We start from the raw sequence: 144,179 nt of genomic DNA, 5'->3' as shown, positions 1-144,179 counted from the left end.
ACTATGCCTCTAGCACTTCCTTAACAGCCAGAAGTTCTCAGTTCACGACGTCAACCGTCGGTTAAGAAAGGCACAAGGGTGCAATTGCCTATCTGCAGAAGAGCACTGGGAGAGTGCAACTCCAATGCCAATATCTGATGCACACACGTCGACAATGAATGGTTGGGATGGGTCTGGGCATTGCCAAAATGCCTGGTCTGATTCATTTGTCCAATGGAGTCCTGCAGGTGTCTTCCTGGTGAGTGTATTTATGGGGGTTTTGATGGAACTGAAGTTTCTGATGAAGTGGCAATAAAAGTTTGTAAACCCAGAAAGTGCCGCACCTGTTTGACTATAGATAGTTTGGACCTTTCTGTGACTATCTTAGCTTTACTCAGGTCCACTTGAACACTGGAAGGGATGAGGATATAGCCCAAAATGACACCTCCTCTTTATGGATCTCACACCTCTCTGGGCTGAGGAGCCATCTGAAAACCGTCCAGGCATGCTGAATGTGTTTCTGGCCAGAGTGGACGTAGGTCAAAATGCCATCCAAATATAACTGATTCACCATATCTCAGAGCACATTATTGACTTGGGCTGAAAAAACAGAAGAGACGTTGGCCAGACCTAATATCCTTCTGGCACAAGTTGGAGGGCTCCTATGGAAAGGTGGATCTTGCTTGTGCCCAGAGGCCGACCATCCAGAGCCTTGACACCGATATTTTCTCTCAATTGCTGAGTTGGAACTCCCAATCTTTGAGCCACGGAGATATCCCTGAGGGTCTCGGCTGCTGCAGAGGCAATAATTGCCTGAAGCTGATGGGCCTGGAACCATGACGACAAGGAAGCTGGGAGCATTAGGTGATTAGGGGATGATGCCTGCAGGGAAAATTGACCTGTCCGAACTCCCCTTCCTGCTGATGGGTATCCTCTTTTACTGGGCTCTTGAGACACAATGGCCAGAAGTGTCCTGGATCACTGCAGTAGAGGCAGTAGCCTGTCCTCATGTATTGATCTCATTCCTCCTGAGATAGGTGCAAGCGCTCCACCTGCATAGGCTCCTCCATGGACTGCGTACTAGGTGGTGAGGGAGAGGGTAAAGACAGACGGTAATTCATAGAGTAGGAGGCTTGGCACATTCTTTCTCTGCTCCATTCAGCTGCCCGGTTGTCAATTCAAATGTCCAGATTTACTGGGTCATCAGGCTGCCTCCTGATCCTGTACTGGAAGATCAAACAATCTCATGAACTCAACCATGGAAGGACCGGGTTGCAGGGGAGCTTTACTCTCATAGAGTGTTGAACAGGCTGAGTGAGTGTAAGCCAGTTCACGCACATCATTATTGAAGTGACCTGGCTGGGCTTGGCAAGTCAGCTCACTGTGGGTAATTAAGTCCATGCAGCCATCGGGGTTACCAGAGTATCTGTCTTGTTGGGGAATACTTGGTTCTGATCCGGAAATCTCAAAGGGAATCCAGACATTGGCGGCTGAGACAGTATCAAGGGAAGGTGTAGGAGATGCTGAGAGTACGACTGTCCTGGCTGAAGGCTTCTGCTGCTGAATTGCGGCAGTGAGGGCAGTAATGGCTGCCATCTGATTCTGGCGGTCTGTCGTGAGTTGTTGAACCATCGTTGCAAGTACTGACACCTGTTCTTCCTGTTCGGTCTGGGCTTGCCACTCTGAAAGCAACTTCTGCATTCAGCCAACTCAGATTCCATTGACTTTAAATTCTCCACCTGACAGTCGAACTTCGACTTGGACGGGGCTTGCTACTCTGCGAGTAGTTGTTGCACTTTATGACCCACATCAGCCAAACCAGCCTCTACTGACTTTAACCTCTCTCCTACCCGCCCAAAGCATTCAGAGATGCTGTCCTCTCTCCTCTAGGTCCATCTTAGTTGTTCGAGACTTGTTGACACAAGTGTGCAGTCATGGCCCAAGTATAGAGGGAGAGACACTTAAGCGGATGAATCAGTTCACTGACCTTTCATAGGAACTGTGCAGAAAAAATGAAAAACAATAAACATCAGGTCAGCAGGGCTGTTAAATAAAACTCTCAAACCAGAAGGTAATGGCAACACTGTGTTTAGGATGCAGTAATTTATCACTAAATGAACACTGCTTCTTTACAGCGGGATTTGAAGTGGTAGTCTTCCTTCCTGGAACAAGGACAAAGCTAAGCATTGACATTGCTGTGTTTTTGGTCAAGTTTTAAAAGGTTGCCACGAGAGGAAGTGAGTTAAACATGACCACAATGAAACACTAACTGGCTAGAATGCGCATGCTGATGAAGCTGATTGCTGAACCCATTCTGCAGGCTGCTTGTAAGGGAGTGTAGACCCTGCGGCAGACTCTGTTCTTGTGACACCATTACTTTCTGAAGTTTCTTGCATTCATCTGAATTCAAATTGCCATTCAGACCATAATGCAATCTGTCAGAATACTTTCAACAGTACCTCTGTAGAAGTTGTTTAGAGTGTTTGGTGACAAGCTCAACCTTCTTAACCTTCATCCAATAGGTCACCTGCTGTGTTATAATGCCCAGGAATTTAAGGCTACTGCTGCTCTCCACCACCAATCCAACACAGATTCATGTACGTTCACCTTCCTGAAGTCAGTGATAACTCCTTTAGTTTTACTGACTTTGAGCAAGAGCTTGTTGATACAGCACCAACCTGACCAGGTGTCCCATCTCACTATCTGACTCTTCCCCAGCTGTGACTCTTCCAACAACTGTGGTGTCATCACTGACATTGTAAAAAGCATTGGAGCTCTGCTCAGCCACACAATCATGTGTGTATAGGGAGAAGAGTAGGGGGATAAGCATCTAGCCTCAGGAAGTTCAGCAAGACTGTGGCGTTACAAATCTTCATTGTTTGAGGTCCGCCAATGAGAAAGTCAAGGATTCACTTGCAGAGCATGGTACAGAGGCCCAGGTCCTGAAGTTTGATGATAAGTTTAAGTGGCGGGGGAGGATGATTGTGCTGAAAGCTGAGCTGTAGTCAGTGTTAGCTGTCTGATGTACAATATGTGATCCTCTTGTCCAGATAGTCTACAGAAGAGTGAATAGCCAGAGAAACCACATCTGCTGTCAAGCTTTTGCGGTGTAAGGTAAATTGAAGTGCATCCTGGTCATCTCTGAAGCAGGATTGATTCATTCCAAAACTAACCACTCGAAGCACTTCATTACTGTTGATATCAGTGCTATAGGATAGTAGTCACTGAGGCAGATTGCCATGCCTTTCTTGGACACCATTACAATAGATGCCATTTTGAAATGGGTGGGAAACCCAGACTGCAGAAGCAAGAGTTTTAATATAGGTAGATAGATAGATGGATAGACAGATAGATACTTTATTGATCTCAAAGGAAATCACAGTGTTACAGTAGCATTACATGTCACAACCACGGATTCGGCATCACAGTAGATACGGCAATTGTGTTTGTGAATATGCACATGTCAGCCAATTATTATTTCATTGTGATGGTATTTAGCTCCATGCTTGTCGTTGTAGTGCTTGTTGAGACTTGGACACATCAACGCTTTTCTGCCTGCTTGTATTCCGTCTTGCCTGAGAAATTGGACTGTTGAGTCAACTGACTCTGAAGACCAGTGGTATTCATTTTATTCTTAGTTGTTCTTTTCAGCTGCAGTGTAGGCTTTGTTTCAATCTGAGAGTTTTAGTTAATGGCCCTGTTTGGCCTAGCATTTATTGTTTTCTTTTCCCTTTAGCATTGTTCATATTAAAGTCTGTGAACTATGAACCTGCTTCAGTGACTCTCACTCCACACTTGGGCAAAATTCCGAACCGGGTGACAGCAAGTCTCGAAGTGAGAGACACTGAAGCATTTTGTGTGTGTTGCTTGGATTTCCAGCATCTGCAGATTTTCTCTTGTTTATATGATGGTGGTGTTTTTTATCTCTTTCAGTGGTTGCTTCTTGTTGATGCATGAAGAATGAAGTAGGCTCATTTGCACATTTGGGAAGGAATGAGTAAACAGTGAAGAAAAGTCCTGAAGAAGAGTCTTGGCCCAAAAACTTGACTGTTTACTCTTTAGCATGGATGCTGCCTGGCCTACTGAGATCCTCCAGCGTTTTGTGTATGTTCCTTTGATTAAACAGTGGTTCATGGCAGCTATATTCTAAATATGGAGTGTGCCATCTAATTTGTGGAAATTGGGTGTTAAGTCTTGTTTCATTTAAAAAAACACAATTCAAAGACTCATTCAACTTGAATCTATTTCCCTCCTTAACTGTGTTATAACAACTTTTATCTGCATGTTTTGTTTTTTTTTATTATTATTAGGGATGCCCAGAGCTGTGTGACGATCCACCAAATTAGCAGTGTCTTTGTTCAAATGAATTTGGGAAGAAGTTGGCCATGTCCAGCAAGTAATGAAAATAGCCCAATGGCAAAAAAGGAAGAGCATAATTATTTAAATAGATACTGAACAGTGATGAAGATGAACAATTGGACAAGGGACATAGAAACTTTGTTATTTGTATGTAGGTTTTCTCCTCAGTAAAATGTTTTTCCCTCCCCTTCCTCTCTTCTTCTATTACCTACTCTGGCCTTTTACCTCTCTTCACCTGCCTATCACTTCTCCCTGGGTCCCCTCCTCCTTCCCTTTCTCTTATGGCCCACTCTTCTTTCTTATCAGGTTCCTTCTTCTCCATCCCTCTACCTTTCCCACCCACTTGGCTCTACCTATCACCTTCTAACTAGCCTCCTTCCCCCCCCCACCCCACCTTTCTGTTCTGGTGTACTCCTCCTTCGATTTCAGTCCTGAAGAAGGGTCTCAGCCCGAAACGACGTTGTTTATTCATTTCCACAGATGCTGCCTGACCTGCTGCATTCCTTCTGTATTTTGTGTGTGTTGCTTAGAATTTCCAGCATCTGTAGACTTTCTTGTGTTTATTATTTATTAGTTTACCTTCCAGAATGATAGTTTTTACATTATTGTCCTGTTTGTTCTCCAGATCAGTGCTATTTTTTAAAAAATATTTCTTCTTTAATATTTTCCTATTGGCTTACATGCTTTTTTAATATAATTATTCTTCAGTTTGGTGACGCTGCATTGTTCAGGTTTGTTTTAATCTTCATATTTATCAACATGTGCAGACTGTTAAATTATTAACTTACACCAAAATAAAAGCTCAAGCGAGCAGGTGAGGAAGCACACAAGTTTAGAAATGGTGCAGTATTAAGGGGAGTGATAAAAAGATTGTGAAATTGAAATTGGGAGGGAAGAGCAAGTAAATATTTATATTGTTTCAAAGCAGGTTATATAGGGGAGTTTGAACAAGGTCAGTGGTGCTAGGGGGAAGCTACGTTTGGCTTAAATCTATGTTGCGTGTATGAGAAGATGAGAACAGAGCAGCGACTAAAAATCTAATTGGTTAGCTATGTCACATTAGCCTCACTGTACAAATGCCCTGAGGAAAAGACTATGGAGAATGGGCCATGCAATACTTTGTGGGGGTTGTGGTGCAGATGTTTTATTTAGAATGTCAGACTCAGTTAATCATGGTGGGCTGTGAAATATTGAAGCTGGAGGCATTGAGGAGGCACAACTCAAGATGTGGGATGGGGAGTAGACAGTTTTTGAAGTGACTGGAAGGATGAATGGGGAGAGAAAAAAACAAGGTAATTGTTTTCTATTTCAATTGCTTTTTTAACAAATATTTCATGTGCTGTGGGCATCAATTGCAAAGGCAGCATTTATTGCTCAGTAATAATGCCCTTAAGATTGTAATGTTGGGCTGATTGATTGAATCACTGTAGTCCTTGAAGTTGTCAGTAGGTCAGGAAAAGTTAAAAACTGAGATTTAAGTATCCGTTAACTGAAAAGTTAATTATTAAGGAAAATGTTAATTAACATGCAATGTATTAATAAACTTATTAGACCCAAAATATATGATTATAAATAGATATGTGTCATTTCACACAAATTTCAAGTAATGAAATTGTTAAATAAAAATAAATCAAGCAAGCCATGTCTGAAATTCCTTCAATGCTGGTCAGAAAGCTTCACAAGATTTGTCCAACGTTTATCTTCAGAATACCAAACAATTCTATATCTTATCTAGCACAATGATGTCTCTGTGCCATGTATTTTTGCAGCTACAGAAACGTCTAGTTTAGGCATATCCAATATTTACATCAGTATTTGCATCTGTCGTTATGGTAGATTAACTGGTGGCCATAAATTGCTGCTACTGTGATGGTGAGTGATAGAATTTGAGAGGAGTTGATGGGAATATAGAAAGAATAAAATGGGATCACTGGGGTATTAGTGTAAATAGACTCCTGTTGGTTGGCATGGACACAGTGGGCAGAAGGGCCTGTTTCAGTGCGGCATTACTTGAAAGATAAAAGACATATCCTCCTCAGAGCTGCCTTCATTCTCACAATGGGCGCACTGTTCTGCTTTAGTATTTTACAGCAATTTGGAGCTCCGCTCCATTTTTCCCAGAGGGCTTAAGGGATATCCTGTGAATTCAGTTTTCTTTAAGCATTGTCAAGCTGCAGTAGTCATTTGGACAGAAGGTGGTGTGGTCACACAGAATGGAGACTGACTGGGCTCTGAAAGGCTAATAGCCTTATCTTTGTTTCTTACTGTGAGATGGATTTCAGACAGCTTGTATACTTCCATTGTAGACATTATAAAAATTACCTGCATTTTTCCCAGACATTTGTGTGCTTTTCTGGTGCCATATTCATTCTACACATTTAGGAAATTTTACTCTTGGGATTCAGTTTAGAGTTTAATGTTACTTTAAGTTAAATGTCTGTTTCCAACAGAATGGCTCAAATTCCAGCCTAAGTTGAATGGTTTGACGATGATGTGAATGGGAAATAATCAGCCAAGTCACATAATTAGCTTTAATTTACATATTAGTGTGCAGATGGATTTTCCTGAATGGGGAAGGGTGAAGCCACAGAGTGGGCACTGCATTCTGCAATCAAATTAAAACCAATGGAAACAAAAAATGTAACTAAAATTCCAACAAAACACAAAACATTTGTAAATTGAGTTCTTTTGTGAGGAAAAAGGACATTTCTGTGTGAAAGCCTGCGGGGAAAAATAAAGGACAAGCACAATGCGGAGGATTTATCATTTTCCCTCAGTAGAGGGAGAGTGAGGAAATAAAACCGAACAATCTTTCTTTGGTAAATGCTGCTTATTGTGATGACTGAATGGGGATACAACAACGGAAGTCAACCAGTCGGGTGTGCTGTTACATTGACCTGACTCACACTGTAGCCATTTCTCTTGCTATTCAAGTGACAGCAAGTAAATAAAGCACTGCTGAATACTGCACAATTGAGGTAAAGCCATGCTTGCATCCATTATAGTGATTGCAGCTATATTTAAATCACTGTGGTTATGCAGAACTGAATAAATAACTTGGTAAGGAAACACATTCACCTCTTTTGTTCTCTGTAATTTTGTCACATGGAGTTTCTTCAATATTTCACTTAGTCTGCTGTTGCAGTTCCTAATGCACCTGTGCAGCTGAAGGCAAACCAGAATAAATGCATTCAGCAGAGTAAGGGAACCTACAGCCAAGTAAAATGTAAAAGATCTTCAAAACTGAGGAATATCCACACTGGAGTGCAGGTCAAAGGCCTATGAAATAGATGGAAAATTCTTAATACAATATATTTTTTTAACAAACAGTTGATTATTACCAATCACATTCCCTACATCATAAGACTGGAAGTAAGAATGTTCACCAATGTTTGTACTGTGATAACACACACAAAATTTGCAGGAGCTCAGCTGTTCGGCTAGCATCTATGGAAAGGAATAAACAGAGGATGTTATGGACGGAGAACCTTCATCAGGACGGGAAAGAAAGGGGGGAGAAACCAGAATAAGAAGGTGAGATAGGGGAAGGAGTACAAGCTGGAAGGTGATAGGTGAGGCCACGTGAGGGGAAAGGTGGTTGGGTGGTGAAGGGGGAGAAGTGAGAAGCTGGGAGATGATAGGTGGAAAAGATAAAGGCTGAGGAAGATGGAATATTATACAAGAAATTGAAGCATGAGAGAAAGGGAAGGAGGAGGGATACCAGAGAGAGGTGGTAGGCAGGTAAGGAGAAAAGAAGAGGTGAAAGGGAAATCAAACTGGGGAATGGAAGAAGAGAGAAGGAGGAGGGGGAGAAATGTGCCTAGAATCTGGAACTCACAGCCTGGTGGGAAGGATGAGGAAAATAGTCTCAAAACATTTAAAAATTAAACTTCAAAGTTCAAAGTAAGTTTATTATCAGAGTACATACATGTCACCACATACAACCCTGAGATTCTTTTTCCTGCGGGCATACTCAACAAATCTATAGAACAGTAACTGCAAACAGGATTAATGAACAGCAAACTGTGCCAATACAGGTATAAATAAATAACAATAAATAACGAGCATGAAATAACAAGATAAAGAGACCTTAAAGTGAGATCATCAGTTATGGGAACACCGGAAAGAGAATGAGTGTAGCTATCTTCTTTTGTACAAGAGCCTGATGGTTGAAGGGCAGTAATTGTTCTTCAACCTGGTGGTGCGAGTGTAGAAGCACTTGTACCTTCTACCTGATGGCAGCAGCAAGAAAAGAGCATGGCCTGGGTGGTGAGGATCTTTGATGATGGATGCTACTTTTCTAGGCAACATTTCATGTAGACGTGCTCAACGGTTGGGAGGGCTTCACACGTGATGTACTGGGCCGAATCCACTGTCTTTGTAGAATTTTCTGCTCTAGGCCATTGGTGTTCCCACGCCAGGCCATAATACAGCCAGTCAGCACACTTTCTACCACACACCTATAGAAGTTTGTGAAGGATTTTGATGACATGCCAAATCTCCGCAGACTCCTGAGGAAGTACAGGCAGTGTTGTCCTTTCTTTGCAATTACATTTATATGATGGGCCCAGGACAGGTCCTCTGAGATAGTGACACCCAGGAATTAAAGGTTACTGACCTCTCTATCTCTGATCCTCTAATGAGTACTGACTCATAGACCTCTGGTTTACCCCTTCCGAAGTCTACTATCAGTTCCTTGGTCTTGCTGACATTGAGTGAGAGGTTTTTATTACTACACCAGTCAGCCAAATTTTCAATCTCCCTCCAGTATGCTGGTTCATCACCCCCTTTGGTACAGCCCTCAACAGTGATGTCATCAACAACGTGTATATGATGTTGGAGCTGTACTTAGCAAAAGAGACAAAGGTATAAGGCAAGTGTAGCAAGGGGTCTAAGCACATACCTACGTGTTGAAGGTTATTGTGGAGAAGATGTCTTTGCAAATCCGAACTGACTTGGGTCTGCAAGTGAGGAAATCCAGGATTCAATTGCACAAAGGAATCTTGACGCCGAGGTCTTAGAGTTTACTGACTACTTTTGAGGGGATGATGGTATTAATTGCTCGCCTGCAATCGATAAAGTGCATCCTGATGTAGCATTAAGACCATAAGACCGTAAGACATAGAAGCAGAATTAGTCTATTCAGCCCATCCAGTCTGCTTGGCCATTCCATCATGGCTGATCCTGGATCCACTCAACTCCATACACCTGCTTTCTCACCATATCCTTTGAAGCCCTGACCGATCAAGAAACGATCAACTTCTGCCTTAAGTATACCCATGGACTTGGCCTCCATTGCACTTTGTGATAGAGCATTCCACAGATTCACTACTGTCTAGCTAAAACAATTTGTCCTTACTTCTGTTCTAAAGGTCACTCCTCAATTTTGAGGCTGTACCCTCTAGTTCTGGATATCCCCATCATAGGAAACATCCTCTCCACATCTACCCTTTCCAGTCCTTTCAACATTCAGTAGGTTTCAATGAGATCCTCCTGCATTCTTGTAAATTCCAGTGAGTACAGGCCCAAAGCTGCCAAACGCTCTTCACATGTCAACCCCTTCATTCCCAGAATCATCCTTGTGAGCCTCCTCTGGACTCTCTCCAATGACAACATGTCCTTTTTGAGATATGGAGCCCAAAACTGTTGACAATACTCCAAGTGCAGCCTGACTAGTTTCTTATAAAGGCTCAGCATTTTCTCTTTGCTTTTATGTTCTATTCCCCTTGAAATAAATGGCAACATTGCATTTGCATTCTTTACCACAGACTGAACCTGTAAATTAACCTTCTGGGAGTCTTGCACCTCTGATGTTTGCACCTTCTCCCCATTTAGATAACAGTCTGCGCTATTGTTCCTTTTACCAAAATGAATTATCACACATTTCCCAACACTGTATTCCATCTGCCACTTTTTTGCCCATTCTTCCAATTTATCTAAGTCCTGCTGCAATTGTATTGCTACCTTAACACTACCTACTCCTCCACCTATCTTCGTATCATCCGCAAACGTTGCCACAAAATCATCAATTTCATTATCCAAATAATTGGCAAACAATGTGAAAAGTAATGGTCCCAATATTGACCCCTGAGGAACACCACTACTCTCCAGCAACCAACTAGAAAAGGCCTCCTTCATTCCCACTCGCTGCTTCCTGCCTGTCAGCGAGTCTTCTATCCATGCCAGTATATTTCCAGCATCACCACAGATTTTATCTTGTTAATCAGCCTCATGAATGGCACCTTATCCAACTAAATGACATCCACTGCCTCTCCTTTGTCCACCTTGCTTGTTACTTCCTTGAAGAACTCTAACGATTTGTCAGGCAAGCTTTCTCTTCATAGCAACCATGCTGACTTTGACTTATTTTATCATCAATCTCCAAGTACCCCAATATCTCATCCTTAATAATGGATACCAAAACTTTATCAACCTCTGAGCTTAGGCTAACTGGCCTACAATTTCCTTTCTTTTGCCTTCATAAAGAGTGGAGTGACACTTGCAATCTTTCAGTCCTCCGGGGCCATGCCAGAATCAAGTGATTATTGAAAGACCATAAGCAAAGCATCTTCTATCTTTTCAGGAATCTCTCTCAGGACTCTGAGATGTAGTCCATCTGGTCCAGGTGACTTATCCACCTTAAAACATTTGAGTTTTCCTTTCTAATAGCAATGGCACTCACTCCTGCTCCCAGACTCTCACAGACCTCTGGCACACTGCTAGTGTCTTCCACAGTGAAGACAGATGCAAAGTACCATTAAGTTCATCTGCTATTTCTTTGTCCCACATTACTACCTCACCAGCATCACTTTCCAGTGGTCCAATCTCAACTCTCACCTCTCTCTTTATATAAGTGAAAAAACTTTTAGTATCCTGCTTTAGATTATTGGCGAGTTTGCTCTCATAATGCATCTTTTCCCTTCTTATAGCTTTTTCAGTTGTCTTTTGTTGGAATTTAAAAGCTTCCCAATCATCCAACTTCCCTCTCACTTTTGCTACCTTATATGCTCTTTCCTTAGCATTATGCAGTTCTTAACTTCCTTTGTCAGCCATGGTTGCCTACTCCTGCCATCTGAGAACTTCTTCCTCTGTAGGACATATCTATCTTGCATCTTGTGAACTATTCCCAGAAACTTCATTCACCTCTGCTCTGCCATCATCCCTGCCAGTATCCCCTTCAAATCCACCTGGAAAAGCTTCTCTCTCATGCCTCTGTAACTCCCTTTATTCCAATGCGATACCAATGGATGTGACATATGCTTCTCCCTCTCTAATTGCAGTATGAATTCAGTCATATTATGGTCATTGCCTCCAAAGGGTTCCTTTACAACAAACTCCCTAATAAGATCTGGGTTACTACAGAACATCCAATCTAAGGTAGCCTTTCCTCATCAAAGTTGCTGGTGAATGCAGCAGGCCAAGCAGCATCTCTAGGAAGAGGTACAGTCTACGTTTCAGGCTGAGACCCTTCATTAGGACTCCTGACGAAGGGTCTCAGCCTAAAACGTTGACTGTACCTCTTCCTAGAGATGCTGCCTGGCCTGCTGCGTTCACCAGCAACTTTGATATGTGTTGCTTGAATTTCCAGCATCTGCAGAATTCCTGTTGTTAGCCTTTCCTCATGTAGGTTCAAGCACATGCTGCTCTAAAAAGCCATTTCGTAGACTTCCAACAAATCCCCTCTCTTGTGATCTGACACCAACCTGATTTTCTCAATCTTCTTGCATACTTAAGTCCCCATTACAATTGTGTAATTACCTTTCTTACATGCCTTTGCAGCTCTCATTTTCTATCTCAACCCTACATCTCTGCAACTATTTGGAAGCCTATATATGATTTCCATAATGGTTTTTCTACCCCTGCAGTTTTTTAACTCCACCCACCTACCTGTCCTTTGGACACAAAGCATATCCTTTGATGTTAAGATCCCAACTATGGCCTTCTTTCAGCCATGACTCAGCGATGCCCACAACGTCATACCCACCAATCTGTAATTGTGCCACAAGATCTTCCACCTTATTCCGAATGCTACACACATTTAAATACAGCACCTTCAGTCCTGCAATCTTAGTCCTTTTGAATTTTGCCTCTATGGTACAATTTAACTCTTTGCTCTGTCTGCATTCGTACCCAATCATTGACTTTTCCTTCCTTGCATGTATGTTACACTCATCATCTATTTGTAAATCTGCTGGCTCATCCTCAACACTATCATCCTGGTTCCCATCCCTCTGCTATATTACCGTTTGTAGTTTAAACCACTCCCAACGGCTCTAGCAAACCTGCCTGGAAGGATATTGGTCCCCCTGAGGTTTAAGAGCAACCCATTCCTTTTGTACAGGTCATAAAGCCCCAGAAGAGGTCCCAATTATCCAAAATCTGAATCCCTGCCCTCCGTTCTAATTCTTCAGCCACGCATTTATCTTCTGCTATTTCTATTCTTATCCTCACTGTCGCATGCCACAGGCAACAATCCCAAAATTACTACACTTGAGATCCTGCTTCTCAACTTCCTTCCTAACTCCCTGTATTCTGTTTTCAGGACCTCCTCTCTTTTTCTACCTATGTCATTGGTACCAATATATACCTTGAATTCTGGCTGCTTACACTTCCCTTTCAGGATATTGTGAACGCATTCAGAAACATCGCAAACGTTGGCACCTGGGAGGCAAACTATCATCCATGTTTCCTTTTCATGACCACAGAATCACCTATTTGTCCCCCTGACTCTAGTGTCCCCTATAACTGCAGCCATTCTCTTCAGTTCCCTATCTTCTGAGCCATAGGACCAGACTCTGTGCCAGAGGCACAGCCACTGTTGCTTCCCCCAAGTAGGTTGTCCCCCCTAACAGTACTCAAAATGGAGAACTTATTGTTGAGGGGATGGCCACTATCTGCCATTTTCCCTTCCCTCTCCTGACAGTCACCCATTTATCTGCCTCCTGTAGCCTTTGGGTGACTACCTCCCTGTAGCTCCTGTCTATCACCGCTTCACTTTCCCTAACAAGCCGAAGGTCATCGAGCTGCAGCTCCAGTTCCTTAAGGTGGTCTCTAAGGAGTTGCATTTTGATGCACCTGGTGTAGATGTGGCCATCTGGGAGGCTGGAAGTCTCCCGGAAATCCCACATCTGACACCCAGAATGGAACACTACCTCTGTAGACATAAACCCTATTCTTTCAAGATTTGACTAAGAAATAAGGAATGAGCTTGCCCACTTACCTAGCCTCCACCTGCACTCACCAAAGCTTTGTTGAGCCAAAGCCCTACTACTCTGTCTCAGACTACTCCAACGACTGCTCCCATGATGACCACTCCGCGAGGCGGTATTCCTCCTTTATAGAGACTGCGTTTTTAAAGATCTTCACCCGACCTGTGTGGGAACGCTCTGCTGCAGCAGCACAGTACTCCAATCAATGACTCCCATCAAAATCTTCCTGCTTTTTAACGATCTTCACCAGACCTCCATGGAAATGCTTCTGTTGTGTCTGTGCGGTACTCCAAACTGCACCTTTGCTGTCCAGATATTCCAGGGTTTGGTGACGAGCTAATGAGATGTGGACCTGCTGCTTCAGTAAGCAAATTGGAGCAAATTCAAATCGCTACTCTGACTGGTGCTGATATGTTTCATCACCGACCTCTCAAAACACTTCATCACGGTGGATGTAGGTGCTACTGGTTGATAGTCATTGAGGCAGGTCACCAGGCTCTTCTTGGGCACCGGTGTGATTGAAGCCTGCTTGAAGCATGTGGGTATCTCACACTGCCGGACCGAGAGGTTGAAGATGCTGCGAACACACCAAGCAGCTGGTCAGCACATGTCTTCAGTACTTGGCCAGAACCCCGTCCGGAATGGATGCTTTCCTTAGATTCACTTTCTTACCTAGACAAGATCTGAATCACCAATAGAAGGAATGTCATGGGACAAGTGTTAATAAATGGAATCAGTATAGAAAGGTCCTTGATGGTTGGCATAGATGAGGTAGGTCAAAGAGCTTGTTTATATGCTGTACAATTCAATGACTCTGAGAAATAATGGAAGCAGGAGGCGCCATAAACATTCCAATTTTTAATGATGGATGAGTGTTTAAAATGAGGCTGAAGAGGTTGCAATCACGTTAGCCAGATATACTGTACAGATTATCCATTTTGACTCCCTCTTAAGATTCCCATCATTATTGTAGCCAGTCTCCAGCCAATTGTATTCATTCTACATGATATCAAGAAATAACAAAGAGCATAGAATACTTTAAAGGCAATGAGTCTGGACAACATCCTGCCTATAGAGCTGAAGAGCTGCGCCTCTAATCAAATTGTTTCACTGCAGTCACAGCATTATCATTAATCCAACATTGAACAAGTATGTCTTGTTCAGAAAGCAAACTGGTTAATAACTGGCCAATCTATCTACTTTCAGTCATTAGCAAAATTATCCTCAACAGTGCTATCAAGCAGTACTTACTATTTCCCAGTTTTGGACTTTTTTCCAGGACTATGTGGTAATTCCCTGTGCTGTTCTTCATCATGTGGACCAAAGAACTAGATTTGAAAGACTGTGAAAATATTATCAAGGAAGCATTTGACTGAGTAAGGCAACAATGCACCTGGATAAAGATAAAGTCAACGGGGATCAAACGAACGATACTCCAGTGGTTGGATTTGCGCATTCATATAGGAAAGTTATTGTTGTTGTCAGAGGGCATCATTCCTGCCTTAAGGCATCACCACAGGAGTTCCTTGGGGTAGAGTCCTTGGCCTAGCCATTTTCAACTGCTTTGTCAATGACCTTTTCTCCATCAAAAGTGGGGGTTTTCATGGTAACTGCATAGTGTTTAATTCCATTGGCATCTTTTCAACAGATGACTGCATGCAGAAAGAACGAGATAACACTGGGGCATAGACTGGTAAGTCTCAAGTAACATTCGTGCTGAATAAGTGCCATTAAATAGCTATCTCCAACATGAGAGTTGATATTCAATGCCACTACCATTCCCAAATCCTTAATTATTAATATACTGGGGGCTATCAGAAACAAGGAATTTGACTGCACCGACTAATTATGCTAGAGGGCAACTTCTCTCAGTCCATCTGCAAAACAGCTTAAAAGTCTTCTCTCTAATGTCTCTTCTTTCCTTTTCAATGTGGCTGGGGGCCTGCCAGAATCTGTAATCTAAAGCTGCACCCAAAATGAGGGTCTTCTTGGAGGTGGCTACCCACTCTTGGAGCTTGCCGAGTGGACTAATGTTTTTGATATCTTGAGGAGCAGCCTGGAAGATGGTTTGCTTTGGTGTGCTGCCCTGTAGCCCTGTGGACAAACTGATTCCATGCTGGTGTCGCTGACTGAAGCATCACAGAAGACTGGAACGTCAAGATAGCAGTGCGCATTGCAGTCAAAATAGTGATGCTGCAGATGGCAACATTGAAACAGGAAGCAGTTGGTCTAACTCTCACTGTGGCAGGAGTGACACCTCTCTCTCCCTTGCTAGCGAGAGAGAGAGAGCCAGTGGCACATCAAACTGTTGGGGTAACACTGGTTTTTAATGGACTTCAGATCCTGGTCTCTGGGGGCTTTGTTACTCCTTGTATGGCAGGGGCTGATACTTTTTGCTGAGGCAGGTGGGGAGAGTGCTGATACTTTGGCTGCTGCTTGTGTGTGGGAGGGAGGAGGGGTTGCTTTGGGGTTCTAACATTTTCCTGTCATTAATTCTTTGAGATTTGTTTTTCTATTTTGTGGATGTCTGCGAAGAGTAAGAAATTCAGGTTGTATACTGTATACATTCTCCGATATTTAATTAAACCATTGAATCACAACTTCAAGTGCAGTTGACAGGCTGGGTATCCTGTGGTAAGTGGCTCACTTCTACCAGCCCATGAACTTTATACAATCTACACGGAATAAGATGAGAGTGTCAGGACACGGTTTTGCTTTCTGGATAAATGCAGCACGGAAAGCCATGCCACAATCCTGAACAAAGCAGTCTGTTTGAATGGCAGCCTATCAACTAGTTTTCTCTCCAACACTGACACTCAATGGCTGTAACATGAACCAACTATAAAATGCATTTCACTTACTCCAGGCTACTTGGACAACACTTCCTCAACCTTTGACTTTTACCATCAAGAATGGGGAGGGTATCAGTTCCATGGGAGCAATATCATTCAAAGTTCAAAGTAAAAATTATTATCAGAGTACATACATGTCACCCATAAAACTCTGAGATTCTTTTTCTGCAACCATACTTAGCAAATCTCTAGAACAGTAACTGTAAACTATGAACATTAGGAACTGTAAACAAACTGTGCAAATGTAGATATAAATGAATAGCAATAAATAATGAGCATGAAGTAATATAACATCCATCAATATAACAATAGAGTCCTTAGATGAGTGTAGCTATCCCCTTTTGTTCAAGAGCCTGGTGGTTGAGGGATAGTAACTGTTTTTGAATCTGGTGTTTCAAGTCCTGAAGCACCTGTACCTTCTACCTAAAGGCAGCATTGATAAAGAGCATGGCCTGGATAGTGAGGATCTTTGATGATGGATGCTGCTTTTCTATGGCAATGCTACATGTAGATGTGCTCAATGGTTGGGAAGGTTTTACCCGTGATGTACTGGGCTGAATCTACTGCCTTTTGTAGGATTTTCCATTGGTGTTCCCATACCAGGCGTAATGCAGCCATTCAGCACACTTTCCACCACACATCTTTAGATGTTTCCCAAGGTTTTCAAAGACGTGCTGAACCTCTGCAGACTCCTGAGGAAGTCGAGGTGCTATTGTGTTTTCTTTGCAATAATATTAATATGATGTGCCCAGGACAGGCCCTCTGAGATAGTGACACCCAGGAATTTAAAGCGCCCTGGCTTGGAAAGTCGCACCCCATCCTGACTTGCAAATATAAAGTAATTTCTTCATTGTTACTGAGTTTAAATCCTGGAACTCCCTCTCCAACTACTCCATGGGAGTATTTTCAGCAGAAGCACTGCAAGAGTTCAAGAGGGTCACTCGCATTCATGCTTTCTAAGGTAGTTATTGATGGACAATAATTTGCTTTGGAAGCTGTAGGGAGGGTGCAGACAAGAATTACCAGGAGGCTGCCTGGATTAGAGAGCATGCCTTATGAGGATAGGTTGAGTGAGTTAGGATGTTTCTCTTTGAAGAAAAGAAGAATAGGAGGTAAATTGATAGAGGTGTACAAGATGATCCAGTGGGCAGCGGGAGACTTCTTCCAAGAGTGGAAATGCCTAATACAAGGGGGCATAATTTTAAACGTGATTGGGGAAAATGGGAGATGTCAGAGAGTGTTGGGTGTATGGAACACCCTGCCAGAGGTGACGGTAGAACAGATACATTAGCAACATTTAAGAAACTCTAAGATAGGCACTTGGATGATAGAAAAATGGAGGGCTATGTAGGAGGGAAGGGTTTGATTGATCTTAGAGAACATTAAAATGTCAGCACCACATCACAAGCTGAAGTGCCTGTACTTTGCTCTAATACTCTATTATAATAAATCCTGCCTTGCCTGTGAAGCCAAAGTACCCTAAAGTCAATTTAAAGGATTCTAGGGTATTATTTCTGAATGGGCTTCAGGAAATTTTGCTGTGCCATTCATTATTTTCTTTTCAGCAGCAGCTTACAAGATTGGGCATTTAATTTCAGTTCCAAATGTACTGCTTTGTTCAGAAGAGGGAAAGGGCAAAAAATAAAGGAGGTAATTGTCCTTGGGTACAGATGCCTATCCCAGACAGTGTATTGAATGTGGCAGAGACAGCCCAGTATATCGTCTAGGATAAATAGCCTCAGCTTTCTGATTTGTCTGCTGCACAGTAACCTAGGGTCAAAGAATTGTAGCCCTGTTTATATTTTATGCATTAAAATTGCATACTATTACTGTAGAATATGTTAAACGGGTAAGCATTTTTTATACGGCACATTGAATTTCATTGATCTTGCATTAGGAAGGCATACCCTTTAAGTTTCTGTAAACTCGATCTTTGTCATCAAAGGGTAAGTTAATTAAACCCCTTTATTCATTCTTCAGTCTTCTAACTCCATTTGAAGTAATTGTTTCTCTGCTGGGATTGTTGCAAATCTCTCAGATTTTTTGTTGACATTTCTTGTACTTTCTTATTTTCTGTTTGTGCAGATCTGCCTGACATAATTTCAATTGGCTGTAACCATTATATCAACATGCTTAATGATTGAGTAAAATTTTTTTCCTGCTTTCAAGCATGGATAACATTGTGCAGCATTATGTGACATGCATCTTAATCGACTCGCAGCAGTCTGAGTGAAAATAAAGATAGCTTGTTCATTTATTGATTAAAGCTGTCTACAATTATCAGGGAATAATTATGCTTCCGCTAAACGTACGAGTGCAGAAAAAAATAATTATGCATTTATCTGGAAGTGAACAACTATGGAGATACTAAATTAATTTTGTCGAATTTTACAACTTGTCTTATATTAACTATTTGCTTCTTAGGCTTATCTAATGACGTTTCCCTTTTCCAGAATCCCATCATCTCTTTGTCTCATACCTGTGATCAATGTTAAGTAAAGAAAACATGCACAAAGCTTCATGTTAAGTAGGCACTAGCAAAACTCTACATTGCAACCACGTAAACAAGAACACATTTGTAACTGGGTGCAGCTGAAATTGATGTGCCTTCTCTCTAACAACCATTTTTGGCCAAAATGAGAGAGACAAAAGAAAAGGAACTCTAAACAGGAGTTGTAAATAACAGAATTTGATCTTGATTTCAATCACATAAAAGACAGCAATTAAAAGTATCAGTTTTCACTGAATTTTATAAGAAAGTGATTCTGATTATGGTAGAAGTCAGAAAGCTGTGAAACTGTGAATTACAGCAAACGTTAATAGCACTCAAGGGAATTTGAAGCCAGATCTTATAAAAATATGAAATTTTATCCAGGCTGAAGTGTTCTTCACACTTAGTATGCATTCAACACCTGCATGAGCAAAGGGACCCAGGCCGGTTAGCCTTTATTGCAAAATCATTTACGTAGAGAATTGTTACAGTCAGGAGAACAATAAAATGAAATGCACAATTTTGTGAATGAATGAAGTGCTTTCATGTGTCCAAAGGCCTAATACACAAAATGATCTTGTGCAGTCATCCTAAGAGCTGTAGGTGACATCTAGATATTACAATTAGAAGTAAAATTAAAATAATTTTTATTCCTCCTGCCACTGCGCAATGAATTTGATGCTGATAGAAAGAAAAGCTTCAGTTGCCATTAGGTACAATACTTATTCAGATCCAGAAATGATTATGCTTCACCTTGGGCTCACAATTAAATTGGATTGTAAAGCAGGATTGGTAGGGCAATCTCCTAGCTTCCATGTGTAAATGCCTTATTCTAGGCATTTGTTTTTTGTATGTTTTTACATTTCATTCTGTCAAGTGGTCATTTCAGTGACTAAATGATAACAGTAATTTCTTGTTTTTTACTCTGTTCCCCAAGAATTCCATAGCATCTTCTGATCATTAACTTCAATAGGTGCAGATATCCTGCTAGCTTGATATTTTTGCATCAAGAATGTTTAACCATTCTCAAGGAAAGCCAGTGTGTGCCGATTGACATGGAAGGCGAGGTCCATGTGATGAGTGGAGAATGCTTCTCAGCAGTATCCGCTTCATTCGGTTTGGAATATTTACTCAAATATGAATGTTATTCAAAGGCCGATGCAGAATGATCACCTCACTACTGCTTCCTGGCGGTTGCAAAGTATCGTGGTACCAGCGCACGTAGGGAGTGGAATCCTTACTCCCACTCCATAAAACATCAGGGTTATAAATTGTGCTAGTATCTGACAGTTCCATACACCCAGTTTCTTTGCTGCTCTTTTCTAAAGGAAAATAAGAAAGTTTATGCTGTTCTGATATTGAGGGTTCATGTTTCCTTTGAGAAGTGGTGGCCCTGTAGGCTGGATAGATGTTGCAGACATTTTCTGCTCCAGCCTGGAATGAATCAAAAACCCAAATTCTGCTGGTGACCAGACCTTAATAATATTTGGGAAAGTGATTCTGACCCTTCTCTGTCAATGCAGCTTGTGTCATAGCTCAGTGAAATCACCTAGCTGTAGCAAAATTGCCTCATGAATTTTTCATTGCTCATATAGATGCTAAAATGATTCTACATGTTACTCTGCTTAGTATGCCCTGTTGGAGTGCATTTTCAAGGTAATGGAAGTACAAGCATCAATGTTAGGGAGTGAATAATATAATTTGTTTTGGCTTGAATTAAAGACAAATCCTTGCTTCTTCAAAACCAGACTAATAAAAGGGCAGCTTATCCCAACCACCATTTCATGGGTTCATCCTGCTGCAAAGTGGTTGATCCTTTAGAAGGGTTGAATACTTGTACTGCCAAAGTCAAATTTGGTATCTCCAATTAACATCAGTGTTAGCCTACTGTTTTTTTCCTTTTTCCAATTTTTTTTATTGATTTCTATATGGAAGAATACAGAGTTCAAGAGAATACATATTATGAAACAAAAGAAAAAATATAATAATACTAGATACAGTATATTAAATCACATTAACAAACTTCTTACTCTATATTCATATAGATTAGATTAATTCATATATTAGAATATAAACAATTTGTTAGAGTGTGTTTTTGGGTAGATGATTCATTTATACTTAAATGACTCTGGCCACCAGACTTCTATTTGACAATGTACTGTGGATTGAGTCCACAACAATGCGCTTCCTAAAAGGGTGTGGATACCAACCCAGACATGTTGGCGTTGGAAGGAAAGGATGAATTCAGAAGGTATGATGTTTGTATGTAGCTTCAAAAGGAAGCATTGTCTATAACTTTTTAAGTACCGATTGCCTTTGTGTTTAGCGTATAAATATCGAGCCCACATTGGGCTAGCAGACCTTTCTACTGAAAGCGTCTCCGTCCGTAAGATGCCTGCTGTACCTTGTTGTGTCGAATAAAGAAGCTGCTTTGTTTCTACCAGAGACTCTGTCTCCGATGATTTCATCCATGCTACAACACAATTTTACTTAAAAAGATCTACATCCACTACCAAAGTCGAAGCTGTTTGGGAAAAAAAAGAAAAAAAACTTATCAGAAAATAAAATATACTATTAACCAACTTCTGTACTTTAACAGGAAGTCAAAGACTATGAAAATAAGTTAAAAAGCTTACCCTTTATATTCCCAGCATGCAAAACTATGGTTGATTATGGGTACGAGTTCAAATGCAGAGATTTGAGCACAAATCTGGCCTGACACTTGATGTTGTGCAAAGGGAACTCTGCATTCTCAAAGATGTTTTATATAAAGCATTAAACCAAGGCTCTAAAAGTCACATGAAGACAAAGAACCCCGTGACACTATTATGATAGAGAACAGAGGAGATACCCTTTAACCAACAACAGCAAAACAAATGATGTGGTCATTGCCATTTACAGAAGCCTGCAGAATGCAAATGAACTGCTGCTTTTCCATGGCAACAGCATGTCATTTCAAAGAGAACAACTTAATTCTTTATCCAATGATTTGGAGCATCTTGAGCTTGCAAAAGCATGAAATAAATTTTCTTTTGTTGATTTATTTTCACTCTGGTGGTCTGATGTGTATGTTTATGAATAAAATCACATTTTCTGACAATATAGCAACACTCAAGGAATATCGGTCGTTTCTTTTCCAGAAGAGAAATTCATCTGGGAGCTAGTTGTAATGCTTGTATGCATTGAGTATAATCTCCTGAGATTTCTTGTTCTTTTGGGCCTATTCCACAATCAGCTTTGTAAAGCCACTGATCTCATTCCTATGCAGTTTTCCATAAGCCAGTGGAACTTGTAATATGCAAACCTTGTGTAATATTTGATGTTGTCCCCTTTAAGAACTTTAGCATGTGACCAACTACTCTCCATATGTAGAACCAGATAAACTGTTTTGGATGCTTGCTAGGAGACACCCAGAAGAGGAATACTTCACATTTCCCTATAAGTTCTTTTTCAGTGAAAAATTTTGTTAGTTTAAACTACTGGCGTCAAAGGTTCTGATTAATGAAGCGATGAAATTTTCACTTACTGTTGTAATACAAGTACCAGTTGGTGAATGCATTTCCTGCATGGGCATGCTTGAAGACACAAGGAACCACATACTCCACTTAAGAAAGTATGTGATGAAACTAGTGAGATCAGTTGAATATGCAGACAGTTTACCTTTCTAAAGAATGGTGACATTGGAGAGAAGATTTTACACTCTATGTTGAACTAAGTAAGATAGATAAGTCAGAACAAGCAAAATTTAAGACATTCCTGCATATCATTAGTGCTTGGGAAGATTGTTGTGCCATATCATAAAACACATAAATGGAGCATTGGAGCATATAATAGATACATTAGAAGCATATCGTTACCTGGCCAGAGATACACCAGCTGAACATCTCTCCTTCTTTGCTTGTAGTCAGGATCAAAGAGAATCTGTTGACACTTTCTTAATAGAATTAAATATGTTGACAAATTATAGTTGATTTGCAGATATGAAAGATCCGCAAATCAGATGTTGGAAAGTCTGAGGATTCAATGAGCTTATTCTGTGAATGGCTCCCACATGAGATAGAGTTAATCTTCGAAAGGTGAATCCAGACAATTAAAACTCCTCAGCTATCCAACATCAGGTAAGAAGTATAGGACAACGGACGAAAGGAATGACATATAGGGAGGAATGAGGTAAAAACAAAGCAAAGGTGGTTTAGGTGGAGATGACAACATGAACATCAGAATAAGAAAATTTGCTTGATACAGATTGGAAAGTCATTATTAAATGCAGTACGTGATGAAGAGAACATTGAAAATTCATGGACTGGAGAAATGAGCCATGCAGGAACAGTGAAAGTGTTTAATTTTGAATGGCAATTCCACAGAATATAGGCAATGATAAATGAAGACAATTTGGAATAAGGACACCAGCTAAATGTACGCACACCAAGGTGTTCATTCCACCTTGACTCAGGATATTATTTAATGTCCTCCCTAAACACAATTGAAGCAGTGTTGGTTAAGCTATTCAGTTTTGTACTTTCAAAATGCATCAAGATGCACTGCAATCTGGTAGAATATGTTCACTTTTCAATGGTTTAGCCAAACTATATCATGTTTGAATCTAGAAAAAATCAGAAGTGCTACTTTTGATCCTTTGGTGAAATTCAAAGAAACTTGGAGGCCATTTATTCAACATTTTCATATGATGTAGTCTGACCTTTTCCAGATCCTTTTTATTAATCTAGGGTATATGGATGGAGGAGCGGAGTTAACGACATTAATGATGTATTCAATGTAACATATCAGCCTAGCCTCAATTTGTTTTGTTTAGATTAGTTCTTTTTTTTTGGTTCAGTCTAGTTTAGTTTTTTTTTACTTTGGGGTTTCTTCTGATTTTTTTTTTCTTAACCATGTTCAATTATACTAAGTGTTTGGGAGGTCGAATATACTTGTACTATCTGTAGTTTATAATTGAGTATGTCAATTATTAACAATGTAATCCCAATCTCTCTGTATTAATACTGTTGTTATGTCTGTACATTTGAAAATCAATAAAAAGATTATAAAAGCAAGAATATGTTCACTGAGGTCAAGAATTCAATCAAAAGAGCAATAGCGTGGTTTTTGTGGTTTCCAGTGTTTTAGGCAAGAAAGATATTTGATTTGTGCTTGAAAGCTGAAGTGAATTAAAGTGGGATTAAAATTTTTACATCAGAACAAGATAATTAAGAATGCTTCAATGCAAGCATTCATAGATGAAAATGCAGATGTCGTTCATAGCAAAGGAAAAAAACATGACAAAATGATGCAGAAAGTCCAGTGGAGATAGTTGTAACAGAAAGGCAAGTGCAACCATAGGAGGAGCAAAGACTGGATACCACAAGATGAAGCCTACATCAGGCCTACACCCTACACCAGATGTGTTTGAAGACCCAAGTGACTTTATATATATCATACCATGGATAAGATAAAGTCCAAATGGAGAAGGATGCCCCACATCTGAGCAATAGGCATTGGACCAAATATGGAAAAATAGTCCATCAACCTAACTCTCCGGAGGACTTTGTGTTTAGGTAAATTAACAGAGAGGCAATACTGGACATCAGAAGGCTGAAAAATGAGTGTGGAGAGCCAGAAATAGGGAACAACGAAATAGCAGATGAAGTAAATAAGTATATTGTGCTGGTCTTCACTCTTGAAGACATCAGCTTCATTCCAGAAATTCGAGAGTTTTAGGTGCAGAAGTGAATGTAGTCGCTCTTACTGAGGAGAAGCTGCTTGGGAAGCCGAAAGGTCTGAAGGTTGTTAAGTCAGCTGGAACAGATGGACCTACATCTCAGGATTCTGAAAGAATTGGCAGAAGAGATTGTGGAGGCATTAGCCATCATCTTTCAAGAATCACTAGATTCTGGAATGTTTCCAGAGGAGTAGGGGATTGCAAATATAATTCTAGTTATTAAGAAGGGAGGGAAACAAATGACAAGAAATTATGGGCCGGTTCGCCTGACCTCAGTAGTTGGAAAGATGTTAGAGTCCATTAATGAGGATGAGTTTCCAAGGATCTTGGAGCTATACGATTAAATAGGCTAAAGTTAGCATGGTTTCCTCGAGGGGAAGTCTTGCCTGATGAAGCTGTTGGGATTCTTTGATAAAATAACAGCAGGATTGACAGGAAGAGTCAGTGGACAAAGTTTATTTGGATTTTTAGAAGGCCTTTGACAAAGTGGCATATATGAGGCTGCTAAATAAAACAGGAGCCTATAGAATTACAGGAAAGATTCTAGCATGGATAAAAGATTGGTTTACTGGCAGAAGGCAGAGTTGGAATAAAAGGTACCTTTTCTGGTTGCTTGCCAATGTCAAGGGGTACACTACAGGGGTCAGTATTGCAGGAATTTATACACGCTCATGATCTGGTTGACAGAATTGATGGCTTTGTAGCCAAGTTTGCGGATGATACGTGGAGGTGAAGGAAGAGTTTTGTGAAGTAGGGAAAATGCAAAAAGACTTGGACAGATTAGGTAGATGGGCAAGGAAGTATCTAATTATGCACTTTGGTAGAAGGAATAAAGATGTAGACTATTTTCTAAATGGCGGCCAAATTCAGAAATTGAATTTGCAAAGGGACTTGGGAGTCCTAGCGCTGAATTCCCTAAAGGTTAACTTCCAGGTTGAATCCATAGTCAGAAAAACAAATACAATGTTTGTATTCATTTTAAGCAGACTAGAGTGTAAGAGCAAAGGTATAATGCATAGTTCAGATCACATTTGGAGTATTATGAGCAGCTTAGAGTCATATATCTAAGAGAGAATGTGCTGGCATTGGGGAAGGTTAATGAATGAGGAGAGTTTAATAGCTCCGGGACTATACTCACTGGAATTTAGAGGAATGAGGAGGGGGATCTTATTGAAATCTATTGAATACTGAAGGCTTAGATAGAATGGAAGTAGAAAAGATATTTGAAATAGTGGCAGAGTCTAGGACCAGAAGACACAGCCTCAGAATAGAAGGATGTCCCTTTAGAACAAAGAGAAAGAGGAATTTCTTTAATCAGAGGGTGCTATATCTGTGCCCCAAACAGCTGTGGAAGCAAAGTCATTGAGTATATTGATTAGTAAGGTCATCAAAGGTTACAGGGTGAAGACAAGATAATGGAGGTGAGAGGGAAAATAAATCAGCAAAAATTGAAAGGCGGAGTAGACTCAATGAGCTGAGCTACTTAATTCTTCTCCTATGTCTTATGGTCAACTGGCAAAATTATTATCATTATAGTTTAACAACATTATGATGACTTTACCCACTTTGCACCAAAATGGATTACAAAATACTTATTTTCTCTGTATACAGAGAGCTGAATCAATGGGTCTGAGTGGGAGGAAGACAGTAAAGATTTCTGCATCTGTTTAAGATCTTTTAGCTGGTAATGTAATTTTCTAATTTGACTTGAATATTTGAAATTTAAAGAGACATACTGAAGCAAGCCTGTAGGTGAGAGCTTCCTGGATTTACTCCACTTACACATGCCCTGTCTCACTTCACTATGAAGTACATTCATCACATGGGCTTCAATGATTCACTAACTGCTAACTTCTGGAAGTTCATTAAGGATGTACAATATATCCTGATATTGCCAGTGATGATACATCAGTCAAAAATATAAGTAAAAAGGTTACAGTGGGCATGCAGACTGAAGATATGTACGGAGACGGAACATGGTTGTTAAAACTATAAGCCATTTCTGCTTAAGCACTGAACACAAGCTGTTACCTAGCACTCTATTAACTTTCAGTATCTGACATTGAATTAATTGCTCTCTGAGATCTCATAATAGGGTGAGCGTGTACTGTAGCACGAACCTATTCTTAATGGCTAAGAATCAAATATATTAACGGCTTTCATCTGCTATATCGGAATCTGTAAGCCCTATTTTATGTTACCAGACAGTGTAAGAGTAGGACCCAGAGTTCTGAGTTATGCTAAGTTGCAAATTGATATTTGAACTGATTCCTTCTGTTCGCACAGTATTCCAAAATATTAAAAAGGTAGCCCGTTCTGCTTAACTCTGTCAGCAACTGGGATCATTATTCAATAAAGTTCGATAAAACTTGGAAAATGTCCAACCAAAATGGTGAAGTGCCTCGAATTAAGTATTCCTGCTGCAATTTCCACCTAATCACATTAACCTGTTGCTGAAACATTGGCACTGAAGCAGGCAATTTCTGTTCTCTGCCTTTTTGTTTCAATGAGAACTATCAATGACTTTGAAAACTGAAGCAGCTGCTTTAGAGGGGACCCAGTCCATAGATCCTACCACAACCAACACTGGTTCCTATGACTCCTGATGCCTTCTGACTGATAACTGCATGACCTCTAGCACCAGCTCCAGTTTGGACCTTAGTTGCTAGCACATCCAGGCCAAGGTTTCCCTTGCTGCTGGCTGGGCCCCAGATTTCCACATCCTCCACCACCAATCTACAACCTCAGGTCTCTTAGGATGCATCGTCGCCTCTTGGGTCCTCAGAGTCTTCGTCTTCCTCCCACCCCAACCCTCCCCTCTTCTCTGGTGACACTAACTCTGATCCCAGCTCTAATCCTTGCTGTCTCTTCACCAATCCCTCAGGCCTTCCCCTCGCTGAGGCAGAAGATTCTGTCCTCAACAGGGGCATTACTTTTGTTCACGAACACCTCAGAGTGCCACGCCCACCACGATGCTGAGCTTTTCTTCCATCACCTCAGCCTCTGAGCCCACTTCTTTGGCAAGAATTCCACACCCTGCAACGATGACACCTTCTTCCTTCTCCAACCTTTCTCCTCTCCTAGGACATCCTGCTCTGGTTCTCTGCCTGCTTTGGATCTTTAATCTTTAATTGCTAACAAGATATCAACCAGCTCAACTTCAACACTTCTCTCTCTTCTTCAAACCTTACCCCTCTGAATGCACTGCCCTCCACCCTCTCCACATCAATCCCAACCTTACCATCAAACCCACAGACAAAGGGGGTGCTGTTGTAGTGTGACGAGCTGACCTCTACCTTGTAGCAACTCTCAGTGACCTCCTCAAACCTACCTCACTCTGGACCATCAGAAAACTGTTTCTGACACTGTCACTGACCTCATCAACTCTGTAGAACTCCAAAAGAAACAAACCGGACTGCCTGGGAAGACCCATTGCTTATGCCTGCTCGTGCCCCATTGAACTCATGTCCTCATACCTTGACTCCATTCTATACCCTTCGTTCAGTCCCTTCCCACCTGCAGTTCTCATGCTCTCTATCTCCTCACTAACTTTCAATTCTGCGACCCTGAATGCCTCATTTTCCCATGGTCGTTCAGTCCCCAGACACTTCCATCACCCATCAATAAGGCCTCAAAGCTCTCTGCTACTTTCTTAAAAAAAGAACCAATTAGTTCTCCTTCATAACCAACCTCCTCCAGCAGGTAGAACTGGTCCTCACCAGCAACAATTTTTCCTTCAGCTCCTCCCACATTTCCAGACTCAAGGAATAGCCATGAACACCTGCACGGGCCTCAGCTATGCCTATCTTTACATTAGTTATGTAGAATAATCCATGTTCCAAACCCTCTCTGGTAATGCTCCCCAACTCTTCCTCCGGTACACTGACGACTGCATTGGTGCTGCTTCCTGCACCCATGCTGAGCTCATCAATTTTATCAACTTTGGCTCCAACTTCCACCCTGCCCTTAATTTTATTTGCTCCTTTTCTGACACCTTCTTTCCCTTTCTTGATCTCTCTGTCTCCATCTCTGGAGACAACCTGACGACTGACATTTTTAATAAACCTACCGATTCTCACTGTTATCTTGACTATACCTCTTCCTACCCTGTCTCCTGTAAAAACGCTGTTCCTTTTTCTCAGTTCCTTTGTCTCCACCACATCTATTCCCAGCATCTGGCTTTCCTTTCCAGAACATCAGAGATGTCCTCCTTATTCAAAGAAAGGGGTTTCCCTTTCTCTACCATTGATGCTATTCTCACTCACATCTCTTTCATTTCCTGAACATCCGCACTCACCCCATCTTATCACTGTCTTATCAGTGATAGAGTTCATCTTGACTTCACCTACTACCACACGAACCTCCACATCCAACACATCATACTCCGTAACTTCCAACATCTCCAAAGGGATCCTACTACCAAACATATCTTTACATCCCACTACCCTCAGCTTTCAGCAAGGATCACTCCCTCCATGATTCCCTTGTCTATTCATCCCTCCCCACTAATTTCCTGTTAGTGGCTTAGTGCTAAACCTGCCCCTTCATCTCCCCCCTTACCTCCATTCAGGGCCTCAAACAGTCCTTCCAAGCGAGGTAATGTTTTACCTGCAAATCTACTGGGGTTGACTATTGAGTACAGTGCTCCCGATATGGCTTCCTCGAAATTGGTGAGGTCCGTCGTAAATTGGGGGCCGCTTCATTGAGCACCTCTGCTACGTTCATCAAAAGTGGAACTTCCTGGTGGTCAAACACTTTAATTCTGCTTCCCACTCTCGTTCTGACATGCCAGTCCATGGCCACCTGTTGTATGCCTTATATTCTGTCTGATTAGCCTGCATGTGATTCCTCCTTCTAACAAAAAAAATTCCCAACCCTCCCCTCTTCTTTTATTCCCCACTCTGGCCTCTTACTCCTTCTCACCTGCCTATTATCTCCCCTGAGCTCATCTGTGTGGATGAACGTGTGCCTTCTAGAACATACCAGACACACCGAAACCAAAAACTATAGATAAAGCAGCGGATTCGCAGTCTGCTCAGTGCTAGATCTGTGGCAATCAAAAACTACAGAAGAAGTCCAGGTGCAACCTATGAAAGGCTATTTTAAGAGCAGAAAAACAATTTGGATTGAAATTAGAGATGGAATTGGATGCATTTTAGTTCTGACAAGACTCGCAGTCCATTACATCCTACAAGGCTAAACCTAACATCACGAATGGTTGTGATACTTCACTCCCAGATGAGCTCAAAGTCTTTAATGCAGGATTTGAAAGTGATAATAAAACTACATCTGTGTAAATCCCTGCAGCATCTGGTAACTCTGTGTTCTCTGTCTCAGAGGACAACGTCAGAACATCTTTCAAGATGTTAAGCCCTGATGGTGTACCTGGAGGTGCACTGAAAACCTGTGGAAACCAACTGGCAGGAGTTTTCTAGGACATCTGAAATCTCTCACTGCCACATTCAGAACTTCCCTTTTGCTTCAAGAGGGCGGATTTCAATAGATGTACAGTGGACAGCATTCTAACTGGTTGCACCAACATCTGGTATGGAGGGGCCATGGCACCGGATCAGAAAAAGCTGCCGAAAGTTGCAAACTTAGCCAGCTCCATTGTGGGCACTGACCTCCCCAGCAGCGAGGACATCTTCAAAAGTCAATGACTCAAAAAGGCAGCACCTATCATTAAGGACCCTTACCACCCTAGACTTGCCCTCTTCTCATTGCTAACATCAAAGAAGATGATCAGGAACCTAAAGACACACACTTACGTTTTTTAGGATCAGCTTCTTTACTTCCACTATTGAATTTCAGAACAGACAATGAATCCATATACATCTCACTATATTTTTACTCTTTTTGCACTACTGGTTTAATTTTAGATATTTCTTATTCTAAATTAATTTTTTAATGTATTGCACTGCACTGCTGCTGCAAAACAACAAATTTTGCAACATAAGCTGGCGATAATAAACTTGATTCTGATTCCAGGCAGCCACTGCAGTGGAGAGATGCAAAGCCCCTAGGTTTCGCAAAAAGGGAATACAAGTCCAAATATCTGAGATATGTGTCAAGAGGGAAGCAAGTCTCATGTGCTGCTGGACCAGGATCTCCACCAGGGCCACACTTAGATAATCGTAAGTCAAAGAATACTTGTGTCAAAACATTGCAAGTTATGTCAGTGTGAGCTTTACCCCATAGCAAATACTGCTCTTACATAATTGTTACCCCTTCTTATACCCTCCATATTCCTCCGCATTTCCTACTGCACTAGTACACACTTAATGTCATCCTTCCTCCCCCACCCCATTTGAAGCCGGTTCTACAAGGAAGACAATAAAAATGTTGTTCCATTTTCCTTCATCAAGACCAGCAAGGAAAGGGAAGGGAACCAGAATAAGAAGGTGGGGGAAGTGAAACAAGCAGAAGCTGGCAAACCAAAATGATGGTTCTGTGGTCAGAGTACCAGCAGATTATACTACGCAGTATAATCACAGAGCAGAGTTGGCTATTTACATCTGAAGCAAGAGAGACTTCTTCAGACACGGAATTGTAAGTTCAACAAGTGTATAAACCACTCTTCAAGTTTTAATATTCTTCTCTTACTCTTGAAATTCCTCCTTCATTCCCCTACTCAAGTAAGTAGCCAATGTATGTAAGACTCTCCACTCATCATGTTATGCATTGAGAGAAGCAACCACAAAACATATTGTGTACAACAGCAACTGGTTGAAGCCAAAACATTATTTACTGTCATATTAATACCACCAGATCAGCACTGATTTGTGAACCAAATTGATACCAAAGATCAAAGACCAAAGGTCAATCAGAAGTCTGGCAGTCAAAGCCAAATGCCTGCTGCTTTGGGCCTGCAAGTCCAAAGTTCACTGTAGAAGATCAGAGGCCCGTTGTCTGTGAATCTGATGGATGCCCAGAGGTCTGCCGCAGATTTGGAGGACTGTCACTGTCTGTGCGGGTGGGAAGGAAGAAAAGGGCTTGTTTTGCTGGTGTTGCTTTGCTAGTTGTTGTGTTCTGTGTTGCTCGCCAAGCATTGTGGGCATGCTAGGTTGGAACTGAAATGTGTGGCAACACTTAGGAGGCTGCCTCAGCACATCCTTAGGCTATACTGGTTGTTAACGCAAACAACACATTTCACAATATGTTTCCGTGTACGTGAGATAAATAAATAAATTAATCTGAATGATTCTGAATCAAATCTATCAAAGTGAAATATTTAATCTCTATCAAACACATGCAAATCTCCATAATTAACTTCTCATCCAATTAATCATCAACAAGCCTATGAGCTACTGAAGTGGGTACAGGGATACGAGGCTCCTACACACCAGATTCTCCATGTTAGATGAATGAACAGTGTAGCTGGATTATTATGGTCCAATTTGACAGTATTGGTGCCAAATCAATGCCACGAGAATTAACATCATAATCTGCCTGATCTACATGCTGATGGCATTCCTGAGTAGAGCCTGTGTTCCTACCTTCTGAATAAGGTAGATACCACGAGTCAGACTATTTATGCACACAAAAACTTCAACCAAATTTTGTACATATCATCACTTGTAATAACGAGCAATGGGTAATTTTGTGGTTGACGTCTTATTCTAAATCCATTTAAATTATATATAGCAAATAGTATAGCAAGTATGAGAAACCCAGATTGTAATATGCACTTGTTAATTAACATGATTTTCATGATCCTCATTACCATAAATTTCATCATGTTGAATGTCAATTCTTTCTGTAGTGTTGGGGTCCAATTTCATTTCATCCTAAAGATTTTTGCTTATTAATCTACATAACACATTTTATTTAAAAAGACTGTTTTAACTATTTATAACCTATTGCAATTTATTCTCAATTTAGTAGACTTGCACACTCAGTATTTTTCAGAGTAGCAAAGTCCAATTCAGTATATGCAGCAATTACGTAGGAAGATTACTTTTGCTTGACCATTGTTGTGCAGGAAAGTCTAAGCATGACTATTCAGAAAGTCCTTGTAACTCAGGTCTGTTTTACTGCTTTGTTGGGAAGCTGTCAAATTATATCTCAAAATTGAGCTGCACTATTGAAAGGTATGAGCAATTGATATTGACTCTTAACTTATGTGAAGCACTTCTTATCTTAATTTTTAGCTCAACTATTTTCTAGCTCTGCTGTTAACAACCATGGTGGTGTGAATAAGTCATCGTTAATGGAAGCTTACACTGACTTGACAATATTATATTTTTCTAACTACCCACTTCATTAAAACAACTGTCAATTCTTATATTAAAAAATTGCTTCTTAATTCACTAACTATGAAGAACTTGTTCTTGCATGTTTATATTCCATGATTAAATTATATACCTTTTGTCAACAGTCAATAAAACTTAGTCAGACAGTTTTATCAATAAGCACTGTTATTGATAATCATTTGTTGATTCCTTTGTTGTTATCCATTGCCAAGTCTTCATATTCCAATAACCACTATATCAGAAGCAGATAGCCACCCTTAAAGGCAACGAGAAGCAGATCATGTTGCTGGTTCCACTGGCCATAAAAAGTTAGTTTATTGAGTACAAAGTTCATTAACTGCAGGAATGAAGTCATAGCATTATTGAGTCATAGAGCACTACAGTAGAGAAACAGATCCTTCATCACAGCTGGTCCATACTGAACTATTATTCTGCCTAGTTTTATTGACCTACACCTACACCACAGCCTTCCACACACTTCGCATTTGTGTACAGTACCTATATAGATTTAAATATTGCAATTGAATCCATGTTCACCACTTCCTCTGGAAGATCACTCCACACCCTCACCTCCACCTCATCATCCCCTCAAACATTTCATGTTTCATCCTTTAAAAATTGGCGTCTAGTTCTACTCTCATCCAACCTCAGTGGAAAAAGCCTGCTTGCATTTATATATTCCTCATAATTTTGTATACCTCTATCAAATCTCTTTTTATACTCGTGTACGGGGTTTCTTCTTTATTATGTTAAATTTTAAATGGCTTCTTTGTTATGTTAATCTATTAAACTGCTGAGTATGTGGATTAGAATGGCTTCTATGTTATGTTAAATGCTGAGAAAGTCTCTCGCTAGACATTTGCCTGGGTTAATACAGACAGCAGGGTGCTATTAGCCAATGGGTGTTCATGTTATTATTTCTTGGAGTGATAGTGCTGTCTCATATGACTGGGAATGAGGGCTTTTGGCAGGGAGTCGGACGAGAGATGGGGAGGACGACGGACGTGCGGGAAGGCACCGGTCGATCACTCCGAGTGGTCCCGAGCCGCGAGTCAACGGGGTCTGGGCGGTCCCGAGCCGGGAGTCGACGGGGTCTGGGTGGTCCCGAGCCACGAGTCGATGTGTTCCAGGCGGTCCCAAGCCGCGAGTCGACAGGGTCCGGGCGGTCCCGAGACGTGAGTCGACAGGGTCTGGGTGGTTCCGAAGAACTTCCTGAGCTCCAAATTGTGCACGAAGAACTTGAACTTTGTTAAGTCTGGCACCTTTTCCATTCCTTCTTTTTCTGTATCGAACTTGTATTAACTTCATAGACTTAGTAATATCTATAAAGTGTGCTTGGTAAAGTGTACTGTGTGCGTTGGCTGATGATTGATGTTTGGAACTGATTTGAGTGGCAGTGGTACAGCAACCGACCCAATTGAAGGCGTCCAGGCGGGCGTCGGGTGGGATTTCCCCTAGATATATATGAGCCAATGTAGCTGAGCGTTATACTCGTATGCTCAAGGGAATGAAGTACAAACAATTTCAACTCTTCATATAACTTAGGTCCTCAGGTCACGCCAACATCCTTGTGAATTATCTCTGCACCTTTTCAATTTTATTGATAACTTTCATGATCAGAACTGCACACAGTAATCCAAGTTAGGCCAAACCTTTGTCTTTTGCAATTTCAACATAACATCCTAACTCCCCTACTTAATTCTTTGATTGATAAAGGTATATGTGCCAAAAATTCTCCTTCTGACCCTATCTACCTGTGACACAACTTTCAAGGAATGTTGGATCCATATTCCCAAATTCCTCTGTTCTACCACACTCTTCAGTGGTTCTCTGTTCAATGTGTAAGCCCTACCTGAGTTAGTCCTCCCTAACAGCAACAATTCACACTTGTCTGCATTAAATGCCATCCCTCAATTTTCGGCCCATTCTTACAGTTGCCCAGATCCTACTACAATCTCTGTTAGCTTTTCTTCACTACACTCCAAGGACCTCTGAAATTTCTGCACTGGCATTCCACAAGAATTGAGGGAGCACCTTTTCAGGCCCAAGGATATTATCCACCTTAATTTGCCTCAAGACAGCAAACACCTTCTCCTCTGTAATCTGTGCATGATCCATAATCTCTCGGCTGTTTTGCCTCACTTCAATAGACTCTGTTTCCATCTCCTGAGTAAATGCAGATGCAAAAAATCCATTTATGATCTCCCCCACCTCATACAGTTACATGCATAGATGACAACTCTGATCTTTAAGATGACCTATTTTGTCCCTTGCTATCCTTTTGCTCTTAATACAGTATCTATGGAAGCCCTTGGGATTCTCCTTCACCTTGTTTGCTGGAGAAACCTCATTCTTTCTTTTAGCCTTCCTGGTTTCCTTCTTAAGTGTTGTCTTGCATTTCTAATACCCCTCAAGTACCTAGTTTGTTCCTTGCTGCCTGTACCTGCAATGCACCTCCTTTCACTTCTTAACCAGGGCCTCAACATCGCTCGATAACCATGGTTCACTAAACCTCTTATCCTTGCCTTTTAGTCTGTCAGGAATGGATGATCCAGTCTGGAGCTTAGAATATCAGAAATAGTTTGAGTATTTTAAGTTAATTTAACAAGTTTTTGACAAACAGAGGCTTCATTTATCAATTATTTAATACAGCAAATGATATTGCTATTTGCATATGTACTGGTTACTGCTCTTTTCAGTGAGAATATGCTTTGTTGTTCAGTGTTTCAATAAAACTTATTGGAGACAGACCCATTCTGCACTGACAATACATCAAGAAGTTAAAAGGACTGTTTTTCATAAATCAGAAAACATTTTTTTTTGCTGGATATCTACAGTATGCTCAACTTCTTCATTCATCATCAGTGTTCATGTCCTGTCTAAATATTGCTGCCAGCTTTAAGCCAGGAGGATTTCCTGAGTTTTTTTTTTGGATTGTAAGACTTAAACGTTAGAACATAGATGGAAGTCCTTTTGTTTTTGTTTTCTCAATAAGCAGCATCACAAAGATGTGATAGCAGGCAATGCAAACATCCAAAGTTAACCCCTTGTGAAATAATCAAGCTCACCGTTAGTACAAATAAAGCATCATTGGTATAGGCTACACTTTACTAAAAGGTATCCCCATACTTACAGAAGAGTGAAACAAACTCCTTGAAGACCAAAAATTAGTTTGCAAAGAATATTTGAAGCAAACATTTCTGAAATTGAAAACATAAACACAGTAAAAGTTTGAGTTTACTTTCTCTGACTTCTTGCTGTAAGTGGCAAGTAATGGGTTGTGAGGTGACTTTGCACCAGAATTGGGAGACACAAGAGACTGCAGATGCTAGAATCTAGAACAACAAATAATCTGCCTGAGGAAATCAGTGGTTTGAACAGCAGCTGTCCAGTTAAAATCATGCATCAGGACTGATAGCTGGTTGCATATCAGTTTGGAAATTTTTGTGAATTTGCCTCATGCAGATATGATGGTTTCATTCCTGAAACCAAGTTAATCATTTGCGGAAGTTAGTGCATTGTCAATGGAACTTGCCCTGAGCTGGACACAATTCTCAAACCCTGGTCATTATTAATGCAGCTCCACAGTACCAGGGATATTTCCATCATTAGGGCAAGTTGTCATTGCACTGAATAATAAATGGGTTGGGATAAACAAAAATAACTAAACAGTGAAGTTGTCAGAACGGCACCATTTGTTGGCAAAAGAGTCAATTTCTTTTAAACAAGGTTCAAGTTGAAGTTGAAGTTTATTGTCATTTGTCTGTACATACATGCAACCAAACAAAAACAATATCTAAAAGAAGTGGGATAAGATTTAAATCAGTTCATTGAATGGGTATAATAGATACCATTTCATCTTGGAAATGCACTGGGCACACTTCTGGGATGCAATGTTGACTGAGCTAGTAATGTGTGTAGACCGAATGCGTGCAGGTTTAAGTGTGAGCACGCTATGATGTCACTCAGGCAGCAGTCCTGGTTTGAAACTCAGTGCTTCAATTAGTGATAACTGCTCAACAGATGTGGCTGAATGTAGGAGCACAGCAAACCCGCACTCTCATCTTCACTATTTAAAGTTATCACCTGCCACATGCATATCCAGTTCAGTTGCTGGGGATTTATAAGTGTTTGACAATTCCTAAGTGCTGTTTATGTTGCAGCAATCTACACAGTGTGGTGTGCCAGGAACTGAAAGGTATTGTTGCTCCAGGCCTTTGCACAGACCATTCTGTCCTTTAGTCTGCATTCCCCTTGACAAAGAACATAACCTGCAGAATGAGCGAGGACATTTGTTAGAAGAGATGTGTAGAAAGGCTCTCAACAGGAAGTCATATCAGTACAGGATGTTTCAGAACTAATAGTCCTGCCTAAACATTGGTGAGAAGCAATGAGTCAGATGACTGAACCTCCATCTTCACTGAAATCTGTTGCCTGCTGCACCATAATGGCAACATTATTATTAGACCACATGACATAGAAGCAGAATTAGACCATTTGGCTCCTTGAGTCTGCTCCACCATTACAGTATGGCTGATTTATTTTCCCTCTCAATCCCATTCTTCTCCCTTCTCTCCATGACCTTTAATGCCCAGACTAACCAAGAACTTATCAAACTCCACTTTAAATATAGTCAATTACTTGGCCTCCACAGTTGTCGGTGGTAACGAAGTCCACAGATTCACCACCCTCTGGCTAAAGAAATTCCTCCTCATCTCTGTTCTAAATGGACATCCTTCTATTCTGAGGCTGTGCCCTCCGGTCCTATACTCAATCAATTCGGGAAACACCCTGTCCACTTCCACTTCATCTTGGCCTTTCAATATTTGGTAGGTTTCAATGGGATTCCCTCCTCAATCTTCTAAACATGTGAGTACAGTCGCAGAGCCATCAAATATTCCTCATACAGTAGATTAACTCTTTCCTTCCTGGAATCACTCTCGTGAATCTGATCTGCAGCATCTCCAATGATCACAGTACTCCAAGTATGGTCTGTCCCGGTCCTTATAAAGCCTCAACAGTACACCCTTGCTCTTCTATTCTAGTCCTCTCAAAATTAATGCTAACATTGCATTTACCTTCATTACCATTGATCAATCTACAAGTTAACCATTAGGAAATCCTCCATAAGGACTCCTGGTTTCTTTGCACCTCTGAGTTTTGAATTCTCTCCCCATTTAGAAAATAGTCTATGTTTTTATTCCTTCTACCATTGTGCATGACCATACACATCCCAACATCATATTCAATCTGCTACTTTTTTCCCATTCTCAAATCTGTCTAAGTCCTTTGGCAGACTCCCTGCTTCCTCAACACTACCTGCCCCTCCCCTCCACCTATATTTATATCAAATGCAAACTTGGCCATAAAGCCATCAATTCTGTCCTTCAAATCATTGACATTTAACATGAAAAGAAGTGGTCCCAATACCGACATCCACAGGAAGAACACTAGTCTTCAGCAACCAACCAGAAAAGGGACTTTTTATTCCCATTCTTTCTTTCCTGCCAGTCAGAGAATCCTCTATCCATGCTAATATCTTTCCTGCACTACCATATACTGTATTTTGTCGAATAGCTTCATGTGTGGTAACTTGTTAAAGGCCTTCTGAAAATCCAAGTACACAACATCCACAAATTCTGCTTTGTCTATCTTGCTTGTTATTTCTTCAAGGACTTCCAAAAGATTTGTCAGGCAAGATTTTCCCTTCAGGAAACCACAGTGATTATGGCCTTTTTTTTATCATATGCCTCCAAGTACTCCAAAACTACATTCTTAGCAATCGACTCTAACATCATCCGAACCACTGAGTTCAGACTAAATGGCCTATGATTTCCCTTCTTCTGCCTCCCTCCCTTCCTAAGGAGTAGAGTGACATTTACAATTTTCCCCAGAACCATTCCAGAATCTAAAGATTCTTGAAAGATCATTACCAATGCCTTCACATTCACTTCAGCTACCTCTTTCAAAATTAAAAGTAAATTTATTATCAAAGTACATATGTGTCACCATATACAACCCTGAGATTTGTTTTCTCATTAGCACTCTCAGTAAATCCAATAAATATATAATAAATTTAATTAAAGACCCCACCCAGCAGGACAGACAAAAACCAAAGTGTAAAAGACAACAAACTGTATGAATACAAAAGGAAAAAAAAAAGAAATAATAATAATAAATAAATAAGCAATAACTATTGAGAACATAGATAATGAGTTCTTGAAAGTGAGTCTATAGGCTGTGGAAGCAATGCATACAAAATGCTGGAGAAACTCAGCAGGCCAGGTATCATCTCTGGAAGAGTATAATCAGCGTTTCAGGCTGAGACTCTACATCAGAACGGATGAAGGACTTATGTAGTCCAGATGAAGGGTCTCAGCCTGAAACATCGACTGTACTCTTTTCCACAGATGCTGCCTGGCCTGTTGAGTTCCTCCAGGATTTTGTGTGTGTTGCTTGTATTTCCAGTACCTGCAGATTTTCTCTTGTTTGCTATAGGTTGTGGGAACAATCCACTGAAAGACAAGTGAAGTTGAGTGGTTATTCCCACTGGTTCAGGACCCTGATGTCTGAGGGGTAATAACTGTTCCTGAACCTGGTTGTCTGGGTCCTGAGACTCCTGTTCCTTTTTCCCGTTGGCTGCAGTGAGAAGAGAACACGTTGAAGGATGTTCTGAAGTTGACCTCCAAGACTAAGATCTCAGCGTCACCAAATGTTTTAGGGATTTGCATAGGTGTAGTTTTATTCTCCCTTTTAAAGTGTGTATAGAAGGCATTGAGCTCATCTGGGAGTGAAGCATCACAGCCATTTATGATGTTAGGTTTTGTGTTATAGGATGAAATGGCCTGCAAACCCTGCCAGAGCTGACGTGAATCCAATTCCATCTCTAACTTCAATTGGTATTGTTTTCTCGCTCTTAAAATAGCCTTCCGTTGGTCATACCTGGACTTCTTGTACAGTTCTGGAATACCACTCTTAATTGTCACTGCTCTAGCCATCAGCAAACTACAAATCTCCTGGTTCATCTACAGCTTCTGATTTGGGTATGTCTAGTATGTTCTCGAAGACACACACTCATCCACACAGATCTTGGTGAAGTTGCTGACAACTGTAGTATATTCATTCAGATATGAAGATGAATCCCTGATTATTCTCCAGTCCACTGACACAATGCAGTCCTGTGGGTACCTTCTTGACCATACCTTCCTGGTCCTTACCACTGGTGCTGTGGTCCTTAGTCTCTGCTTGTCTGCTGGGAGTAGAGATATAACCAGGTGACTGGACTTCCTAAAGTACAGGTGTGGACTGTAATTCCTAAAGTACAGGACTTCCTAAAGTAGGCATTCTTGATGGTGGTGAAAGTCTGGCGGCTTCTCTGGTGGCTCCTCTGGTTCCGTAGATGATATGTTGTTGGTAGTTGTCCAGAGACTTCATCATGTAGGTCTGGTTGAAATCCTCTGCAATGATAGGGACGGCATCAGGGTGTGCTGTTTTGTGGCTGTTGATCAGGGTGCTCAGTTCCTCCAGTGCCTGCCTGATGTTGGCCAGAGGTGGAAAGCACACTGCTACCAGAATGACAGCAGAAAACTAAAATGGATGACACTTGCCGCTAGATGTTCCATGTCAGGTGAGCAAGATTGAGACAGAACCACCATGTCTGTGCATCATGATGATTTAATCAGGAAGCATACGCCACCTCCTCTACCTTTAAAAGACTCAACTGTCCTGTCTTTGTGGTTGATAGTGAGGTCCTCCAGCTATGGTGCTACATCTCAAATGGTGGGGGTGAGCCATGTCTCCATGAAGCACAGTACAAAACGATCCCTGATGTCCCTCTGTGCTGCAATATTTCTCTGAGATCTTCAATTTTAGTTTCTAGAAACTGCACAATTGCCAGCAGGATAGTCGGAAATGGAGATCTAAAGGCTCCGAGCTTCAATCATACCTGCAGACTGGCCTGCTTTCCTTGCTTCCTTTCACTTAAAGGGGAACAGCGCTCACGACCTATGTCTCCCATTTAGGGTCCACTGATTTTGATGATCAATAGATTTTTTAAACATCTTAAAATGATGTTGTTTACTGAAGAACCCATGTCAGTGACTAGATTTAGGACATAGTAGTCCTAAATGGGAATATTTGAGGATTCCCATCAGAGCTGCACACAAATGGTTGCCATTTATTGGCACCAACTTAAGCTCAAATTCAATGACTAGGATATTAATTACACCAGACAAAAAAGATTTTGCTTCCTGAATACCTTCAGGTGTATCTTACGAATTTTGGACTACTGATCATGAAAATCACAATGAAATTTCCCTATCATGCACCATTTTTAAAAATAAACTTAAGTTTATTATTTCAGTTCATAATTCAAGTCAATTAAAATGTTGCCTACAATGTAAGCTGGTAAGTTTCCTATCTTGTCCAGGCATGCTTAGGTGGTGCAGCTGCTGCATGGCAGGACAGGTTTTGGTAATAATTATTGGGTTTAGGACTGTAAGGATGGAATTTGCTATCATCAGGCCTAAAAATTTCTATGAAGGATTTTGATATTTGAGACAGATACTTCCCAGAATAATTGATGCCAAGATTAAGGAAAGCATTTTTGTTGGTCCACAAATCAAACAGGTCATCAAATACAGGCAATTTGAAGAATTTCTAGTGGTACCGGAGAAAATCACTTGGAAGGTATTCAAGGAAGTTATTGAAATTTTTCTCAGTGCCTACAGAGCACTAAACTACATGCCACTGGTTGAAAGCATGCTTCAAATATATAAAACCATGAAATGCAACATATCACTAAAGATTCATTTTCTGCATTCCCATTTAGACTTCTTCCCTGCAAATCTTGATGCTGTTAGTGATGAGCATGGTGAAAGGTTTCACCAGGACATTACGGTCTTGGAGAAAAGATACCAGGGCATCTGGAATCCATCAATGCTGTCAAATTATTGTTGGACACTTAAGCGAGAAGCCTTATACACTGAGTACAAATGAAAACCATTAACAAAATATTTTTAACTTAGTTGAACTATTGCAAAGCATCAGCACCATTATGCAATTAAACACATTATATTCAATAAAAGTTAATTTGTTGTTTCTCCAAATTCCTATGTGATACAAGTAGTGTGAAATTATATTTGTGTTCATCTTCAAGCAGTCTATCATAAAAAAAAACACTGAGGAAGCAACACTTCTGAAAAAATTTGTTGTCCAGTGTTATAATACAGAATGTGATAGGAGCTGACTTTGCAAAGTTCTTACACAAACAACAAGGAATAACAGTGTAGATTTTCACCATCCTCAATGCTTTAACCTCAGGGTGTTGTCAACCTGTTCCTTTGAACAATGGCGACAGCTATACCAGTTTGCAAGGCACAACTGCATTAAATATTTACCAATATGCTGTTTACTTGGCCGTCTTAATAAGATGCCTTTCCCTTTGTCTTCAATATATTTAGCAACCACAGACTCTTTCACAGATGGGGCAGGAGGAGACTGATAGAGCAGACCAGTGGGTAGTTTCTGAACCGGTACATTCCTTCAGTATCTTAGGCAGCTCCTCTATATTCTGCTAGTTCTTATTCTTTATGGTAAATCTCATGCTGTGAATAGTGCTTCCCTTCTGTTCTTTAAACTGACCATCTCCAATCTGCCATGCTATTCGATATGGTGATGCTGATGTCAAACCATCCGACTTCCCAAGCTCCCAATTTGCAAGACACATTTGATAGCAGAACAATGTTCAGATCCGTTGTCCCACGGGATCATCCATGATAGCCTTGAATTTCCAAGTCCTGAACTTCATTTTGGGGTGCAGAACTTCCCTACAAATGTTTTTTCTTTAATGCTGTGTAGCCATTGCACTTCAGCTACCACATTGGCTTCAAAGAGCAGTCTTTGTACAGTGGTAGTGGAGTCCAAGATGTCTGGACGTCAGGCTCTGCTATTGTGTAGGTGGGCACAAGTGCAGTACCACCTAGCATGTGTGTACTCACATACTACTGGATGTATACACACACACACACACACACACACACACACACACACACACACACACACACACACGAGGATAGTTCAGGTCTAGAACATCTTGACTATTACTTCTATTCTCTGGCTTCCAGCTTCCACAGTTTCATTCTTGGCACTGGTATTTAGTTATATACTTGGTACTAGTATTTAGCACCGCAAAAACAGAGGAGTTACACTTTTCCCTGTCTCGTATTAAAATTGGATCCTATGCATAACCAAAGCAAGGCACAAGTAATGTTTTCAATTAGTGAATGGCTGAAATTCGGGAGAATTCTTCTTTACCCTATTCTCTTGATTTGTTCTACCAAAGTACTAAAAAAACTTAGTAAAGTGTATCAAGAAAGATTGATCCCTAAAGCTGTCATTTTACAGACTCAGCATTAAACATTACCTAGACAAATTTAGTGTTGTTTGATGCTGTGTAAAATTTTCTCCACTATGTCCATAAAATGAAATGTAACCTAAGCCTCAGATACAGTAAGTGTTCCCTTTTGTATTAGCATGGATGTTTTGCTGAATAATATTGCCAGTTTAACAGCAATTTGAGCTGAAATATGAATGTTTCTGTCTTGTGGATCAAGCTTTCCAAGAAATGAATTAATGTTTCCCAAACAAGTTTGTTTCTATGACCATAAATAGAAGCAGAATTCATCTCATCAGCCAAGAAGGAGATCAAACTGAGGTTTTGCAGATGGAAGCAACATTTACAGATAATTTTAACTATATATCTGTGCTTAGCTGTATAATTTTAGATTATTGGAAGATTGTTGGCCTTTCTTTGGTTATTGTATGAACTTATGTGGAATATCGACACTCCTGAGAAAGAGAAGCAGAATTGTTTCGACGAACTAAGAGAGGGGAGTCAACAGCCTCTATCAGATGTAACAGGAGGCAATGAATGATCGTTCACTCACTCTATCTCTCATGCCCAGTGTGCATTATCTAACAGAGGCACTGCAGCAACTCACTGAGACTCACCACTTTCCAAGCTCCTGACCTCTACTAGCTAGAAAGAAAATGGGAGCAGATGCAGGGGAACACTACCATCTGGATGCTGCCCTCCAAGCTCCAACCATCCTTACTTCAAAATATTTTGCTGCTTCTTCACTGTTGATGTGAAAATCCTGGAACTTCCTCCCTAATACCATTTTGGGTATGCCCATACTTCAAGAACTGTAGTTGTTCAAGAGGGCAGCTCACCATCACCTTCTAAGGACAATTAGAAGTGAGCAATTAAATGCTGGCACAGCCTCAAAAGCCAAGATCCATACAATGAATAAAAGTGGATTCTGCTGATGTGTGTATGCATGGAGCAAATGCTGCCGTCCTCAAGCCAAGCCCACAGTCACTATGCAACGCAGATTCAACAGTGAGTGGCTTTTTCACTTGACACAGGCTGCTCAACACCAGTGCTCACAGGCAGCTTGGTTTGTACTAACAGTGGAAGTGTAATGACAACATTGACAACTTTTGTGACTGACAAACATTTCATGCATCAGTTACTCTGTAGGTCCCTCACCAGAGGAAAACTGGTCCATTTCATTCAAGGTAATTCCCATGGCCTCAGACCCAACAATCTCCAGTATTGTAATGGAGGCTCCAATCTCCAGTATGACTTCCAGCAAGTACTGGCACTTCACTGCCACCACACAAAGCACTTACCTGTTTGTTGTCACACACCCTATCCTTTGTCTTACACTGGCCAGTCAACATAATGTTCATTATCCTGCATCTTCAATAATTGGTGACAATTCCCCCTTATCAAATGTCCCAGATGTCCACCCCACTATCTACAGTATCCATAAAGGTACACTAAAATTTTGGAATCAGTCTATGTCAGTGTCTTGGCTATCTTATAATTGTTATATCTACTACTTTACTGTTACATTTGTTTGTTCAATTAATCTTTTTCCATTATAGCTCTAACAACTTCACCAAAAATGAATTGTTGTTCTGTGTTTTGGAATTTTAAACATGTAAAATCTGATCACATGACTTTTAGTTTGATTACTCTACAGAGGCTAGAACCCTAGTAAAGTGGAGCATGGTGGGTGGTTCTGTGACAGCAGCTGTTGTTTGAGAAATTCCAAGACTCAGGAGGTCACCCATAAACTGGCAGGAGCTAAGATGCTGGTCACTGACAGTTATTCCCTGAAATTTCTCCAGTGATACATGGTCATCCTTTATTGGTCCGAATCATCTCATGGCCCACAATAGTACCTCAACACTTATGTATAACTGATAGTAATAAGCATGTGATATAATTTAAATATGTAATGGTGATCTCTGTCATTATAGTTGCAAGTATATCATTTATACTCATGGTACCACGTTATTCCTGAATACACATCATTCTATGTAGAAATCACATGTTGAATCCCTCAGCAACTCACAGCCTGTAATCTGAAAAAGAACATAAGTGTGGTAAACCATATATATATGTTGTAACTGGGTTACCTGTCTGGACATGCCTGGACACGCCCCTCTGCTGACTGCTCCTGTGGCTCCTCCCACAGAGCCCTGAATAAAGGCGATTTTGCCATTGCTCCTCCTTCTCAGTCCAGGGGCAGACACTCAGCATGGAGGTCACGTTTTACTGTGAATAAAAAGCCTTTCAGTACTTACCCTACTTCCAGTCTTTTGGAGTAATTGAAGGTGCATCAATAAGCCACGGATCTGAGTCTTAAACTGTGATTTTGAAATCGATCTTTGGGAGTAAAAAAGTTTAACAGGATGACCAATTGACATTGCTCCTGTAACAATGGTCGTCCTTTAAACAACATTAAACCTGAAATTATAAGTAAAATCATGAACACAAGAGATTCAGCAGATGCTGGAAATCCAGAGAAACACACACAAAATGCTGGAGGATCTCAGTAGGTCAGATGGCATCTATGGAAATTAATAAACAGTCGATGTTCAGGCTGAGACTCTTCTTTGGGATGCAGGATCTTGGCCAGAAATGTCAACTGCTTATTTATTTCCATTGATGCTGCCTGACCTGCTGAGTTCCTCCAGCATTTTGTTTGTATGAGTAAAATCCACCTGTAACCAAAGGTATTCTCTGTAGTAACACTCAAGCTGTTGGTGGAACTCAACATGTCAGGTAGCATCTATGAGAGAAATAGATATTCAACATATAGGTGATTGACCATTGTCTGATCTGCTGGGTTCCTCCAGCATCTTGTGTGTTGCTCCAGATTCAAATATCTGCACTATCTTGTCTCTCTAACAGTTTGTAGTGTTGCCCATTCCTCTATATTGCCTAACTATCACTTGGACCTTTTGTTTAAAGATGATAAGTCTGAACTGGGAACTCATCAAGGGTCACACTGTATTTGAACATCATGGCAAGAAATCATCTTCAGTCTTTTTGCTCATCTATCACCTTCCACTTCTGCTGCTTTTACTACACCAACCCCTACCATCTGGCTATCATCACTTCTCACTGGATCCACCTATCACTTGCTGGCTCCTGATCCAACTCTTCACTTCACCTTCTTGTACAGGTTGTCTCCCCTCTACCTTTCCATCCAGATGAAGAGCCTGAACCTGAAACATTGACTGCCCATTTCCCTTCATAGGTGCTCCTGACCCATTGAGGTCCAACAGCATCTTTTGTGTTGCTAATGGCAAGTAATTCACTCAGTTAACCTTGTTTTTACAATGTTTAGCAAACAGTGCTTGACAATTGATGATTGCTTTTATTTTGTGTAAACTCATTGACTTCTACTTCTGAGCTTTATCGTGTCACTCTGGAGAGATACCTGGTCTTTCCCAGTGTTAGTTACATTTGCATATCTGACAGGATTTCTGCAGATATCATTATCTTGAAACATTTATTTCAGAGCATTACAAAGGAACTTGGACTGAAATATCCCTGCAGTAACCATTGTTGAGCATTCCAGAGCCAATGACACAATGCTCAATTGGAATGATAAGGTGTGTGCCATAGTTAGCTATAGACTGTCTCATGGTGATCTCAAGTTTCTCACCAGCTGATCACTCTCTCAAACTCTCCACAACCATTCTGTTCCACTCAGTCTCAGCCTGAAACTTCCATCATAGCCCCATTCTCACCTTAACCTCTCTGTGATATGCTTTTCTTTCTCTGCTACTTTTATCCTGAAATGTAACTTATAAGATCATAAGATACAGGAGCAGAATTAGGCCATTGGATCATTGAATCTGCTCCACCATTTCATCATGGTTGATCCATTTCCCTTTCAGCCCCAATCTCCTGCCTTCATGCCTTGACCATTCAAGAATCTATCAACCTCTGCCTTAAATATACCCAATGACTTGGCTTCATCACCGCCTGTGGCAAGGAATTTCAGATTCACCACTCTCTGGCTAAAGAAATTCCTCCTCATTTCTGTTCTAAATGGATGTACCTCTATTCTGAGGCTGTGTCCCAGATTCTCTCACCACAGGAAACATTCTCACCACATCCACTCTCTCAAGGCCTTTCAACATTTGATAGGTTTCAATGAGGTTCCCACTCATTATTCTGAATTCCAATGAGTAGAGGCCCAGAGCCATTAAATGCTCCTCATATGACAAGCCTTTCAATTCTGGAATAATTTTTGTGAACCTTATTTGAACCCTCTCCATTGTCAGCACAACCTTTCTTAGATAACGGACCCAAAACTGCTCACAATACTCCAAGTGAGTCCTCACCAGCACTTTATAATGCCTCAGTATTACAGCCTTGCTTTTATATTCCAATCCTCTTGAAATAAATATTAACATTGTATCTGCCTTTCTTACCACTGACTCAACCTGCAAGTTAACCTTTAGGGAATCCTGCATGAAGATGCCCAAGTTCCTTTGCACCTCAGATTTTTGAATTTTCTCTCCATTTAGAAAATTGTCTAAGTTTTTACTTCTTCTGCTGAAGTGCATGGCCATACACTTCCTGACATTATATTCAATCTGCCACCTCTTTCTCCTTTCTTGCAATCTGTCTAAGTCTTTCTCTAGTTTCTCTGCTTCCTCAAAACTACCTGCCCCTCCACCTATCTTTGTATCATCCATAAACCTGGTCACAAAATGATCAATTCCGTTATCAAAGTCATTGACATATAATGTAAAAAGAATCGGTCCCAACACAGACCCTTGTGGAACACAACTAATTACCAGAAGTTAACCGGAAAAGGCTCCCTTTGTTTTCACTCTTTGCGTCCTGTCAATCAGCCAAAGCTCTACCCATCTATTATCTTTCCTGTAGTACAATGGGTTCTTAGCTTGTCAAGTAGCTTCATGTGTGGCACCTTGTCGAAGGCCTTCTGAAAATCCAAATCGCAATATCTACCAATTCTCCTTCCTCCATCCTGCTTGTTATTTCCTCAAAGAATTCCAACAGATTTGTCAGGAAAGGTTTGCCTTTCAAGAAACCATGCTTACTATGGCATATTTAATCATGTGCCTCCAAGTATCCCGAAACCATATCCTTTACAATTGACTCCAACATCTTCTCAACCACTGAGGTCAGGCTAATTGGCCAAAAATTTCCTTTCTTTTGCCTCTCTCCCCTCTTGAAGAGAGGAGTGACATTTGCATTTTTCCAGGTCTCCCGAACCATGCCAGACTCTATTGATTCTTAAAAGATCATTCCTAGCGCCTCTACTATCTCTTTAGTCACCTTTTTTTTTAGAATCCTGGGGTGTAAACCATCTGGTCCAGGAGACTTATCTACCTTCAGACCTTTCAGCTTCTCAAGAACATTTTCCCTAGTAGCGGCAACTTCACACACTTCCGCCTGGTGACAGTCTCAAACTTCTGGCATACTGCTCGTGTCTTCCACAATGAAGGCTGATGAAAAGTTCTTAATCAGTTCGTCCACCATTACGTTGTCCCCCAATATTACCTCTCCAACATCATATTGTAGTGGCCTGATATCTATTCTCACCTCTTTTTATATATCTGAAGAAACTTTTGGTATTCCCTTTAATATTACTGGCTAGCTTATCTTTGTACATCATATTTTTACCAATAGAACCACCACAGCCCCCTCAGCCTACCTACCTGAACTTTTGATACAATGTGTATACTTGGACATTAAGCTCCCAACTATAATCTTCATTCAGCCATTATTCAGCAATGCCAACAACATCATACATGCCAATCTTTAACTGTACTACTAGTTCATCTGCCTTTATCTGTATACTATGTGCATCCAAATGTAACACCTTCAGTCCTTTATTCAATTTAGTCCCCCTTTTCCATTGCGACTCATCTGATTGGTGCAATTTTGCCCTACCAGCCTGTCCCTGCTAGCAGTCTCAGTACACACTACCTCTGTTTGTAATCCAACTATCCCATCCTCAGCACCATCAGTTCCCATCCCCCTGCCATACTAGTTAAACCCTTCCGTTATCTTAGTTTTCCCACTCACTCCTCAATGACAAGGTAAAGAGTGAAGAAGAGGTTGTGACTATTAAGTCTGCAGAGTTTTGTAGAAACATTTTACAAACAGACTCAATTTGTTGACCTGCACTAGTTACATGTGTACTTTGTTGTTCAGCTGAATAAATACACTTTGCTTCTGTGCACATCTGTTAATGTACAAGGTGCATTTATAATGCTTGTGCACACACACAGTGTAGAGAAACCACTTAGAAACATTCTAGCAGCTTTCTGTGGCTCGATATTTTTCTCAATGTACTCTGAAATATTTGGGTGTGGGTGAGGATTGCATTCACATGCATCTACTGACTAACAGGCAAGAAATATAGAAGATTAACTGAAACAAAGTAACATCTTTGTGTCTGTAAACAAGCCTGGTCGTCAAGAGTGCCCCAGGAAGATTGCATTAGAACCAATTCTTTTAACACTGACCTTGTTCCAGGATTAGTTTAGTTCTTTGCAAACATTGTGCTGTGAGAAATAGCAGGCGATTGGATAAAAAACTCTTAAGAAAATCGTGACACGAGGAGTAATAGTCCAGCGTAAGAATGGGAAGAGGTTTAAATAGCTGCTGGTTACTTCAAAGCCTTGGACCACATGATCTGGTGCATGAAGCCTTCAATTCACCCACAGAATGACATGACAGTGCTTTTTTTTAGAGAAATATACAGTGAAAACTAATGATGATGGCGACAATGTATCTACTTTGCTATAAAGGAGCACAAGAGAGCCATTCTTCCAGTAAATTCCACCATGTAAAGAACATTAGCGAATCTTTTCATGCCATTGAAAACAAAAGATGCTTTGCTTAGCGAAGAAGTACTGAAGTTATGGGATTTTTCAGATTCTAAACATTGGAAGTTGTGGTGAAATACAAATTTAGAATTAGGAATCAGATGACTTCTATTAACTTGTTGAAGGAACAAACATAATACTTGAGGAACTCAATGGGTCAGGCAGCATCTATAGAGGGAAATGGAGAGTGGAAGTTTCGGGTCAGGACCCTACAATTGCACTGGAACCCGAAAGGGCCTCCGCCTGAAACATCCCTTTTCCTCCACAGGTGGTGCCTGCCCTGCTGAGCTTTTGCAGCTTTTTGCTTATTGCCCCAGATGCCAGATGCCAGTCCCTTGTGTCCCCAGATGCCAGCATCTGTAGTCCCTTGTGTCCCCAGATGCCAGATGCCAGTCCCTTGTGTCCCCAGAGGCCAGCATCTGTAGTCCCTTGTGTCCCCAGATGCCAGCATCTGTAGTCCCTTGTGTCCCCAGATGCCAGATGCCAGTCCCTTGTGTCCCCAAATGCCAGCGTCTGCAGTCCCTTGTTGCCCCAGATGCCAGCGTCTGCAGTCCCTTGTGCCTCCAGATGCCAGCGTCTGCAGTCCCTTATGTCTCCAGATGCCAGCGTCTGCAGTCCCTTGTTGCCCCAGATGCCAGCGTCTGCAGTCCCTTGTGTCTCCAGATGCCAGCGTCTGCAGTCCCTTATGTCTCCAGATGCCAGCGTCTGCAGTCCCTTGTTGCCCCAGAAGCCAGCGTCTGCAGTCCCTTGTTGCCCCAGATGCCAGCGTCTGCAGTCCCTTGTTGCCCCAGATGCCAGCGTCTGCAGTCCCTTGTTGCCCCAGATGCCAGCGTCTGCAGTCCCTTGTTGCCCCAGATGCCAGCGTCTGCAGTCCCTTGTTGCCCCAGATGCCAGCGTCTGCAGTCCCTTGTGTCTCCAGCTTGTTGAAGGATCTATTCTGAAACTGCAACTATCACAGTCTTAGAGAGCGCTGAACGTTTTGTTGGTTTATCGAATTATTGATAAATAAATTTCTTCATATTTACTTAGCACAAAGAAGATCATCTTTGATCCTTGCATGCAGATTGGATTATTTAAGAGATGGTTATTGAAGAATTACCGGGAATTTACCTTAATCAGAATAATACGTGTGACTGAAGAATTAAAGGTAGAGAAAATTGCTAAAGGCTAGAGTGTCAAAGCAGAATCAGGAGTCTGTGGGTAAGGATGGCACAGTGAGCTGCTGTAGACACAACAACTTACAGAAATGTAATGACATAGTATATTTTAGACTTAGGAAGAATTCCTATTGAATGTTCCAAAACTGTGGGGCATTAGGTAGGAACTAGAAGAGTTAAATGGGAACATCTTTTTTCTGGCAAGTGAAGACATGTGAAGGTGTTTAAAGATCATTTGCACAGAGTGCAGGAAAGGAATGTTCCTGTTGGAAAGAAGAATGAGGATGGAAAGATAACAGAAGCTTGGATGTCCAGAAAGGAGACGAATTTAGTCAAGAAGAAAGAGGAAATATATGTAAAGCTTTGGAAGTTGGGATCAAATGAAACACATGAGGAGTATAAAGAAGCCAGAAAATAACTAAAGGAGGGAATTAGGAAAGCTGGGAGGGGCCATGAAAAGTCTTTGGCAAGTAGGATCAAGATGAATCCCAAGGCATTCATACATACATCAAGAGCAAGAGGCTAACTAGGGAGAGGGTGGGACAACTCAAGGAAGGGGGGAACATTTTCTTGGACGCAGTTAGACTCTCTAATGAGTATTAAGGTGGATGTTAACCCAGATGAATGTGAGGTGTTGCATCTTGGTAAGGCAAATGCAAGGAGACAGTGCACAAATAAGGTCAGGATCCTTAACAGTGTTGCTGAGCAGGGAGATCTTTGGACGATGCCTATACATGTAGATAAGGCGATTAAGAAGGCTTATGGAATGCTTGCTTTTATTAGTCGAGGCATTGGGTTCAAAAGTCAAGAGGTTATGGTTGCATCTTTATAAAACTCTGATTAGATCACATCTGGAATATTGCACACTGTTCTGGTTGCCCCAGTATAAGAAGGATGTTGAGGCTTTGGAGAGGGTGTAGAAGAGGTTTACCAGGATGCTGCCTGGTTTAGCGGACCTGTGCTATGATGAGAGGCTGGATAAACTTGTGTTGTTTTCCTTGGAGTGGCGAAAGCTGAGGGGAGATCTGATAGAGGTTGATAAGATTATGAGAGTCATAGATAGAGTAGACAGGGAGTAAATATTTCCCAGGTTTGAAATGTCTAATACCGGAGGGCATGCTTTGAAGGTGAGAGGGGGTAGGTTCAAGGGGGATCAGAGTAGTCAGTTTTTTACTCAGAGAGTGGTGGATGCCTGGAATATGCTGTCTGTATGGTGGAAGAGTCAAATACATTAGAGGTTTTTAAGAAAAGTTTGGATAGGCACATGCACGTAAGGAAGTTGGAGGGATGTGGACATTATGTAGGTTGGGAGGATTAGTGTGTGGGTGTTTTTGATTTACTTTTTAGCTGGTTCGGCACACCATTATGAGCTGGATGGCCTGCTCCTACACGGTACTGTTCTGTTTTCTATGTAATCAGGAAAGCAATAAGTTGAAGTTCTGATCATTGGTCGTGGCTAGATAAAGAAATTGGTGGACACATATTTTCTGTCATAACAGCAGAGCAAAAAATCCTTGACAGATTTGGAAATGGTAAACAAGGCCTTTCTGAACAATGCAATTCACTTAGTGAGGAAGATACTGATAACTCCTCAGTACTCATGACGAACATTCCAGACAGGTTGACATAAAATTTGTTGGCTCCTGTAGTACACCAGGACATACTTCTTAGACATTCATTTTCTCAACTTGTGGCCTAATGGAAGTTTGGAGAGCAGTTCTCAGTTTCATTCATTTCTCACAGAGGATATCAAAAATTATATCAGCATATTATCCAATGTCAATGGGTGTTGCTGAAGATCAGTTAGAATTATCAAATAATTTTATACATTATAAATGTGCTCAAGTTTAATAATGAGACAACAATTAGCAAATGTTTTGCATTTTGCAGGAGGTTAAGGAGGTGATAGATAAGACGTATGGAGAGGTCTCCAGGGTGCAGGACACAGGAAACTGGATGACATTCTGGAAGGGAAAAAGGAGCCCATGCAGAGTACCCCTGTGCCCACCCCTCAACGACAGGTATGCCACTTTGGATACTGTTGGAGGGTACGATATAGCAGAGGAAAATCACAGCAGTCAGGTCTCCAGAACTGAGTCTGACTCTGACTCAGAAGGGAAAGGGGGAGAAGAGGTGATCTGTGATGATAGGGGATTTGTTAGTTAGTGGAAATGAAAGGAAGTGCTGTGGACGAGAGCATGATTCTCAAGTGGTATGTTGTCTCCCGGATGCCAGGGCCCGGGACATCTCAGATAGAGTCCTCAGCAGTCTTAAGTGGGATGGTGAACAGCTAGAGGCTGTGGTCCATGTGGGAACCAATGACATAGACAGGAAGAGGGAATTAAGTGCTAAGCTAAAGGGGCAGAACCTCCAGAGCTGCAATCTCAGGATTGTTAGCTATGCCACGTGCTACTGAGGCCAGAAATAGGAAGAATATATAGTTTAAAATGTGGCTAAGGAGTTGGTATAGGAGACAGAGCATAAGATTTTTGGATCATTAAGCTCTATTACAGGAATAGTGGGACTTGTACAGAAGAGACAGTTTGTACCTGAACTGGAGGAGGACTAATATCCTAGTGGGAAGGTTTACTAGTACTGCATGATGGGATTCAAACTAAACTTGCAGGGGGATGGGAACTCAAGTGCCAGAGATAGAACATAAGTTTTGTTCAGAGCTCAGACAAAATCAGGATCCACAAGGTTGAGCGTGGTGTGACTAATAGCCTGAGCTGCATATACTTCAATGCAAAAAGTATTGTAGGAAAGGTAGATGAGCTCAGGGCATGGATGAGCATCTGGAATTATGACATTGTAGTCGTTAATAAGACTTGGTTGCAGGAGGGACAGGACTGCAGCTCAATATTGCAGAGTTCCATTGTTTTAGACTTTCCAAAGTGAGAAGGATTAAATGAGGAGCAGTGGTGTTAGTAGTCAGGGAAAATGTCATAGCTGTGCTCACTCAGGACAGTCTGGAGAACTTGTCTAGAGAGGTGTTATGGGTAGAACTGAGAAATAAGAAAGATATGATCACATTAATGGGGCTATATTACAGACCACCTAACAGTCCTGAGGGATATAGAGGGACAAATTTGCAGAGTGATCGCAGACTGTTGCAAGAAACATGAAGTTGTTATAGTAGTTGGTTTTAGCTTTCCTCAAATTGACTGGGACTCCCATACTGTTAAAGGACTAGATGGGATAGAGTTTGTCAAATGTATTCAGAAAAGTTCCCTTGATTGGTACATAGCAGTCACAATGAGAGAGTGTGCGATACTTGATCTGCTATTAGGGAATAAGACAGGGCAGGTGACAGCAGTTTATGTATGGGAACTCTTTTCATCTAGAGATAGGTCTCTAACAAAAAGGTCTTTGTAAAAAGATAGGCCTGGTCCACAGGCTGAGATACTAAATTGGAGAAAGGCCAATTTTGATGGCATCAGAAAGGATTTGGCAAGTGTGGATTGGGTAAGGCTGCTTTCTGGCAAAAATTGACTTGGTAAGTGGGAGGCTTTCAAAAGTGAAATTTTAAAAGTATAAAGCCTGTTTGCGCCTTTCAGAATAAAAGGTAAAAATAAGAATTATAGGGAATCTTGGTTTTCAAGAGATAGTGAGACCCAAGTTAAGAAAAAAAATGAGGTGCATAGCAGGTATAGACCAGTAGGAAGAACTGAGGTGTTTGTGGAGTATAAGAAATGCAAGAGAACACTTAAGAAAGGAATCAGGGTGGCTAAAAGAAGACAAGAGGTTGCCCTAAAAGACAAGGTGAAGGAGAATCCCAAGGAATTCTATAAATACGTTAAGAGCAAAAGGATTGCAAGGGACAAAGTTGGTCCTCTTGAAGATCAGAATGGTAATCCATGTGTGGAGTCGAAAGAGATGTGGGAGAACTTAAATAAACATTTTTGCATCTGCATTTACTCAGGATATGGATACAGAATCTACAGAAGTGAGGCAAAGTGGCATCAACTTCAGAGAAGGAAGTGTTTGCTGTCGTGAGGCAATTAGGGTAGATAACCCAGGGGCATTCTCTTGGACTCTGTGGGAGGCAAGCACAGAAATTGCTGAGGCCACAGCAGAGATGCTTAAATCATCCTTAGCAACAGGCGAGGTACCAGAGAATAGCCAATGTTGTTCCACTGTTCAAGGAAGGCTCTAAAAATAAACCAGGAAATTGTTGCCTTGTGAGCCTGACATAGTAATGGGAAAGTTATTAGAAGGATTTCTAAGGGACTGGATAGTCAGCCTGGCTTTGTGCATGGTAGGCCTTGCCTAACCAATCTTATCGAGTTTTTTGAGGAAGTTACCAGGAAAGCTGATGAAGGCAATACAGTAGATGGTGTCTACATGGTGTTACGAGAATACACATAAAATTAAGATGTTTGCTGGCCTGGGCTAGCATCAGTGGCATCAGCAGTTGGTCTGCCACCTGCCCTCAGGGGAAGGAGAGATAAGGAACAATGGAGCAGCGTCTGGAGATGTGTAATGAAGGGATGTGGGAGGAAGAGCTGTCTGGAGCGGCTCCCCCCTTTGAACCCTGAACTGTTTGAAGTGATGGACAGGCGATACCCCAGCAGGGGGATAAAAAGGGACAGGTTCGCTAAGACAGACACACACGCCACCCGAGGTAACGAGACCCTGGAAGCGGTGCGCTTCTCACGAGTGGGTGAGAAGTCCCAGACAACGACAAGGGTGGAAAGGTACGATCAGCGGGAACCCGGTGTGTGTCCGCCCTTGCCTGGGTGCCGGGTTCACTGCAGAGGATCGACCGCATCTGGAGGAGGGGTCACAGTCGGTGACCTCAGGTGACATCACCAAGGGCCTGCCCAAAAGCTGTTCGTGAGCCATCTCGCTGGTCTGTGAGCCATCTTGCTGGTCTGTGAGTGAAGCCGTTCTGAATGATGAGTTGTTCCTATTCTATCTCTCTCTTCCCCCACGTTGTCCACCGCCATGGCAACGATTACTGCGAACTGAACTACAAACTGGACTGAACTTTGAGTCATTTTGAAATTGGTCATTTACCCCTAGACAACGATAGAGCTTGATTGATGCTGTTATCTTAATTCTGTGCACATGTGTGGTTATCATTGTTGAATTGTGGCATTTATTATCCTTTCGATTACTGTGTTGCTTGTTTCTTTAATAAAACTTTCTTAGTTCTAGTACTCCAGACTCCAACTGAGTGATCCATTTCTGCTGGTTTGGCAACCCAGTTACGGGGTACGTAACAATGGACTCTAGTAAAGCGCTTGACAGATCCCGCATGAGAGGTTGGTCAAGAAAATCCAGTCGTCCGGTACTCATGATGAGGTGGTAAATTGGATTAGACATTGGCTTTGTGGGAGAAAAGAGAGAGTTGTAGTAGATGGTTGCCTCTCTGACTGGCGGTCTGTGACTAATGGAGTGCCATAAGATCGGTGCTGGGTTCGTTGCTGTGTGTCATCTTTATCAACGATCTGGAAGTTAATGTGGTTAACTGGAAGTCACTAAGATTAGGGATGCAGTGGTTAGCGAGAAAGGCTATCATGGCTTGCAGCGAAATCTGGACCAGCTGGAAAAATGACAAATGGAATTTAATATAGACAAGCGTGAAGTGTTCTACTTCAGTAGGACCAAATAGGATAGGTCTTACACAGTTAATGGTAGGGCACTGAGGAGTCTGGTAGAACAAAGGGATCTAGGAATACACATCTATAATTCATTGAAAGTGGCAGCACAGGTAGAAAGACTCATAAAGAAAGCTTTTGGCTCATTGGCCTTCATAAATCAAAGTACTGAGTACAGGAGATGTGATGTTATGTTGAAGTTTTATAAGATATTGATGATACCTAATTTGGAGTATAATGTGCAGTTTTGGTCACCCACCTACAGGAAAGATGTAAATAAGGTTGAAAGAGTACAGGAAAAATTGACATGAGTGTTGCCGGGTCTGGAGTGCCTGAGTTGTATGGAAAGATTGAATAGATTGGCATTTTATTCCTTGGAAGGTAGAAGATTGAGAGGAGTCTTAATAGAGGTATACAAAGTTATAAGGGGTATAGATAGGATAAATGCAAGCAGGGCAAGCAGGCTTTTCCCACTGAGATTGGGCAGGACTGCAACCAAATGTCATGGGTAAAGGGTGAAAGGTGAATACAGTGCAAAGTGTGAAAGAAATGACATGAAGTTCTACAGAAATAAGTGAAAAAGTGGCAACTTCCTTATTAAGAAGTGGATAAGCAGCACTGGCACAAGTACCTTTGAGAAGACTGGAACCCACAGGACGTGTGGAAAGGTTAAATCATCTGTAAATAATGCAAATACATGAACCATTCCTTCCTTTGAAATCAGGAAGAGTAGCATTGATAAGCAAATCTATGTTCTATCTCTCTCTCTCTCTTTCTCTCTCCCTGTCTCTCTTTGGTGTTGTTCATGATCAAAGTATAGATCAGACTTATATACACTAAAGTTTACAGTTTTATGTAGATGATGTCCAAAATTATTTCATCTCAGTCTTGAGAGTGAGGCATTGGGATGAGGGAAGGTGGTGTAACTTCAAGTATTGTTCATATCATCTGTTAATGTTTGAACAAGTGGTCTTAATTTTACTTTCTGAAAGGTTTGTTGAAAACAACAGGTGATTCAATCTGAAATATCAATTCCTTTCTCTCTCCATAGATGTTCTCTGGTCTGTTAAATAATTTCAACATTTTCTCCTCTGATAAGTGGTTCATTAATTGTCTGAATGAGTGTTATTTAGATAAATGCAGAAAGGGATGAAGCAGTCTCAAAAACAAAATTTGAACATCAAATAGTACAGCAGACCCTTTGGTTCACAATATTGTGCCGAACTAATTAAATTAGTAATGAAATGTTCCAACTTCAAAGTACAAAATAAATTTAATATCCTAGTAAATATGTCACCATATACAACCCATTTTTTGTGGACATTCACAGTAAATACAAAAACACAATAGAATTAATGAAAGATGACCCCCAAGAGGCCAGACAACAACCAATGTGCAAAAAATAAACAATAAACCATGCAAATACAAAAAGAAAGAGATAAGAAATAATAATAATAAACATCAAGAATGTGAGATGAAGAGTCCTTGAAAGTGAGTCCATAGGTTGTGGGAACACTTCGGTGTGAAGTTATCCCCTCTGGTTCAAGAGTCTGATAGATGAGAGGTAATAACTGCTCCTGAACCTCGTAATGTTGGTCCTAAGGCTCCTGTGCTTTCTTCATCCCAACTAAATTAATCCATTCTGCCTGCTCAATGTCTATATCTTTGCGTTTCCAGCACATTCATGTACCTATCTAAAGGTTTCTTGAGTACCTCTAATGAACTTGCGTCCATCACCACCCCAGGCATTTCATTCCAGGCACCTACCACCCTCCGTGTAAAGATCTTGCCCTGCACATCTCCTTTGAATGTACCCCCTCTCAGCTTAGATGCATGAGAGACATTACAAAAATGGACATTACAAAAATGGGAAAAAGATACTTACTATCCATTCTGTATAAGTTTCTCATAATGTTACAAACTTCTATCTGATCTTCCTTCATACTTCAACACTACAGATAAAACATCTCAAATTTATCCGACCTCTCCTTGTAGCACATGCCTTCTAATCTGGGGAGAACCCTGGTAAACTTCTTCTGCATCCTTTCTGAAGTTTCCACATCCTTCCCATAATGGTTCCATCTCCTACTACTCTCGATCTTCTATGGGAAAGCCAATTCTGGATCCAAATGGCTAATTCACTCTTGATGCCATGCATCTTAATCTTCTGGATAAGGCTGCCATAAGGGATCTTGTCCATTTAAATCAAATCCACAGATTTACCTTCATCAATCACTTTCATCACCTTCTCAAAACACTCAATCAAGTTAGTAGATCATGATTTACCCTACACAAAGCCTTGCTGACTGTCCCTAATTAGGCCATGGTTTTCCACATTCTCATAAATTCCATCCCTAAGAATCTTCCACAGTAACTTTCCTACCACCAATGTAAGATCGACTGATCTATTGTTTCTCTTTTTGAATAATAGAACAACATGAGCTGATCAACAGTCCTCCAGGACTTTAGCGGTAGTTAGAGAGGATATACATATGTTTGGTCAAGGGCCCAGCATTCTCATCTCTTGCCTCTCTCAATAACTTGGCCTATATCCCATCAGGTCCGAGGGACATACCCATCTTAATGATTTTTAAGAAATAAAACTCTACCTCCTTCTTTATCTCAAAATGCTCTAGCAGGCTCCTCACTGATCTCACTATAATCCATGTCCTTCTCCTTAGATAAACACTGCTGCAAAGTACCCATTTAGGAGCTGAAACACATCTTCCACCTCCAAGAACATGTTCCCACTTTATCCTTGAGCAGTGCTACCCACTCCCCAGATCCTCTTGCTCTTAATATATGTACAGAATGACTGAGACTCTCGTTAATCCTACTTGCCAGGGACTTTTCATTGCCCCTCCTGGCATTCCTAATTTCATTCTTGAGTTCTTTTCTCACGTCTTTATAAACCTCAAGGGCTCTGTTTGATTTTAGCTTCCTAAACCTTACATATGTTTCCTTTTACTTCTTGATGAGAGTGTTAATATTTATGGAAACCCATTGTCATTTAGTGCAAAGAGAACTAAGTGACATTCTGTCATCATCCTCTACATTAAGTGATAATAACAGACTGTATGGTTACATTACTTGTTCCGATGTCTGCAGGAAAGGAATAATATGAAAGTAAACATTGTGAGCTAAAATAACATTGCAATAACAATATAAATGTTTTCTTTCACTTCCTGCCCAGAATGTTAATGGGCTGTCAAATACAGGAATGAAACCTCAGCAGTGGGAAGCTGGATTAGAGATACTTAAGAATGATTTGCAGTAATCCAAATGGAATTGCAAACTGCAGGTTAGACTTGATGTGATGATTTTTAGCAATTATAGTGCAGGCTGCAAATCATGGATGGTGGGTTCTGTGTATTTATTATTTCAGTAATATTTGAGTGATATTGTAAATATATTGCATTCTTTATTTGTTTAAATAAATAATTATGGGTTATATGTAAAAATATATGAATTGCATACATCACGATACTCCTACATGATATGTTCCCCTCATTTAAATTAAAATTGAACTCAGACTTGCATCTCTTGGCTGCCTTGTTTTCCTTTCAATTCATTTTTATGTTTTGAAATTAAAAAACATAACAGTAGTGATAACATATTTTTTAAACAAATCCAAGACAAATACAATTTGTTGGAGGGCAGCGAGACGTTCGAGTTTAAAAAAATGTACAAGACATTTGAGTTTTTAAAAAAGGACATTGAGAAACTGTCAAGTTAAAAAATGTGCAGCAAGTGCTCTTGAGAAAAGGAGACAGACACAGATAAGTAAAAAAAAAGAAACAGAGGAATTCATGGGTTCATAAACAATGAGTACTTGGTGATACTAACCATAAAAAAGAGCAGAAATGACTGGTGACATTGGAAAGATTGACTCATTCGAGTACACCACAGATAACTGGATATTGGACATGGAGCAAATTGAGCAGCATTTTAAAGCAAATGAAATAGCCGATGAGAAGCAAGTGCTAATTTTGCTGAGTGCATTGGATTTAAAGGCATACAAATTGCTTAGAAATTAGACTGCTCTAATCAAACCAGCCAAAATGAGCTTTGCTGACATTGTGAAAGTCATACAGTAACATTTAGAACCAAAACTATAGTTGATTGCATAACACTTCAAGTTTCATAAGTGCAATCAAAATGAAGGGGAGTCCATTTCCACATATATGGCTGAATTGAAGAGAATGTCTGAGCATTGTCAGTTCAGTAGTGGGCTTAATGATGCACTGAGAGATTGTTTAGTTTGTGGAATCTTACAAGAAAGTACAGGTCTCCCCCGCTTTTCGAACATTCGCTTTACAAAACCTCACTGTAACGAAAGTCCTACATTAGTTACCCGTTTTCGCTAACAGAAGATGTTTTCACTGTTACGAGAAAAGGCAGCGCATGAAGAAAAGGCAGCCACTCTCCCCAGGATTCGGAACGGCATTCTCGCCGGCATTGCTTAAACGCGTGTCTGTGAGCAGCCGTTAGCAAGATGAGTCCTAAGGTATCGGAAGAGCCTAAAAGAGCTCGTAAGGGTGCTACACTTAGCGTAAAACTAGACATAATTAAGCATTTCGATCGTGGTGAACGAAGTAAGGACAAAGTGAGTTTGGCTTGTGGAAGCTGACAAAGATAATGTTGAAGAGGTTTTGGCATCCCATGACCAAGAACTGATAGATGAAGAGCTGATGCAATTGGAAGAGGAAAGGATAACAATAGAAACCGAATGCAGTAGTGAACGGATCGAAAGTGAAGTTGTCCAGGAACTGAACATGAAGCAACTGCGTGAGATTTTCGCTGCAATGATAAAGTACGACTTTAATTTTGAAAGGGTACGTTGGTTTAGGGCATATTTGCAAGATGGTTTGAGTGCTTACAAAGAAATGTATGATAAAAAAATGTGCGAGGCTCAGCAGTCAAGCATACTGTCATTTTTTAAGCCTTCTACATCAGCCACAACAGACGATGAACCTCGACCTTCGACATCGAGGCAGGCAGACATAGGAGAAGACGACCTGCCTGCCCTGATGGAAACAGACGACACTCCAGTGTCCCACCACCCCAACCCCCGGGCCACGGACAGATACCGAATCGTGGAGAATGCAGTGGTAGCCGGGAGGCACACAGCACATCTTTAAGAAAAAAGCCGAAATAAACATGCTAATTAATTAGGTGCTGCCTGGCACGTAATTGTCGGCCCAGATCAGAGGCGATGCAATCGGCAATCGCCTCTGATCAGGGCCGATAGTTACGTGCTGGGCGGCACCCAATTAATTAGTTTGTTTATTTTGGCTTATTTCTTAAAGATGTGCTGTGTGCCTCCTGGCTACCGCTGTACCTCTGCAAGCTTCGCAGATCGGTATCGGTTCGCTGCTCAGAGGGTGGGGGCCACTGCACCACCCAACCTGCGACGACTCAGCCTAACACACCATCATCAGTGTGCTCACTGTCTTCCTGATTCCCGTAAGTGATGCTACACTGTACATACATTATTTCTACTTTATCTCGGCTGTGTATTTTTACGTGTTATTTGGTATGATTCGGCAGCTTCATAGTTTAAAGGTTACTGGAGAGAGTGTTTTTGCCAACAGCATTTGCGTGAGATTTTAGCGACGGAGAACAGTGCAGGCAATGATTGTGGAAAAGTATTTCTACTTTATATAGGCTGTGTATTTATCATATCATTCCTGCTTTTACTATATGTTACTGTTATTTTAGGTTTTATGTGTTATTTGGCATGATTTGGTAGGTTGTTTTTGGGTCTGCGAATGCTCACAAATTTTTCCCATATAAATAAATGGTAATTGTTTCTTCGCCTTACGACATTCCAGCTTATGAACCGTTTCATAGGAACGCTCTACCTTCGGATGGCAGGGGAAACCTGTATTCAAATACAGCTCAAAAACAAGACCTGACAAAGGGTGGGTGAGCTTCTTGTGAGCCAACGGCCATCTTCCGAGGAAGAGATTAAAGCCTCACCATGTATCTCCCTCTTACGAATTGTATTCTACCACCTAGTTAGAAGAGACATGCGTTGTGCAGATGAACCTGGGCCCCTTGCGAGCAATTCTGCTGTACATAGCCACAAGGAAGAAGATAACAACCTTGGGAATTGTAGGTTTGTTGGGAATGAAGGCGGCACACCAAATCCAAAAGGACGTGTGGCACTGGCTAATGATAGACTGAAAACTAGGGGAAGTATCTTACGGATAGGGACATGGAATGTTTGAACAATGTATCAAGCGGGGAAGCTTGATAATGCAATTCTTGAGATATCTCGAATGAAGCTGGTTATTATGGGAGTAAGCAAAGTCCGTTGGACAGAGATGGGAAAGTTGACAAGAATGATTTTGCGATGATATACTCTGGAGGAGAGAGCCATGCCAATGGCATTGGAATTATTACGAAGAAGAAAATCTACAATGCAATGGATGGGTTTTGGCCTATATCTGATAGAGTCATAATGGTAAAATTAAAAGGAAAGCCTTTTGATGTTACGATTGTCCAAGTGTATGCACCAACAGGTGAGCATGAGGATGAAGAGGTGGGACGGTTTTATGAGAACATAGAATCTGCTTTAAAAAATGCAAAGAGCTCTGATGTACTTTTCGTTATGGGAGAACTGAATGCTAGAGTAGACAACGTGAAATACAAGGATATCATTGGTCAGTGTGGCTTAGATGAGAGAAATGAAAGCGGGGGAAGATCTATACAGTTTTGTGAACAGTATGAGCTGATGGTAGCAAACACAGGGTTCAAATTACCCAAACGAAAACTATACACTTGGAAGAAGCCTGGGGATACTGTAAGGAGACAAATTGACAATATTGCAGTGAGGAAATGCTTCAGAAGAAGTATTAAGATGGCCAAGACTTATCCAGGTGCCGATATAGGCTCGGATCACAACCCCGTGGTTGTTAGGGTGAAGATTCCACTAAAGACAAATATTAAGGCTGCAGCCAAGAAAGCCAGGCTGGATATGGATTTACTGAAGAAGAGCGAGTATAGTGAAAGATTTTCTGCAGTGGTACAAAATAGGTTTAAAGGACTGAGAGCAGAAGACATGGAGCAAACACCAGATAACATGTGGTCAAACCTGAAGGACTGAATGCAAATGGCAGCTGAAGAATGTCTCCCCAAAAGAAGGCGTGTAGCTAAACAAGCCTGAAGGACGGATCACATTCTGAAGCTCATGGAAGAGAGAAGGAAGCACAAGAAGGATACATCCAAGTACAAGGAATTGAACCACAAATAAGAGCAGAATGTGCAAAAGCTAGAGAACAATGATTTATCGAACAGTGTGAAATGATAGAGACCATGGACATGTTGCATCATTCAAGGGATATGCATAGGGAGATCGCAGAGCTGACCAACAGGAACAAGAAACAATCAAAGACTGGCATTATTCAAGACAAGGATGGGAACATACTCTTCGAGAATGACAAGGTGGAAAGTAGATGGATGGAATACATTAGGGAATTGTACTACGATGCTAGAAATGATCAAGGGAGTGAGAAAAACATGGAAGGTCCAGAAATTTTGGTCGCAGAAATAAGAGCAGCCATTGGAAATTTAAAAACTGGTAAAGCTTGTAGTGTAGATGGTATTACAGCCGAAATGTTGAAATGCCTTGGCAACTCGGAGGTTGAGGAGATCACGAGGCTTTGCAATATAATCTACTCAACAGAAAAGTGGCCAACAGATTTTGTGGTGTCAGAGTTTGTCATGATCCCAAAGAAAAGTAAGAGCAATAAATGCTCAGACTTTAGAACTACAAGTCTTATAAGTCATGCCTCTAAGATCTTGTTATTAATACTTCTAAGCAGAATAAAAAGGACAGTTCTTGATGAAATTAATGAGTGCCAGAGTGCATTTATACCGGGTAAGGGTACCCGTGAAGGGATTTTCAATTTGCGAATGATTGTGGAACAAGGTCTAGAAAAAAAAGACATTTACTTGTGCTTCCTGGATTACGAAAAAACTTTTGACCGAGTCAATCATGAACAGCTGGTCAATTGCCTGAACTCACTGGGGCTGGATGGGAAAGATGTTCGACTGATTGTGAGTCTGTAGTAGCATCAGAAGGCAGTAATAAGAACAAGTGGTGGGAATTCACCGGAAGTTGAGATCCAAAAAGGGGTTCGCCAGGGCGGCATTATCTCCCCTTTATTATTTAACATTTACTCAGAGGTAATCTTCAGGGTGTTAAATGAAGAAGCTGGTGCCCAAATTGATGGAGTGACGGTGAACAACTTGAGGTATGATTCAGTGTTGTTAGCCGAGACTGAGGATGAGTTATTCAGAATAGTATATAAGATAAATGCTGAAGGAGAACGATTTGGAATGAAAATAAATGCTGCAAAGATGAAGATGATGGTAGTATCACGGAAGAAAGAAGTCCCCAAAATCAGTATCAAAATTAACGGCGTAGGCATAGAGCAAGTCAAGAAGTTTGTGTACTTGGGACAGATGGTCACAGAGGATGGGAAATGTTATACAGAAATTAGATGAAGAATTAAGATTGCAAGATCAACGTTCTGGAGCCTGAGTGACGTGCTGTGTGGCAAGAAGTTGGACTTTGGGCTGCGTTGTGGAATTTGGAAATGCTACGTCTGCAGAAGTCTGTTGTATGGAGTCGAATCGTGGACCTTATGCAAGAAAGCGTAATGACGACTGGAGGCATTTAAAATGTGGTGTTTAAGGAGAATGCAGATAATTAAATCGAAGAAGATGGAGATGCATAGCCGCCAACCCCGGATTCAGGAAGGCACCCACTGACAGCTTCTAACTGAGTAGTTGAAATAGCTGTATCAATGGAAACAGCAGATGGAGACACAATTGAGTTACAGTCAGGAATGAAAGTGAGTAAGAACAAAATTTCAAAGTCTAAGCAGAAATCTGTCTGGCCAAACAAATTGGGTTACTATTGTGTCAGGAGGTCACATACACAAGACAAATGCAGATTTAAAGATGAAGCTTGCAGAAAATGCAACAAATTGGGACACATACAAGGAGCCTATTGGGCAGACAAAAATACATACACTGCACAGGGAAGAGATAAAGGGAAAAATCAAATCACTGTTGCAAAAAGAGCATTAATCTGCATGCTATTGATCAAAAATCTGATAACGAAGAGAGCGACACAGAACTGAGTAGCCTTGAACTAACAACAGACTTTTGCAATTTGGTTTATACCAGAAGTGAGCAACAAAATAATTAAAATGGAATGGAATTGAACACTGGCTCGGTTGTTGCAGTCATTCCACAAAATGAGTTTGAATGGCATTTCAAAGATACCAAATTGAAGCCTGCAGATATCCAACTAAGATCTTATACTGATGAAGAAAATAACTTCTGTGGGAATGACATTTGTAACAGTGAGATACAACAACCAACAAGACGCATTGGTCTTGCATGGGGTAAAAGCAGGAGGGCCGTCATTGTGGGGACATGACTGGTTGAGACAACAACAACATGGTTGGAGACCCACCCAGCAGTTGTATGTCACATTCCCTGCAAAAGAGTCAACTGAGAGCGAATTATGAAAGGTACTGGATGATGCCACCGCACTGTTCAAGGATGGCATTGGAAACCTCAAACCTATTACGGGTAAAATAGTATTAAATGAAAATGCCACACCCAGGTTTTGCAAAGCCCATCCAGTTCCTTATATCCATGATAAATTTGCCAGTGAGCTACATCGCATGGAGGCTGAAGGGATTCTTTCCAAGATTGAGTGGAGCTCATGGGCAATGCCGGTGGTCTCAGTGGCCAAGAAGAATAGGTCTGTCAGGGTCTATGGTGAGTTAAAGTTCAATACCCTTTTCCCAGGATAGAGGATATCTTTGCAAACCTTTCTGCTGAAAAACACTTCAGCAAAGGGGACTTAGCTGAAGCCTACCTGCAGATGGAGATGGAAAGAGTCAAAAGTGTTTCTCACCATAAGCACTCACAAGGGGCTTTATCATTATAGTTGGATTACTGTTGGAATAGCATCCTCCCCTGCACTTTGGCAGATGCTGCAAGGCTGCGCACGCGCTCACTGTTACCTGGATGACATCATTGTTATCCATTGTGGCTATCCCTCGAGGTCGAGGATGATGGTCTTCATTCTGTTTACCTACTTATGGGCTCTCAAGTGGCTTATGAGTCCAATCATGGCTTTGAAAGTTCTTCTGCATTCAGGACAGGTAGTTCCAGATGGCAGATCGGACTTTGGTTGTTGCTGCCTCTCTTTCCATTTTCTTCTTTTCTTCTAATTCTGCACATCTGTTGGCTTCGAAAGTTGCTGTTCCTTCTCGGATGATGGCTTGCCAGAGTTTCCTGTCCTTGGCATTGGTTTCCCAATTGTTGATGTCTGAAGATCTAACCTGGTACCAACGTATCGATGCAGCTATAAAGAAGAAAAGACAGCGGCTATATATTTTTTTAGGAGTTTGAAGAGGTTGTGTTTGTCACCTAAAACACTCGAAAACTTCTGTAGATGTACCATGGAGAGGATTCTGACAGAGTGCATGACTGTCTGGGATGGAGGGCTAGTGCATAGTACTGAAAGAAGCTACAGAAAGTTGTAAAATTAGTCAGCTTTATCTTAGGTCACAGTCTTCAAGATATCCAAGACATTTTCAAGGAGCGGTGCCTCAGAAAGGCGGCATCGATTATTGAGGACCCCATCAACCAGGACATGCCCTCTTCTTATTATTACCATCAGGAAGAAAGTACAGAAGCCTGAAGCCACACACTCAGTGATTCAGGAAAAGCTTCTTCCCCTCTGCCATCTGATTCTTAAATGGACATCGAACCCTAAAAATAGTGCAAAGAAATAATATTAAAAAAGGTGAGGTAGTGGTATGTAGTGAGGAGGCCATGGATAGACATATGGGGATGGGAAATGGAAATAAAATGGGTGGCCACTGGAAGATCTGTTTTTTCTAGTGGATGGAGCATAGACATTTGGCGAGGCAGTCTCCCAATCTACATTGGATCTCACATATACAGGAGGCCAAAATGGTAACACCAGACACAGTATATGACCCCAACAGACTCACAGGTGAAGTGTCGCCTCACCTGGAAGGACTGTTTGGGGCCCTGAATTGTAGTGAGGGAGGAGCTGTAGGGTGCAGGTGTAGCACTTGTTCTGCAAGGATAACTACCAGGCAGAAGATCATTGAGGAGGGACGAATGGACAAGGGAGTTGCATAGGGAGCAATCTCTGCAGAAAGCAGAAAGTGGGAGTAAGGGAGGGAAAGATGCGCTTGGTGGTGGGATCCCGTTGGAGATGGTGTCAGTTCTGGAGAATTATGTGCTGGACGTGGAGGCTAGTGGGGTGGTAGGTGAGGACAAGAGGAACCATATCTCTGGTAGGATGGCGGGAAGATGGGTTGAGAGCAGATGTGCGTGAAATGGAAGAGATGCAGTTGAAGGCAGTGTTGATGGTGGAGGAAGGGAAGCCCCTTTCTTTGAAGAAGGAAGACATCTTCTTCATTCTGGAATGAAAGACCTCATCCTGAGAACAGATGCAGTGGAGACAGAGGAATTCAAAGAAGGGAATGGCGTTTTTACGCCTTGAAGGGGAAACCGCTTCGCTGAGCACCTACACTTCATCCACCAGAAAAAGCGGGATCTACCAGTAGCCACCCATTTTAGTTACACTTCCCATTCCCTTTCAGATATGTCTTTCCATGGCCTCCTCTACTGTCGTGATGAGGCCATACTTAGGTTGGAGGAATAACACCTCATATTCCATCTGGGTAGCCTCCAACCTGATGGCATGAACATCGATTTCTCAAACTTCCAATAATGCGCCCCCCCCCCGGCCCCTGACCTTTCCCCATCCCCTTTTTCCTCTCTCACCTTATTTCCTTGCCCACCCATTGCCTCCCTCTAGTGCTCCTCCCCTCTTTTCTTCTTTCCATGGCCTTCTGTCCTCTTCTATGAGACTCCTCCTTCTCCATCCCCGATTCTCTTTCACCAACAACTTCTCTGCTCTTTACTTCATCCCCCCCTTCACCTTTTGTTTCTCTCTCCCCTTCCCACCCTGCCCACCCCCCCACCCCCCCAATTTTCAAATCAGCTTCTCAGCTTTTATTCTCCAGTCCTGCTGAAGGGTTTCAGCCTGAAACATCGACTGTACTTTTTTCCATTCATGCTGCCTGGCCTGCTGAGTTCCTCCAGCATTTTGTGTGTGTTGCTTGGACTTCCAGCAGATGGTGAATTTCTCTTGTTTGTGATTGGGTTAACGTCAAGACCCAGAGAACCCAGAAGATAAAAGTAACTACCTTCTCAACATGGCATGATCAGTGTTGGATTTGATTTAAATTCTGGAAGGAACAAATTAGCAGTGTGTTCAGGCCTGGATCTACCAGCCGTCACCAGTAAATTAGTCTCATGTTTGACAATTTTATTGATAGTTTCCTAATTTTCAATAACACTGTATAATTTTTCAATCTCTGAGCCAAGGAGTTTTCCAAAAGGAACCATAATTGCAAAGTGATCAGAAATACAATACAATATTCCTTCATTACTGCGCTTAACATGAAACAGTAGAAACTATAGTTTATTCCAGCCATGAAGAAAAATTTCTTAAATTAATTGTTTTCTTTCTCACCTATTGAATAAAAACAGCAGTGCTCCCAGTTTTATCCTTACTGTACTTTATAGCTGCTTCATTATTCGATTAGAGTTTGCATCAGTTTTTGCTGATACGTATTCTCAATGAGATGTAATCATTTTTAACCAGGCTTATGAAAATTTACTGTTTTTAAATATTTCAATAGCAACCCCTTTAACAGCTGAACGTGTCTCTTAATTAGAGAATTGTGCAACATGGGTTTTGAAGTATTGCAGCTGTTCCAAGCCATAATGGCTTTCTGCAGAGAAAAATGAGTTGCCATGGGAACATGACAATCTCCTAACTTTTCAGTTTGTGCTGACTTGCAGTTCGATTTTGTAAAGAGCTTGAGGCAAAATAATATGTAAACAGTGGAGAGTTCTTGCTTTTCTGTTTCTAGTTTCAGGATTCTTATCGTGGCCCCCTCTCTGAGTGTTAGTGGGACATTAAAATTAAATCCAAGGAGCAAAGATAGTCAGGAAGCAAATATACAAAGCAAGCAATTTCAATTTGTCATTAAGGTCATATCTTTGTTACTTCATGAGATTTTATGATTTGGTCCCATCATGAGCATTCTTTGTAAAATACTGACAGCCTGCATAACTGCAAAAAACTGACAGCTTCGGAAGGCTGACACATTCACAAAAACATCCTAGCGTGTTGAAAACAAAGTAAATCAGTAAAATGGACATAATTTAAGGCCAGGGTATCAAGGCAGCTGACTTGTGTTGCCAGAATGCATGCTATAATTCAGTTAGCTTTTTTATGAAACTTTAAATCCACTTGCTTCATGTAAAATGAAGCAGTTGTAAAGGAAATGCAGTGAAAACTTAATATGGTTTGTCTTAAGATGACAGCTTCATCTAATATTCTATCTTTTGCATTTTAATTGAAAACATACTTAAGTTCACAAAATATTTGTTTGCAATGTGGCTTGAGATATTCTTGACGAACTGGCAGTTCTAATGGAGTAATTGATTTCCTGTGCGGATATGATATTTTGTTCATGTTTAATGCCACTCCTTCTCCATTAAAACATCTTTCATTTGTATTGATATGCCAATACTTTTTTCTCCCTCTGGGTGACACCCAACCAACAAAAAATAAGTTTGGAAAAAAATTTTAAAAATCATGTATTAACATGAAGTGACAGTGGGTAGAGTTAATAACTGGACATTCTAAGGTGTGTATAGAATCTTATGTGTGGTATGTGATTGTATTTCTGAGATAAACTTTAGCTAAGTGAAGACAAAGAGAGACTACGGGTCCTGGAAATTTGGAGCAACACATACAAAATGTTGGAGGAACAGCAAGCAGGTCAGGCAGCATCTATGAAGAAAAGTGAACGGCCAGTGCTTCAGGCCTGTTCTAATGCAGGGTCTCGACCCAAAAGGTTGACTGTTCATTTTCCTCCATAGATGTTGCTTGCTGAGTTCCTCCAGAATGTTGCTTTTGCTAAATGAAATCAAGATCTCACTGATGGTTTGAGGAGTCTACCGTTCACCTATATGTGCCTGATGAGCTAATGCCCAGAGGCACTCATGCTTAAGTAAACCTTCGCAACATATTTCAGGCATGCTTTCTGAATAAGTTGAAGAGGACAGGTTGCAGCCTCCAAAGCCTGACACTGAAAACAGGTCTACTTTAAAAACTTACTGCTCACATATATTATACTCACTCTCCAACCTCTGCTCTCCACCTCTCCATTTCACTAAAACTGATCACAACCTCTATCGCCCTCTCATCATCTGATTTTGTCTACTGGCACAAACTTTCATTTCCGCAGCCCAACCCTAGACATATCATTCCTCAGCACCAGCTCTGGCTAATCCACTGGGCTTCCTTCTCCTACTACAGACCTTTGTTCCGCAAAGAACCTCCCACTCTACACACCTTGAGCGGCAAATCAGACCCACGACAGAGATTCAGATTCTTCCTCTTTTCCTCTGCTTGCAATGGCCCTGACTACATTATGTGGATAAGGCCCATTAACTACCTATGATAACTTGGGTCTCATACAATGAAATATTTCAGTGATGGCCTTCAAAACAATCCTTTTATTGCCTAGGCGTGACTGTCTGTTTGAGGCTCCTTTCTCAACACCACAAGATTTCTTGATCATATTGTTGCTCTTTGCTGATAATCTGAAAGGGTGGATATGAGATAACTGACAGAAAAACTAGAAATGGCAACATGTCTAACTTTAAATGTGCTCTCTCATGGGATGATGGGGAACAATTCCAATAATAATTTGAAAGGTATAGAGATAAAGCAAGTGTAGAAATAAGGAGAAGAATTGGAGGGAGTGGATAAACCAGGCTGTCCTTTGAGAGAACTGACCCAGACTTAATGGGCTGAATGGCTTCTTACTTTATTGTGATTATGAAGAAGCAACTATGCCAGTTTGTAACTCTAAAGGTCTTTTATCTTACCTTGTATTTCTTTTCTCTTCAAGTACTGAATGAGTTGTTTTAAAAGCCATGACTGAATATGCTTCCACCATGCTTCCAGACTGGAGAATCAAATCTTAGCTAAACACTTCGTGGAGAAGCTTTTCCTCTGGTAACCATTGATCCTTTTGCCAATCACCCGAACTCTTTGCCCTCTCGTTCTTGACCCTTCCACCAAAGAAAAGGTTTATTTTTATTTATTTTCTCAGCCGTTTATGATTTTGAATGCTTCTATCAAATCTCCTTTAAATCTTTGGTTTAAGGAGAACAATGCTAGATTCTTCCAGTTGACTGAAGTCTCTCTTCCCTGAAACCATTCTAGTAAATCATTTCAGCACCCCTTCAATGCCTCACTATTTAAAGAATGGTGTCTAGATTAGAACACAATATACCTGTTGTACTAAAGCAGTGTTAATGCATTTCAACACAACACCCTTGTTTTAGTGATCTGTGCCTCTAGTTATAGTGCTTGGGTTTTGTTTTACACATATTTCTCAACTAGATGTGCCCTCTTCATTCACTTGTGCACAAGCATATCCATTCTCTTAGTGCCAGCATCACTTTAAATTTATATCTTGTAGGGTTTTGTCCTTAAATCATAGGGCTTTGAATTTCTTAGCATCAATTTTCATGTAATTTCCTGTTTCACCAGCCTATGTAACCTTGAGGTTTATCACTGTTCTTCTCACACTGCTTACCACATTTCCAAGTTTCATTTTGTTTCGTTCCTTTGAGCATGAAAATGGCATTCTCCTGGTATCCATGCCTATGTTCACATTGTGATTAAGTTGGACAGTAGGATCCTGGAGCATGCGTATTTTATAGCAATGTAATAATGTCACAGACAGCCTGTAACATTCAGTCTGTCACCTTAAAGTCTCAACATTTCTTAACAGTATCTTGATGCTGTGTACAGTATCTTGATGCTGTGTACAGCATCTGTGATTTTTCACAATGGTGCTCTGTGAGCTAGTCTCCACAGCTACTCTACTATTTCCTGTTCCTACACTAATTTTGTATGTAAAGTGCACTGGCCCTTTTATTTGCTGGGTTTCTTTTCACTTACAAACATACAGTGTTAAGTGGCACATTATCAAGGCCTCTCAAAATTTCCTGTTGCACTCATCAAACCTTTTACCTCATCAGCAATAAACTATCAAGCCGGTCAGAAATTATTTCACGTTTTCAAAACAGCCAGGGCTTTCCTTTATTAAACCCAACTTGGCCAAGTGACTACTAATTTTATCCCAATTTGTCATTTCTTCTAAAAAAAAACTCAGACAATCAATACCTAGTTTCTGTACGTATCAATTAATTTATCTTTGAAAAAGGACACAATATTTGCAATTTTCCTGTCTTCTGGCTCTACCTCCATATCTACAAGGTTAAGGAGATGATGACCCCTTTCTGCTCTCCACTCTTCTCTCAGCAGCTTAGAAAACCTTCCATCTGCACCTCACCTGCTTTCAAAGCATCTTTAGCTTTGGTAAACGTAGATGCAAAGTGCTTCATGCAGTTTAATCTGGGCAAGGATGAGGTAGTGCATTTTAGGAGGTCAAGTGAAAGGAGAAAGTACAATTAACAGCAGGCCCCTTAATAGCATTGAAGTACAGAGGAATATTGGAGTCCAAGTCCAAGTCTATAGTTTACTGAAAGCGGCTACACAAGTGGTTAAGGTCGTAAAGAAGACCCAGAGCATACTTGCCTTCATTGGTAGGGATGTTTGAATATAAAAGAAAGGAAGTCATGCTGCAGCTGTATAGAACATCTGTCAAATCATACTTGGGGTATTGAACTGGTCTGGACACCCATTGTCAGAAGGACGTGGAGGCTGTGGAAATGGTGCAGAAGACATATACCAGGATGATGCCCACATTAGAGGGTATGGGCTATAATGAAAAGTTGGGCAAACTTGAGTTGTTCTCCCTAGAGTATTGGAGGCTGGAGGAAGACCTGATAGCGGTTTATAAAATTATGAGAGGCATAAAGACAGTAGACAGTCAGAATCGTTACCCAAGGGTAAGTGTTAAACACCACGTGATGATATTAGGCTCAAAATAATGTGCAGATGCTGGGGTCAAAGCAACATTCACAACACGCTGGGGGAACTCAGCAGGACGGGCAGCATCCGTGGAAAAGATTGGTTGACGTTTCAGGCCGGAACCCTTCGTCAGGACTGAGGACTGTAGAGGGAAGAGGCAGAGGCCCTATAAAGAAGGTGGGGGGAGGATGGGAAGGAGAAGGCTGGTCAGTTATTGGGCTATCTGCAAAGCCCTAAACTTAAAAAATAGATTTTAAGCCCTATCTGGTGCAGATATCTAGGGGTACTCTCACATAGGGAAGATGGAATCTATCTACCTACTTTTCAAAGACTAGCTTACTTCCTTGTCAAGTCTCTTTCATGAATTTTAGATGCCAATATTCACTGCTTCATTGGTGGATCCCCCTCCCTTCCAAGGAGGAGATACTTCCAAATAACAAAGTACTTAAAACACAGTTTATTTTTATTTTTAATGATATACATTTAAATTTAGGCAAATAATTCTTAACATACATTTAACTCTCACTGATTTATAAAAGATTTCTGAATTACAAATTATTTATAACCTACAAGGTATTTCCAAATACAGGTACAATTTTTATGAACTAGAAGAGAATACCAACAAGATGCAGGCAAACAAGTAGTCCATCGCAAAAACCTAATATTGAGGAATGAATTTTAGTTCTTCTTTCTGTAATTGCTTTTCTTCTTTTGTTCTTCTTGCCATTCCATACAATTTCCAATGCATCTGATATTTACACTATTTTCTATTATATGATATGATTTGCATGTGATGTTTTCCAGATAACTTTGCTGGGGCAAATTAACTATAACAGATGGTCTTAAAATATTCTAGCAACAGAGATCCAAAACATGCACTCTCAATGTTAGGAGAGGTAACCCTCTGAGTACTCAGACATCCCAATTTATAACCATGTTTGATGTGCTAAGTGATAAAACCCCATTGTCTTACATTTGGCTAATGCAGACAAGAAGATTGCTGGTCACTTCACTTTACAAAGCTGTGCCTCCAACTTCAAACTGATTGCTGCTTGTAATTTACATTAAGAACTGGGGACTGGTTCTCTTTTACATCAACAATCTAAGCAAAGGACATCTGTTTAAAGTTTAACTTCATCACCAACAACTCAGACCCTTTGGAAAGATCATGCTGCTGTGCTAGAAAGCTGAGTTTAGCAAAATGCCTCTTGGCCTTGGAAAGTGAATATCCATCACAAATAGATGACACACCTTTATAGTTAGAGGGGGGAAGTTTAAGGGTAATGTGACGGGCAAGCTTTTTATGCAGAGAGTGATATATGCATAGAATAGTTTACAGGGCTAGTCGTGGATGGCATTTTGGTGGGGTTTTGGTGGGGCATTTTGTTCTGGAGCTGCTCCGGCCTATGGTCAGGCCACACTTAGATCCCCTCCAGTTCACCTACCAGCCCCGACTAGGAGTTGAGGATGCCATCGTCTATCTGCTGAACCGTGTCTATGCCCACCTGGACAAGCCAGTGAGCACTGTGAGGGTCATGTTTTTTGACTTCTCCAGTGCGTTCAACACCATCTGCCCTGCTCTGCTGGGGTAGAAGCTGACAGCAATTCAGGTGGATTCTTCCCTGGTGTCATGAATTCTCGATTATCAGACTGGCAGATCACAGTACGTAAGCTTGCAACACTGTGTGTCCGACAGAGTGATCAGCAGCACTAGGGCTCCACAGGGGACTGTCTTGTCTCCCTTTCTCTTCACCATTTACACCTTAGACTTCAACTACTGCACAGAATCTTGTCATCTTCAGAAGTTTTCCGATGACTCTGCCATAGTTGGATGCATCAGCAAGGGAGATAAGGTTGAGTACAGGGCTACGGTAGGAAACTTTGTCACGTGGTGTGAGCAGAATTATCTGCAGCTTAATGTGGAAAAGACTAAGGAGCTGGTGGTAGACCTGAGGAGAGCTAAGGTACAGGTGACCCCTGTTTCCATCCAGGGCGTCAGTGTGGACATGGTGGAGGATTACAAATACCTGGGGATACGAATTGACAATAAACTGGACTGGTCAAAGAACACTGAGGCTGTCTACAAGAAGGGTCAGAGCCGTCTCTATTTCCTGAGGAGACTGAGGTCCTTTAACATCTGCTGGACGATGCTGAGGATGTTATACGAGTCTTTGGTGGCCAGTGCTATCATGTTTGCTGTTGTGTGCTGGGGCAGCAGGCTGAGGGTAGCAGACACCAACAGAATCAACAAACTCATTCGTAAGGCCAGTGATGTTGTAGGGATGAAAATGGACTCTCTCACGGTGGTTTCTGAAAAGAGGATGCTGTCTAAGTTGCATGCCATCTTGGTCAATGTCTCCCATCCACTACATAATGTACTGGGTGGGCACAGGAGTACATTCAGCCAGAGAATCATTCCACCGAGATGCAACACAGAGCGTCATAGGAAGTCATTCCTGTCTGTGGCCATCAAACTTTACAACTCCTCCCTTGAAGGGTCAGACACCCTGAGCCGATAGGCTGGTCCTGGACTTATTTCATAATTTACTGGCATAACTTACATATTACTATTTAACTATTTATGTTTCTATTACTATCTATTATTTAAGGTGCAACTGTAACAAAAACCAATTTCCCCCAAGATCAATAAAGTATGACTATGACTATGACTAAGAGGCTTTCAGATTGACACATCAATATGAAGGGAATAGAGAGATATAGATAATACACAGGAGGAGGACATTTAGTATAAATTCGCATCAAGATTGGCACAACATTTAGAAATGAATAGCCTGTCAATTGTTCTACTGTTCTGTGTTCCATGTTCTATTTATTAGCTCTGCTGTACTTCTGCTTCCTTATATAATTCTCCTTTGTTTGTCTAATTAAGCCACTCACTTATGGCTTAGATACTCTTTATTGTCACAGACCACCTTTGCTTTCTAATATCCTCTTTTATTTCACCAGTACTATACTACATTTAGCCTCGTTCTCACATGTATTTTCACACTGACTCTGACAAGTGCTCACTTCTGCTTTATTTTTCTGCTTTTCTCTTATGTTACCAAGGTGGCTCTACTTTGTATGTACCCCTTCTCACCATGTTGAACTATATGTGGAATGAATCAAGACCAGGCTTCTTCTTTTTAATGGATTAGCCAGCCAGTCTCTGACTCCAAATTTTGTTGCACAGATCTGTTTTCACTTCCATGGAGCTAGCTCTCATTCATTTCAAGACCTTTTACCCTAGGTTTCTCCATGCCAATTGGCATAACTATCTAAACATTGATGCTATCACTGGTCCTGAATTGTTTCCATGTGGCCCATCCAGTTGCTCACATCCAACAATCAATTGTCAAACAATGCTTCCTTTTTCTTTGGTTTGAAAGTGCTTTCATTGATCAAGGAAGTGCAATAAACTTTTCTCTTTCTTTTCCATTTAGACCAATGCTATCCTGGAGATCATGCACAGGACCATATGTTTTATTAAAAGGGTGCGACATTTACCAACTGAAATTTCTTCACTATTCAAATTGTAATAATTTGGCACAATCGTAATATTAACAAACCCCCCACAGTGTGTGAGCCATGCATAATCTTGTATTGGAGAATTAAATTCATCTGTTTCCTCCTTCTCCAAGGCAGAATGTGATGCTACCAAGCTCCTAACTAATTTGTCAAGAACCACATTCAAAAGGCATTTTTGCAATTTCAGAATGAATGCTTCAAAGATAAGATATTTATCTTCTGACACTAAGTTATGCAAAGGGATGATATAAAACTGTAATCTTGAGATATGTACTAATGATCCAAAGGCATGCGAATTTTCTGCATTTTGCAAACAGATGTTAAAATGTATGATTCACTGATAAAAGATTTCATTTCTTTGGAGCCAAAGCAGGAACATCCAGATTTCTTCACAAGCTAAAATAAACCTTTAACTATTTGATTTTAAACAGTGCTAAATAAAATGTTGATGTAAAGTATTAATGGAATAAATATTACCAGCCTCCCATCAACTTCTTCCCAATTATAGGCCTTCTTGGAGAATGGTGATTATGATGCCTCCACTGTCAATTAAGTCACAATTGTAACATGTTTCAGGCCACCTTTATCAGGATGAACAAATTGGATTGACTGGACATTGATTAAGTTTGAGGCAAAATAGCTCTAGGCAGATGTGCTTAGAAGTGGGGAACATTATACAGGCAGCACACTCAGGTTGAAGGAACAACACCTTATATTCCATCTGGGTAGCCTCCAACCTGATGGCATGAACATTGACTTCTCAAACTTCTGCTAATGCCCCACTTTCCCCTCGTACCCATCCGTTATTTATCTATATACACACATACTTTTTCTCTCTCTCCTTTTTCTCCCCCTGTCACTATACCCCTTGCCCATCCTCTGGATTTTCCCCCCTCCTCCTTTTCTTTCTCCCTGAGCCACCTGTCCCATGATCCTCTCATAACCCTTTTGCCAATCAACTGTCCAGCTCTTGGCTCCATCCCTCCCCCCCCCCCCCGTCTTCTCCTATCATTTCAGATCTCCCCCTCCCTCTCCCACTTTCAAATCTCTTACTAGCTCTTCTTTCAGTTAGTCCTGACGATGGGTCTCAGCCCAAAACGTCGACTGTACCTCTTCCTAGAGATGCTGCCTGGCCTGCTGCATTCACCAGCAACCTTTATGTGTGTTGCTTGAAATTCCAGCATCTGCAGATTTCCTTGTGTTTGTGTTTTACAATCAGAGGTTAAAGTATTTGCGCTGTGATGCAAATAATTAAGCAGAAATACCCAAAGTTTCCACAACATGCTGGTGGAACTCAGCAGGTCAGCAGCATTTATGGAAATGAATAAACAGTAGACGTTTCGGGCAGAGACCTTACTTCAGGACCCTCCTAAAGAAGGGTCTCAGCCTGAAATGTCAGCTGTTCTATAGCATTTCTATAGATGCTGCCTGACCTGCTGAGTTCCTCCAGCATTTTGTGTTTTGCCTTGGGTATCCAGCATCTACAGATTTTCTCATGTGTTTACCCATAATTCCCTGTAGTTTCAAAAGACAAAGCAGCTGTAAAAAGGTTGGGGAGTCAGCCTAGGGCATTGGGCTTGTAGAGGTCAGAGATCACTCCAAAATCAGAATCAGAATCAGATAAAATTACTACAAATCACAATAAAAAGAAATAATAAGACAGTGTTCATGGATTCACAGATTGTTCAGAAACCGGATGGTGAAGGGCAAAAAGCTCATTATGATTTTTGCACATGGTCTCGGAATCCTGTACCTCATTGTTCCACGTAATCCCATCAATTTCCATAAATTAACAGAAATTATAGCCTTGGTATTTCTCAAGACCATTTTTTTTTGCAATTAAAACAATGTGTGTGTACTATCTTTAGTGCTTGTGAATAAAGAACTTCCATTTCAGGTTCCACAGAGCAGTGCAGAGAGGTTTCCCTAAGGATACTGTTTTGAAAATGACATTCACAATAACATTCCCTACTGATATGCTGCATGGTCTCATAATCCTCAAGTTGTATCATAACAATGCAATCTTTTCAGCCATTTCTTAAAGGCACATAACACAATATATACAACACTATTCCAGCTGCTAGGGAGAGATGTTATTGAATGAATAGCTTCTGTAATGATGGAGGAAGTGGAGGGTTGGGGAGGTGAGTGATGTTATGATGGGGTGAGAGGACTTTGATAAGCATGTGAAGAACAGTTCTTGTAGGAGACATACTTTTGGTACAAAGTCCACAGAGGCCCTTCAGGCATAAGGCCAGGTGCTCCTGCTATGTAACGTGTAATAATACTAAAGCACAAATTTGAATTTTTGCTATTTAAGGAGGGCACTATAGTGGACTTCCCCTTGTTCAAAATGAGTTCTTTCTTGCATAACTTTGTATAATTTATATGTGGTGATCAGATGCTATGTGTCTGTGATGCTGTGGCAAGTAAGTTTTTCATTGCACCTGTGCATACATGTACTTGTGCATATGACAATAAACTTGACTTTGACTCAGGAGCTGCAGAGAGAAAAAAAGAGTTCAAATAAATCTTCTATCCCTCAGTCATGAGTATCCTCCTTAATGCAGCAGTAAGCAGCAAACTGAGATGTGACAGGAATGAGGACGCACCTGAAGTGCTCTGGAAGCTATGAAATTGAGAGTGACAATGATCCGTGGCAAAACACTGGATGAATCCGTATGAGGTTGTAGGTACTCATGGATCTCAATGAGGACAAAGGGTGCATTTTGAATGTCGGCTCTTTAGGTGGCACAGTTTCAGTGCAAACAAGTCTCGTGCTACTTCACTGCTCTATGAATAAATAAGAAACATTACTTTCAGACCAGTGAGATTCGCATGAGAATTCTATGTTGGTGTCATTTGGAGGATTTCTTTTTCACTGTAAAAGAAGATACTGGAATGAATAAAAATCCATTTAAATTAGAGGATTTTCTGACAAGTGCTCATTCACTAGTAAAATGTGGAAAATCATTTGTTAAGCAAATTTTCAATAGGAGAGCACTCTGCTGTTCCTTTGAAGGCATCTAAGTGAAGTATGTATCTATTGTGTCAAATCTGATCAATTTTCATGCATATAACCAAACGTTCAAACCTCCCCTACAAGTCCAAGATGTAAAAGAAACCTTAAGAAAGCAGAGGGGCCTATTATGTTAAATGATATGTCCCAGCTGTAACAATAGTATCAGAGAGCAATCCATTTGCAATTTTTATCACAATGTTTATACCCTGTGATGTGTTTTAACAAACTAAATCCAGTCATTCAGAAATTGAGAAAAATATGTATTTGAAAATTTTATATTTAACACAAGAAATAAAATGTAAAATGTAATGAAAGACATTGGAGTGGGACAAGAGATGACCATTTTATGGAAAAGTGATGCTCTAAACATCAGCATTGGAAGCTTTCACTGCATTTGTTAGAGCCTCAGAAAATGCTGAACAAAATGCCCTTTTGTGTTCAATCTGCAGACAGACACACTTTGTCAGCTTCACATTTTATCACTGTAAAGCTTTCGAGGGGGTTTGCAATGTTGGAAGCATTGATACTTTGAATACAAGTTTACTTCTCTAGCTGTGGAAAAGCAAAGGTCAGTCAATGCTTCAGGCTTTCCCAATTTAACATCTTGCCCTTTGTAAGCATTTCAGCTTCCTGAGTACATTCAGTTACATTGCATGAAACAATTAAAATGAAAATCACAAAAAAAAATGTTGTGTAGACGTTAAAAGTAAATGTTAATTTAGCCAAAGTTGGACTGCATGCAGTAAATTTCTGAGCAGCATAATCTGAAGGGAAAATTTGCACAGACTTGTAAAAATTGTTTAGATTTCAATGAAATGAAAATCAGATGGGTTCTGATAAGGATGTTCGATCTGTCTCACAAAGTGGCAAAGACAGTAATTTTCCCCATTTTAAGATGAGCTAACTATTCAGAGCAAAAAGTATTATGATTCTGTTATTTTTTACTAGATGCTTTCTATGAAAAAAATTGCATGTGTGTGTTGCATGTCTTAAAAGCTGAAGAATGTGCATTCCTTTATCCATGAGAGGATTAGAGAGATAGAAGCTGCTAATGAAGACAAGCAGCATGGAGAAGCATGGCGCCTAGTCTATGAGATCAGTAGACGGAAGAGGTCCCCATTAGGTCAAATAAGTGGTAAAACAGCAGAGGATTGTGTCCTGACATGGTTTACCCACTTCAAGAACCTGCTGGGAAGCCCTCCAACGATCACGGAAGAAGAAGAGGACATACCCACGATACTAATGCAAGTCGACATCGATGACGGCCCATTTACCATTGAGGAACTGAAGAAGGCCAAATATGCACTCAAACAGGGCAAGAGTGCTGGACCAGATGGGATACCACCAGACGTCCTGAAGAACTGCGACCTGGATGACATCTTGCTGGACATATGTAATACGGCATTGATGAATGGCGACAAACCAGAACAGTGGTCACTCTCAAACATTATCCCAGTCCCCAAGTCTGGATCCCTCACAAAGACAGATAACTACCGTGGTCACAAGGAATTCTGCAGATGCTAGAAATTCAAGCAACGCGCATCAAAGTTGCTGGTGAACGCAGCAGGCCAGGCAGTATCTCTAGGAAGAGGTACAGTTGACGTTTCGGGCCGAGACCCTTCGTCAGGACTAACTGAAGGAAGAGCTAGTAAGAGATTTGAAAGTGGGAGGGGGAGAGGGAGATCCAAAATGATAGGAGAAGACAGGAGGGGGAGGGATGGAGCCAAGAGCTGGACAGGTGATTGGCAAAAGGGATTTGAGAGGATCATGGGACAGGAGGCCCAGGGAGAAGGAAAAGGGGAGGGGTGTAAAACCCAGAGGATGGGCAAGGGGTATAGTCAGAGGGACAGAGGGAGAAAAAGGAGAGTGAGAGAAAGAATGTGTGCATATCAATAACGGATGGGGTACGAGGGGGAGGAGAGGCATTATCGGAAGTTAGAGAAGTCAATGTTCATGCCATCAGGTTGGAGGCTACCCAGATAGAATATAAGGTGTTGTTCCTCCAACCTGAGTGTGGCTTTATCTTTACAGTAGAGGAGGCCGTGGATAGACATGTCAGAATGGGAATGGGATGTGGAATTAAAATGTGTGGCCACTGGGAGATCATGCTTTCTCTGGCGGACAGAGCGTAGGTGTTCAGCAAAACGATCTCCCAGTCTGCGTCGGGTCTTGCCAATATATAGAAGGCCACATCGGGAGCACCAGACGCAGTATATCACCCCAGCCAACTCACAGGGGAAGTGTCACCTCACCTGGAAGGACTGTCTGGGGCCCTGAAAGGTGGTAACGGAGGAAGTGTAAGGACATGTGTAGCACTTGTTCCGCTTACAAGGATAAGTGCCAGGAGGGAGATCAGTGGGGAGGGATGGGGGGGACGAATGGATAAGGGAGTCACGTCGGGAGCGATCCCTGCAGAAAGCAGAGAGAGGGGGGAGGGAAAGATGTGCTTAGTGGTGGGATCCCTTTGGAGGTGGCAGAAGTTACGGAGAATAATATGTTGGACCCGGAGGCTGGTGGGGTGGTAGGTGAGGTCAAGGGGAACCCTATTCCTAGTGGGGTGGCGGGAGGATGGAGTGAGAGCAGATGTGCGTGAAATTGGGGAGATGCGTTTGAGAGCAGAATTGATGGTGGAGGAAGGGAAGCCCGTTTCTTTAAAAAAGGAAGACATCTCCCTTGTCCTGGAATGAAAAGCCTCATCCTGAGAACAGACCTGCCTGTCCTGGCAGACCTATTGTCTCAGCTTGCTCCTGCCCCACTGAACTTGTTTCTGCATACCTTGACACGGTTTTATCCCCCCTTGTTCAATCCCTTCCTACCTATGTTCGTAACACTTCTCACGCTCTTAAACTTTTTGATGATTTTAAGTTCCCTGGCCCCCACTGCTTTATCTTCACCATGGATGTCCAGTCCCTATATACCTCAATCCCCCATCAGGAATGTCTCAAAGCTCTCCACTTCTTTTTGGATTCCAGACCGAATCAGTTCCCCTCAACTACCACTCTGCTCCGTCTAGCGGAATTAGTCCTTACTCTTAATAATTTCTCCTTTGGCTCCTCCCACTTCCTCCAAACTAAAGGTGTAGCTATGGGCACCCGCATGGGTCCGAGCTATGCCTGCCTTTTTGTTGGGTTCGTGGAACAATCTATGTTCCGAACCTATTCTGGTATCTGTCCACCACTTTTCCTTCGCTACATCGACAACCGCATTGGCGCTGCTTCCTGCATGCATGCTGAGCTCGTTGACTTTTTTAACTTTGCCTCCAACTTTCACCCTGCCCTCAAATTTACCTGGTCCATTTCCGACACCTCCCTCCCCTTTCTAAATCTTTCTGTCTCTATCTCTGGAGACAGCTTATCTACTGATGTCTACTATAAGCCTACTGACTCTCACAGCGATCTGGACTATTCCTCTTCTCACCCTGTCTCTTGCAAAAATGCCATCCCCTTCTCGCAATTCCTCCGTCTCCGCCGCACCTGCTCTCAGGATGAGGCTTTTCATTCCAGGACAAGGGAGATGTCCTCCTTTTTTAAAGAAAGGGGCTTCCCTTCCCCCACCATCAATTCTGCTCTCAAACGCATCTCCCCAATTTCACGCACATCTGCTCTCACTCCATCCTCCCGCCACCCAACGAGGAATAGGGTTCCCCTGGTCCTCACCTACCACCCCACCAGCCTCCAGGTCCAACATATTATTCTCCGTAACTTCCGCTACCTCCAACATGGATCCCGCCACTAAGCACATCTTTCCCTCCCCGCCTCTCTCTGCTTTCCGCAGGGATCGCTCCCTATGCGACTCCCTTGTCCATTCGTCCCCACCATCCCTCCCCACTGATCTCCCTCCTGGCACTTAACCGTGTAAGCGGAACAAGTGCTACACATGCCCTTACACTTCCTCCGTTACCACCATTCAGGGCCCCAGACAGTACTTCCAGGTGAGGCAACACTTCACCTGTGAGTCGGCTGGGGTGATATACTGCATTCAGTGCTCCCGATGTGGCCTTCTATATATTGGTGAGACCCGACGCAGACTGGGAGATCGTTTTGCTGAACACCTACGCTCTGTCCGCCAGAGAAAGCAGGATCTCCCATGGCCACACATTTTAATTCCATATCCCATTCCCATTCTGACATGTCTATCCACGGCCTCCTCTACTGTAAAGATGAAGCCACACTCAGGTTGGAGGAACAACACCTTATATTCCGTCTGGGTAGCCTCCAATCTGATGGCATGAACATTGACTTCTCTAACTTCCGCTAATGCCCCACCTCCCCCTCGTACCCCATCCGTTAGTTATATATACACATTCTTTCTCTCACTCTCGTTTTTCTCTGTCTGTCCTGACTATACCCCTTGCCCATCCTCTGAGTTTTTCCTCCCCCCCTCCCCGTTTTCCTTCTCCCTGGGCCCCCTGTCCCACTATCCTCTCATATCCCTTTTGCCAATCACCTGTCCAGCTCTTGGCTCCATCCCTCCCCCTCCTGTCTTCTCCTATCATTTTGGATCTCCCCCTCCCCGTCCCACTTTCAAATCTCTTACTAGCTCTTCTTTCAGTTAGTCCTGACGAAGGGTCTCGGCCTGAAACATCGACTGTACCTCTTCCTAGAGATGCTGCCTGGCCTGCTGCGTTCACCAGCAACTTTGATGTGTGTAACTACCGCGGTATCAGCTTGACCTGCATCTTAGCAAAGTTATACAATCGGATGATCTTAAACAGGATTCGCACCGCCATTGACCCTAAGCTAAGATTCAATCAGAATGGTTTTCGGCAGAAGCGCACAACGGTAATGCAAACACTTGCTCTCTGTAGGATCATCGAGGAAGTCAAGAAGAGCAACCTACCAGCCGTGCTTACTTACATCGATTTTCGCAAAGCTTTTGACTCTATTCACTGAGGTAAAATGCTGAAGATCCTGAAAGCCTACGGAGTGCCAGACCGTCTACTGAGAGCAACAGAGTCCAGCTATACCAAAACCATGGCGAAAGTTGTATCACCAGACAGAGAAACAGCAGTGTTCGAGCTCCTAGCTGGTGTGCTGCAAGGAGACACTCTGGCACCCTATATCTTTATAATCGTCCTTGATTACACTCTGCATCAAGCTACCAAAGATCATGACAAGCTTGGTTTTACCATAAAACCAGGATGAACCAAAAGGATCAGACCAGCTACGCTCACAGATCTCGATTTTGCAGATGACATAGTCCTGCTCTCTGACCAGATGGAGGAAGCACAGCAGCTACTGACAAAAGTGGAAATTGAGTGCAATAAAGTTGGACTTCACCTAAACGCTAAATAGACATGGTGTTTAACTGCGATGAAGATACTCTCAAGATCGTACAGAATGATACCATTAAGAAAGTCTTTGACTGCAAGTACCTCGGGTCAAGAATGATGAGTTCAGAGAAGGACATAAAGATATGGAAGGCACTGGCGTGCAGGGCTATGAACAACATGAAGGAAATCTGGAAGTCGAACCTGACAAAAGGGCTTAAAAAGAGGATTTTCATAGCAGTCATATAGTCCATTCTCACGTACGGATGTGAGACATGGACACTCACCAAGACGATGCGGAAGTCTCTGGATGGTTGCTATACATGAATGCTCCGGATGGCTCTTGATGTGAGTTGGCAACAGCACATGACGACCATTGAGCTCTACAACAACCTACTGATGCTCATCACTAAAATCGAGGCGAGAAGACTGCAACTAGCGGGGCACTGTCTACGTCACCCCAAGCTACCACCCAGCCTAGTCATCATATGGGAGCCCAAGCATGGGAGGATGAACTCTGGGAGTCCTCCCAAGACTATGGTTAACAAACTCCTAGAAGACAGGGCCGCGGCTAATATAGATGAACTGAACACACTGATGAGGGAGAGGGAGAAGTGGAGAGTCTGTCATTGCGCCCGACGCTGGCCCCCTAGGCCTGAGTTGACTTAGTAGTAGTAGTTTATTCATGTCAAATTGCATAACACTCAATCCTGATCAGAATGAATTGCTTATTTGTGAATAAGTTCTTGATGGGTAGTTACTGTAGTTATGCGCATCATACCGGCTGGGACATGGGCTGCTGACAGTAGCTCGCCAGTCCTCTGTCCTGGGCCAGTCTTTCAAGCTGTCCCCAGGTGTAGCCCATTTCCTTGGTGATCCTTCCTTTAACAGGCAAGAGGTCTTTGGAGATTCTGTTGGTATTTCTATCGCTTTGGGTTTTTTTATGGGATGGGATTGCTAGCCCCATGTCCATCCCTCCTCCTTTTGTAGAAGGCTTGGGACCATCCATGGCGGAGTTGAATAAGTTCTGACTGCTGTCAAAGTCAGTGAAATGTAACATCAAAAAAAAAATCACCATTTTAGAGAGACTGAATATATTAGCCAGACATATAACATAGTGGAATTACTGTTAAAAGATTAAACATAATTGTTGTTTCAGAAGTGGCTAAACCATTTTCTGGACATTTCATTGGGATTCCCCAATATGCTACTATGATTTTGGCAGAGATCAATGGGAAATTGGTGAAGCAGGAGAACCTTCAAATAATTGTCATTAATCACAGCTGACTGAGGCTTAAATAAAATTTCTCATTATGGTATGTGTTTCTTAGAATACAAACAGGTTTAAGTATTCAGATTTCAGTTGTATTCATCCACAAGGCAAAGATATGATATCCCTTTCTGGACCTCCAGACTAATTAAATTAAAAAAAGGAAACCAAGCAAATAGGAAAAGATTGATACAATTTAAACTGATTCGCTCTTCCAGGAGGGTTAACACAGCCCACATGCCACGATGTGCAGCCTGAGATCCCAAATGGTTAATTTACCCTTTTTGAGCATCGCTTAGTTTATGGTTACAAATGAGCGATTCATTAAATACTGTTTCAGAATCTGTTACGTCTCCATAAATTGAAATGTTGCATTTCCACAAAACATAAGCATCTTTTATTCTCTGTCAGATGGAACAGCATTTCAGGACAGACATCTTAGGAACAGATATTATATGTGGAATGTGCAAAATGCTCTAAGATGGTAACATTATTTCATTGGTGTAGTTAATTAATGAGATCTGAGATATGTTTGGATTTCATCCTATTGTTTAATCCAAAACTGAACACAGGTGCTTTTCTATTTAGATGTGCTGCATGATAACACAGCCTTGTTTGATCCCCATTCTGCATTAGGATTGAGCCTGTGTTAACTGGTGGTAAAAAAGAGAGCTTGTATACCATCATGTAGCTGATGTACAATGGCGGTGGTCATTGAATGGCAATCAATTCTCTGCACCTGCTCTCTATAGACTAAAGCAGAGTCTTTAGAAAGGAAATAAAGGCCACATAATGTTTTGCAGTTCTTTGCATTTCCCTTTTATTTGTTGCATGGTAAAGATGACGTATGTTGCATTTCTACGTGAAAGGACTACACAAGGAGCTGCTCATTGGTCACAAGGGGGAGATGGTCCAGAAGGACACTTGTAATGTCCTTCCTTATTGCAGGAATGTCTCTATGGTAGGGGTTATTACAGGTGGATTTATCTGCAATCTTGAAAATGGTTGCAATGACAGCATGTCTGAGGCACCCTTGTATGTTATTCTCTACTGACTTGTAGGGAAAGGTTGTGATTATGTGCCTGAGATATCTATTTCATTGCCAGATTTTTTGGAACTGTCTGCTCTAATGTTTATATATCAATTTTTCACTTAAGGAATCTAGGAATTTAAAAATTAAAAGGCGACAGAAGCTACAGAAAAGGGGTGAAAAATGGCATGATGAATCTGAAGGGATGCCTTATCTGTGGTGCATTCTCCCATCCTGTCCAATTAATAAGTAGTTAATAACAAGATTTGATTCAGAAGTTCACTGTTTTTGATTTCCAGTGATATTCATCAGGAGCCCAAAGCTAGAAAATAAAAGCGCAAAAAAAAGCAGGTGCAGATAATTGATGCACATACAGAATGTTAAAATCTATCTGGTGGGTGAATAGGGTCCCCCAGAATAGATTATAGAAAATCAACCGGCACTGTGTTTTAATCACAGTTAAAATAACAGGGATATGCTTGGCTCGTTTTGATGTAATTACCTGGCTTAATCACCTGAAGATAGAATTGTGATGTTATGCAAATTTATAACACTGAAGGAGACCTTTTTGACCGTCAAATCCATGCTGACCTCAAAAGAAATAGTTAGGCTACTGGCACCTCACATATCCCATTCCTCGAGCAGCGTCTGGTAAAAATGCTTCCCCACCATATCACTGATACCTTAAATCTATATATTCCACTCATTGATTTTTCTGGTAAATGAAATAGTCCCATCTGTTCACTCTCATAAGTATAAGCACTTCAGTAAATCTCCCCTCCTTGTTCCAAAGAAAACAACCCTGACATAGGTGACCTCTTCTAATAACTGTAATTTTGTAGCCCCACAAACTTTCACGTGAATTTCCTGTACTGCCGCTTTGGTGCTTTCATATCCGTCCTGGCATGTGATAACCAGGATGGTACACAGTACTCAAGATGTAACTTTACTTGCATTTTATTCAGTTCCAGCATAATTCTTCACTCCTATCTTCCATACTTCGTTCATCAAGGAATCCATAAGCTTTTTTCAAATATGGTATTTATGTATACATTTACCTATAGGGATGATTAATGCTACACTTTTCCATACCCAACCATTTATTGTTTATTCCCATGTCTTGTTTGCTTTTAACAATTAAGCTACATCATACTTGTTAGAATTTCATTTGCCTCTGTTTTGCCCTTTTAGCTGGTACAGAGAGAAGAGCACCAGGGAAGAGATGCCTGGAGAATTTTATCTGAAGGGGTGATCCTAATGCAAGGAATGATTAGCAAGATGAAAGATTCCAAGAAGGGAAGTTCTACCTGTGGTTGGTGATGGGAATTCAGCTCATGAGTAAAGTCATACACCTGACTACTCCAGAAGTGAGCTCCAACATTTATGTGCACATTGGACTGGTTTAACTGTAAGTAGCCAATTTATTTATTATTTTCTTTTTTTAACTGTTTGAAGAAGTTTGAAAATTGATAATATACTTCCTTTATAATTTTATGTTGGTGTATGATCTGTCATTTCTTGATGGCCATTAATTGTGTATTGGCAGTATTTACACAGCATTCACTCTAATCAATGTTCCTTAAGCGGAACATCCCAACTTTCCTCTTTGGTTGAACTCCAAATCAGACTGACTCTAGATGTATATTGATTATGAAAGGTGGCCTTCTGCGTCAAGTTGCAGAGATAGCTAGTGAGCCAAGCTTGTATATGAGCGTGGTGAGAGGGTTACACTTGGAACCCATGGGTTTTTACTTCTATAATGAATGTACCATATGAGAACTTTGTCAATTGTCTTGGTAACTTAAGATTCCATCATGTCTACATGAGGCAAAAATAAAATATCCTACGCTGGCTTAAGGCATGGCTATGAAATATACAGATGAATAATTTAATTGTTATTTTCCAAGGAGTTGTCCATTTAAGTTTGGAAAAGCTTGTCCCATCGATTCTCAAGACTTGCATTTCAGGTTCTCCATTTTTCACCAACAGAAAAGGTATCCAATTATAATCTACTTTGTTCATATTAAGTGTAAAGTCAAAAATTGAATTTTTTATTCTGTGGCATGAGAACATCAGAAATAGTCATCAGATTTGACCTGAAGACCTCTTTCAGCCCATTCGATAGATCATAGCTCAATTCTCACATCTCTGTGTGTGGTCTTGCAATTCCAGCAAGACTTTCTCCTTCTTAAATTTCAGGATGCATAGAGTTCAAACTGCGTGTTGTGTCTGCATCATTTTGCCAGTCTTCCAGGGTTAGCAACTCTAGATGACAGTTCGATCACATCACATCTGGAAACGTTAAGCATTTAGCTGATAGATTTAGGTCCCCCAACCCCCATAACTGAATACATTTAGTATTTTTACTGTGCAGCTTTTGTGTGAGCAAATTTTAGAACTGGGAGATCAACTCCAGAGAAGGAAACTTGGCGCAGAGTAAAATCAAGTTCATAAATAGGAACTTGAGACAGAATACACTTCGATTATATGTGAGAGTATTTGATTATAGCTCTGAAATTGCACTGATAGTTCTTGGTTATGTGTCAGGAAATGTAGAGAGATCTTGACCCAATAGTCAAGATGGAGTCGATTTAGAGGTGAATGATAACTTTAATAATAAACAGCAAAATAACAAGCCATGAGGGCCACAAAGCAAGAGAGAACTGGTACTAACACCACAGGCAACATGGTAACTTAAGGCTAGGAGCAACTGATTGAGGCTGGGTGGTTTATAGGAGTGAAAAGTAATTATGAATGAGAGCAGGGTTTAAATAGGCTGAGTTGGAAATGAATAGCAAGTACTCGTGTTAGATGGGTGTAAACTGGGAGGTGCCTGCCAATGCAGGCCTGACAGGAACCCACCCCCTATGGCTAACCCTGACAGCCCAGGATGATCAGTATAGGTCCGGTGGAACTCCTTGATGAGCGATCAATCCAAGATATAACTGGACAGCACTAAAGACATCTCCACCAGGCCATTTGTCCAGGTACTGCAGACACTATCCACAATGACATGAATCCATCAACCTGTAAACATTGTACCCCGGACCACCTTCCACTATCATTGGTTATGGAGGTGCAGGCCTGGTGGGTTAAGAGGTCCATGGACAGTGGTCTTGAGACAGAATGCATGGATGGTAGCTGTGATCCTGAGGATGCTGACAGCTGGAGACTGTAAGTGACTGGGTGGTTGAAATACATGATCTTAAAGGTACCAACGAACCGAGATGAGAGCTTGCAGGAGTCGGTGTACAGGGGCAGATCTCGGGTGTGCAGCCAGATCCAATTCACCAGGCCAGAGTAGTCTGGCTGAGCGCAGATGCCAGTTGGTCTGGTGACAGAATCAGAATCAGGTTTATCATCACCGGCATGTGTCATGAAATTTGTTACCTTAGCAGCAGCAGTTCAATGCAATACATAATATAAAAGAAAAAAACAAAATAAAATAATAATAACAAATAAATAAGTAAATCAATTACAGTACACATATATTGAATAGATTAAAAATAGTGCAAAAAACTGAAGTAATATATATTTAAAAAGTGAGGTAGTGTCCAAGGGTTCAGTGTTCATTTAGGAATCGGATGGCAGAGGGGAAGAAGCTGTTCCTGAATCACTGAGTGTGTGCCTTCAGGCTTCTGTATCTCCTACCTGATGATGACGGTGAGAAAAGGGCATGCCCTGGGTGCTGGAGGTCCTTAATAATGGATGCTGCCTTTCTGAGACACCACTCCTTGAAGATGTCCTGGGTACTTTGTAGACTAGTATCCAAGATGGACCCGACTAGTGCGCATGTGCGCATGCGCCGGTCGTGCATGCAGCCTGGTACAGCCGTTCTGATCTATTCTTTTACTTTCTTCTTACTTTTAATTTACATTATTTTTTGTATTTTTTTCTCACTGTAACACGTCGAAGCTGCACCCTTTCAAATACGCTGGTAGAGAGAGTTTTATTTGGGTTTTCTTTAGCACTGGAAATGGTTACATCCCGACACGCGGGACAGAAGCAAGGTCGCATTGTGTATTCCACGGACCAGCAAATTCTGGCTGGCTTAACGAACAGAGCGGCAGACACCCCTGCTGAAATCCGGAGGAAAACACACAGAGGGTGCAGAGGGGGATCACAAAGCCGAGGAAAGAGGACCGGGTCGAGACAACAGAGACTCTTGGAGAAGAGTAGTTCGGTGGGTAATACCGTTCCGCCTGACCGGAAATGCACCGAGAGCGGTAAGCGTGAAGGATTGGGGTGCTTACTGATCTGGCTAACAACGGATGGTGCAATCCAGGGTATATTATGATCAAGGAACGTGTTTGCAGACTGGATATTGAATGTTTTACTGTTGGACCGGCCGTATTCCACCGTGATACAACACTTGGCGGCACGGGAGGTCGTTCCTGCCTGGGGCCATCGAACGTGCAGCTCCTCCTGTGGCGGGTCAGACACCCTGAGACAATAGACTGGTCCTGGACTTATTTTCCATCTGACATAGTTTTACATTTTGTTGTTTGACTGTTGGGGTTTTTTGTATTTCTATACTTACACTCTATTCTTGGTTGGTGCGGCTGTAACAAAACCAAATTTCCCTCTGGATTAATAAAGTATATCTATCTATCTATCTAAATTTACAGCCCTCTTCAGCTTATTTTGGTCCTGTGCAGTAGCCCCCTCCCGCCCCGTCCCCATACCAGACAGTGATGCGGCCTGTCAGAATGCTCTCCACGCTATTGGCAGCTAGGATGGCCCTCCATGTCCACTTCCGAGACTTTTGGAAGTGGTGAAATGGCATGGGCCATGGCAGACCAGACTTCTGACATTGGCTTTATCAGGGGGAACAATAGGGTTTGGTATTGATGAAGTACTTTGAGGGTGAAATATCTGTAGCAGGGGAGGTGTGTACATTGTGGGAGAGCTTGGCCCAGAGCAGGTACTTCTTCCATGTCGAAGGATTAGAGGTGACAAAGCATTACAGAAGCATACTCTGCTAGGTCAATCATCGATTCACTCATCCTATCAACAAATTGACACAAAAGCAGAGCAGTGGAGATGATTCTGTGGTGAGGATGTTTAGTAATAAACTGCAAAATAATAAGCCACAAGGGGCCATGAAACAAGAGAGAACAAGTACCAAGCACCACAGGCAACAGGTTGAGCTGTCTGGTTCATATGAGTGAACAAGGATTGTGGATGAGAGCTGGGTTTAAATAGGCTGCAGGTGATGAGTTGGAAATGAGAGGCAAGTGACTCCTGTTAGTTGGGTGGAAAATGGGAGGTTCCTGCCTGTGCAGGCCTGACATTATGTTGCATATAATTGCCTTGCTTTCATAGGCTGCAATGTCCATATAGTGACAGGTGCATTCCATCTAACCAGAAATAATCTACAACTCCGAAGTCAAAGTCAAGTTTATTGTCATAGCACACGTACACAGGTGCAATGAAAAGCTTACCTGCAGCAGCATTACAGGCACATGGCATCATATAAACAGCATTCACAAAAGAGCTACCAACACAACTATTATTAGGATAAACAAAATTATTTTGGCACAAAGTGTTCAAAGTGATCAGATTGTTGGTGAGCTGTGGTGATTAGCATCCACTCTTTCTCCCACCTCCCCACAAGGGATAGGGTTCCTCTTGTCCTCACCTACCGCCCACCCCCAGCCTCCGCGACCAGCACATAATTCTCCTTAACTTCACCCATCTCCAGCGGGATCCCACCACCAAGCACATCTTTCCCCCTCCCCCACTTTCCGCTTTCTGTAGTGATCACTCCCTACCCAGCTCCCTTGTCCATTCGTCCCTCCCCACTGATCTCCCTTCTGGTACTTATCCTTGCAAGTGAAACAAGTGTTACAGCTGCCTCTACACCTCTTCCCTCATTGCCATTCAGAGTCCCAAACAGTCCTTTCAGGGAAGGCGACACTTCACCTGTAAGTCTTTTGGGGTCATATACTGTATCTGGTGCTCCTGGTATGGCCTCCTGTATGTCGATGAGACCCAACACAGATTGGGAGATCTCTTCACTGAGCACCTACGTATGCTCTGTCCACCCAGAAAATGTGGCATCTCCCAATGTCCACCCATTTTAATTCCACTTCCTATTCCCATTCCAACATGTCAGTCCATGGCCTCCTCTACTGTCGCAATGAGGCCACACTCAGTTGGAAGAGCAACACCTTATATTCTATCAGATTCTCCCTTCTCCAGCCCTGTATCTCTTTCGCCAATCAGCTTCCCAGCTCTTTGCTTCATCCCTCCCCCTCCCAGTTTCACCTTTCACCTTATGTTTCTTCCTCCCCTCCCCCCACTTCTAACTCTGACTCCTCATCTTGTTTTCCAGTCTTGATGAAGATTTTCAGGCCCAATCCTTGACTGCACTTTTTTCTACAGATGCTGCCTGGCCTGCTAACTTCCTCCAGCATATTGTGTATGTTGCTTGGATTTCCAGCATCTTGTCTTGTTTGTGATTAGCATTGTGCCGGCAGGTTTAAAAACCGAAAGTAACTTTTCTTGAACCTAATGGTGTGGAATTTCAGGCATCTGCACCTGATGGTAGTTGTGAAAAGATGGCTTTGCCTGGATGCTGATGAACCTTGATGATAGATGTTGCCTTCTTGCAGCAGCACCACCTATGGGTACTATAAATGGTGATGAGGAATATGCCCATGATATACTAGGCAGGGTCTACTGTGCTCTGCAGCTTCTTCTATTTCTGCACTGAAATGTAGTGTTTCCTACAGGCAGAGGGGTGAGTTCAAGCTCCCGAGTTATTCCAATATTTAAAAGGCTGCAGCGTAGAATTTAAATCACTTGCCATGTGTTATCAATGTCTCAAATAAATGGGAGCATAAAATTGCATGCAAAATGCGATCAAAACTTTATAGTCTTCATAGCAAGTTTCTCAACCTTAGATTAATTGCCTCCTTGGATATGGCTCAACTGTGCTTCGAACAAGTAACGTGCACATAAGTTATATCAGAACAGATCTATTACTCAAATGGCTGCTTCTCCAGGGATCTGAATCACAGAACCATAATTAGCCTTCAATATAGATTTACAGCAGATCTTAAGAAGTGGAATGAATATGCCGTAAGATATTTAAAGGGATAATCAGTCACATGCAGGTTTGGTTGGGAAGCTTTTTGCATGCGAGCAGATTTCACTTCATGGGCCAGGAAAATGCTGATGGAGCCTATGTGACAAACCTGGATGAGTACTGTGATCCACGAGCTGCTGGATTTCAGCAATGCTTGAAGAGGGAACCCCATCAATCCACAGCATGACCAGAGCAGGAGAAGGTTAGAAAGAAAGAATAGCTAATAACGAGGCAAAATGATCCACATTAGAGGATTCTGGCTAGGAGAACCACTGCTTCTGAAATGGTGCCCTCTTTCTAAATCTAACCAACCAAACAGCCATTGAAGGAGGAAAAGTTATTCTAAAGACAGGAATTGAAAGAGAAAGCTCCAAGCTTGTAGCAGTGTGAACATCTCTGTCAGTGTAAATGCCTGATTTCACAGACTGCTGTGTGCGGGATGTCATGGATGCTTCCCATTAAGGAGACAAGAATTCAGTTCCCTTTTCTAGGAAAAGAAAACAGCAGAATGGATCTAATAAACTGCAGTCTTATTGAAAGTACAGGATTATACCCCAATCACGAGGCATTCCAAACTCCACAGCTGAATGCTGAGCTATTTATGAGCAGCAAAGACTGTCAGTCCCTTACTGTATGAAAAATAGTGATCAGCAATCATGTATTCCAGAAGAAGGCATGATGTGTTATTGCGCAGGTCATCAATTTTGCCTTCTAAATGATGCTCAGCATAGAAGCGCCATAGTAATGTAACAGAGCATTCTGCAATTTGAAGTTCAGTTTCATCATCGTTCTATAAGGAGTTTTGTATGTCCTCCCTGTGGAACGTATGGATTTTTTCCAGGTGCTCGGCTTTCCTCCCACACTGCAAAGACATACTGGGTAGGTTAAATTGTCATTGTAAGTAGTCCTATGACTAATTTAGAGTTAATTGGGGTTGTGGGGATGTTCGGACAGCATGGCTCAAAGGGCCGGAAGGGCCTACTCTGCACTGCATCGCTAAACAAACAAACAAACAGACAAATAAATAAATAAGACACAGAAATAAATACAATCCCTTCTTTCCCCCTGTTCCTCACTCCAAATCAGTCTCCTCTTACCCTAACTTCCAACTCCAACGCGTAAAAAAGGATGTCATTAATAATCACAATTTTTTCATAGAGAAGGCTTGCAGGCAGCTTCATAAAATCACAGAATGCTAATCACTTGACCTGTCCAGGCTGTATCAGTCCCATGTGAGACCAATGTAGTCCACCCGCTCTTTCGCTCAACTAGTTCTTTCAGGTATTCATTGAACTCTCTTTTGAGTGATACAATTGACATGGCTACCCCTGGCATACTGTTTCAAATCCCAACTGATGAGGTGACAAGAAAATCAATTCTTATCACATTTCGTCCTTTTCCCTGATGATCTATATTATCTAAAATATATAGGAGACATGGGTTAGAATTTGTGGGAATTGGCATCAGTACTGGGGAAGGAGAGAACTGTTCTGATTTGACACCAAACTGTATTAGTGTCTGTCATTCATTCGAATTCATCAGCTGTGTGGAGAAGGGGAGCCTGCTACATGAGGCACAGCCTGGACTCCACATCATGCTGCCCGAGCTTGTGTATCACTTAGATAGCTGGGACACATTATCCATGGCCGACTCCTGACCAATGGAGGGCCTCAAGGATAGAGCTTTAAACTAAGTACCAGGGTAGGGAGGTACAACATCTTAGAAATGAAATCAAATCCTTAAAAAAGAAGTCACATAGCTTCAGAAGTTGCAGAATCCTTTCCCGGGTAGAGTTAAAAAACTGCAAGGGTAAAAAGATATTGATTGGCGTTATATACAAACATTCAAACAGTTGTGAGGATATGGGTAAATATTAAAACTGAAGATATAAAAGGCATGTAAAAAGGGTAGTGTTATGATAGTCATGGGGTGATTTCAATATGCAGGTAGATTAGGAAAATCAGGTAGATGCTGGATACCAAGAGAAAGTATTTATAGAATAATTATGATATAGCATTTAGAGTAGCTTGTGGTTTAAACCAACTAGGGAAAAAAGGCAATTCCAGATTGAGCATTGTGTAATGAACCAAATTTAATTAGAGAGCTTAAGATAATGAAAACCTTAGGAGACAGTGATCATAATGAGACAGAATTCACTCAACAATTTGAGAAGGAGAAGCTAAAATCAGACATATCAGTATTACTGTTGAGTAAAGGGAATTACAGAGGCATGAGAGAGGAGATGGCCAAAGCTCCTTGGAAGGAGATGCTAGCAGGGATGATGGCAGAACATCAATGGCTGCAGTTTACGGGAGTATTTTGGAAGGTACATTGTCAGGGACAGCCTCAGAATAGAAGGATGTCCCTTTAGAACAGAGATGAGGAGAAATTTCTTTAGCCACAGGGTGGTAAATCTGTGGAATTCATTGCCAATGATGGCTGTGGAGGCCAAATTATTGGGTATATTTAAAGCAGAGTTTAATTGGTTTCTGATTTGTAAGGGTGTCAAAGGTTATGGGGAGAAGGCAGGAGAATGGGGTTGGGAGGGATAATGAATTATGAATTTATAAAATGAGGGATAATAAAAAATCTTCTCATTTAAGTTAATGCTACTGAAGATGTGTGTCAGCTTACTGGTTGTTCAGAATGCAAAAAATACAACTAAAACATTACTTATAACACTTTTTCTGAAGTAAATCGTGGTCATCTATCACCACAAACAATGAAGAAGCAAGCAGAGGTGAAGCTGATTCAAAGAACAAGCCATGTTGGTGTACTGCAAAATTGAACTACAACGTGTTCAAACAGGGTTGCAGACAGAGTTGCTATTGCAGTCACTGCAGGAGTGAATGATTTGGAGAGGAGTCGATGTGGAAGTTTTTCGATGCCTGTCCACCTAACCCAGGTGTGAGGATGGATCAATCCAAGTGCTGAGCCAGGCCTTGAGCTGTGGGGTCCAGGTGAGTCACTGCGCCAGGATTCAGGTTCTAGAGTGAGGCACTACCCAGTACTTGGACAATTTAAATGTCGATCCAGAGAGACTGGAAAGCCCGAGTGTCAGGACTGGAGGTGAGGGTCAGGCTGATTTTGTGCACTCCCTCATGATGTTCATTCCTTTCTCCATGCCGCAGAGGCAGTGAACTGCTTTGGCTGCTGTGGTCTCTGTGAGTTTCGTGGTGTTTTTGCCCAGCTAATATGATGAACTGAGATCGAGGCTCGGGCCTACTCTGGCTGCTCTGGGGAGCAGATCTAAGGACTCAATTTGATTCAGAATGCTATCAGTTGCTCCTGTTGTTTGCATGGTGTGTGTGTGTGTGTGTGTGTGTGTGTGTGTGTTTCTCTTTCTCAGTACTGTGGTTATGGTCATTGTTTTTTTAAATTAGATTAATCAGGCTTCTTGCTTTGTGGCTGCCTGCAGGCAAATAAATCTTAAGGTCTATACTTTACACATTCTTTGATAATAAATGTACTTAGAATCTCTGAATTAGTCATGATCGAATGATGGATCAGACTCCATAGGCCAAATGGCCTAATTCTGCTCCAGTGCCTTACGGTCTCATGGATATCATACATTCTTCAAGTAATTTGTAATTTGTCAATCTGAGCTGCCATCTTCAAAGAAATATGTGCCTTTATTACCAGATTTTTCCATCCTTGTACTCCTTTTAGAATTGTCTCCTCTTATTTACGTTGCCTTTTTTCTCATACTTTTAGCTAAAATTTATATTTCACATTTCTTAGAAATGAATTGCATCTGCAATATTTCCATCCATTTGACTAATAAATCTGTATATGCTCGATGTCTAGTAATATCATCCTCACAGTTCACTGTCTATCTACAAGTCTGAGCAAATTTCCTGCGCATCCAAGTATAAATCATTAATGTACATTAGAAAAACAAATGGTTCTGTTAGTAACTCCGGAGGAATTCTGTTGTACGTTTTCCTCCAGTCAATAGAAAAATCTTTCACTTCTAATATCTGCTTACAGTTATTTATCCAATTTTCTATCCATGCTGCCACACAACCTTTTCTAAAGTGTCTGTGAACCATGATGATGAGCCTTTTTAAATGATACCATATCAGAGGGCTTTGGGAAGTTCATATATAGCTTCATTACTGAATTTCCTTTATCGATGAATTCTGTTATTTGAAGAAAGGGGAAAAGAACTTACCATGTAAGGCAAGGCAAGGAATGGAGACAGACTAACCCCTATTGACATCAGTGGATCTAGGGTTGAGAGGGTAAACAGCTTTAAGTTCCTCGGCATCCACATCACCGACAACCTCACGTGGTTTGTACACACCAGGTGTGCGGTGAAAAAGACACAACAGTGTCACTTTCACCTCAGAAGGTTGAGGAAGTTTGGAGAGGGCCCCAAATTCCAAGAACTTTCTATAGGGGCACAATTGAGAGCATCCTGACTAGCTGCATCACTACCTGGTATGGGAACTGTACCTCCCTTAATTGTAGGTTTCTGCAGAGAGTGGTGTGGACAGCCCAGCGCATCTGTAGTTGTGAACTTCCCATGGTTCATGACATTCACAAAAACAGGTATGAGAAAGGGGCCCGAAGGATCACTGGGGACCTGAGTCACCCCAACCACAATCTATTCCAGCTGCTACCATCCGGGAAACAGTACCACAGCATAAAACCCAGGACCAACGGGCTCTGGGACAGCTTCTTCCACCAGGCCATCAGACTGATTAACTGACGCTGATTTAAGTGCATTTCTATGTTACATTGACTGTTCTATTTATTATAAATTATTATTATCATGATTGCACATTGCACATTTAGACTGAGACGTAATGTAAAGTTTTTTACTCCTCAAGGATGTAAGAAATAAAGTCAATACAGTTCAAAGATTTGCCTTTCAACATATGTTGTCTATAGATACCCAACCCCTATACACTTCTACCCCCATTAAGAAGGCCGTAAAATTCTCTCTTTACTTTCCTTAAAGCTCTTTCAAGACAACAGACCTAACCAGTTCCCCTCCACCACTATCTTCCTCGTTCTGGTGGAACTGGTCCTTACACTCAACAACTTCTCATGCAGTTCCTGCCACTTTCTCCAAATCCAAGGTGTAGCCATGGGCTACATTCTCATGGGCTCCAGCTATGCCTGCCTTTTCATCAGCTACATGAAACAGTCCATGTTTCAAGCCTACACTAGTAATGCCCCCCAACTTTTTTCTGTGCTACATTAATGACTGTGATGGAGCTGCTTTCTGCATCCTTGCTCAGTTCATAAATGCCATCAGCTTTGCCTTCAACTTCCACCCTGCCCTTAAATTTACTTAGTTATCTGTGATAACTCTCTTCCCTGTCTTGATCTACAGATATATCTTTTTATAAACCTACTGATTCTCACAGCTATCTGGACAACACCTCTTTCCACCCTGTCACTTGTAAGAATACTATTCCCTTTTCTCAGTTCCTCCATGTCTGCTGTGTCTGTTCTTAGAATGAGGTTTTTCATTCCAGAAAATTTGAGATGTCCTCCTTCCTAAAAAAATGGAGGTTTCCTTTCCTCTACCATTAATACTGCCCTCACCCACATATCCTCCATTTTCTGGATATCTGCCCTCACCTCATCTTCCTGCCGCCATAACAGAGATACAGTTCACCTTCTCCTTATCTACCACCCCATGAGCCTGTGCATCCAGCACATTATTCTCTGCAACTTCTGCCATCTTCAATGGGATATTACCACTAAGCACATCTTTACTGTCCTTCCCTGCCAGTTTCCATATTCCAGAGGGATCTCTGTCTCTGTGACCTCCCTGTCCACTTGCCCCTCCCCAGTTATCTCCCTCCTAGCCCTTTTCCCTGCATGCAAGACAAACACTACACCTGCCCCTTTACCTCTTCCCTCACCACAATTTGGGGCCTCAAACAGATGAGGCAGCACTTCACCTGTGAGTCTGTTAGTGTTATCTACTCTACTCTGGTGTGGCCTACTCTACATTGGTAAGACATGACATAGATTGTGGGACCACTTCGATCAGCACCTTCACTCCATCTACCACCACAGGTGGAATTTCCCAATGGCCACTCATTATAATTCTACTTTGCATTCCCATGCCAGCATGTCTGTCCATGGCTTCTTCTACTACCTCAATGAGGCTCCTCTCAGGTCAACATCTCATATTCAATCTGCATAGCCTCCAACCTGACAACGTGAACACTGATTTCTCCAACTTCCAGTAATTTCAACCCTCTCCTCTTCACTCTGTTTCAATTCCCCATTCTGGTTCCCCTCTCATCCCTTCCCTTTCCCTCACCTGCCCTTCAGTTCCAGCTGGTGCCCTTCCTCCTTCCCCTTCTCCCATTATCAACTCTCCAGTCCTATCAAATTCTCTTTTCTACAGTCCATTATCTCTTCCAGCTATCACCACCCAGATTCTCATTTCATCCCCCACCCCCTTCCCCTTCACCTGGTTTCACCTCTCACCTACTAGCTGGTACTCCTTTCCCTCCCCTACCTTCTTATTTGGCTTCTTTTCTCTTCCTTGCCAGTCTTGAAAACGTCTCACCCTAAAATGGCCGTTGCCTATTCTGCTTCATAGATCCTGCCGGACCTGCTGAGTTCCTCCAGTATTTTGTGTGTGTTGCACTGGATTTCCAGCATCTACAGAATCCCTTGTGTTTAACCAATGTTTGTTGGCTTTTTCTAATAAACCTGCAGTTATCTAGATGTTTTCAAAGTAGGCACCTCCTCATTATTTCTAGAACTTTAAAGTGGTTGTTCTGTACTCTTGAAATAATCCTGACACCATAGATTTTTGAACAAGTGTGTAATATTTTCATTTTTCCATTTACACTCAGAATCTTTAGGTGCTTGTAAGATGAGGGCAGGATCTTTACAATATTTACCCCTATTTCTCTCATCATTCCCTCTGGACCAGGAGATTATTCAGTGAAGCTGGCCTTCTCTATTTTTCCTTTTTATTTGTTTTTAATCTGTGGTTCATCTTTTGTCAGCTTCATGAGCTGTGATTTCAGCAACGTCTTCGCTCTTGTGCAGACCAATGTAGTTCTCATCTATTATGTCAGCCTTGTCCTCTCCTTCTGTAAATAAATCAGCTGCTTTCTCTCTGACCACCTCCACCTCTCTTCTTACAAACTCTTCCATAAAGCAGAAAGTGCTGACAGCATTCAGCAGGACAGGCAGCATCTGTGGAAAAATAAATGAAGTTAAGGTTTCAGGTCCAGGATCCTTTATCAAGTTTGAAATGTTAATGTTGGTTTTCCTTACCCCAGATGCTGCCTGGCTTGCTGAGTGCTTCCAGCATTTCCTTTTTTTAAATTTCAGATTTCCAGCATTAGTATTTTTTAAATTTCCTTTGAGTGAATGGGCCAGTGAAGGAGTGGAGCTTTGAGGCTTTGACTCGAGAGGCTTCGACGAGAAGAAGCGGAGGACAAGTTAGCTCGCAGTTAGTTTTTACAATGTCTCCTGAGACGGTGATGTGCCTCTCATGTGAGATGTGGCAGTCTTGGGGGAACTCTCCTCTCTCGCAGAGTCACATCTACCAGAAGTGCATACAGCTGGGCGATCTGGAAGACCGTGTAAGGAACCTGGGGCAGCAGCTGGATGACCTTCGACTCATAAGGGAGAATGAGGCAGTCATAGATGAGAGCTACAGGGAGGTAGTCACATCTAGGCTGTCGGAAGCAGGTCGTTGGGTGACAGTCAGACGAGGGAAAGCGAAGGTGAGCAGACGGGTAGTGCAGAGCACCCCTGTAGGCATTCCCTGAATAATAAGTTTACCGTCCTGGATACTGTTGGCAGGGATGACCGACCAGGTGTGAGCCACGGTGGCAGGGCCTCCGGCACTGAGTCTGATCCTGTGGTGCAGAAGGGTGGGACGGAGAAGAGAAGAGCTGTCGTCATTGGAGACTCTATAGTCAGGGGAGCAGACAGGAGATTTTGTGGACGTGAGAAGGACACACGCATGCTTTGTTGCCTCCTGGGTGCCAGGGTCCGGGATGTCTCTGACCGGGTGCACAACATCCTGGTACGAGAGGGAAAGCAACCAGAAGTCGTGATACATGTTGGGACCAACGACATAGGCAGGAAGAAGGATGAGGTCCTGAAGTGTGAGTTTCGGGAGCTAGGCAGAAGGCTGAAGAACAGGACCTCAAGGGTGGCGTTCTCAGGATTGCTGCCAGTGCTACGTGACAGTGATGGTAAGAATTGGAGGAGATGGCAGTTGAATGCATGGCTGAGGAGTTGGTGCAGCGAGCAGGGTTTTAGATTTTTAGATCATTGGGATCTCTTCTGGGGAAGGTGGGACCTGTACAGATTGGATGGGTTGCATCTGAACTCAAGGGGGAGCAATATCCTTGCAGGTAGGTTTGCTAGCATGGTTCGGGAGGGTTTAAACTAATTTGCGAGGGGGGTGGGACGCAGAGTGATAGAGCAGTGAAAGAAGTGCATGGAGTAAAGCCAGGTCTAACATACAGAGAGGCTTTGAGGAAAGAGAAGCAGAATAAATGGCGTAAAGACAGTAAGGTAGAAGGGCTGATATGTGTGTACCTCAATGCAAGAAGCATCAGGAACAAAGATGATGAACTGAGAGCTTGGATACATATATGGAATTATGATGTAGTGGCCATTACAGAGACTTGGCTGGCACCGGGGCAGGAATGGATTCTCAATATTCCTGGATTTCAGTGCTTTACAAGGGATAGAGAGGACGGGAAAAGGGGAGGGGGGGGGTGGCATCACTGGTCAGGGATACTATTACAACTACAGAAAGGGTGGGTAATGTAGCAGGATCCTCTTTTGAGTCAATATGGGCACCTGATTAGTTCCAAGGGTTTAGATGGGGCAGAGTTTGTTAAGTGTGTCCAGGACGGATTCCTGTCACAGTATGTGGACAGGCCGACCAGGGGAAATGCCATACGAGATCTAGTACTAGGTAATGAACCGGGTCAGGTCACAGATCTCTCAGTGGGTGAGCATCTGGGGGACAGTGACCACCACTCCCTAGCCTTTAGTATTATCATGGAAAAGGATAGAATCAGAGAGGACAGGAAAATTTTAATTGGGGAAAGGCAAATTATGTGGCTATAAGGCTAGAATTTGTGGGTGTGAATTGGGATGATGTTTTTGCAGGGAAATGTACTACAGACATGTGGTCAATGTTTAGAGATCTCTTGCAGGATGTTAGGGATAAATTTGTCCCGGTGAGAAAGATAAAGAATGGTAGGGTGAAGGAACCATGGGTGACAAGTGAGGTGGAAAATCTAGTCAGGTGGAAGAAGGCAGCATACATGAGGTTTAGGAAGCAAGGATCAGATGGGTCTATTGAGGAATATAGGAAAGCAAGAAAGGAGCTTAAGAAGGGGCTGAGAAGAGCAAGAAGGGGGCATGAGAAGACCTTGGCGAGTAGGGTAAAGGAAAACCCCAAGGCATTCTTCAATTATGTGAAGAAAAAAAGGATGACAGGAGTGAAGGTAGGACCGATTAGAGATAAAGGTGGGAAGATGTGCCTGGAGGCTGTGGAAGTGAGCGAGGTCCTCAATGAATACTTCTCTTCGGTATTCACCAATGAGAGGGAACTTGATGATGGTGAGGACAATATGAGTGAAGTTGATGTTCTGGAGCATGTTGATATTAAGGGAGAGGAGGTGTTGGAGTTGTTAAAATACATTAGGACAGATAAGTCCCCGGGGCCTGACGGAATATTCCCCAGGCTGCTCCACGAGGTGAGAGAAGAGATTGTTGAGCCTCTGGCTAGGATCTTTATGTCCTTGTTGTCCACGGGAATGGTACCAGAAGACTGGAGGGAGGCGAATGTTGTCCCCTTGTTCAAAAAAGGTAGTAGGGATAGTCCGAATAATTATAGACCAATGAGCCTTACGTCTGTGGTGGGAAAGCTGCTGGAAAGGATTCTTAGAGATAGGATCTATAGGCATTTAGAGAATCATGGTCTGATCAGGGACAGTCAGCATGGCTTTGTGAAGGGCAGATTGTGTCTAACAAGCCTGATAGAGTTCTTTGAGGAGGTGACCAGGCATATAGATGAGGGTAGTGCAGTGGATGTGATCTATATGGATTTTAGTAAGGCATTTGACAAAGTTCCACAGGGTAGGTTTATTCAGAAAGTCAGAAGGCATGGGATCCAGGGAAGTTTGGCCAGGTGGATTCAGAATTGGCTTGCCTGCAGAAGGCAGAGGGTGGTGGTGGAGGGAGTACATTCAGATTGGAGCATTGTGACTAGTGGTGTTCCACAGGATCTGTTCTGGGACCTCTACTTTTCATGATTTTTATTAACGACCAGCATGTGGGGGTAGAAGGGTGGGTTGGCAAGTTTGCAGATGACACAAAGGTTGGTGGTGTTGTAGATAGTGTAGAGGATTGTCAAAGATTGCAGAGAGACATGGACAGGATGCAGAAGTGGGCTGAGAAGTGGCAGATGGAGTTCAACCCAGAGAAGTGTGAGGTGGTACACTTTGGAAGGACAAACTCCAAGGCAAAGTACAAAGTAAATGGCAGGATACTTGGTAGTGTGGAGAAGCAGAGAGATCTCGGGGTACCTGTCCACAGATCCCTGAAAGTTGCCTCACAGGTGGATAGAGTAGTTAAGAAAGCTTATGAGGTGTTAGCTTTCATAAGTTGAGGGATAGAGTTTAAGAGTCGTGAGGTAATGAAGCAGCTCTATAAAACTCTGGTTAGGCCACGCTTGGAGTACTGTGTCCGGTACTGGTCACCTCACTATAGGAAGGATGTGGAAGCGTTGGAAAGGGTACAGAGGAGATTTACCAGGATGCTGCCTGGTTTCGAATGTATGCATTATGATCAGGGATTAAGGGAGCTAGGGCTTTACTCTTTGGAGAGAAGGAGGATGAGAGGAGACATGATAGAGGTGTGTACAAGATAATAAGAGGAATAGATAGAGTGTATAGCCAGCACCTCTTCCCCAGGGCACCACTGCCCAATACAAGAGGACATGGCTTTAAGGTAAGGGTTGGGAAGTTCAAGGGGGATATTAGAGGAAGGTTTTTTACTCAGAGAGTGGTTGGTGCGTGGAATGCACAGCCTGAGTCAGTGGTGGAGGCAGATACACTAGTGAAGTTTAAGAGACTACTAGACAGGTATATGGAGGAATTTAAGGTGGGGCTTATATGGGAGGCAGGGTTTGAGGGTCAGCACAACATTGTGGGCCGAAGGGCCTGTACTGTGCTGTACTATTCTATGTTCTATGTTCTATTATTCACATGTTTATGGAATATTTTTGAGTGCCCTATTTTTGTTTGCTTCTGGTCTTATTTCATGCACTTTCTTTCTCTTACTTCACTTTTAACTTCCCATCTGAAATGTAATCAGACGACTGGCCCTCACATATTAATTAATTTATTTAGAGAGCATGGAATAGGCCCTTCCAGTACGTTGCACCCTCCAGCAGCCCATGATTTAACCCTAGCCCAATCACGGGACAATTTACAATGACCAAATAACCTACTAACTTGTTCATCTTTGGACTGTGGGAAGAAACTGGAGCATCCAGAAAACAAGTCTCCATGTTCCACAGGGAGGACATATAAACTCTTTATATTATGACATTATGATTAGCATTTCCTTGATGTTCCTCCCCATCACTGATACTTGCACTGCTTAGCATAGTTCTTTTGCGGAACCATTTCCAGCAACGTTACCTTCCTAGCTAGACCAGAAATGCTAATCAATAAAGATTTGCTCAACTCACCAGAATTATCTTCCCTCTGATATTATTATTTCAATCTATGTTTGTGCAATTGAAGTCCCTCATTATTATGACTTATCTTCTGCACATTTCTGCAGTTCCTTTATAAATATACTCCTTAATATTCCTCTCACTATTTGGCAGCAGACACCAGTTTGGTTACACCTCTTCCAAATTATAACTTGACTGATCTTATTCCAGATTATTCCAGGATATCTTCTCTCCCCCGTGCTGCAATTTATCATTATTACTATGCGTCTCCTTTCATTCCTTTCTTATCTTTCATGAAAACTTTTTATCCAGGAGTATTCAGAATCCATTCCTGTTATTGTTTCCACCAAATATGTAATTGACTTGACAGCAAACACTCTCAAGTCAATTACAGCTTGCCTACACATCTTCTGTGGAATTAAAGAAAACTTTCAAGACATCCCTTGCACAGAGAAAAGATCACTGCAAGAAGCAACAATGGAAAAGATGTCTTGCAGGCTTTCATCATAACTTATCTCCTTGTGTGACCTTCAGCCCACAATGTTGTGCCTACCTATATCAATGTACTCCATGGTCAATGTAACCTTTCCTCTTTATAATTCCACATGAATTGTGTTAAAAATCTAAGCATTTTCAATTGCTACTCCTTTCTTTGCGTTCTCATCATTGTGAAAAGGTAAAGCTGCTCTCTCCCTTTCACTTAACATGTTAAAGATATGGATATATTGCTGTATCTTCAAGAAGAGGGTTTGCTTCGCTGAAAAGCCATTTATTTTATTCTCAATCTTGTGCCAGAGAAATGCAAAACTGGAGACCCAGAGTTTCACAGTCACTTATTCTCTACGTCCAAGATAAAGGCTTTGCTATCACTGAGAAGTCACATCTTGTCCTCTCTCAGGATAATAGCAAACCAGAGCCACACAGTTGGCTAAATCAGATTGCAGACTCACACTGAGATGCTACAGACTGCAGCTGTTTCTGTGGAGTTACTGCTGTTCAAAACCATCCGTCATGGCCTTCAGTGTTCCCCTCAGTAGTTTACTCAATGTTGCCCTCGCTGTAATGTTAGGGAAAAGCCCTCTTGCCATATTTAGTTTGTTAATAAAGCCCACAAACAAAGGGCTCGTACAATGATGGCCCATTATTACTAATAGGTATTAGATACATGCATGTGCAGAGAAAATTGATTCTTGTTCAGAATTTTGCATTAGTGTTACTTTAGTAGTGATGGAGGTCAGGATCTGCAATATGATTTGAAGGATTGTCATTGATCGTAAGGGACTGTGAAATTGTTGGTCAATTCAGGATCAGGAAATAGTTCAGGCATGGCTTTGCTTTCATAGATCTCCGTCACCCAAAAGCACCAGCGATTAATACCATTCTACCTGTCCCTCCTTTTCACTTTCCTCCTCCTTTTCGTGCTGCAATATATGCTATTGTATTGGTCTCTCACAATTGCAACATTCTTAGAGCAACTATCAGATAGCCACAGATGTAAATACCTGTTCAAAAGTGATTTCACTCATTGCAGTCTTTCAGTCAGCAGAAGTGGGTGTTTATGGGCTGTGATTTTTCCCTTATTATGGGCTACTGCTGCAGCTGGGCTCAGCTTCAGAACTGAAGTCATGAGCCAATGTCTGAAAGGGGCAGCCTTTGTTGCACGTAATGTGAGAGCCTGGTTAAAAATAAAGGCAACAAAAAGGATTAGCAAAGAATGAAAGGTTCATTCCACCTGTCAGGAAACCAAGCCTAGACCTGTCAACTGGCATGCTGCCTATGGCGATCCATTGCATTTGATAGAGATGCCAGGACAGTGCTGGAACACTCACAGCTCTGTGGTTGTCTGCACTGCAAACAAGTATTCGCTTAGCCTTCTATTCTCTCTGTATGGATAGTAATGGTGTTCACTCTGGTTTAAAAATCTTCAGTGGACCTTCATGATATGTCTCTATTCTACGAAATATATTGTATGCCAGTGGTGTGATCTGCTGCAGACAGTAAAAAGCCTTTGTTATCAAAGATAAGGACTGTGATAATGAAATATTTACAAAAGGCTCATTTCATGAAGCACAGGCACTAAGACATGGCTGCATTGAAAAGCTAAGATAGGAACAGCAATCTCAGGAAACCCCTGTAGAAATCATCATCTTAGCCCTCTCCCTCCATCATATGACTGCCTTGATGGCATGTGGCAGACTTACAGACCATTGTGATTGCAATGCCACTGTTTGGAGATAGCTGACCACACTGAGACTTCTGGCATCACCTCTTGCTCAGCAGTCAGAATTAAATACATATAACAAGAAATCAAGTCAAAATGCACAGGTACCCACATGAAAGATGGCCAAATAACAATTTTTTGTGTAAGTGTTCTAATTTGGCTCAACTAAGGTTACTTTAGTTCCAGTCGGGTTCGGCAGAACAGCCAGGAGTAGGAGGGCTTCGCTCAAACCAACTATTGCCTTGCCACAAAAGACCAATGGAAATGGAAGAGAAGTGTGTTAGGCAGGAGTGTTAATCCTGCAGAAATTGACTAAGGAACCAATCCAGCACTATCATCCAGGATCCAGTTACTGACATTCTAAAACAATGCTGTCACTCTGCTCTGATATTCACTATGAGCAAAGCTCCAGCCTGGTACTGCGTTCTGTGAAGATGAAGGTCAGAGTGACCCCTATAAACTTCTGAGCTCCTGAGACATTCCATGTACTTTATAGCTCAGGTGGACACCTGGGAGAACAAAACTACACCTTGCAAATCCCTGCAGCATCTGGTCACCCTTTAATCTCTGTCCTGGAGGCCAACTTCAGAACGTATTTCAAACGTTGAACCCATGCAAGGCATCAAGCCCTGATAGTATACCTACAGGGCACTGAAAACCTGTGCCAACCAACTAACAGGAGTGTTCTTCAATCTTTCACTGCTGCATTCTGAAGTTTCCATCTGTTTCAAAAGGGTGATAATAATACCAGTACCCAAGAAAGAGTTAGATGAGATGACTCAATGACTATCGCCCAGTTGCATTCACATCTACTGCGATGAATTGCTTTGAGAGGTTGGTCATGGCCTGAATCAATTCTTGCCTAAGCAATGACCTGGACCCACTGCAAATTGCCTATCACCACAATAGGTCTATAGCGGATGCAATCTCATTGGCTCTCCACTTGGTCTTGGATCATCTGGACAATAACAATATCTACATCAGGCTGTTGTTTATTGAATACAGATCAGCATTCAACACCATTATACCCTCAGTATCAATCAACAATCTCCAAAACTTGGGCCTCTCTATCTCCGGCTGCAACTGGATCCTTGATTTTCTCATTGGGAAACCACAGTCAGTGTTGTTCGGAAATAGCACCTTCTCCTTGCTGACAATCAACACTCGTTCACCTCAAGGATGCGTGCTTAGCCCACTGCTCTACTCTCTTGATACCCATGGCTGTGTGGCTAAGCACAGCTCAAACGCCATCTATAAATTTGATGATAACACAACTATTGTTGGCAAAAATTCAGATCATGATGAGGAGGTATAGAGGAGTGAAATACATCAGCTGGTTGAGTGGTGTTGAAACAACAGCCTTGCACTCAGTGTCAATAAGAGCAAGGAATTGATAACAGATTTCTGGAAGGGGAAGTTGAGGAAACATCTACCAGTCCTCATCGAGGGATCAGCATTTTCAAGTTCTGAAAATTCTTCTGGGTCCAACATATTAATGCAATTACAAAGAAGATATGACAGTGGCTATATTTCATTAGGAATTTGAGGATGCTTGGTTATGTCACCAAAGTCTCTTTGCAACTGGTTACATCACTCATTGGTACAAGGGGACCTCTGCACAGGACTGTAAAAAGTTGCAGAAATTTGCAGATTCAGCAGTTCCATCGTGGACATTAGTTTCCTCAGCATCGAAGACATCTTCAAAAGGCAATACCTCAAAAGAGTGGCATCTGTCATAAGGAGCTCCATCACCTCGGATATGCCTTCTTCTCATTGCTACCCTCAAGGAGGAGGAACAGGAGCCTGAAGCCAGACACCCAACATTTCAGGAACAGCTTTCTCCCACCACCATCAGATTTCAGAGTGGACAATGAACCCACGTACGCTCCCTCACCGTTTTTTTTATGTTTTTGCTCCGTTTTTGCTCTACTTATTTAATTATTTTTAATATCTGTTTTATTGTAATTTATAGTTTTTATTATGTATTACAATGTACTACTACCATGGAACGACGTATTTCATGACCTATGCCAGATATTAAACCAGATTCTGATTCTGATTTCTGATTTGCAATGCAACCTCTCCTTTAAGATATTTACTCATGCCTTTAATCAACACAAATAATTTGTAGCTTCTGAAATCATAAGCACAATTTATGTATGAGTCGCACTAATGAATCTAACGAGTCCAACACCAGTGAGTTTCTACCTTGTGACCCTTCAATTACTTTTGATGCAGGTTTTCAAATACAAGAACAGAACACATAAGTACTATTTATTTTCTTGTCTATATTTTGCAATAGTAGTTCACTTCAATGTTTTAAACTTGCAATAGCATTTTAGGATGAGGTGATTTTTTTCATGTATTGAAGATGAAAGAGATTATTAGAGAGAATAAATGCAACAGTTTAAAAGAATCTACAAGGAACTATTTCCTGATTCAAACACCTCAGCAATAAACAACATACTTATCTAGGAACTGGGCTCTCAGACGGACAGTTAAGAGTATAGGGAGTTGGAATGTTGTCATTAGATATGAAAACCAAAATAGCCCCAGTAAAGAAGGGTGGAGAACCTCCAAAAATCAAATAGTAACTTTTAAAAGGGTTTTCACAATGCTTTCTTCTTCATAAGCAAAATACTTTGTATGTTGATGGAAAATTTAACCAAAATGAGCACTTGTACTCTTGTGTACTCCAAATGTTTAATATCTGATTAGTGTCCATATTGTAGTCTCTGGGGAAAAATGAAGCTGTGCTTTCCATTGAATATGCATGTACCTTAAGCCATGTCAGTTCAATGCTTGGACTTGAATTTCTTGAATAATGATAATGAAATCATATTATTTTATAGGTACAATAGGTGTAGGTACAATAACATTGTAAGAGTTAAAGCTGGTGAGGAAGGGGTATAGATGCACAATTCCTTTCTTCTTAGAGCAACAGTTCCCAACCTGGGGTCCACAGACTCCTTGTTTAATGCTGTTGGTCCACGGCATAAAAAAGGTTGGGGACCCCTGTCTTAGAGTGATTTCTTTTTACACTGACACAAACCATCCAACTCAGGGAGATCACCCCTGGCTTTCTTTAACATGCATGCAGTTCATTTTTGGAAAAAAATGGTGTGAAATACAATATATAAATATTATTCAATAGAGGAATACAATGGCAGGAATTGTTAAAATGTGAAGTTTCAATCAAGTTACTCAGAAATCTATATTATATTGCTTAGCAGGTAAATACAACTTAATAGAAAAAGGCAATGAATGTTACAGCTTATTACATGAACCAAAAGGAAAGGGCAAATCCATTTGACTCACTCTGTCCTCTCCATGACCTTGCATTGTAGTTTCCATCTGGCCTTATTTTCTGGGTAATTTAAACATGTGCACGATAATAGCTATAAAGATGGCTTGAAGATGAAGTCAATCTTAGATGGCTGTACGTGCAGATAAAAAAAAAATCTGATTCAGTTCTCAATTTACTTTCTAGGCAGTCAATTTTGTACGAGCTGCAAAATTGTTATCATCTGCAGTGTGTCATTAATTTTCTGGTAATAGACCGCTGAACAAAGGACAATTTAGGTACTGTGGTCCGTACAATACACAATCTGGTTCTGTCCTTCTAGCAGCTTTGTTGGCCTTTCACCTACATTATACTGCTCCTAATGCACCTATTAAATTCTACTGAATCAAAACAAACTAAATTTACTGTGCAAGCTATCTCTGAGTCATAACAAATCATTGGCAGTGAGTGAACATCAGGAGATTGCTGATATTCGTAAACAATTTCCAATCTCTCCCAATTGTTTATAATACCATTATGAACAGCTGAGGTGAATGACCTCACAACACACCCTCCTCCTCTGTTCCCAACTGTGTCTTTGATATGAGATTTAAATATCTTTAGTAAACATGGGAAACGAGGAAAAAGGAAAGGTTTTTAGATGTTGATTGAAAGCTGAGCTCTTGAATGAACTTTAAAGCAACAATTCCTAGAAATTGAATTGCCCTTATCATTGGTGTGATAAAGCACTGCTGTTTGTAATGCTAATGTCCAATCCTTGCAAAGGAAAATCCAAAATTGATGAACAGACTGTATATAGCTTAGGCCAATCGTGGATAAAGCTCTCCCCACTAATGAGCACATCTAGAAAGAGCGCTGTCACTGGAACCCTACCATCTTGGCCATTCTCTCTTATTGCTGCTGCTATCAGGTACAGGAGCTTCAGATCCCACACTATCAGGATCAGGAACAGTTATTACCCCTCAACCATCAGGCTCTTGCACCAGAGGGTATAACTTCACTCAGCTGCACTCACCCCAACACTGAACTGATTGCATAACCTATGAATTCACTCTCAAGGATTCCATAATCTCATGTTCTCAATATTTATTGCTTATTTATTTATTATTATTTTTCTTTTTTGATTTTGCACATTGGTTGTTTGTCCATCCTTCTTGTGAGTGTTTTTTCATTGATTCTATTGTATTTCTTTGTGCCTAATGTGAATGCCCACAAGAAAATGAATCTTGGGTAGTATATTGTGACATGTATGTACTTTGATTGTAAATTTACTTTGAACTTTGAAACAGTTTTAGGGTAATTGATAACAGGAACAGACGTTAAACAGATCTTGTGTGGTTCCTGATGGGACTTCACCCAGTTTCATACATTTCCCAACACATTACAATGCAGCAATAAGAGAAAGATATCATCCCTTAAAGGCACACTCTTCCTGGCAAACACATGTTGCCAAACACATGACCTGCAACATACACAAGTAATAACACCTCATCTTCAGGAGAACAATGGCATTTTTCCACTAGTGTACAGGTACGCGTGACTTTTGCTGTATCTGTGCTGAGCAGCTGTGGTTGAGAAGCACTTTGGTGACTGGAGTGAGGGAGATAGTGGGTAGGCTTCGGGATCTAACCAAAGTGACAATGCTGTCCATTGAAAATGTCCATTTGAAATAATGCGAACTGCGTTAGGACAGAGGAGTCATCTGTGTGACTTCAGGTGTTATCTGTGTGCAGTTTGCAGATTCTCTCTGTGACGGTGTGGGTGATCTGTATTGATGTCACAATGATCTGTTGTTTGTCACAACGACGTGTATGGATGACATGTTGATCTGTATAATGGCATCTTGATCATATTGAAGACACAATCATCTGTATGGATGACACAATTATCTGAATTGAACCTCCCGAAGAAGAGCGGGCTTTTATGTTAACTGTGGCCAAATGCATCTTTCCTTTTGTACGCAGTTGACTGGTAGAATCTGGAGGAGTTGATGAGAATGTAGATAGAGTATTTCAAAAAATGAGAATCAATTATGAGGCTGTTACTATGATTAGAGGCCCTGAGTTTTGGCCAGGCTGAGTCTTTATTCCTTGGAATGTAGAATCGTTGATCTTGGATGTATGTACCTTTGCTGTCAACATGTTCCAGGGTCGAGTGACGAGCCAATGAAATGTTGACCTGTTGTGACCATGGGAAAATTGGTGCTGATCCAAGTCACTTTTTAGGCAGGAGTTGAAATGTTTCTCACCAACCTCTCAAAGATCTTTATCACAGTGGGTGTAACTGGACGAAAGTCATTGAGGAATGTAACTGCTTTTTTCTTAGGCACTGGTATGATTAAAGCCTTCTTGAAGCAGGTGGATAACTCATACTGCAGAAGCAAGAGGTTAAAAATGTTGGCGAACACTCCAGCCAGTTGATTAGCATGGGTCTTTAGTACTCAGCCAAGTACCCCATCCAGGTTTGATGCTTTTGATGGATTCATCTTTCTGAAGGATGCTTTCATGTTGACTGGTCACAGAGACTTAAATCATAGGGTCTTTGGGAGTTCATGAAGGTTCCTCCATGTTTTGATGGTCAAAGAGAGCATAAAAGGCATTGAGCTCATCTGAGAGCAAAGCCTTATTGTCACTTGGTATCAGTTTGAGGGCAATGATAGCATTCACGATGTAGCATTCAGCTACAGCTGTCAGGCATTCTTCAGAGAATCAACTTTGGTCTGGAATTGCCACTTTGCCTGTGAGATAGCTTGCCAGGGATTGTACCTGGACCTCTTGTATTTAACTTGGTCGTCAGACCTGAATGCAACTGATCTGGCCCTCAGCAGATTGCGGATACCATGGTTCATCCAGGGCCTCAGGTCAGTGAAGACTCTGAATGATTTTGTAGGTATGCACTCATATATGATTGTTTTTATAAAGTCTGTGACTATTGTGGTGTATTCGTTCAGATCTTATAATGAGTCTTTGAACACGGTCAGTCCACCGACTTGAAGCAATCCTGTAGCCACTCATCTTCCTCCATCACCACCTCTTTGTTGTCCTTTTCTCTAGAGCTTTGCTCTTTAGCCTCTGCCTGTATGCAGCCTCTGTCCTAGGAGGAGGACAACTAAGTGATTAGATTTCCCGAAATGCAGTCTCGGCATGGAATGCCAGGCACTTTTAATTGCAGTATAGCAGTGGTCAAGTATGTTGGGACCCTTGCTGCTGAAGATGATATGCTGATGATAATTGGGTAGATATTTCTTCAAGCAAGCCTGATTGAAGTCCCTAACAATGCATTGGGGTAGGATGTTTCATATTTTCTGATCAATACCTTGAGTGCCTGCTTAGCATCAGCCTTTGGCGGTATATAATCCATGGTCAGGATCTTGGAGGAGAACTCTCATGGTCAGTAGATTGGTGGCATTTAATCATTAGATTTTCCAGTTCAGGGTACCAAGAGTGTGGCAAGACCAATAAGTTCAAGCACCACAAAGAGCTTATCATGAGACACCTTTTGACTTCTCTGAATCAGCAGTCCTGTCCATCTGGTGAATTTAGAAGCTCTCAGGTTTTACCAATGTATCTATTGTGTCCAGAGTGAGCCAAGTCTTTGTGAAACACTCCAATACAATAATCTTTCCCTTAATTAATCAGTCTTGTTCTCCAGCAATTGTAAATTTGCTAACAAGATGTTGGATTCATTCCCCAGCACTTAAGTCTGACATGGAGTCCTCCCCTCCTCCCTCTCTTTTGGCCCTGGCGATGTTTCTTCAACTGCTTAAAGGTACCATACCTGCATGCTTGATAGTTAAGTCTGCTGAGCACGTTAGAAGGTCTTGAAATCATTAGTTCATTAAGTTGGTTCAAAATTATGTTGCTTAAAGGGAAATTACAGACACAGATCATAGTGAGAGTAGTGCAGAAGAAGTATATTTAGAATTTTGTAAGCTGCCTGCAATACGTCACCATATTTCACCAGTGCCATCATGTCAAATCCAGTAATCCTATTTCCAAATTACTTTGAATGCTGCTACTAGATCAACTCACCGAACTCAGTGATTTCATGGTCAAATCTTGATTGGCTTATATGCTTTCGTACCCTACCCAGGGAATGATGATTAAGCCACCTCACCAAAAGCATTCATCAAAATTTGAAATAGAGGAATAATCTCCACCTGTACTGATCAACTTCTCACCACCATCCTTCAAAACATTTCCAATCACCCGGTGTAGTTGCTCCACTCAAAAGGTCCTTCAATTGGAAGATATGAGAGCATATATAACCAGCTAGTTATGGTAGTGTTAGAGGAGATGATAGTATAATTCTCTGCCCTAATATAAGGAGGCACATCCTGAGAGTGGAAACAATAACAGCATCTGCACTTTGATCTCTCTTTGAGTTCTCAGTCATGGAAAATTCAGAACTGATATTGAAAATGGAAACCAGTAGGGTAGGACATAATGAACATAATTGCAAACAACATTAGAGAGGGCTAAGTGCATTGATTTAATATTAAAGTTACTGTGGAAATTAGCTTAGAAGATCATTAATGGATGAAAAAGAAATGTAGGCCAATTCTGAGGAAGAAAATACCTGAACATCAAGGTTTATGAAACAAATCCCATAAATTCACTTCAAGACATAGATAATTTCCACTCTGTAAAAGGAATAACCCTGAGGTAGATGTATTATATTCTTGTTACATTGTACTGTTACCCTGAGATTTTTAATGGTTTCTCCACAATGCACTAATGGTTCCTTTATTGAATAAGGGTAGCCCCCCTCCCCGATCCATTTTTGATCTCCTTTGCTTCAGTCCTTTCACTGAAAGCAGATCATCAGGGATCGGGGGAGAGAGCTGAAGAAAAGACTCTCAACACGTAACTCTTACTATAATACTTGGACTTCCTCAGCAGTCGGTAGGAGCCATCAATTTTGACAGCCATAGCCAGATCTTGCCTTTCTAACTTTCTGCTTGGTGCAGAAGAGTACAAGCTCATCTGGGGAACATGGAAGGTGTGTGGTGTCTATGCACCACCTGGACCATGTGAAAAATGCAAATGTGTCGGCTCTCTTGCTTTGTCCCTTAGTTTTTGAACCTTCCATCGGTGGCAACAGTTCTCCCTACAAGCTTCCTCTAAAATTCATGTTTTTAAATAACTCTATCATATCCTCAAGCAAGGAGAATAACTGTAGCTTCATCAGTCTAATTAGGTAACTAAAATCCAGGATCCATTGTGGAAAGTTTTTTTCACACTCTATCCAAAACCTTCACTAATTTCATAAGGCTGGGTATCTAGAATTGGTCATACTATTCCAATTGAGGTCAACCTAGTATTTTTAGAAAAGCTCATTAAGTTGCTTGCTTTTGCACTCTGAAATCCTATTTATAAAGCTCAGTCTACCATCCAGATGGGAAATTCCACTTGGGTAACTGAATTTTTCAATTTCTTGTAACTACACCACTGGTTTTTATTCCCCCACAAACTCACCCATCCACTTAGTTTTCTTCTCAGTTCCTTCATCTGTTGCCAGGATGAGGCTCTCCTTTCCAGAACATCAGAGATATTATTCTTCTTCAAAGAGTGTGGTTTCTCTTCTTCTGCCATATTTGTCACCCTCACCCACATATCCTCCATTTCTCTTACATCTGCTCTCACTCCATCTGCTGCCGCCTTAACAAAGACAGAGTTCCTCTTCTCCTCACCTACCGTGCCATCAGCCTCCACATCCAACACATTGTTCTCTATAACATCTGCCATGTTTCACAGGATCCTACCATTTTTACCTCTCCCTCACTCTCCACTTTCCACAAGGATTTCTCCCTCAGTGATTCCCTTGTCCATTCATCCTTCTCCACTAATCTCCCTCCCGGCACCTATCTCTGTAAGGAGACAAAGTGCTACACCTGCCCATTCACCTCCTCCCTCACCTCCATTTAGGGCCCCAAACAGTCCTTCCAGGTGAGGCAACACTTCACCTGTGAAGCTGTTGGGGTTGCCTACTTTATGCAGTGTTCCTGATATGGCCTCCATGACACTGGTGAAACCCAATGTAGATTTGGTGACCACTTTGTCAAGCACTTTTGCTCCAACAAGCAGGATTTCCTGGTGGCCAACTATTTTAACTCCAGTCCCTACCCCCATTCTGACATGTTGATCCATGACCTTTTCTGTTGCCTGATAAGGCCACTATCAGATTGGAGGATCAGCACCTCATATTCTGTCTCTGGCTAGCCTCTGGTCTGATGCTATCAACATCGATTTCTCAAACTTCTGGTAATTCATCCCCTTCCCCTTCCCTCTTCTTCCATTTCTCACTCTGGTGCCCTTCTGCATTCCCTTTCCCCCATCGTCCACTCTCCTCTCCTATGAGATTCCTTCTTCTTCAGACATTTGCCTTTTCCACCAATCTCTTCCCAATTTCTTACTTCATCTGCCCTCCCCCACCCACCCATTGGCTTCACCAATCACCTTTTAATTTGTACTCCTTCCCCCCCCCCCTCCCTCGCACCTTCTTCCTCTTTCCTTTCCAGTTCTGATGAAGGGTCTCAGCCAAAACTTGGACTGTTTATTTATTTCCATAGATACCCCCTGACCTGCTCAATTCCTCCAGCATTTTGCATGTGTAACTCTGAATTGCCATCAGCTGCTGAATCTCTGAGCGTCTGATTACCATCTCTCTACTTAACATAGAGTCGTTATCTGATGGTTTGTTGCAAAGAGAATGTACAGCCTTTACGTTTTCATTTATTATGCAAATACTGACATTTGCAACTCTCACAATATTGATACGCAAATACACTGGCTTTATTGTGCACCTTTATTACAGAGAGTGGGAAAAAAAAACATCACAGGAGATGCAGCAACTTGCTGATGAACATGACATGTACAGATTCTTCACCACAGACAGCATCTATGGTCCAAATATTTCAGTGTTGTTTCACCTACCAAAGACAGAAAGAGGATTTTGCAGAACTCCTCAATTATCACTCTGTCTTTGATTTGAACGTCTTTGACTCAATCCCACAACAAAATATTCGGTTCAGTCTTGCCATCACCTCAGAGTAACATGAAGTTGGAAAGATCATAAGTCAACCACAAAAAAGTAAAATCTTTGAAACAAACCAGATCATTGTGGTTTTTACGTTTTGCCGGAGGGGCTTCAAATAAAAAATTACACCCTTTCCATATTTGGGAAGAGGAGCGCAAACTAAGGAACATCAAAGGCATCAACATTGTGTTCCAGAAAGGAAACAAATCTGATTGTGGTAACTCTTTACTTTTTGCAGAGGTAAAGCTATCATTAGGGTATTCATCAACTGCTTTCTCCAGTGGTCAAAGATGCCTCTTGAATTATAATGTGGAAGCTGTTCATTGGAAGGATAATGGATATTTATTCATTTATTTATTTTTATTTAGGGTACAGTATGGAAAAGGCCCTTCTGGTTCAGTAAACCACACCACCCAGAAACCCATCTATTTAACCCTGGCCTAATCACAGGACATCTTACAATAACCAATTAATCTACTAACTGATATGTTCTTGGACTGTGGGAGTAAACCCATGCGGTCATGGGGAGAAAGAACAAACTCCTTAGAAATGGTGTCGGAATTGAATTCTAAACTCCAATGCTCTGGGCTGTAATAGTGTTGAGATAACCACTATGCTACCATGGTGCCCTAAGGAATAATATTATAGGGACCTCGTGGCCTTTCCAGACTCACATTTGAGAGTATAATACTTTTCACCATCAGAAAACCATCTAGTATAGTACATGAAGACATGCAAGCAATGACCTTTTCTTTTTGGTCTGAATATGGAGCAAACTAGGATACATTATCACCCCAATTTTTTTTTCAGTCTTTCTCACTGTTGTGTTGCAACTCATGTCCAACAAGCTTCTAGATTAGGTGCAACTAAATTTGAGAACAAATGGGAGATTGTTCTACTCATCAGGCTGCAGTGAATACACATTTGGAGGCATACACCCAAGTTGTCATTAACTTGTTCACTGAACTGTAAAAAAAAGAATGAAGCTTACACTGAATATTCATTGAACAAAGATCCTCTATCAATCTGCTTCCACATCACATTGTCATCTCCCAACAGTGAAGATCCTCAATGAAACCCTGGAAAAATGAAGTAATTTACATTATCACAAGGGTTATCTCTCAAATGGTGTCAAATGGTTGTTGTGATGCATCTAGTGTGGTAGTGTAGTGCATGGTGCTTGTCACTCTCACTTTCAGCTTCCACCATTGGCTAACAGTCTTGCAAAAAGGAGAGTTGAATGTCTAAATCTCTCCCTGCCAGAATATAGCCTCTCCAACAGCAAGCCTCATGTAGTGCTTCCTCACTGGTGACACGCGGAAACGAAGCACCTTTCAGACTCAGGCTGAACTACAGAGGATGGGGAGATGGTCTTGCCCCTACACATGTAGCACACGGGCCCACTGGTGAGCGGACATGCCCTGGTGCTAGTGAATCAGATTCCCAGCTGTGGGGTAAATAGCCCCACTGCCTTGTTGGCAGCTTCAGGAGAGATGAAGGCTAAAGGAGTAAACCCAGACACCAGATCTGGAGTGGAGCCCCTATGGCAGCTGGAGGTCAGTGAACATCCTCCTGGCTGCTCCTGCTGCTAAGTTGATGCCAAACATATTGCTTTGCTTTCCTTTGGACTACACCGGTGAGACTGAGAGGGGTATCTTGACAACTGGGCATCCTAGGATCTCCAGACCTTCCTCCCAGGCTTGTGCCCTGGAGAGGTCACTCCAGTGCCGTTATCACTCCATTGTTCTTCAAGACAGATGGATGTTGTCATCATCATCATCAAGTCTCAGCAAAGACAGATGTCAATAATTAAATTTATCATCACCTTCAATATGCCAGCTCAGGCTTCTCTCATTTAAAAAATGAATATTGAAGGTCAGGCCTTTGACCTGAGCAAAAACATTTCGGTCTATCAGGCATCTTCCTGTACACTTCTGAGTTATGGTCTATCTATACTTGCAGCAAATACGTCAAGCACTTGAGAGGCTGCAAAAATATCTCTGCAAGATCCAAGAAATCTAATGGCAAGAAAAATGAAGCAGGCTACATCATTAGGTCCAAGTTGATCATGTTAGTTTTTGTCATAAAATGTATGTCATTATACATTATATTCACTTACAATGAAATGCAAAGGGCAAGAGAAATAGACAAGAAGTGGACAGAAGCATGAAGTCAGGTAAGTGCAACCCAAACTGCTATTAATTGGTCTATTTATTTTCATAGTATTCCTCCAGTTTACATCACAATTACTTGAATGCAGTGAAAGAATATCTGAGGCATGTTCTGTCATGTTGTGACCAGGTTTCAATATCTTTACAGTATGTATGCTTTCTCAGCACAGGAACCCTCCTCTTCTTGGTGACGTCACAACAGTGCCCTCTCACCTTGTCAGGAAGAGCAGTACCTTGACAGTGCCTTGTTCAGCAAGACCAAGGAGCTGATTATTGACTTCAAGAGGAAGAAACCAGAGTTCTGTGAGCCAGTCCTCATTGGCGGATCAGAGGTGGAGAGGGATAGCAACTTTAAATTTCTCAGTGTTATCATTTCAGAGGATCTGTCATGGGTCCAGCATGTTAGTGCCATTATGAAGAAAACTTCTACTTCCTTTGAAGTTTGCAAAGATTCAGCATGACATCTAAATCTTTGACAAACTTCTATATGGGTTTGGTGGAGATTATATTGACTGATTGCATCAGGGCCTGGTATGGAAACACCAATGGCCTTGAACAGAAAATCCTACAATAAGTAATGGATACAGCCCAGTCCATCTCAAGAACAGCCCTCCCCAACATCAAGCACAACTACATGGAATACTGACGCAGGAAAGCAGCAACCATCATCAAAGATCTCCACCATCTAGGACATGCTTTCTTCTCACTGGTGTCATCAGGAAGAAGGTACAAGAACCTCAGGACCCACATCACCAGGTTCAGGAACAGTTATTATCCATCAACTATCAGGTCCTGAATCAGTGAGGGTAACTTCTCTCAACTTCATCTGGCCCACAGCTCAACTGTTTCCACAACCTATGGATGCACTTTCAAGGATTCTTCATCTCATATTCTTGATATTTATTGCTTATCTATCTATCTATCTATGTAGCTATTTATTTATGTATTTATTATTTTCTCTTTCCTTTTGTATTTGCACAGTTTGCTGTCTTTCAGAGATTGGATTGTTTGTCAGTTCAATTGGGTGTGGTCTTTCATTGATTCTAATCTGTTTCTTGCATTTATTGTGATTGCTCGCAAGAAAGTTATGTCAGGGTTGTATGTGGTGACTTATATGTACTTTGATAATAACTTTACTTTGAACTTTGAACTTTTAGGTGCATTGAGTCAAGTTGCAATTCCACTCTAAAATTGAATGGATTTTGCCACCTATTCCCAACTAATCTATTCTTGTGGTGAATTAACAAATCTCATAAGTTTTGTTACATTATCCAGACATGGTATCCGACCTTTTGTACACTTCTATCAATTTCTGTATTTACTTTGAATAACTGGTTAAAAGTTGGATTGTGCTAGAATAAAGATGTGCAAATAATGTACTCCAGTTTAACTCATTATTGGTTGTAGCTGAAATATGTGCTTTTATTTCTTTATAATAACTGCCACCTTCAACAGCATTACTACAACCATGCAAACTGTAATTTCAAGAGTTACAGACATAAGTAGCAGCTGATTGTCGATATGGTCTTAAAGGGATGGCGCTCATTAAAGGTGAAGTCAAATATGATTTCTGTCCGAGAGGGACCAGTTTTTGTTAAAGGGATTCATTTGCAATTCGTTCCAGAGGGATCAGTTTGTTTAAGTGGATTCTTTCAAGAGAAATGGTTGTTTTTAGACACGACAGCCTTTATTGTTCCTAATTGCCCATGAACCAAGAAGACAATTAAGAATCAAGTATATTTGTGGCTCCAGAGCAACATAAAGGCCTGAAAGGGTAAGAACGGATTTTCTTTCATGAAGGGCACTTATGAATCAGATGGGTATTTGCCACAATACAGTAGTTCCATGGCTACAGTTAACGTAACTCAATTATTTCTTTGGATTTTCACATTTTAATTAACTAAACATAAATTACCTTGCTGACATAAATTCATTTCCCTGGATCAGAGGTTCACATTTCTGGCTAAATCACTTTGCTACCTTACTTAAAGGAAACAGTATAAAGATGTAGGCCTGCAAACACGAGGAATTCTGCAGATGCTGGAAATTCAAGCAACACACATCAAAGTTGCCGGTGAATGCAGCAGGCAAGGCAGCATCTCTAGGAAGAGGTACAGTCGGCGTTTCGGGCCGAGACCCCTACCCTTCCCACTTTCAAATCTCTTACTAGCTCTTCCTTCAGTTAGTCCTGACGAAGGGTCTCGGCCCGAAACGTCGACTGTACCTCTTCCTAGAGATGCTGCCTGGCCTGATAAAGATGTAGGCCGATGGGCATGTAGATATGTATGGTATATCTGGCATTGAAGGGAATGAGGAAGGTGGCCTTTGTTTAAGTCCAACCTTGTTCAAGTGTTCCTGTTGATTCCCCACTATAAGCAGCTGTGGAATAGCTCATTCCTGTGCACTGTTCCAAATGTGTCAGAATTGATATAGGGGGAAAAAAACAGTTAAATCATTGGTTTTGACTCTGCAACTTCAGCATTTGTATTTAAGACTCAAAGAGGATTATTGTTATGTGAGGAGATGTCAACAGTTATGCAGGGAAATGCCAACAGTGCCTCAAATTCTAAGCACTTTATTTCTGAGGAAAAGGTAAATAGATTAATGGAGAAGAATAGCATATTAGAAAAAGTTTAAGAGATACATATAACATTCTGCTATTCCACAGGATTTTACCAAATTTTGTCCCAATATTTTGCTGTGAAACAAACGGACAAATATCAGTCCTCACCGTGTACATACATCTATTGATCCTTCTGGACACATCTTCAGTGATGTTCCTGGAATCATTGGGTGTTTCGGGTCTTTCAACATCATACAACCTCCTCCAGGTGACCCAGTCGGGGCTGATCAGACCCCAGCTTGTGTCCAGATGGCTAGCTACTTATGACTCCATGGCTCCCCTCTTTTGAGCCACAGCCATCTTGAGGCCCTCTCTGCCACATCGGTGGTACTGCGGATGGCTCTCCTCTTCCTCTCTCCCTCGATGCCCAAAATGCTGAAGGCTCTAACTAAAGAACGGGCTATGAATCCTCTACAACCAACCTCCACTGGGAGACACCTTGCTCTCCATCCAGCCTGCTGACAGTTGCTGACCAGTCCTGCGTACTTGGAGAGCTTCCTTTCAAAGGCCTCTTCCAAACTATCTTCCCATGGGACTGTCAGCTCCAGCAGCACCACTTGCTTAGTAGACTCAGACACTAGGACAATGTCTGGTCACAGGGTGGTGGCTGCGATATGGTTGGGAAACTTCAGCTGCCCGTCGAGGTCCACCAACAGCTGCCAGTCTCTTGCAGAGATCAGAATGCCTGCAGATGTTCTTTTGGCAGGTATTGGCTGCTCCCCAGCTCTGACAAAGGCAATGGTCTGCGTGGAGGGTCGGGACCGCTTCGTCCACTCAACTCGTGTGCTGACGGCTTCAGCGATGGTCTTCAGGACCTGATCACGCCTCCACCTGTACCGTCCCTCACCAAGTGCCCTTGCGCAGCCGCTGAGGATGTGCTCCAGGGTTCCTCGGTTGGAGCACAGTGGGCACGCAGATGACTCTGCCTTGCCCCATGTGTGCAGGTTTGATGGGCTTGGAAGCACATCGTACGCTGCCTGGATGAGAAATTGGATGCGGTGTGGTTCAGCTTTCCAAAGCTCAGCCCAGGTCACTTTCCTCTCAACCGCATTCTCCCATCTTGTCCAAGCTCCCTGTTGCTTCATTCCCACTGCCTTGCAGGCTCTCATCTCCTCCATTACTGCTCGCACCTCCTCCTGAACTAGACGACGCATTTCCTTCCCTCTGGTGTCCATTTGGAGAGTTGGAAAGGATCCTAGCCCAGCTCGGTCTTGTGTGACCACTCCCACCAGCCTCCTGTGACGCAGCCTCGCCTCTGCCTCCTGAACAGCTTCCTCTGCCCTCCACTTCCTGCCAGTACTTACTTGGATCCCTGCTCTAGCCACCTTCGGGTCACTTGAGTCCCTATACTGTAGCACTTCTCTGGCCCTTGTTACCTTGAATTCTTCCCCCAAGGATTTGAAGGGCAGTTGCAGTTTGTTGTGGTGTCCATAGAGTGCGATGCTGCTCAGGCTCTTTGGCAGCCCCAGCCATCTCCTGAGGTGGTTGCTAACCCTCCTCTCTAAGGTTTCAACTGGCGAGATCGGAACTGCATAGACGAGGAGGAGCCACAGGATTCTGGGAAGAATGCCATGCTGATACACCCAGGCTTTAAACTTCCCAGGTAGGCCAGACTTGTCCAAAGATTTCAGCCAGCCATCCAACTCGGTGCAGGTTGCCTGAATGGATGTTGTGTCCCTTAAAGAGCTGTCAAAAACTTTGCCTAAGCTCTTCACTGGCTTTTCTGTAATGGTCGGGATGGCTGTGCCTGCGATGCTGAACCGGAACTTGTTCTCCACCTTCCCTTTCCTCAGCACCATCGATCTTGATTTGGCAGGTTTGAAACACATCCAGGCCCACTCCACCAGCTTTTTGAGCCCTTGCAGAATCCTTCGGCAGCCTGGGACTGATTCTGTGGTGACTGTGAGGGCATCCATGAATGCCCTCAAAGTCATGCTCACAATGTCAGTCAAGCAACAGTATGCGCAATTTGACTGCCATAGAAGAGAGAGAGGGTGGATGAAATTTGAAGATAGTTCCCACTTCAAATGAAAGGAATTTGTACATTCCAAGTTCCAGTCAATAAGATGCCTCCCATACAGTCCATCAGTGTTATGGACCGAGCTGGGATGTTGGGGGGGGGGTGTGGTTTTGGAGCAAGAAAGACCTTCCAGGCCCATTGTTTGAACAGCCTGACAGAAAGTGAATTAAATTTTCTCCAGGAATAACAATCTCCATATAATGGAGAAATAGTGAAAGACATTTTATACATAGTTATCTGAACACCACTGTTTGCACTGGGAGAGTGGAAATCTAAAAGAAAATACAGTTTATGCAAAGTGTGCTTTTTTGTAGAATCAGTCATCACCTGCAGCCTATTTAAACCATCCACAGCCCTTCTTCACTCATTAGATCGAGTCCTCAACATTGTTAAGTGGAAGGATGACCAGCCAGATGTCATGACCCATGTAGATACCAATGACATAGGTAGGAATATTGACGAGGTTCTGCAAAGTGAGTTCAGGGAGTTAGGTGCTAAGCTAAAGGACCGGACCACCAGGGTAGTGATCACAGACTGCTACTTGTGCCATGTGTTAGTGAGGCCAGAAATAGAAAGATCATACAGTTTAACACATGGCTAAGGAGTTGGTGTAGGAGGGATGATGTCAGATTTTCGGATCATTGGGCTGTCTTCCAGGGAAGGTGGGACCTGTACAGAAGAGATGGAGAGGGTCTAAAACATAGCAGAGGGTTTGCTAGTGCTACACACGTGGGTTTAAACAAGTGTTGCAGGGGGATGGGAACCAGAGTGCTGGATCAGGTAGTGGAAAGGTAGTGAAGACAAAAGTTGTTAAGACCTCAAAGTCAGAAATCAAAAGGTTGAGCACGTGTGACTAGTGTCCTGAGCTCCATATACTTCAATGCAGTCAGTATTGTAGGAAAGGCAGATGTATGAATCAACACCTGGAATTATGATCTTGTAGCCATCACTGAGACTGAGTTGCAGGAGGGACATGACTGGCAGCTCTATATTCTGAAATTCTGTTATTTTAGATGGGATTAAAGGAGGAGGAGTGGTGTTATTAGTCAGAGAAAATGTCACAACAATGCTCAGTCAGGATAGACTGGAGAACTTGCCTGGTGACGTCTTATGGATGGAACTGAGGAATAAGAAAGGTATGACCACGTTAATAGGGCTACATTATAGACCACTCAACAGTCCGTGGGATTTAGAGGAACAAACTTGTAGAGGGATCACAGAATGTTGTGAGAAACATAAGGTTGTTACAGTATCTTTCCACATATTGACTGGCATTCCCATACTGTAAAAAGACTAAAAAGCGGGAAGTTTTTTTGGTGGGAGTCATTGATTGGAGTACTGCGCAGGTGCAATCGAAACATTCCCGTGCAGATCCGGTGAGGAGCTTTAAAAAGCAGGAAGTTTTTTGCAAGGAGTCTTTGATAGGAGTAATGTGCAGATGCAACAGAGGAGTTCCCACAAAGGTCCGGAGGAGACCTTTAAAAACTCAAACTCCATAACAGAGGAGTACTGTCTAGCGGAGCGGTCATTGTGGGAAAGGTTATCGTTGGAGTAGTCTGAGTCAGAGTAGTAAGACTTTACTCAGATTCGACAAACTTCTATAGATGTGTGTTGGAGAGTATATGCCTGGTTGCATCATGCCTGGTATGGGAAAACCTAACCTTCTGATTGGCAAATCCTACAAAAAGTAGTAGTTATGACTCAGTTCATCATGGGTAAAGCCCTCCCTAACACTGAGCACACCTACATGTAGCAATGTTGCAGGAAAGCAGCATCTATCATCAAAGACCCCAGCCATCCAGGCTATGCTTCCTTCTCACTGCAGCCATCAGAAAAAAGGTTCATGAGGCACATCACCAGGTTCAGGAACAGTTATTATCCTTCAACCATCAGACTCTTAAGCCAGAGGCGATAACTTCACTCACTTCCCTCACCCAAGAACTGAGCTGCATTCACTTCCAAGGACTCTTCATCACATGTTCTCAATATTGGTCGTTTATTTATCTATAATTATTATTAATTCTTTTTTCTTTCTTTTTGTATTTGCACATTTTGTTGTTTTTATTTTGCACATCGTTTTTGACCATCCAGTGAGTGCTGTGTTTCATTGATTCTATTGTGTTTCTTGTATTTACTGTGACTGACTGCAAAAAAAGTTAATCATAGGACTGTATATAGTGAGGTATATGTACTTAAATAATATATTTACTCTGAAGTTTAAAGCTTAATTTTCATTCCACCATACATAAATACCCATGAATACAGCCAAACAAAATAACATTCCTCTGGGGCCAAGGGGCAAAACACAGTACCAACAGTCAAACACAGATCAATGTACATATAGGAAAACAGTAGCATACAGTCACACAAAAATTGATCGCAGAATATAGTATTAATGGTAAGACTCTTGACAGTGTGGAGGATCAGAGGGATCTTGGGGTCCAAGTCCATAGGACGCTCAAAGCAGCTGCGCAGGTTGACTCTGTGGTTAAGAAGGCATACAGTGTATTGGCCTTCATCAATCGTGGAATTGAATTCAGGAGCCGAGAGGTAATGTTGCAGCTATATAGGACCCTGGTCAGACCCCACTTGGAGTACTGTGCTCAATTCTGGTCACCTCACTATAGGAAGGATGTGGAAGCCATAGAAAGGGTGCAGAGGAGATTTACAAGAATGTTGCTTGGAATGGGAAGCATTCCTTATGAAAACAGGTTGAGTGAACTCGGTCTTTTCTTCTTGGAGCGATAGAGGATGAGAGGTGACCTGATAGAGGAGTATAAGATGATGAGAGGCATTGATCGTGCAGATAGTCAGAGGCCTTTTCCCAGGGCTGAAATGGTTGCCACAAGAGGACACAAGTTTAAGGTGATGGGGAGTAGGTACAGAGAGGTTAGGGGGAATGGGGGGCTGGCAACGGTGGTGGAGGTGGATACGATAGGGTCTTTTAAGAGACTTTTGGATAGGTACATGGAGTTTAGGAAAATAGAGGGCTATGGGTAAACCTAGTAATTTCTAAGGTAGGGACATGTTTGATACAACTTTGTGGGCCGAAGGGCCTGTATTGTGCTGCAGGTTTTCTATGTTTCTAAAAATATATATATAATGTAGCCCTAGTCCGAGTCTATGGATGTTGTCAGCAAGGACAAGCCTAGCAGTCCACAGATGAAAGCCATCTAGCTTGTCTTTCACCAAAAGAACACTGGAGGGTAGCACCAACACTATTATGGATGCTGCACCATTCTTCATATCATATCTTAAATCTCTTGACCCACTAGCCATGACCATAATGATGTCTAATCGTGAAGGGCGATCAATTGCTGATTTTACTTGATTAGCACTTTAAGACCCATTGAAACATAATCCAATTTCTCAGATGTAAAGGCTGCTTCTCAATTTGGTTTCTATGATCCTTTTATGTGGGACAGATAATGCACTAATGATTTGAATGTTTATGTAATGGGTTGCTGCCTACTTATGCAGACAATATTAAAAGAGGTGTAATTTTAGTAATTTTGAAAATTGTAGACATGGAACAGAAACCCAGTCTGTCTAAATCTATGTGGTATTAATTACTACAACATTTTAAGGATCCTGAAATTGGATCCATGATGATTAGATCACTTAATGCTATATTTTTCAGTATTATGTAATCCAACACTAATTTTACCCAGAATAAGTCATATTAGCCAACATCCTCAGATATAATCCTACAATTACAAAATGGAACAGGCATTTTTGTTTTTGGTCTTTGTCTGTGCAGCCTGTTGTTTTCCAAAGCTCAGACATGCAAATCATGATGTCAAATAGTGTACCCCATTCAGCACCTTGAGTAAGTACTCAAAGATCAAGAAAATGACCATTATTGAACAGTCATAATATGGGACATGGCAATATTGATACCTTCACGTGGGTGTGAATGGAACGGCCACGGAGGCGGCGTCAGGTCTCATCACAGGCAACTCCAGAACTTAGACCCCTTCATGAGTTCTCAGACAGAATTCAGACTAAAAGGGAACGTTTGCTACATTTTTGCCTACTAAGTGATTCATTCAATGGTTTGATCAGTTGTAATTACTGTTGGCTGTAAGATTCAAACTGGGCAGCATGGGTCTGAGAAGGCAAGAATCAAAAACCCTATTTCTTTATAGCGCTTAGAGAAACAAGAACATACCTGGATCTCCCCAACAGCTATTGGTTGTTAAACCCAACAGGTTCAATTCTTCAAAACCTTTAAGTAAATCTGTGGCATACTGTAGAATGATTTTCAGCCAGATTTTCAGACCTTGACTGCTCCCTCTGTGGAGGTTAACGTGACAGTGATGTTCAAATTCATGGCTTTTGGATCATTATTGGTACCAATGCTGATCTCTGTCAAATATTTCAGTTTGTTGAGCACAGATTGAGAGTTCACCCAGACTTTGTTCTCACTGAGGAGAGATTTTGTGCACTTGCGTTTTCGTGAGAAGGCGGTGACATCACCTGCACTGAATTTGTCAGTACTGCTGACGTTAGGGCATTTATTGTATCAACTGGTCTCTTCATAAAAAGAAAGTGCTAACAACAGGAATTCTGCAGATGCTGGAAATTCAAGCAACACACATCAAAGTTGCTGGTGAACGCAGCAGGCCAGGCAGCATCTCTAGGAAGAGGTGCAGTCGACGTTTCAGGCCGAGACCCTTCATCAGGACTAACTGAAGGAAGAGTGAGTAAGGGATTTGAAAGTTGGAGGGGGAGGGGGAGATCCAAAATGATAGGAGAAGACAGGAGGGGAAGGGATGGAGACAGAGGGAGAAAAAGGAGAGTGAGAGAAAGAATGTGTGCATAAAAATAAGTAACAGATGGGGTACGAGGGGGAGGTGGGGCCCAGCAGAAGTTAGAGAATTCGATGTTCATGCCATCAGGTTGGAGGCTACCCAGACGGAATATAAGGTGTTGTTCCTCCAATCTGAGTGTGGCTTCATCTTTACAGTGGAGGAGGCCGTGGATAGACATGTCAGAATGGGAATGGGATGTGGAATTAAAATGTGTGGCCACTGGGAGATCCTGCTTTCTCTGGCGGACAGAGCGTAGATGTTCAGCAAAGCGGTCTCCCAGTCTGCGTCGGGTCTCGCCAATATATAAAAGGCCACATCGGGAGCACCGACGCAGTATATCACCCCAGTCGATTCACAGGTGAAGTGTTGCCTCACCTGGAAGGACTGTTTGGGGCCCTGAATGGTGGTAAGGGAGGAAGTGTAAGGGCATGTGTAGCACTTGTTCCGCTTACACAGATAAGTGCCAGGAGGGAGATCAGTGGGGAGGGATGGGGGGACGAATGGACAAGGGAGTTGTGTAGGGAGCGATCCCTGCGGAATGCAGAGGGGGGGGGAGGGAAAGATGTGCTTAGTGGTGGGATCCCGTTGGAGGTGGCGGAAGTTACGGAGAATAATATGTTGGACCCGGAGGCTGGTGGGGTGGTAGGTGAGGACCAGGGGAACCCTATTCCTAGTAGGGTGGCGGGAGGATGGAGTGAGATCAGATGTACGTGAAATGGGGGAGATGCGTTTAAGAGCAGAGTTGATAGTGGAGGAAGGGAAGCCCCTTTCTTTAAAAAAGGAAGACATCTCTCTCATCCTAGAATGAAATGCCTCATCCTGAGAGCAGATGCGGCGGAGACGGAGGAATTGCGAGAAGGGGATGGTGTTTTTGCAAGAGACAGGGTGAGAAGAGGAATAGTCCAGATAGCTGTGAGAGTCAGTAGGCTTATAGTAGACATCAGTGGATAAGCTGTCTCCAGGGACAGAGACAGAAAGATCTAGAAAGGGGAGGGAGGCGTCAGAAATGGACCAGGTAAACTTGAGGGCAGGGTGAAAGTTGGAGGCAAAGTTAATAAAGTCAACGAGTTCTGCATGCGTGCAGGAAGCAGCGCCAATGCAGTCGTCGATGTAGCGAAGGAAAAGTGGGGGACAGATACCAGAATAGGCACGGAACATAGATTGTTCCACAAACCCAACAAAAAGGCAGGCATAGCTAGGACCCATATGGGTGCCCATAGCTACGCCTTTAGTTTGGAGGAAAAGAAAGTGCTAGTGCTTTGTAGTATTGGTTCCTGTCCCTGTCATCTTTAATTACATCCTACATTTGAGAATGACATCAAAACAGACTTCCTTATCATGAGTGAAATAACTTAACCTGAAATTGTGATGACGTTTATCTTCATGTAACTGCAGATGCTATGAGACACTTGCTGCAACTCACAATCTCAGTGCTACAGGATTTTCAGAGAACGACCAAGTCACTTGAATCCACCACCCCATCTCAGCAGTCCATCTGCCAACATCTCTGGTGAACAACCTGTTCACCCTGATTGCACTAACTTTCCTGTTGAAAGTTTTGTCTTTTAAAGTAAAATCTCATTCCCATCAGCAAAAGAAATTGTCGCTTCTGCTTTGATCTGACATTAAATTTTGCACTCCTCTTCACTTGTAGCCTGAACAAACAGTATTTCACGCTTTCTTCCGCTTTCCTGCCTGGTATCTGTGTCAACTGTTTGGTTCAATTTTTAATACAAAGTGATAACTTTGAGTTGCATTCCAGGTGATTAAACACAGCTTGAATAGTTACAATAGGGTGCATGAGATTCTGAGCGTGAAGTTGCTAAGCAGAATTACACATTCACAATAGGGTACATTTTAGCTGGCAAAGCAACTTCCCAACACCTGCTCTCTGTTGTTGAAACAATTTGACCCTTTGCCATGTTGTGTAAACAGGCAGCACCTACATGTCAGCATTACCAAATTTACTACAAATTTTGCAAATTACTGAAATTGTGCCATACAAACTGTCTCTTATTTTACAGTCACCTGCACAACCGTACAGCCTTGTTAATCCACGTGCACTTGTACATAATGTTGCAGGGTTGCTATGCCTTCCCAAATATGTTATTTTATTAATTAGATTAATTAGATATCCTTTAAATATCTCTGACTGATATCAGCAAGTTAGCAAGTGCAGTCAAAGTAAAATCTATAATCAAAGTACCTACATGTTACCATATATTACCTTGAGATTCATTTTATTGCATGCATCCACGGGAAAATAAGGCAATTCAATCAAATTTAAGCAAAACTGTCCATAAGCAAAGACTGACAAACAACCATTCCACACAGCAGGACATCAGGATAAGTCACCTATGATTTCACTACATGACCAGCTCTTTTCACCCTCCGCAAATGGTAAAAGACTATGTCAGAGTAAGCCAGTCAGTGTGAGTGGTGAGCTGGGTCTGTCATAAGGTGGTGGCTGGGAATGGACCCAAGTGCAAGACACAGACACTGAAGTACTAGGGACAGGACTAGGATACAGGGTGAGGGCTAGGACATCGACACAAAAACCAGGAACCCGGAACAGGACTGGACAAGAGAACTAGGAGCCCCGGCTTGGACTCCGAGCCAGAGACTGGACAAGGACCCAGAACCTGGGTCTTGCCTCTGGCTCGGACCCCAGAACTAGGCAAGGACGTGACTTGGCTGGCAGGCAGGACGAGGCTGGAGTCTTCAGACTTGAGGCGAGTCTGGGCACCAGAGACGTGAGGCGGGGCTTGAGACTACAGGCTTGAGGCTTGGGGTCTTGAAGCTCCCCCTGGGCAGGGCGCAGTACTCCTGTGCAGGGCACGGATCACCTGGGCAGGGCGTGGATCTCCACCCGATGGAGGCAAGGGACAGGAAGGGACAGAGCCCACCGCAGGGTATCGGCAATCTGACCGGATTTACCCGACGGAGGCAAGGGACAGGAAGGGACAGAACCCACCGCAGGGTAACAGCAATCTGGCCTGACTTACCCGACGGAGGCAAGGGACAGGAAGGGACAGAACCCACCACAGGGTAACAGCAATCTGGCCTGACTTACCCGACAGAGGCAAGGGACAGGAAGGGACAGAACCCACCACAGGGTAACAGCAATCTGGCCTGACTTACCCGACAGAGGCAAGGGACAGGAAGGGAGCTAGGTTCAGGATGGATCCAAGACAAGACTGCAGGCGAGATAAGGCAAGAGTTACCAGCAAGACAAGACAAGGCTTCAGGCAATGCAAGGCGAGACAAGAACTTCAGGCCAGGCGAGAGTTACCGGCAAGACAAGGCAAGGCTTCAGGCAAGGAAACAGAAGGCAAGGGAAGGGATACAAGGAGTAAGGACGAGAACAATCCAGCAGCCACACCCTGGTTTCTGAAGGTATTTATGCAGCCAGCCCCAATGAGAATCAGCTGCCTCAATTAGTGCTCAATAGGAACAGAAACTGGGTAGACAGGAAAACCTGGAGCAAGGGTCGATGGACTGGACTGTGAACCGGAATGAGGACTTCACAGACCAGACCATGATAGGGTCTTGGATAATTCGCCCTATCCTATGTAAAACCATTTGTTATGAATGACAGAATGAGTAAATTAATGGCAGATAGAATTTATTGTCAGTATATATGAGGTGGAACACTTTGTTAATGAATAGAAAATTACACTCAGAGGAATATTGGTTGATGTATAAAGACAAAAGCTTTTGCAATTCCAATTTACATGATTTTAAACAATTTTCCACTAAATAAAACTACATTATGTAATAGTGGCGCATTACCACTTTTGGAAGTAAAGTTCTATTCAAAAGGTTCAAAGGAACATATAATCAAGCCTGATGCATTTTGGAAACAAGTCCTGTGGATGGACGAAGTTAAAATAGAACTTTTTGGCTGCAGTGAGCAAAGGTACATTTGGAGAAAAAAGGGTGCAGACTTTTCATGAAAAGACCCCCTCTCCAACTGTTAAGCACGGAGGTGGATCGATCATGCTTTGGGCTTGTGTTGCAAGCCCAACGGGGAACATTTACTGGAAGAGGGAAGAATGAATGCAGTTAAATACCAACAAATTCTGGAAGCAAACATCACACTGTCTGTAAAAGAGCTGAAGATGAAAGGAGGATGGCTTCTTACAACAGGATAATGATCCTAAATCCACAATGTACTACCTCAAGAGGTGCAAGTTGAAGGTTTTGCCATGGCCCTCACAGTCCCCTGACCTATACATCAACCAATATTCCTCTGAGTGTAATTTTCTATTCATTAACAAAGTGTTCCACCTCATATATACTGACAATAATCTGTGGATAGACCTCAAAAGAGCAGTGCATGCAAGACAGCCCAAAAATTTCACAGAACTAGAAGTCTTTTGCAAGGAAGAATGGGTGAAAATCCCTCAAACAAGAATTGAAAGACTCTTAGCTGGCTACAGCAAGTGTTTACAAGCTGTGATACTTGCCAAAGGGAGTGTTACTAAATACTGACCATGCAGGGTGCCCAAACTTTTGCTTCAGGCCCCTTCCCTTTTTTGTTATTTTGAAACTGTAAAAGATGGAAATGAAAAAAAGTTTTCTTGGTTAAAATATTTAAAAATATGTGTCATCTTTAACTTTATGCCTTTTGGAAATCAGTTCATCTTTTACTCACTTAGCTATTCACAGTAACAGAAATTTTGATCAGCAGTGCCCAAACTTTTGCATGCCACTGTAACTCTCAATGTATTATTTAAATGAACAAGAATACTTAATCAAACAATATGTCTACATGTTTATTCAAATATTACTGAAACATTAAATACATAACAGCTAATTAGATGCAAAGCTGGGTTGGTGTGACAGGAGACAGAGGTTAATGGTGGAAGGTTGTCCACCATCACTTTTGGAATTCTGTGACCATAAGACCATAAGATATAAGAGCAGAAGTAGGCCATTCAGTCCATCGAGTCTGCTCCGCCATTCAATCATGGCTGATTCAATTCTTCCAGCCATCCTAACTCCCCTGCCTTCTCCCCATACCCTTTGATGCCCTGGCTAATCAAGAACATATCTATCTCTTCCTTAAATGCACCCAATGGCTTGCCTCCACAGCTGCTTGTGGCAACAAATTCCACAGATTTACCACCTTCTGACTAAAGCAATTTCTCCGTATCTCTGTTCTAAATGGACGCCCTTCAATCCTGAAGTCGTGACCACTTGTCCTAGACTCCTCTACCATGGGAAATAACTTGCCATATCTAATCTGTTCAGGCCTTTTTAACATTCGGAATGTTTCTATGAGATCCCCCCTCATTCTCCTGAACTCCAGGGAACCCAGCCCAGGAGCTGCCAGATGTTCCTCAAACAGTAACCCTTTCATTCCTGGAATCATTCTCATGAATCTACTCTGAACTCTCCCCAATATCAGTATCTAAAATAAGGATCCCAAAATTGTTTATAACTGCACACAATACTCTAAGTGTGGTTTCACGAGTGCCTTATAGAGCCTCAACATCATGTCCCTGCTCTTATATTCTATACCTCTAGAAATAAATGGCAGCATTGCATTCGTCTTCTTCACCATTGACTCAACCTGGAGGTTAACCTTCAGGGTATCCTGCACAAGGACTCCCAATTCCCTTTGTATCTTTGCATTTTGAAGTCCCTCTCCAACTAAATAATAGTCTGTCCATTTATTTCTTCCACCAAAGTGCATGACCATACACTTTCCAACATTGTATTTCAATTGTGACTTCTTTGCCCATTCCCCTAAACTATCTAAGTCTCTCTGCAGGCTCTCTGTTTCCTCAACACTACCCACTCCTCCACCTATCTTTATATTATTGGCAAATTTAGTCACAAATCCATTAATCCCATAGTCCAAATCATTGACATACATTGTAAAAAGCAGTGGTCCCAACACTGACCCCTGTGGAACTCCACTGGTAACCAGCAGCCAGCCAGAATAGAATCCCTTTATTACCACTCTCTGCTGATCAGCCAATGCTCCACCCACACTAGTAACTCTCCTGTAATTCCATGGGCTCTGATCTTACTAAGCAGCCACCAGTGGTGCAATTGGGTACTGCAGGAACTGGTGTTGGGACCCTCTCTGTTTATAATATACAGTGTACTAATAACGTGGATGTGAATGTAAATGTTGGAGATTAGTAAGTGTGCAGATGACATGAGAATGTCATTGTTTGTGGATGGAGTGGTTTTCTAAGGATACAATGGGATATAAATCAGCTGAAAAGTTGGGAGGACCAGTGGCAAATGAAAAATGATATTTAGGCCAGAAAAATAGAAGTATTGTACTGTGGGAAGTCAAATTCTGAAAATAAAATTCTAAAAAATAAATGGCAGGAAGCTTAGGAGCATTGATGTACAGAGCGGCCTTGGAGTTCAGGAGTATAGTTCACTTAAAGTATCAATACAGGTAGACAGATCGGATAGGAGGCTGCTTATGTCTCCCACAACAACAGTGCTCTGTCTTCAAGCCTTTCAGTCCTGATCACTGCCACACTGGAGGTCCAGTGAGCTACCGCAAAGTACCAATAGTTAGACAAAAATAAAATAATTTTAATCTCACTAAATGGAAAAATGATCTGTGCTCTGATGGTATCAAGTTACTCATAAACACAAGAGATTCTGCAGATGCTGGAATTCTAGAGTAGCACATTCATAGTGCTGGAGGAACTTAACAGGTCAGGCCGCATCTAGGGAGAGGAATAAACAGTCATTATTTTGGGCTGAGACCCTTTATCAGCATGACAAAAGAAGGGGAAAAGAAGTGAGCGAAGAAGGTGGAGGGAAGGATAGGACTAAAGCTAGAAGGTGATAGGTGAAGGCAGATGGGTGGGGGAGGGGTGAACTGAGATGATAGGTGGGAAAGGTAAATGGCTGAAGAAGAAGGAGAGTAAACATGGGAAAAAGGGAAGGAGGAGGAGCAGCAGGGGAAGGTGATAGGGAGAGAGATGCCAGAAGTTCACACTGGACATAGTATGGAGCTGTTATTGTGTTTTCTGGTAGATATCTTTTGGCAAATATTGGCAGTTTTCTTTCCATTATTTTTGCTAATGTTTGTAAGTTTTGATTTTCTAATAAACATCCTTATATGAAAATGATAAGTGACTCCAGCAATCTTTTCTTTGATAATAGCCCTGAATCTAACAGTGACATAAACTATATTCCAAGATTCAGTCTCCATTTTGCAAAGTACTTCTTCAGTGATGTATTGCAGCATTTTAAAGAAATATATCAGAATTAAAATAACATTCATTCCAGCTTCCTTTGTTCCATTTTTCCTGAACGATTTGCAGGAGACATCCTTTCGCACACCAAATTTGTTTCTTTATAACTAAAAGCTTTGAAAAAGGCCAGAATAAAATCTATATTAAGAGAAAAGGTTATATACATTGATACATTGGTCATTCTTTACAAGATGTCTTCCCTAATGAACAGTCTTTTTGATTACTCAACCAACTGTTCTCCCTTTAATTACCATGACTGTGCCTGACTGTCACCCCAATCAAAACACTTTTACATCTGTCACTTGTGTTGCTATGATACCATTCCTCCCCGCTAAGTTATTGATATTTGAAATTAATTAGTTTTTCAGCACGTGTGATCATTTAATGAATGACAGTCATGTCATTACACTAAGCTTCACCTAAACAAAATAGTATATTCTCAAGGTCATTTTCCTATAATTTCAGCAAGTTGAAAAATATATAATTGCAATAAAATATTAAGTAATTTTGTCTGAAGAAAGGAATAAGATAAAAAAAATCACAGAAAATAAAATAAGATGAATAATTAATGAAAAGCACAAGTCCTCAGTGTAATTACTCATCAAAGCATCACCAATAGGTTTTGCTAAACAAGGATAATGTGATAAATGGAACAATTTTATTTTCAGCAGAGCATGATAATTGTCTTCAGCTGTATTTTGATTAAGAATTCTATTAGGGCAAACTCAAGTCCTGATGCATCATATGGATTAGCCTTTAAAATCAATTTTAAATTTGTCATGTTTAAAGTACAGCTGGAAGTTGGTTATATCTCATATTTTTCAATTAATTTTTGCCCTAACACAAGAAACTGAATTTTTCATTACGAACTAATGATTACACATCTACGTTGTTTTGTAAAAAGGACTGGATTGATAAGGATAGGTTGGGGCACAATCATAATTTAAATATGTAAATAAAGGTCTTAATGAACCCATTAGAAACAATCTGTATTGACGTATTGAAGAGTCCTTTAACCAATGTGCAATTTGTGCATTCGAAAATGGAGAAGTTCAACTAATTTCAATGTGCAATTAAACTTGATTTATTATCTTCTGATTCCATGGCTCTTTTCCTCATTTGTTATTTTTATGGTCTCCTTGCAGTAAGGTTTGTAAGCATTGTAATACTTCAATGCATGCATGTAAATTGTGATAATTTCCTTTTACAGTAGCAGTACAGGCAGATACAGGGAAATATCGTCCTCACAGTCCATACCATTCACAGGTAACACACACATAAAGTGCTGGAAGAACTCAGCAAATCAGGCAGCACCTATGGAGAGGAATGGACAGATAATATTTTGGGCCAAGAACCTATGTCTTGGCCTGAAAAGTCACCTGATCTAATTGCACCACTGAGAAATTTAAGGATTCGGTGACACATTTCACTGCTTAATTTTGATTTGCAAGTTTTGTTTCAAGCCGGTGATACACCTGGGTCAGACTGGTGCTCTACTGGAAAAGGAAGGCGTCTGAAAACATTGCATTTTTTAGGGATATGATTGCTTTCATCCAGGATACTGGTGTTGATACTTGCTTAGTCAGTGTTAACCAACGGAGACCTTCGACAGAATAATGCATGATCAATGTGGTCTTCAAAATGGGGTTTGCAGGGGAAATCCCCAAGAGAACATGACTGCTTTACACAGTGATCAGCAGCACAGTTTTCATTAATGAATGAGAAATAGGAAGCTTCTTGACCAAGTCTGTAAATACACAAGGCCACCCTCTCCCCTTTGTCAGGTTTAGCAGATGCATCAGTTTTTTTGCTATAGATGAGGTTATAAGAAAGGTGAAATTCCCGAGCAGCAGATTCAATACTAAGGCCATATTTCTTGGTATTAAAACAGAAAATTCTGGAAACACTCCACAGGTCAGACAGCATCTGAAGAAGGAGAAATAGAATTATCATTTCAGGTTGAAGACCTTTCATGAAAAAGAAAACAAATTAATTTCAATTTGGAGAGATGGTGGAGGATTCATTCCTTAGTATGAATGCTGAATAATTCTTTGCTCTTTTCACTATCTGATCACATGAAGTAACTGGGAATTTAGGTCAGCCGATCTGCGTTTTTATACCAAGAACTAGTGAGAGTGTACAGTCAAGTTGAACCGAAAACTGGAAATGTCAGAGATGAGCTTTGTCATGGTTGCAGGAAAGAACCGTATCATGGTGGAGTGGTCTTAGAAATAAATTCCAACACTGCATTTGCCTTCTTTACCACAGACCCAACCTGTAAAGTAAGCTTCTGGGAGTCTTGCATGAGGACCCGGAAGTCCCTCTGCACCTCTGATGATTGCACCTTCTCCCCAGTTAGAAAATAGTCCGCACCATTGTTTCTTTTTCCAAAATGCATTATCATACATTTCCCAACACTGTATTCCATCTGCCACTTTTTGCCCATTCTTCCAATTTGTCTAAGTACTGCTGCAAACGCATGGCTTCCTCAGCACTACCTACCCCTCTACTTATCTTTGTATCATCCACAAACTTTGCCACAAAGCCATCAATTCCATTATCCAAATCTTTGACAAACAATGTGAAAAGTAGCAGTCCCAATATTGACCCCTGAGGAACACCACTAGTCAATGGCAGCCAACCAGAAAAGACCCCCTTTGTTCCCACTCACTGCATCCTACCTGTCAGCCATTCGTCTATCCATGCCAGATTCTTTCCTGTAACGCCATAGGATTTTATCTTGTTAAGCAGCCTCATGTGTGGCACCTTATCAAATGCCTTCTGAAAACCCAAGTAAATGACATTCACTGCCTCTCCTTTGTCCCTCCTGCTTGTTACTTGCTTGAAGAACTCTAACAGATTTGTCAGGCAAGATTTACCTTTACAGTAACCATGCTGACTATGACTTACTTATTATCATTAGTTTCCAAGTACTCTGAAACCTCATCCTTAATCATAGACCCTAACACTTTCCCAACCTCTAAGGTTAGGCTAAACAGCCTATAATTTCCTTTCTTTTACCTTCCTCCCTTCTTAAAGAGTGGTGTGACACTTCCAGACCTCCGGGACCACGCCAAAGTCAAGTGAATCTTGAAAGATTATGACCAATACATTCACTATCTCTTCAGCAACCTCTCTCAGGTCTCTGAGATGTAGTCCATCTGGCCCAGGTGACCTATGCTCCATAAGACCTTTAAGAGTTTGCCTAACACTTTTTCCCCTTGTAATAGCAATGGCACTCACTCCTGCTCCCTGACACTCATGGATCTCTAGCACACCGCTAATGTTTTCCACAGTGAAGACTGATGCAAAGTACCCATTAAGTTCATCTCCAATTTCTTTGTCCCACATTACCACCTCACCAGCATCTTTTTTCAATGGTCCAATATCAACTCTCTTTTATCTAACTGGAAAAAACATTTAACATCCTGCTTTATGTTATTGGCTAGTTTGCCCTCATATTTTATCTTTTCCCTTCTTATGGCTTTTTAGTTGCCTTTTGTTGGTTTTTAAAAGCTTCCCAATCATTCAACTTCCCATTTACTTTTGCTACTTTATATGCCTTTTCCTTGGCTTTTATGCAGCCTTTAACGTCTCTTGTCAACCATGGTTGCCTAGCACTGCCATTTGAGAGCTTCTTTTTCTGTGGGACATAACTATCCTGCGCTTTATGAACTATTCCCAGAAACTTCAGCTACCTCTGTTCTGCCATCATCCCCACCATTATCCATCTCCAATCCACCTGGGAAAGCTCCTGTCTTATGCCTCTGTAATTTTCTTTATTCCATTATGATACTGATACATGTGACTTATGCTTCTCCCTCTAAAATCGTAATATGAAGTTGGTCATATTATGATCACATTCCCCTAAGGGTTCCTTTACGTTATGCTCCCTAATAAGATCTGGGTCAATAAGACAGGTTTTCCCTGAGTAGGTTCAAGCACAAGCTGCTCTAAAAAGCCATCTTGTAGGCATTCAACAAATTCCCTCTCTTGTGATTCAATACCAATCTGATTTTCCCAATCCCCTTGCATATTGAAGTCCTCCATTACAAATGTGACATTACCCTTATTACATGCCTTTTCCAGCTCCGTTTTCAATCTAAACTCCATATCTTGGCTACTATTTGGAGGCCTATATATGCTTCCCATTTATGATTAGTGTCAAAAGTATTTGAGCATATTGCTGAAGAATGTTCTATTCACTTGGATTATGTTGTACCTCAAACTCAAAAGTACAAATATGTCACCATATACTACCTTGAAATTCATTTTTCGCAGGCATTTACAGGAAAATAAAGAAATACAGTAGAATTAATGAAAAAGTATACATTAGCAAAGACTGACAAACAACCAATGTGCAAAAAGAAGATTAATGTGCAAATACAGAAAAATAAATAATATTGAGAATATGAGTTGCAGAGACTTTGAATGTGAGTCTGTAGGTTGTGGAATCTAAATTATGATGAATAAGTTATCTACACTATATCAGGAGCATCAGGCTGTTCTTGAGATATATGGCTCCTGTACCTTCTGCCTGATGGTAGTAGCGAGAAGAAAGCATGGGCTGGCTGGTTGAGGTCTTTGATGATGGATGTTGCTTTCCTGTGGTTGTGCTGAATGTAAATGTATTCTGGACTGGCCTGTATCCAACATTTTTGTAGATTTTTTCCATTCCTGTGCATTGGTGTTTCCCTTCTAGACTGTGAAACAACCAGTTAGTATGCTGTATGCTCCACTGTGCGTCTATAGACTTTCGTCAAAGTTTTAGATGACATGGCTAATCTGTGCAAACTTTTAAGAAAGCAATAGTACTGCTGTGTCTTCATTATAATGGCACCTATGTGCTGGTCCCAGGAAAGATTCTGTTCCTTGTAAAACATTTTGTGCTGATGAATACTTTTTATTACAAGTCAAGGATGCAGTAGCCTGTATGGAAAACCCAAAGGTAAAAGGAGGTAGTGGATCCTGCCTGTGTGCTTTCTGGGCTGTTTTCTGGTTGACCAAGGGACAAATATCAGCTGCTGGTGGAGGATGATCTCTTGGTCTCTGAAAAACTCACAAATTCTCCAAAGCAAAGTATTCTCCAGAATAAAACATTGTGAACTGCCATTTTTCATAGTCCAGGATTGCACAGCGAGGTACACATTGAAGCTTGGTGCAGATATGACAAAGTTCCATTGGCAAAAAGCCACCAGTTAAGCTTCCACTGCACACTGAACTGCAGGAAACCCGAGTGAAAACTACTTTGTGTATTTCATGCGGAGTTTTCTTGAATGTAAACTTGATTCCATGCTGATAAAAACAAATTTTATATGTCAAAGGAATTATATATCTTCTGCTATGAACAGTGACATATTACATTATGAATTTCACGAATGAAGTATATTTTAAACTGACTCTCTTCTCTCAATCAGGAAATGTCAACGTAAAGAGGAAGCTTGCTGATGTGTTGAAATTATGACTGACAAAGCTGCAATGGTACTGTTGCTTCGGTGTTTAAGAAGTAGAAACATACTTGTAAAAAAAATTGTCACAGAAGAAACATGTTTCACTCATGGTTTGAAAATTCATAACTACTTATTAGATATTATCCAGTACAAAGGATCCATTTTGAGGCTAATCTGTTCATTGATGCATCAATAATATGTTGCAAACCTGTTGGTGTCATAGAAACCTTACTAAAACTAGGTTTCTGTTTTAAACAGGAAGATGACTATGCTGCACGGACAGAGACTGCAGATCCTAGAACCTGGAGCCAGAAACAATCTGCTGGAGGAATTCAGCGGTCAAGCAGTACCTGTGGGAGGAAAGAAACTGTTGACAATTTGGGTTGAAACCCTACAAAAGGTTAGATTCATAGACCACTAC

The sequence above is a fragment of the Mobula hypostoma genome, chromosome 4 (genome assembly GCF_963921235.1).
Source record: "Mobula hypostoma chromosome 4, sMobHyp1.1, whole genome shotgun sequence".
NCBI lineage: Eukaryota > Metazoa > Chordata > Chondrichthyes > Myliobatiformes > Myliobatidae > Mobula > Mobula hypostoma.
This window is presented reverse-complemented; position numbering follows the sequence as displayed.